The following is a 141,267-nucleotide window of genomic DNA, read 5'->3' on the forward strand; positions in this document are numbered from 1 at the left end:
ACAAGTAAAAACAACCGAACCAGCCAACACTCCCCTCAAGTCTCCCTCCTTCAAAACCTTGGTGAAAATATCAACCACTTGGTCTCCAGACCATACAAAAAGCATATAGGTCAGCCCTTGCTTCAGCTTTCCTTTGACAAAAAATCTGTTGATTTCAATGCGTTTCTAGTTCGATCATGTTGCATAGAATTATTGGTCATACTAATGGCAGCTTTGTTGTCACAATACAACATCATAGGGTCTGAAACTTCAACTCGAATGTCTTCTAGTAGACATTTCAGCCACAAAAGCTCACAAAATCCATGAACTATAGCTCTATAATCCGCTTCTGTGCTAGATAAAGCTACCAAATCTTGTTTCTTAGTCCTCTAAGTAACTAAGTTACATCCAATAAAAGTATAGAAACCTGAAATTGACTTCCTATCAGGAGACTCAGCCCAGTCTGTATCTTTATATGCTTCCACCTTTAAATTATTTGTCGAAAAACAATAGTATCCCTTTCCCAGGATTTCCCTCCAAATATTGTAGTATTCAAGTAGCAGCCTTTATATAAGCTGAATATGGATCATGCATGAATTGACTTAATAGGCCCACGATAAAAGCAATATCAAGCCTACTATGAGACAAGTAAATAAGCTTCCCTACTAGCTTAATATCATCCTTTGTCCACTAGTTCTCCCTCTTTTTCCTTGAGTTTAGCTTCAGCCTCAATAGGGGTGTGAACTGCCTTACACCTCAACATTCCCACTTCAGATGATAAATCTAGAACATACTTCCTATGGGATAGGTATGTACACTTCTTTGATTAGGCCACCTCAATCCCTAGGAAGTACTGTAGCTTCCCTACATCTTTAATGTCAAACTCTTTGCCAAGAAAGTCCTTTAGCCTCTATATTTCTTCACCATCATTCCCTGCGATAACAATATCTTCCAAATAAACAATGAGAAGAGTGATCTTGGTACCTTACTTCTTGATAAAGAATGTGATTAACATTACTTTGCTTCTCCCCAACAGAGATCATTGCCTTTTGGAGACACCCAAACCAACACTTAGGAGATTGTTTCAACCCATAAATTGACCTCTTTAATTTGACATACTTTCCTTGCAGTGCTGTCATCAAAGAAGCCACGTGAGATCTCCATATAGACTTCTTCCTCCAACTCCCCATGTAAGAAGGCATTCTTCACATTTAATTGGTGCAAGTTCTAGTCTTTGTTCACAGCTACAGGCAACAAAACTTTGACAGTGTTTAGTTTTGCAGTAGCGGCAAAAGTTTCCTAATAATCAATCCCATATGTCTGGGTAAACCCCTTTGCAACCAGTCTTGCCTTCAACCTATTGACCAATCCATCCATATTCTGTTTGACCACAAACACCCACTTACAACACACAATTTTTCTTTCCTGGAGGAAGTGTAACCAACTCCCAAGTATCACTCTTCTTTATTGGCTGTATTTCCTTTACCATAGTTGCCTTCCACTTTTTATTAGCATATGCTTCTTGCCAACTCTTAGGAATAGAAATAGATGATAAAGAGAATATAAAAACACGGTAGGAGTGAGACAAAGAATCATAAGAGACATACTTTGTTATGGGATGCTAACTACAAGATCCAAGCAATAGGAAGATTAAAAGAAGATACCTCAGGGAGAACAGTAGAATCTGATGCTGGAGTAGGAGATTGGAGTGGTAGCATGCAAACTTTCTCCAAATGTTTGGGTCGATTAGGATACTTCCTCAGATAAGTCTTCACCTTCTTATTTTGATCAATTTTGTTTTGAAAGACTTGAATAGTCTATATCACAGGAGTGGTCTCCCCTTAACCAAGATCCCCACAAGGTTCAAAGGACAAAGGATGAGAATTGGAGTCCTTGGGTATGCTGGCTGAATTCTCCCTCTGATCAAGAATTTCTTCCTGAAGTTCTAAGTTATGTGCATGTGAGCCTGTATGTGTGGTAGGAAAGTCTAGGTTGGAAAGAACACCACTCCTCTTGGACTCTTCCCTGGAGAGGTGTATAGTAAGGGCAAGACTCATTACAAATGACATCTATAGACACAACGGTTCTCCTGGAAAGAGGATGATAACATTTGTACCCCTTCCAAGTAGTAGAATACCTAAACAATATGCAGCGTAGGCTGCGGGGAGCCAACTTACTCTACTGGGCTGCAATTCTGGCATAACACACACATACAAATACCTTTGGGAAATAACAAATTTAGAGTTTCCTTGGAGATCATTAGAACACTAAACCTTAGTATCCTATTGGGCATCCTATTCATAAGGTAATATGCAGTGAATATAGCATCAATCCAATATTGGTCAAGGACATTCATAGCAATCATAATAGTATGACTTACATTTAATAGATGCCGGATTTTTCTTTCAAAAACCCCATTCTCGACTGCCATATTAACACAATTGGTCTGGTGCATTATGCCAAGAGTTAAGAGAGATATCTCTGAAATTCACCATCAATATACTCTGTGCCATCGTCATTGTGAAGGATCTTTATAGTGGCATTGATTGAGTTTTAATCATATTATGAAAATCTCAAAAACATAAAAAATTTTCATTTTTTTTTGTTTTAAAAGATAAATCCAAGTAGAACGAGAGTGATAATCAATGAAAGTAACAAAGTATATATGTCCAATAATAGACACACGTTGGCAAGGACCCCACACATCATTATGAATTAATACAAAAGGAATATATTTTCTATTATGATGAGAAGGTAAATAAGTAGAACGAGTCTGCTTCGCAAAAATGCAAACTTTATAAAAATAAAAAAAATCATCCTTACTATAAGAAGAAACTAAATTAGGAAATACTTTCTTCAAAGTTAGAGGAGGGTGACCTAGCCCACGATGTCACTGATGAAGGTCTGACATAACCGAATGAACCTGATGAGAATTTGCAACCAAAGCAAAAGTCGATCCCCCAATCAACTCCAACAGATAAAGTCCATTCTCCAGTTTACCATATTCAATCTCCTTCCCCCTTACCAGATCCCGAAAGACACAATAGGATGAAAAAAAGAGTCACTTTATAATTCAAGTTGTGTGTAAGACTACTGATAGACAAGAAGTTAGTAGAGAAGGAATGAACATACAAAACTTTAGATAAAGAAAGTGATGGGGAATTTTAAATGGTCCCTTTTCTAGCAATGGAAGAATAAGAGCCCTTAACAATTTGAACTTTATCTTTCCCTCAGGTTAGAAAATTATGTAAGAAAAAAGAAGATGACCTTGTTATATGATCTGTGACTCTTGTATTAATGATCCAAGCAGTAGAAATAGAAAAAACATTGAAGCTTGTAATGGTTTTACTTTACGTAGCAAGATAGGAGTTGGCATAGGTAGTGGAAAGAGTAGTGGCAGAGGCGGCACTAGTAGTAGAAGAATGTAGAATACGTCGCAAAACAGTTAATTCCTCTTGTAAAAAATCAATGTCTACAGAAGGTGCTGTGGGAACAGTCTAAAAAATATTACCCTTTGGTTTTCCCCTTCTTTGTGCCCTTTTCTGCTTAAAATCAGCAAGCTTCCCATGGAGCTTCCAACAAGTGGCCTCGGTATGCTATGGTTTATGACAATGCTCACACTTGACAATCTTTTTGGTTGAATCATATTTGGTGCTAACAAACTGTAAGGCTGACTTCTTTACAATAGGAGCATGAAGCATGGCCAAACGATAGCTTTCCTCACACTGAACAAAGGCATAAGACTGTTATAGTGTAGGAAAAGGAGAATAGCTCAACACTTGCACCCTAATATGATCATATTCCATTCAGACCAACCAAAAAATCATAGATCTGAATTTTGTCAACATGCTTCCTATAAGTAGTCACATCATCAGGATTCATGAGGGTGATAGTCCCCATAGTGATCTAACTCTTGCCAAAGAGAGCATAATTTAGCATAGTATTGAGCTATAGTCAGTTCCTTCTAGGTGGTTTCATGAAGTTCCTTCTAGGTGGTCAACATGACAACTTTTGATGATACTCCTGCTTCCACTGGCTCCCAACATTACCCCACTCTTCATTCTCTTTCCGTGAGATTTGATGGAACAAATTATTTGATCTGGTCTCGCTCTGCTTACCTGACTATTGCTGGAAGAGGACTAGTTGGATACATTACGGGCACCACTATCAAACCCACTACCGCAGGTGTTTTACAGGATAAATCGATATCAAATGACTCCCTTATTATGTCATTCCTTTTAAATTCCATACATCCAAATATTGCCCGGGGTTACTTATTACTTGATACTACAGCCCAAATCTGGAAGGCTACTACTGAAACCTATGGATAGACCTATGGATAGTTGGGGAATGATGCACAGGTTTATGAGTTACGAAAGAAGCTTCATGAGACTACCAAAAGGAACTGACTGTGGCCCACTATTATGCTGAGTTGCGCTCTCTTTGGCAGGAGTTGGATCATTATGGGGATTATCATCCCACTAACCCAGATGATGTGACTACTTATAAGAAGCACATTGATAAGATTCGGGTATATCACTTCTTAGCAGGTTTGAATGTGGAGTACGATTAGATCATAGTGCAAGTCTTAAGTCGTTCTCCCTTTCCTACACTAAAACAGTCTTATGCTCTTGTTCAATGTGAGGAAAGTCGTCGATTAGCCATGCTTCATACTCCTATTATGAAGAAATCAACCTTAAAGTCTGTTCACACTAAATTTGATCCGGTTAAAGAGATTGTCAAGTGTGAGCACTGTCACAAACCATATCATACCAAGGCAAATTGTTGGAAACTGCATGGGAAGCCTGCTGATTTTGAGCAAAAACGAGCACAAAGAAAGGGAAAACCAAAGGCTAATCTCTCTGAGACAGTTTCCACCACACTCTCTGCAGACGTTGGTTTTTCACAACAGGAGTTCACTACTCTGCGACGTATTATGCAGTCTTCTACCGCCGGTACAGCTTCGAACACTGCTTCCTCTACTACCCATACCAACTCCTACCTTGCTACTTCAGGTAAAACTTTTACAGGCTTTCAAGCTTCTTCGGTTTCTACTCCTTGGATCATTGATACAGGAGCCAAACATCATATGACCGGTTTATCCACCTCTTTCTTTCAATATTCTCCAACTTCTGGAAAGGATAAAGTTCGCATTGCTGATGGCTCCTATTCTTCCATTGTTGGAAAAGGGACCATTCAGCATTCTCCATCACTTTCTTTGTCTAAAGTTTTACATGTTCCCTCTTTCTCTACTAACTTGCTCTTTATTAGTAGTCTTACACATGACTTGAATTGTAAAGTGACCTTTTCCCATCTTATTGTGCCTTCCAAGATCTGGTCACCGGGAAGGAGATTGGACGTGGTAAACTAGACAATGGACTTTATTTGCTCGAGCCGATTGGAGGATCTACTTCTGCTTTGACTACATCTTCTAATCCGGTCCATTCGGTAATATCAGACCTTCATCAGTGGCACTGTAGGCTAGGTCATCCCCCTCTAGGAACTCTTAAGAAAATATTTCCTGATTTGGTTTCTTCTTGTAATGAGGATAATTTTTTTTGTGAAGCCTGCATTTTTGCGAAGCAGACTCGTTCTACCTATTTACCTTCTCTTCATAATAGAAAACATGTTCCTTTTATGCTAATTCATACTGATGTGTGGGGTCCCTGTCGACGTGTGCCTATTACTGGCCATAGATACTTTGTTACTTTTATTGATTGTCACTCTCGTTCTACATGGATTTATCTTTTAAAACAAAAAAAATGAGGTTTTCCGATGTTTTCATGATTTTCATAATATGATTAAAATTCAGTTCAATGCCATTGTGAAGATCCTTCGCAGTGACAATGGCACAAAGTATATTGATGGTAAATTTCAAAGATATTTCTCTGACTCTGGCATAATACATCAAACTAGTTGCGTTGATACGGCTGCCCAAAATGGGGTTGCCGAAAGGAAGAATCGGCATCTTTTAGAGATAGCCCGTTCCATTATGATTGCTATGAATGTACCTGACCAATACTGGAGTGATGCTATACTCACTGCTTCTTACCTTATGAATAGGATGCCCAGTAGGATACTTGGTTTTAAATGCCCTAATGAGATTCTTCAAGGAACCTCTTCTTTTGTTATTCCCTCAAAGGTTTTTGGATGTGTGTGTTATGCTAGAATCACAGCCCACCAGAGTAAGCTGGCTCCCCACGGCCTACGCTACATATTTTTGGGGTATTCTGCTACTCAAAAAGGGTACAAATGTTATCATCCTCCTTCCAGGAAAACCATTGTATCCATGGATGTAATTTTTCATGAGTTTTGCCCTTACTATACACCTCTCCAGGGGGAGAGTCCTAGAGGAGAGGTGTTCTTTCCGACTCTAGATCTTCCTATCACACACCAACACAACTTAAGAGTCTCAGAAGAGTTTCCTGACCAGGGGGAGACTTCGGCCAGTATACCTGAGGACTCTAATCTTCCCCCTTCGATTTCTGAACCATGTGAAGAACCTAGCCAGGGGGAGACCACTCCTGTGAGACACACTGTTGGGGTCTTTCAAAACCAAATTGACCAGAATAAGGAGGTACAGACTTATCAGAGGAAGAAATACAACCGGCTAAAGTAGGTGGAGAAAGGTGATACGTTACCACTTCAGTCTCCTGCTCCAGAATCAGATTCTACTGAGGTATCTTCTTCTGATCTTCCTATTGCTGTTAGAAAAGGGGTCAGATCTTGTACTCAACATCCCATAGCTAAATATGTTTCTTATAACTCTTTGTTTGACTCCTACCGTGCTTTTATATCCTCTCTGTCATCTGTATCTGTTCCTAAAAGTTGGCAGGAAGCCTATGCTGATAAAAGATGGAAGGCCTCTATGGTAGAGGAAATGCAGGCAATGAAGAAAAATGACACTTGGGAGCTGGTTACACTTCCTCCAGGAAAAAAACCAGTGGGCTGCAAATGGGTATTTGTGGTTAAACAAAATATGGATGGATCAGTCAACAAGTTGAAAGCTAGACTAGTTGCAAAGGGGTTTACCCAGACCTATGGGATTGATTATCAAGAGACCTTTGCCCCTATTGCGAAACTAAACACTGTCAGAGTTCTGTTGTCTGTAGCTGTGAACAAAGACTGGAACTTGCACCAACTAGACGTAAAGAATGCCTTCTTATATGGGGAGTTAGCAGAAGAGGTTTATATGGAAATCCCACATGGTTTCTCCGATGACAATACTGCAGGGAAAGTTTGTCGATTGAAGAGGTCACTCTATGGGTTAAAACAATCTCTTAGATGCTGGTTTGGACGCCTCCTGAAGGCAAAGCAATGCTGATCATACACTATTTGTCAAGAAGTCAAGTACTAACATCACACTTCTCATTGTCTATGTAGACGATATTGTCATCATAGGGAATGATGGTGAAGAAATTCAAAAGTTGAAGGACTTTCTTGGCAGAGAGTTTGAAATTAAAGATCTAGGGAAGTTACAGTATTTCTTAGGGATTGAGGTGGCTCGATCAAATAAAGGTATATTCCTATCCCAAAGAAAGTATGTCCTAGATCTATTATCAGAAGTGAGAATGTTGGGGTGTAAAGCAGTTGATACCCCTATTGAAGCTAGAGCTAAATTTATAGAAAAAGAGGGAGAACCAATGGACAAAGGAAGATACCAAAGGCTGGTAGGGAAGCTTATTCACTTGTCCCACATCAAGCCAGACATCGCTTATGCTGTAGGTATAGTGAGTCAATTCATGCATGATCCATATTTAGCTCATATGAAGGCCGTTATCAGAATACTACAATATTTGAAGGGAACTCCTGGAAAAGGAATACTTTTGTCACCCACTGATAATCTAAAAGTAGAAGCATACACTGATGCAGACTGGGCTGGATCTCCAGACAGGAAGTCAATTTCAGGTTACTGTACCTTTATTGGAGGTAATCTAGTTACTTGGAGAAGTAAGAAACATAATGTGGTAGCTTTATCTAGTACTGAAGCTGAATAGAGAGCTATGGTTCGTGGAGTTTGTGAGCTACTATGGTTGAAAGGCTTGCTGCAAGATATTGGAGTCCATTTTCCAAACCCTATGATGTTATATTGTGACAACAAGGCTGCTATTAGTATCGCTAATAATCCGGTGCAACATGATCGAACTAAGCACATTGAAATTGACAAGTTCTTTGTCAAAGGAAAGTTGGAACAAGGGCTTATCTGCATGCCTTTTGTAAGATCTCGAGACCAAGTAGCAGATGTTTTCACTAAGGGTTTGAAAGAAAGAGATTTCCTTCCTATTGTAGGCAAGTTGGGCATGAGTAATATCTATGCCTCAACTTGAGGGGGAGTGTTGGATTCTATTAGGAGTCTAATAAGAGTTTGTATAGGAGTTAAATTAGAGTTTGTATTCATGTAAAATTCTATTCCTTGTAATAGTCTACTTTCCACTTAATTATAAATAGAGGGCTTGAGATCATGGATCAATAAGCCATTCTACAATCGTTGTCTTTCACAACACTAACAAACCAACACATTCAAATCAGATGATCCGTTCACCTTGATGAAAGAACATAGTTAAAAAAATGATGGGTAAGGGTTAGCGACATGGACATGGTACATATTCATACTTTGAAGGAGCAGTGTATGGGGAAAAGCAAAAAAATGTGTTTAGACATTTAACAGGGGTGGAGCCACAATAATTTGAGTTTTATGATGGCCCCAACATACATATATGAAAAAAAGCTAGCAATATACAAAGCTTTTCCCCAAGAATGATATATACATTCATTTGGCTGTTGCTACATTCTTTATTTAAGAAAAAAAAAATAAAAAATTCATGGATGGAATGGCTGACAACTTTCGCTATTTTATTTGTGGGATGCTAATAAAATCATAACACCCCAACTTTAGCTATAACCTCCCACATGCATATACATGATTTTTTGTTCTCCATCTGTTACAAGTAGGAATATTTGTATGCTGCATTATTACCTCTATCTTGTTTCTCGCTGCAACTCCTAGTATGCTGTTCTCACAGGCTTCAACATTTGCATATCCCGATGGCACATTACATAGGAACTACCCGATTTCTTCACTTTAAGTTTTGATCAGTTAGTGCATAATGCAGAGCAGTATACTGCTTGGCTGTGGACAGTATTCCCTATCAGAAGGAGCTGTGTTTGCAAGCAGAAAAAGCAAGCTAATGTTTAATTGATCGTAGCTCCCATTTACCCTCACCATCAACCAACCGCAGTTCCATAGAGTGATACGATATCAGAGCTGGTCGCTGAAACAAAAATTCAGAGTGAGTAACATGAGAAAACTGCCAATGGACTTGGGAGAACTCACTTACTACAACATACCTGTGAGGTGGTAACAACGGTGATGCCCTTCTCCTGTGCCAGCTTATACAGTTGCTCTTCGACATCAACACTTGTAGCACTACCAGCATAGAAAAGATTGCAACAAACACATAGCAAATATTATGTCTCAAGTACCACATGGGGACAATTTGAACAGATACTAGGGTGTTTTTTTCTTCTTTTCTTTTCACTTACTTGGTGCATTCATCAAGAATACCAAATCTAGGTCTGTGAAAGAACAAGCGGGCCTGGTACAGATCATGTCATTCACCAGTTAGAAGAGACTAAAATCAGAATATGCAACATATATATTTTTATATTAAAATGTTCAAAGTCATGACATCAATTAAGCTAACCATGCCAAGTCTTTGCTGCTCTCCAAGAGAGAGAACATCTTCCCAGTTCACAGTAGCATCCCAACCTCCCTCCCTTTCCAGTAGATAGATCAATCGAACATTTTCAAGAATTGATCTCAAAAGTAGGTCTAGTAGGTATCCAGTATCCTCGGACATTTCACCTGAGAGGAATAGTGTTCCACAAAGTTACAAGAGCAAGCAAATAAATTAATATGGTTTTGCACAAAAACCATTAAAATCACATTGCATCATCATTGTTAGTGCAGTCAGTAAAGTGTTTCGTTGATGGCCACTCAATAGAAGCTAGTCTTGAATCTGTATGGCCAAAATATCTGCCACATGGAAAGTCCGTTGGCACACAAGAGATATGTTGTCCATAGTGACAATTTCAGTGAAAACATGAATAAATAAGAAGCTTTCATAAATTGCTTTAAAATTCAAATTAGGTCAAACATAAAAATCAAGGTAAAAGCTCAATACATGGTGAGTGATTGGTGCATCGAAAATATATGGGGAATACAACCCATTCAACAGTTGGGTTGCCAATGACAAACAGATATGTTGCTAAAAATGGTGGATCATCTTGACTAGACTGTGAAAATGAGATTTCCTTCATAATCTATTAATGATAAGCAGCAAGTAACATGTCTGTGTTTTGAGTGCTCACATATACCAAAGCAGGTTAAATTTTTTTTTAAAGTTAAAATAATAGTAGAGAGAAGCACAACACTGACACATTTTTTTCAAATGGTTCCCAATGAAACAAATGCTACTCCTAGGAGTCTCAGCAAACTCTAAGAACTCACAGTATATTATAGTATTATTTCATTGTGTCAAAGTTGTTCTTCTGCACAGCTGATTCCCAAGGATATACTTTCTTGATAGAAAGTTCAGGCAAAAATGTTCATTCAGCTTGATCTGGAAAGTTTTTATTGGAAGGTGGTGCAATTCCTCAATACACTGATGTCATTAAACATTATACAAAGTTGAAAGTTCTCAACCAACTTTACTCCCTGTTGCTAAAAAGAGAAACTTGTTATTAACAACAGGAATTTTGGAAATTGGGAACATCCAATTAGATAAGTGAGTATTTAACAATAGAAGTTAATGGTTTAAATATAAGAAATTAAGAACTTATAGTAACAACAAATTTTACCTTGTCCAAACTTGACCATGATGTCTTTTGCTTCTTCATGCGAGAGAGGGTAGATAATTTGATCCCTTAAGGATCCCAAACATGTATATGGTCGTTGAGGAATATAGAAGACACCACACCTTGAGCTTTCCTTTCCTTTGATGCTATTGAATGGTTTAGTCAGTCTACCGCTTGCAGTGGGCCATAAACCATGCAGAACTCTGAAAACAGAACTCTTCCCACTCCCATTTGGACCTAAAATTCAAAGCAGAATTCATAAATAATGCCTAAACAGCTGCCTAAACTGCATGAATGAAAGTATATTTCTTCACTAACCAGTAACAAGCATGCTTCTCCCTGGAACAATGTCACATGTTAACTTCCTTGCCAACAGCTTCTGTGTTGGGGTGATAATATCCACCTCTGAGAATGAGATAATATCTTTTGCTGCAACATCATTGTTCTCAAGTGAAATTGGAGTATCAGAAAACCAAACCTCTGCAACACCATGCAATGTGCACATCACTAGTGGATAATATGGAAAGGAAAAAAGTTGCAATATACACACTAAAAATAAAAAAGCCACCAATTAAGAAAAACTGGAAAATCAAACAAGGGCAGCAACAAGACCAAAATTATTATAGCAAAAAATTTACCCCACTCAACAATCAATTAAATAACTAGAATAATGGCAATGAATTCAAGTTACATCCATAATCATTGGGAATGGAATCAAAGCTGGATTACCCCCCTAAACCCAATTTTCCACCACATATTATTGATATTTTCTCAAGAGGTGGGCCTTGGCACAATAATTGATTCATTGTCAACTATGGCATAGGCTTGTTCCAGGGATGGAAAAGTTCCCGTGAGAGAATGTGAGCTCGTATCTGATGATACTCAATATTCAGTCTAGCCAAGAAATCATAGACATGGAGTTTATCTTCCCACTTACTGATAGGTAGCAACATCAGTAGCATAACTTGGAGTGAAGCATCCGTAGAAATCTAGAGAGGGAATCAAAGAAGGATAGGGCTGAAATGATGGAGGAGATAGAGCTATGGTATCATCAGCAAAGGCGAGATGGGTGAGATTGAGGGATTTGCATTTAGGAATGGGGAAAATCAGGAGCTGATCAGTTTTGGATTGGAGGAGACGGGAGAGAACCTCCAGAGCTAAGGAGAATAAGTAAGGGATAAGGGGGCAACCTTGACGGATGCCGACACGGAAGGGGAAGAATCCAATAGGGGAGCCATTGGTGATGATGGAGAAGTATGGGGTGGAGATACATGCTTCAATCCAATGAATAAAAGATGGAGGGAACCTCATGGCAGAAAGAACATCACTGATAAAATCCCAGCCGATGGAGTCAAAGGCTTTGTGGAGATCAACTTTGAGGAAAGTGGCAGGGAAGTGGGAAGACGAATCAAACCCCTGGACAATCTTCGCACAAAGAAGAATATTATCCACAATACTTCGACGGTTCGACCCGAGATGAAAGCAGTTTGATTAGCACTAACTAGATTGGGCATAACCTTCTTGAGATGGTTCGCTAGGATTTTGGAAATGAATTTGTAGAGGAGGTTGCAAAGGGAGATGGGACGGAAATCGGAGAGGGAGGAAGCACTGGCATTTTTAGGGATGAGATAGAGAAATGTTTGATTGATAGAATAGAGTTGGGAAGGATTGAGGAAGAAACTGCGAATAGCACGCACAAGGTCATCCTCAATACGATCCCAAGCACTATAGAAGGAACCCATACTAAACCCATTCGGGCCTGGAGCATGGTTGGATTTATGGGAATGAATCACCAAGAGGATCTTGTCAGGAGAAGGAGTGGAATGGAGAGGGGCTAGGGATTGCGGGTCAATGAATTTATTGAGGAGATCAGGAGGGAGAGGGAGGGGGAACCGTGAGAGAAGGAGGGGAGAGAATATTTGAGAAATAGGAGACAACTTCAACTTTAATTCCAGAGGGGTCAGAGATCTAAGAACCATTACTAGAGAGAAGATCACGAATGGAGTTGTGATTGTGGCGGGCTTTGAGCGGACGGTGAAAGAATACCAGAGAGGTTACAGGAAGGGGTTCAATGCTCAGGTGATCACCATTCGGGAAAGGTAATCACATATGGTCAATGGGGAGAGTACCAAATACTTGATGGACCGGTCGAAGCTCCAGATCCAGTAGCAATGAGAGCAAGAGTAGTAATCATAGTTTCTTCGACGGCTTCATCGGTAGAGTAGTAGACTGAATCCATTGGCTTCACCAAATTTGACATAGGTCATCTGACAAAATTTGAGATGGGAAGTAGAGAATCAAGTACGGACTTGAACTTGTTTCTTCTTCTTCTTCTTTGCCGGTAGGTATTGGCTACCAGAGTTGCAGTTCCGACAAAAGCTGATGGGAACAAGGTTGCGGGAGCTTCATCGATAGATGTAATTGAAATTGTAATTTGCTCTAAAACATCTATCATATTCAATTTAATGGGAGCACCAGCAGAAATTCTTTGATATTCATGGAGCAATAAGCTTGCAAAGACTGTGGAGCTTGTATGGTGGAGAGAGGGAAAGAACAACCCTTCGAATAGTGGCCGAAAGTGGAACAGAGATCACATCGAGATGGGATCCAGTCGTAAACGATTACTTGATTGTATTATAGACTGTTGTCATCGGCGATGGTGATGAACGAAGGGAGAGTCTTGGAGGTAGAAAAATCGACGCAAATTCTCGCATAGGAGAGGCAAGTCATATTGAGTGTTTTTGCATCAGTGCGGAGAGGTTTGCTAGACAATCAAAATTCCAAAACTTGAGCGAGAGACCTGGAAGATTTATCCACAGGGGAAGAGTACGGATGTCGACCCTACGGAAAGGCAGTGAAGGGGTCTAGGGTTTGAATAATGGGGATTTTCCCACAAACCAAGGGGAGCCCTCAAGAGCACGAGATTTGCAGTCAGGGGAGGCAAAATTGAACAAGAAAAATACCTGAATCAATGAGGTGAATATCCAGAATTCCTTGAGCTTTCCATTGCTTAGTGAGGGATGATTTAAGGATACCAAAGGGAGGAGTAGGGCCAAGGAATTGGCCAAGAATAGCTGAGTTCCATCGGCAAATCCCACAGGTAGTTGAGTCAGATGGGCAGTGAACAGATGGGTTGGGGCTACGGAGATGGAAGGTATGAAAGTTAGGTTTAGATATGAAATATTAAAATGTTGGGTGGTGAAGAGAGAGTTCTAAGGTTTTTCAAGGGAAGGGGAGGTAGAAGGGCCAGAGGAGGAAGTAGAGGGGGTTGGTGGGTGTGGGGGTGAGGAGAGTTGCCAGCAGAGTGGTTGCCAGAGGTAACAGGGGTAGCCATGGGAGTTTACCGGAGGTCAAATGAGTTCAGGTGAGCCGTTGAATGATGGTAATTTGATTGTTGTAGATGTGCTAAAGATGTTTGCAACTTGAAATCCATCTGAATCCCCCAAAAAATTCCAGCCAAAATGGTGTTTTTCGGCGATCTCGGTGAGATGCAACAAGAGAGAGGCAAGAGGAGCCCTCTCTCATACGAGATAAGGCCTTTTAAAGGCCCTGAATTGGCTGGTTGGACCAAAACAGACCATATCTTACCATCTCACTAGATACTGGGGTGACACCTCGCGAGATGGCAAGATGTGGGAACTCTCTCAACTCCACTCTCCTCTCGTCTCGCCTTTGCAATATAGTGAGATATCACGTGAGATCTTGTTGAGATCGCTCAAGATATCAAACCATGTTATTGAGAGCTAGACAGGCTGCAAGCTGCTGAAATCTCATCAATTTTCAATATTGGAACCAGCAAAGAAAGAAAGACATCTCTAGATATCCCATTTTGTTGAACAACTTTAGGAACATGCTTTTTAAAATGCTATCCTTCTCCAAAAGCAGAAGAAGAATTTGAGCATTGCAAGGATTCACGGGAAGAACATTGGGTTGGCAGCTGCTCCGGCTACTCATAGACTACTTCTTCACAAGCTCAACCCACCTTCAAAACCACAGAAATAGATTTGGGAAGTTTGACTGAACCCTTAATCTCAACACAAGTAGGATCAACCGAGAGGGGTACATTAGACTTTATTCAGCTGTCAGAGTAGAGGGGAATCCGAATGGCATTTGCCAATAGGACTAAGCACTGGAGGAGTCCAACAGCAACACAGGTAGTTTCATCAAATTGGAGCAGAATCTAATGCGAACTTCTTAATGGAAAGGCTAGGATCCCATGGTCAAACAATAAGAGGATGACCAAGAAGACTGCACAGGGCTTCCTCAACCTCATCACTGTTGAACTGAACAACCAAGAGACCGTATTCACAATGTTTAAATCCACTCGACCAGAAAGCCAACACAACTAGTGAGGCCTTAGGAAACATGAAATCTGGTTTACAAGCCACAGAATAGCCAATACAGGCTTTGCTCCAAAGTTGAACCCCCTTGCCAACCACATTAGAAGGACAAAGAAACAGACTGCTTACCTTCCACAAGAGTAGGCTGGGAGAAGTGAAGAACAAGACAACTTTGGAAGCGTGAAAAAATAAGACAATGATGGGTGCTGTCCCAAACGTGAAGGAGGAAAAAGAGGAACCACATTGACAAAACTCAAGCAGTGTGCTCTAACCACACCCTCTGCAGAGGTCAAAATAAGTTCTTCCTCACCAAGAGTGCCCACTGCTCAAAGATCACCCTGAAGCAGGCACGAACTGCCCCCGCCAATCTCAAATCAGGGACTCATCCTAGCTCTCCAGGAGGTTCAGGAGAATATCCATCATCCAATCTTAGACCAGCCCCAAAATGACTAAACTTTGGTAAACTAAAGATAAAAGAATAGAAGTGAGTAAGAATATCTTCATCTTCAAATCTTGACATCAGGTTCTATTTTGGAGGTGTGGTTTAAGCATACTGTATTGTATTGCAGATACGCATAGCAACAAGAAATACATGGATTTGCTTATAAGCATAACAAACCTTATTGCATTATATGCAAATGTATCATCTTGATGCCAGGATTGAGTAATTTTACCTAATCTAGTGATGCATAACCTGCATAATAAAAAAATAAAAAACAGGTTTGAGCGAAGAAGAAAGAGCTATGAAAATACAAATATTTTCGACAATTTTGTTTGATCCGTGATTTGAGCATGGTAAATCCCCATCAATTATTGAAATGGTGAAGATTAGGGTTGTTCTATCATGTTAGATGGTTTTCTTGAACACATAGCAAAGAGAAAGACAAGTTTCCAAGTCCTTTGGTAGCTTTCAGTTTTATATTTCATTTACAGTTTTTGTTTACAGGTTTAAAGGAGGCATATCAAGCATATTGAACCATGTTGGGCAGTGACACAATTTTCCTTTTTCAAATATAAAAGGAATTGTATTGATACCCACTAATACCAATACAATACTTAAAATAATCATAACTTTGGGGCAGTGTAGATAATGATTTTAAAATGATGTGGTAGATGTTTAAAGAATTAGAAATAGCATAATATCCATCAACCTTGTGTTTGTAAAAGAGGTCATCAACATAGTAAGTATGCATTGATTACAGTCTTCCCTGAGAACAACACTTTATAGTAGAATCTTTTCCAGTGTTTCCATTGGATGAATGGTTGTCTGAGTGCAGTTTTGACCATTTGGTAAAACCTGTACTCAGAGAACATCTGAGAATGACTATGGTACAAATTGGTGTTTGGTAACTTTGTTCCTAAGAGTGATTTTTATGATAAAAAAAATTCCATTTGATAACATGAAATAAATCCAAAACAAAAGCCTTTTGGCATCTAATACAATATAAAAAAGTACAAAGATCCAAAGATCCAAAGATCCAAAGATTGTTTTGTAATCTAAATACAGAAAATGATACATTTTCAAACAAGATTTTTTGTTGTTCTTTTTCTTCCTTAGTGAATGGTATGTGTTGGATTCTACTAGGAGTTCAATTAGAGTTTGTATAGGAGTTAAATTAGAGTTTGTATTCATGTAAAATTCTATTCCTTGTAATAGTGTACTTTCCACTTAATTATAAATAGAGGGCTTGAGATCATTGATCAATAAGCCATTCTACCCTAATCGTTTTTTCTCAACATGGTATCAGAGCCAAAAATCGATTAGAAAGGAATGATCGTCTCTCTCTCGCGATACTACGACTAGGCTTGCTACCGCTGTGACTACACCATCGCTGCTCTTCAACTCTTCAGCATCCATCGCTTCCAGCAGTTGGCTTTTTTTTTTCCATTCCATCGCCTTCCAAAAGCAGGGACCTGCTTGTGATTTCACATATCTTCAGGGGCCTGTTTGTGATTTTCCATAATTTCAGAATCAGAATCAGAATCAAAAGGAAAAAAGAAAGAAAGAGCAGAATTGGCACATATCATTACTCAAACTTGTTATTACTTAGACTTGTTTGGGTTGTTTGGCTATTGCATTCTGCAACGTTTCTGTCACTTCGAAAGGGTGAGGACTGAAAAACTGCAGACAATTTTGTCAACATAACTATTGATGGTACTCTGCTACCACTAGCTCCGACCATTACCCCACTCTTCATCCTCTTTCAGTGAGATTTGATGGAACAAATTATTTGATCTAGTCTCGATCTGCTTACCTCACTATTGCTGGAAAAGGACTTGTTGGACACATTACGAGCACCACTATCAAACCTACTCCCATAGGTGTTTTACAGGATAAATGGATCTCGAATGACTCTCTTATTATGTCATTTCTTTTGAATTCCATGATTCCAAATATTGTTTGTGGATATCTATCTGGAAGGCTACTATTGAAACATATGGACAGTTGGGGAATGATGCCCAGATTTATGAGCTCTGAAAAAAGCTTCATGAGACTACCCAAAAGGAACTGACTGTGTCCCATTATTATGCTGAGTTGCGATCTCTTTGGTAGGAGTTGGATCATTATGGGGATTATCATCCCATTAACCCAGATGATGTGAATATTTATAGGAAGCACATTGATAAGATTCGGATATATGACTTCTTGGCAGGTTTGAATGTAGAGTACGATCAGATCAGAGTGCAAGTCTTAAGTCGTTCTCCCTTTCCAACACTAGAACACCCTTATGCTCTTGTTCAGTATCGGAAAGTTGTCGATTAGCCATGCTTCATACTCCTATTATGGAGAAATCAGCCTTACAGTCTGTTCGCACTAAATCTGATCGGCTAAGGAGATTGTCAAGTGTGAGCATCGTCACAAACCATATCATACCAGCTGCAAATTGTTGGAAATTGTATGGGAAGCCAGCTGATTTTGAGCAAAAATGAGCGCAAAGAAAGGGAAAACCAAAGGCTAATCTTTCTGAGACAGTATCCACCACACCCTCTGCAGACATTACTCTACGACGTATTTTGCAGTCTTCTATTGCCGGTACAGCCTTGACCACTGCTTCCTCTACTACCCATACCAACTCCTACCTTGCTACTTCAGGTAAAACTTTTACAGGCTTTCAAGTTTCTTCAGTTTCTACTCCTTGGATCATTGATATAGGAGCCACAGATCATATGACATGTTTATCCTCCTCTTTCTTACAATATTCTCCAACTTCTGGAAAAGATAAAGTTTGAATTGCTGATGGCTCCTATTCTTCCATGTTGGAAAAGGGACCATTCAACATTCTCCATCACTTTCTTTGTCTAAAGTTTTACATATTCCCTCTTTCTCTACTAACTTGCTCTCTATCAGTAGTCTTACACGACTTGAATTGTACAGTGACATTTTTCCTATCTTATTGTGTCTTCCAAGATCTGGTCACGAGGAAGGAGAATGGACGTGGTAAACTAGACAATGGACTTTATTTGCTCGAGCCGATTGAAGGATCTACTTCTGCTCTGACTACATTTTCTAATAAGGTCCATTCGGTAATATTAGACCTTCATCAGTGGCACTGTAGGCTAGGTCACCCCTCCTCTAGGAACTCTTAAGAAAATATTTCCTGATTTAGTTTCTTCTTGTAATGAGGGTGATTTTTTTTGTGATGCTTGCATTTTTACGAAGCAGACCCGTTCTACTTATTTGCCTTTACTTCATAATAGAAAACCTGTTCCTTTTATGCTAATTCATACTGATGTGTGGGGTCCCTGCCGACGTGTCTATTACTGGCCATAGGTACTTTGTTACTTTTATTGATTGTCACTCTCGTTCTACATGGATTTATCTTTTAAAACAAAAAAAATGAGGTTTTCCGATGTTTTCGTGATTTTCATAATATGATTAAAACTCAATTCAATGCCACTGTGAAGATCCTTCACAGTGACCATGGCACAGAGTATATTGATGGTGAATTTTAGAGATATCTCTCTGACTCTGGCATAATACACCAAACCAGTTGCGTTGATACGGCTGCCCAAAATGAGGTTGCCGAAAGGAAGAATCGGCATCTCTTAAAGATAGCCCGTTCCATTATGATTATTATGAATGTACCTGACCAATATTGGAGTGATTCTATACTCACTACTTCTTACCTTATAAATAGGATGCCCAATAGGATACTTGGTTTTAAATGTCCTAATGAGATTCTTCAGGGAGCCTCTTCTTTTGTTATTCCCCCAAAGGTTTTTGGATGCGTGTGTTATGCCCAAATCATAGCCCACCAGAGTAAGCTGGCTCCCCGCGGCCTACGCTGCATATTTTTGGGTATTCTGCTACTCAGAAAGGGTACAAATGTTATCATCCTCCTTCCAAGAAAACCATTGTGTCCATGGATGTAATTTTTCATGAGTCTTGCCTTTACTATACACCTCTCAAGGGGGAGAGTCCTAGAGAAGAGGTGTTCTTTCCGACTCTAGATCTTCCTATCACACACCAACACAACTTAAAAGTTTAAGAAGAGTTTCCTGACCAGGACCAGTATACCTGAGGACTCAAATCCTCCCCTTCGTTTTCTAAACCATATGAAGAACCTAGCCAGGGGGAGACCATTCATGTGAGACACACTGTTGGGGTCTTTCAAAACCAGATTGACCAGAATAAGGAGGTGCAGACTTATCAGAGGAAGAATTACAACCGGCTAAAGCAGGTGGAGAAAGGTGATACGTTACCACTTCAGTCTCCTGCTTCAGAATCAGATTCTACTATTCCCCTTAAGGTATCTTCTTCTGATCTTCCTATTGCTGTTAGAAAAGGGGTCAGATCTTGTACTCAACATCCCATAACTAAATATGTTTCTTATAACTCTTTGTCTGACTCCTACCATTCTTTTATATCCTCTCTGTCATCTGTATCTGTTCCTAAAAGTTAGCAGGAAGCCTATGTTGATAATAGATGGAAGGCAGCTATGATAAAGGAAATGCAGGCAATGAAGAAAAATGACACTTGGTAGCTAGTTACACTTCCTCTAGGAAAAAAACCAATGGGTTGCAAATGGGTATTTGTGGTTAAACAAAATATGGATGGATCAGTCAACAAATTGATAGCTAGACTAGTTGCAAAGGGGTTTACCCAGACCTATGGGATTGATTATTAAGAGACTTTTGCCCCTGTTGCGAAACTAAACACTGTCAGAGTTTTGTTGTCTGTAGTTGTGAACAAAGACTGGAACTTACACCAACTAGACATAAAGAATGCTTTCTTACATGGGGAGTTAACAGAAGAAATCTTTATGGAAATCCCACATGGTTTCTCCGATGACAATATTGCAGGGAAAGTTTGTCGGTTGAAGAGGTCAATTTATGGGTTAAAACAGTATCCTAGATGCTGGTTTGGACGCCTCCTAAAGGTAATGACTTCTATTGGGTACAAGCAAGCAATGCTAATCATACACTATTTGTCAAGAAGTCAGGTACTAACATCACACTTCTCATTGTTTATGTATACGATATTGTCATCACAGGGAATGATGGTGAAGAAATTCAAAAGTTGAAGGACTTTCTTGGTAGAGAGTTTGAAATTAAAGATCTAGGGAAGTTACAATATTTCTTAGGGATTGAGGTGGCTCGATCAAAGAAAGGTATATTCCTATCCCAAAGAAAGTATGTCCTAGATCTATTATCAGAAATGGGAATGTTGGGGTGTAAAACAGTTGATATCCCTATTGAAGCTGGAGCTAAACTTAAAGAAAAAGAGGGAGAACCAGTGGAAAAAGTAAGATACCAAAGGCTGGTAGGGAAGCTTATTTACTTGTCCCAAACCAGGCCAGAAATTGCTTATGCTGTAGGGATAGTGAGTCAATTCATGCATGATCGATATTTAGCTCATATGAAGGCTGTTACTAGAATACTCCAGTATTTGAAGGGAACTCCTGGAAAAGGAATACTTTTATCATCTACTGATAATCTAAAAGTAGAAGCATACATTGATGCAGACTGGGCTGGATCTCCAGACAGGAAGTCAATTTCAGGTTACTGTACCTTTGTTGGAGGTAATTTAGTTACTTGGAGAAGTAAGAAACAGAATGTGGTAGCTTTATCTAGTATCGAAGCTGAATATAGAGCTATGGTTCATGGAGTTTATGAGCTACTATGGTTGAAAGGTTTGCTGCAAGATATTGGAGTCCAAGTTCCAAACCTTATGATGTTATATTGTGACAACAAGGCTGCTATTAATATTGCTAATAATCCGGTGCAACATGATCGAACTAAGCACATTGAAATTGATAGGTTTTTTGTCAAAGGAAAGTTGGAACAAGGGCTTATCTGCATGCCTTTTGTAAGATCTGGAGGCCAAGTAGCAGATGTTTTCACTGAGGGTTTGAAAGAAAGAGATTTCCTTCCTATTGTAGGCAAGTTGGGCATGACTAATATCTATGCCTCAACTTGAGGGGGAGTGTTGGATTATACTAGGAGTTCAATTAGAGTTTGTATTCATGTAAAATTCTATTCCTTATAATAGTCTACTTTCCACTTAATTATAAATAGAGGGCTTGAGATCATTGATCAATAAGCCATTCTACCCTAATCGTTTTTTCTCAACAGTATGCCAAGTATAGTTCAATATTTTAATATGTGAGATCGGTTTGCTAACTTGAAAGTTATACCAAAATTTTTCATGTATATAAATATAACATGCTGAAAACCCATTTATATTCATCAAATCTCGAAGGACTGTATCAACAATGCACCCAAAATAACAGTCTTTATAATCAGAAAGGAAAATTTTATGAAAGAATTCATAAAGGATAAGGTTTTGGAGATAGGAATGGGAAGGAGACTAAATTTTAAAATTTGTTATGGAACAGTCTTGCCACCCAATATGCCTCAGGTGCACATAAACATAGGAGAAACTTATATACCCGAGGATAATACGGTGGAGATTAAATGGGAAGTCCCCTAGGCACATGTACTAAAAATATGGTCAATCAAGGATTATGGGGCTTTCACGGGGACACCAATGTGAATCCGGTCCCCTTTGTCATAATTCCATCTGGGCACTCTTACCTCAGCGAACACATCTTGGGCCTGGTACAAGATCTTAGCTGTTTGTCCCCTGATTTGGGATCTATCTATTCTCATATTGGTGATGGTATCTCCAATCCCTATGCTTAGATCATGGCATCCCTTGGAAATCCTCTCGACTTGGTCAGACCTAGAATCATCGATAAGTTGGGCCTCCTTAAGAATATGGTGGTGGCTGACATACTAGATCCAATGGGTTGGACTCTTCAGCTCACCAAACATCCATTGCTTAACAAAGCCTGGGATTCACTGCCTTCTAGCCCTAGAAAACTCTCTAGGTTGGTGACTCTGCAGTGTGGACGTTAAATACTGTTAGTCCTTTAATTCTAAAGCTGTTAAGGATCTCATTCGCACTAAAGGCCCTTTAGGCTATCTTTGGGATAGTTTAAATTTATTATTATTTGGCCTATAAAAATAAATGGATGCATTTGGTATGATTTATGACTCCTGTTTCTCATTTAAATAAATTGATTTAAACAAAAATTCATAAATAGGTCAAGGGTTATTTATGATTTATCACCATTAACTGTTAATTTTTATTTATGCAGGTAACATTCATGAACATGTGCAGAATTACTATTTAACTAGGGGTAAAAGGGTAAAGTTACAAAAAATTAGAACAAAACGATGTTTTTCTTCATGTCCAACCTCCCCATTACTTCCATTTCCACTTTAACAATATTTTAAGGATATCAAAATAGCCAAAACTAATAAAAATGAGTTAAAACCGAGACTAAAAGCCAATATATATTTCACAAGGTTAACCAATACTAACCAAAAACCATATTGATGATACATAACTCTACATAATATATTTTTCATCCAATGGTGCCAAACCTATATCCTTTTTTTTTTTTTTGGATGAATAAATAATGATATTAAACAAACAATGAACTACAAGGACGAACCAAATGAGAAGAATTAGGGAGAAGGGATGATTTGGGAGTTGAGGCCCCAGGAGACAACAATAAACCTATTCCTTGGGGAATCAACAACCAGGGGATGGGGAATGCTAATGAGTCTAGCCGATACATCAAAATAAATCGCGTTCCAAATCGAATCAAGAGAGCGGGATTTAGAAGTCCAACGCCTTAGGTTCCGCTCCCACCAGAGATGATGGATCATAGCACCATAGACAAGCTTACCTACCCGATCACAAATAGAGGAGCCTGTGAAATTACTAAAAATCCAAAACCAATCACGATCAAACCCAAATGAGTGGCGGGAGCGGGGCCAAATGAAAGCAAGGGCTTTTCTCCAGAGAGAACTGGAGAAGGGGCAGGAGAAAAATATATACTCAATGTCCTCGGTACCGGTCCAGTAAAGGATACAGTTTGGGTTCGGAGGGATATGGCGGGAAATGAGGAAGGCCTGGGTTGGGAGGGCATGGTTTAGGGCTCTCCAAAGGGTGAGGGCGTGCCGGGGAATATGTCCAGGGAACCAGACAAAGGATGACCAAGGGGGGGGAGGGGAAGGGGAACGAACCAGGTTCCAAGCAGAAGCCGAGGTAAAGGATTTTAAGGTGGAGGGGAGCCAAACTAAAGTGTCATGAGCGGAGGGGATAATGGGCGGGAGGGAATTCCAGAGTTGTGTGAGACAAGGGTGGGGGGGAGAGGTCCAAGATCCATCGAAGATGAAGTCCGATAAAAGGGAAGACTTGGGGATGTGGGAGTCATAGACGGTGCATGCGGTTAAAATAGAGAGGAGAATACCCATCGGGTGCCACGGATCTAGCCAGACCTTAGTGGAGAGGCCTGAGGAAATTTGAGTGGTGATGGCAGGGAGAGCACGGGGTCCGAGGAGAAGAAGTTTCCTCGAAATCCAGGAAGGGTTGGAAGGGATAGGGATTGACCAGAAAGAATCAGATTTAAGGAGGTATGAGTAGACCCAATTGACCCAGATGGAATCTTGTTTGGAAACAATTTTCCAAATGAGACGAAGCAAAGCGGCGGAATTGACATCTTGGATCCTACGGATTCCTAGGCCCCCCTCAGATTTAGGCTGACAGATGTTGGACCAACTGATGGGGCGGAGGAATCTCGAGGATTCCTGGCCTTTCCAGAGAAAGGCACAGAAGATGGACTCCATCTCTGAAGAGATAGACTTAGGAAAGGGAAAAATGCCACACCAGTAGAGATAGGAGGATTGGAGTACAGACCGAATTAGCTCAACACGACCGGCAAAGGAGAGAAGCCGGCTTTTCTGAATATGATCTAGCATGGGAGCACAGTGGTGGCGAGAAAGCCTACCAGGGATAAGAGGAAGGCCGTGATAGACAACAGGGAAAGAGCCAGGCTTGAATCTAGAAAGATTCAGGAGATTGGAGCGGAGGGTGTCAAAGACTCCCGAGAGGAAAATGGTAGATTTGTTGAGATTGACTTTGAGACCCGAGATGGGCTCGAAGAAATTAAGGGCATATAGGATATGATAGAAGAGATGGAGCTGTGATCAGCTTTAGAGAAGATCATGAGATCATCGGCAAAGGCGAGATAAGTGAGATTGAGGGATTTTCATTTGGGAATTGGAGAGATCAAGAGTTGATCCGTCTTGGATTGGAGATGCAGGAAAGAACCTCCAGAGCAAGGGAAATGACGTAAGGGGAGAGAGGACAGCCTTGACGAATCCCAACTCGAGAGGAGAAAAAACCAGCCGGAGAGCCATTGGTGATAATGGAGAAGGTAGGAGTGGAAATGCATACCTTAATCCAATGGATAAAGGAAGGAGGAAAATTCATGGCAGAAAGAACATCACTGATAAAATCCCAGTGAATGGAGTCGAAAGCTTTATGGAGATCCACTTTGAGGAGAGCAGCAGGGGAATGAGATGATCTCTCAAAGCCCCTGACTATCTTTGCACAAAGAAGAATATTATCCGCAATGCTACGACTAGAAATGAACGCAGTTTGGTTGGCACTAACCAGGCTAGACATAACCTTCTTAACCCGATTCGCAAGGATCTTAGAGATAAATTTATAGAGGAGGTTACAAAGGGAGATAGGGCGAAAATTAGAGAGGGAGGAGGCACCTGCCTTTTTGGGAATAAGACAAAGAAAAGTTTGGTTAACGAAAGAGAGTTGTGAAGGGTTGAGAAAGAAGCTCCGAACAACATGAATCAGATCACCCTCGATAATATCCAGGCACTAGTGAAAAAACCCATACTAAACCCATCCGGGCCAGAAGCACGATTGGATTTGTGGGAATGGATGGCCTGCAGAATCTCATCATGGAGGTAATAGAGTAGAGGGAAGAGAGGGAGAGAGGGTCAATGAATTTATTGATGAGGTCGGGGGGGGAGATGGGGCCTACTCGGGAGGGAAGGAGGACAGAGAAGATTAGAAAAGAAAGAAACGACTTCCGCTTTGATTCCAGGAGGGTCGAAGATCAAAGAACCATTGTGGGAGAGGAGACCAGGAATGGAGTTATGATTGTGGCAAGCTTTTAGGGACCGATGGAAAAAAGCAGTATTGGAATCCCCAAGTTGGAGCCATTTGATTCTTGCTTTTGACGAAGGAAACTTTCTTCAAGGGAAATAAGAGAAGATAATTTAGAAGAAAGGTCCTTCTCAATTTCCGCCAACGAGGGGTTGAGAGGATCATCTTGGAGGAGAGATTGGGTTCAAAGGAGATTGCAGCGGCTAATGGAGACTCTAGAGGAGTTCCAGAGCTTGAGAGATTCCTTAGTGTTCCTAAGCCGGCGGGCGAAAGCAATGAGGGGAAGAGAATGGCAATGGACAAGCTTATCCCAAGCCCCTTTAATAGTGGAGAGGCAATCAGGGTTAGAAGACCACATATCAAAAAATTTAAAGGGCTTAGGACCAAAGGAGGAGGGAGGGGAAAGATGAACAAGGTAGGGGGAGTGGTCAGAAAGGCTAGGAGAAGAGAAGGAGGCATGGGAGACAGGGAAATTGGAGAGCCAAGAATGATTAACTAGGAAGTGGTCGAGCTTCGAAGCGATTCTATCCTCACCAATACGGCGATTGTGCCACGAAAGAGAGTGGCCCAACCAGCGGAGATCAGTGAGACTAGTCATCGATACAAGAGTTAAAGGCTTCAACAGTGACAGGATTGGGAGAATAGCCTCCAACTCTTTCGTGGGAAAATCGAACAATATTAAAGTCCCCTCCAACACCCCAGGGAAAGTTCTCACAAGAGGGAGAAAGAGAACGAATGGAATCCCACAAAGGAACACGTTCAGAGGCTCGATTGAAGCCATAGACAATGGTGAGAAAGAAGATCGAAGGAGCATTAGGCAAGGAGACCGAAAGATGAATGAATTGGGAGGAGGAATTAGAGAGGGAGAGAATGATCAGAGCCGGATCCCAAAGAATCCAGATACGACCATTTGGGGAATGGGAGTAATTGGAAAGAAAGGACCAATTGGGGGCTAAAAATTGGGCAATCCGATGGGAATTATCTTGATTAACATGGGTCTTAAGAAGGGCACAGAAGGGGGCTTTAGAATCCAAAAGGAATTTCTTAACCTCCCTTTGCTTGGTAATATAATTTAGGCCTCTAACATTCCAAACAATAAAACTAGACATAAACACAATGGGGGGGGGGGGGGAAGGAAACAAATTAGTAACTCATATCAAGATTATAAGGGGCAGTGCTATGGGAGGGATAGATGGGGATAGCCTCACACAAGGGGGAATCACAAAGGGAAGGTGTTTCAAATATGTTTGGGTCAATGGAAGAAGCTGAAAGGGGGGTTGAAAGTTCGGTTGAAGGAGATGAGGGATGGGATGAGGTTGATGGGTCAAAGGTTTGAAGGTTTAAAGGCATGGGCCCGGTAGGTTCACAGGGATCAAAGGGTTTGGGACAATGATATCATTGCATATAGGAGGAACCGAGGACATGGGCTGAGAGATATTCTTTGAGGAACTAGGCGGAAGTGTTGGGTTTTTGAAGCAAATGGGCCCAGCCGGATTAAGAGCCTGAGACCCATTAAGGGGAGGAGAAGGGGTTTTTTTGATGGGCTTGGGCCGAAAAGATGGATTAAATGGGTTTTTGGAGAAAGAAAGAGGAAGCGGATGCCGGTTTGGAAGGTGGGAAGTGGGGCCCAGCTGGAGGGGAGAGGGTGTCGGTAAAATAGGGGAGGAAATATTGTGAGAGGAGGGTAAAGGATTTTTCGAAGCAGAGGTTAGGGAAGTGCAAGGTACAGAGGATTGCAGGTTAACAGGGTTTCCAGTATTCGAGCTAACATCATTTGGGAAAGATAGAGAACTGGGTTCAAAGGAGCAAGAGCCAGTTACCTCAAATGGCCAGGCGGTAGCACTAGGGCCGACATCACTAGTCGTAGGAGCAGGAACCTCAGGGAAGGAGACTTCTTCATCGTCAGAGGAGCTAACAGGACGAACAAAGTTGTCGCCATCAAAGGTGAAGGGGATCGAATCAGTGCATAGAGGCGCATGAAGCATAGCAGCGGCTTTGTTCTTTCTTCTTCGGTGGTTATAGGTCTTTGACGGAGGAGCAGGTTCGGCAATCTTCACAGGGATCGAAGGCGAAACGGAAGTGGTAATTTTCTCTAGCACATCGATAGTATTTTCCTTCAAGGGGATAACAACAGAACTTTTGATATCATGAGGAGACATAGCTTCATTGTGGTTCAAGCATGATAAATCAGCCGCTGGGAGACTGATTTCAGTAGATCGAACAACAAAAGAGTCATCAGGAGTAGCTTGTTGGAGGGAAACAAACGAGCAGTCTTTCGAGTCGTGGCCGAACGAGGAGCAGAGTGCACAACGGGAAGGGATCCAGTCGTAGACTATGACCTGGTTATACTTGAGACCCAAGTCATCGGCAATGGTAATGAGCGACGGGAGGTCCTTGGACGTAGAGAAATGTATACAAATTCTTGCATATGAAAGACGAGACATACTAAGGGTTCTCACATCACTTCGGATAGGCTTTCCAAGAGCAGAGCCAATACGGCTCAGGCAATATGAATTCTAGAACTCAAGCAGGAGACCAGGCCAATTGATCCACAGGGGAAGAGAGCTGAAGTCAACCCTGCGGAGAGTAAGCGATGGAGTCCATGGTTTAAGGAACAAGGGAGATTTTCCCACAAACCAGGGAGTCCCTTCAAGAGCATGGGAACGACAGTCAGGAGAATCAAACTTGAAAAGAAAGATTCCGGCATCAATGAGGTGAATGTCCAGAATACCTTCAGCTTTCCATTGCTTAGTGAGAGATGATTTTATGATTCCAAAGGGGGGGGGAGGGCCAAGGAATTGGCCGATAACCGAGGAGTTCCAATGGCGTATTCCACAGGCAGTAGAGTCAGAGGGACAATGAGCAGAGGGATTGGGGCCATCGGAGATAGGATGGATGGAGGAGAAGTCAAGGTCAGAATTGGAAGAGGGCTGGTAATTGAAGTGGGAATTCCAAAGTTTGTCAGGGGAAATGGAGGAAGGGTTGCTCGAGAAGAGGGGGCAACCAGAAGAGGGGTTGAGGGGAGTCATGGAGACAGGCTCAAAGGGTTACCGAAGAGGATAGGGGTAGCCGGGGGAAGGGGGGACCGGAGGGGAGAGGGACATCGAGGGAGGAAAGCTTATGTCATTATTGAACTGGGCCGAAGTGTTGCCAAACCTATATCTTGTTATATAATATATTATGTTTAATAGTAACAAATTGAAAACTCTTTATTACTCATAACCTATTATCATAATTGATTATTCATAAAAAGATCATAAACATAAATACAAATTATGCCAAAGAGAGCCTTAGTTCCTTAACATAAGTTCATTTGGTTAAGGCATTGCCTTAGTGCGCCCCCCCAGGCGGTGATTACCAAAACATAAAAGCCGATAAAAACCCAAACTGTACCCATATCATTCCCCCAAACTAGTAACAGGTAAGGCTTGAGTATGGCTAGATAGAGATATGCAGAGTTGAGTTGTCAACTCAATGGTAGAAGAACTGAGCAAACCATTTCATGGAAGTAGAAGTTTTGGATATGGAAAGTCAATGGGTAGTTGGATAATGACATTCTTGCAATTGTAATTTCACTCTGCTACATTTCTATCTTCCTGACCAAGAAAAAATTACAAAAAGAAAGTTAAAAAATATATAGTGGCTTAAAAAAATTAAGATAAATTTGAAAAAAAAAAGGCAGAAGAAGAGATTGAATAAAAGGGCTAGACAAAAAAAATTATTGTTAGAAAACAAGCATTAAATAATCAAAACAGCATCTGAACTTGAACAAAGAAAAGAAAGAAGAAGAAGAAGAGAAGAGAGATGAAGAACCAGCAGAAGAGGCCTGTTATTATAGCTTCTAAAATAAAAAGTTTTGAAAATAGAAACTGGCACCAAAATAGAAACTATGTTTTTTAGAAACTCCCAAAACTTATGTAGCAAGAATTCTACATTAGAAATAGAAAGTAGAGTAGCATCACTAGCATTATATTGTTCACGTGAATAGTAACGTGAATAGTAACGTGAATAGTACAAACAGATTTTGCTGTTCTTGTGAACAATAAAAAACAGATTTTACTGTTCATGTGAACAGTAAAATAGCTCAAAGTGCATATACTTCAACACTCCCCCTCAAGTTGGAGTGTACACAAAGAAAATTTCTGCTTGCACAATACGAATAAACTTGAAAGGTAACACCAATCTTGAATCATGTAGCAATAGCAGACGTTGATAAACATTGAGAAAACTTCATCCAGGAGATAATCAACACCAACTTAAAAAAAACTTTAATTCTTCATGTCGAAAGAACCATCAAATAATGAGAACAATTGACGATGTTGAAGATGAACAAAGTCCATAAGTATAGCATGATCAAAGACACTATCCACATAATACCGGTAGTAGGGAAAGATATCCACACTAAATCTTCAAAATTGCAACTCCAAAGTCCATATAAATGCTTCATAAGAAGGCAAGTAGTAGGTAAAGTATGGGTAGGTAAAAGGCACTATCCACATAATGTTGGTAGTAGGGAGAAATATCCACACTAAATCTTCAAAATTGCAACTCCAATGTCCATATAAATGCTTCACAAGAAGGCAAGTAGTAGGTAAAGTATGGGTAGGTAAAAGGCAATATTGATTACTGTGGACCAAGTAGGTAGGTAAAATACAGTATAGGTTACTGTGGACCAAGTAGGTAAGGTAGTATGGGTTACTACGGATCAAATAGGTAGGTAAAAAACAGTATGGGTTATTGCGGACCAAGTAGGTAAGGTAAAAGACAGTATGGGTTACTGCAGTTCAAGTAGGTAAGGTAAAAGACAATATAAGTTACTGCAAACCAAGTAGGTAAGGTAGTATGGGTTATTACGGACCAAGTAGTTAGGTAAAGGTAGATAATTATATTGTTGTAGAATGTTATAAGTTGAGGACAAAGATCTTCACAAGTAATATCCATCAACACATCTTGAGTAGATAAGGTACCATTCTCCCCATCACGGGTAGCATTACACGTGGACAATTAATGACAACCAATAAAAAGAAAAATATGGACAAGGAGAGAGAGGCACAGGTTCAGCTATGGATAATAAAGAACAATAAAAACAAAATATGTGTAGACCAAAGGTGGGTAGAAAAAAAAAAAACTTTGAGAACAACACTATTTTGATTAAAAAAGCTTTGATATCATGTTAGAAAAGAAGCATTAAATAATCAAACAGCATTTGAACTTGGACAAAGAAAAGAAAGAAGAAGAAGAAGAAGAAGAAGAGAGATGAAGAACCAGTAGAAGAGGCCTGTTATTCTAGCTTCTAAAATAGTAAGTTCTGAAAATAGAAACTACCACCAAAATAGAAACTATGTTTTTTAGAAACTCCCAAAACTTATGTAGCAACACTCTTACATTAGAAATAGAAAGTAGAGTAGCATCACTAGCATTATATTGTTCACGTGAACGGTACAAACAGATTTTACTGTTCCCGTGACAGTAAAAAATAGATTTTACTGTTCACGTGAACACTACTGTGAACAGTAAATAGCCCAAAAGCATATACTTCAACAGTTCTTTAAAGGGCCAAAGTATAACCCAAAATTGTAGCCTCAAAAGAACATTTTCATAGAAGAATGAGTAATAAACTTACCACTTTCAGCAGCACCAAGAAGCTCATCCAGCTCAAAAATCCTAGTGATTCCACCAGAAAGTTCAAGAAATTTTCTATGCAATTCAAGAATGTCACCAAAAGCTAAGAAGCTTTGTGATACAACAGATGCAAGGAACCGCAATGAATGTGCAAGATCACCTGACAAGTTGGAATGGTAAAATTAAGACAATTATCAAATATCTAACCAATATTTCTTATCCATAAATTACCTTGAGTGGAAGTCAATTCTTGATCACCCTTGTGCTCCAGAGCATATAACAAGCTCAAACCCCAAGTCACATTGTGTGGGAGTTGCTGGGTGATAAAATCATCCACTATACCATAAAGCCATTTCTTCTTTAGAAGAATTTTAGAGTGATGAAGCAACATTCTGAATCTTGAATCAACAATCTGAGTAATAAGAGGGAGGATTAAAAGGCCATGTAAAAACTGAAAAGAAACGACAGAAATTACAACAATGGATGAGGCGTAAAACAAGATCATGATAAAGAAACCTGAAATAAAAGATGTGCCATGAATTGTGGTAAAATGTGCATGCTTTTTGATATACTTGAAGACCTTAATTATATTACATTCCACATACACTTAAAATAAGGTTTGAAGTAACTTTTTGATGTAAAACAATGCTCGGGTCTTGAAATTTTGAGATTAAACCCAAAAATTGGGCTGACTACAGGAACCTCTCTCTGAGAACCAGCAATCTTATGAGATTCTATTAGAGGAATTAGGGTCTTAACTAACCAAACAATACCCAAGATGGGATGGAGAGCGTTGAGAATAATGAAATAGGGAACTAGTAACTTTGCTATGGAGTCAGATTCAGTGCTGCGAAGGGTTTTGTGTATAGGTAAAGTAGGTTTTAGGGCTTACGGTTAAGGGAGATTAGGTTTAAGGTCTTGCGGAAAAGGAAGGGATGGGTTTGGGCTTGCGTTTGGGTCTAGGTAGGTTTAGGGATGAAGATCAGTTGCTGCCTAGGTTCTTGATAGGATCTTTGCTCTTTCTTTCTTTCTTTCTTTCTTTCTTTCTTGCAATCTTGATATTTCTTGAGATTCTTGCTTTCTTTGCTTTTCTCTTCTTTTCTTTCTTTCTTGCAATCTTGAGCTTTTCTTGGGTCGGGAAAATTCTGCAATCAGGATTTTCTACGTTTTCTAAGCTTGCTGCAGGTTAAAGAAGAAGAAAGAAGAAGGAAAGGGAAGGGGGAAGGGCTGTACTTGGGGTTTAGGGCTAGGGGAAGGTAGGGGATGAACTAGGGTTTGAAGAAGGATTTCTGATGTAAACCCAAATTCTAGGGTTTGAGATTTCAAAATTAAATCTAAAATTGGGTCACTCCAGGGTGTTCCAACTGTGAATCAGCACCCTTCTAGGGTAGTAGAAGCTTGTGATTGAAGGGCCCTTAGAGGAATTGAGGTTGGAAAAGGTTAGGGTTGGGTCTTGGAGGTTTTGGTCAGCTTGAGAGTTGAAGGAATATGGGTTTTAGGGGTTAACACTATGCTGTAATTGGGTTCAGAGTTCAGTCTTGGAAATTGAGTATAGGATTAGGTTTCAGGGCTTTAAGGCTGAACAAAACGATCTTAGGGTTTCGGTAGTTGCTGTAGTTTAATTTCAGATTTGAATTTCCAGGTTAGGGCTTTAAGAAATGCTGTTATAGGGTTCAGCTAGGCTTATGAGGGGGCTGTTGTTTAATGTTTTATAATTTCAGGTTAAGTCTAATAAGTTTAGGTTAGTCCTAGATGGTTGACAGGTTTGGGGTTACTAGAGTTTCAATGGAACTCGGGTTAGGGTTAGACCGCCCTATGAAAGGTTCTACTCTCCTGTACCTCAGCAGGATCCATTAAGGCTAAAAGTGACCACATATTCTAGCATATCTATAACATGATGGATATTATCAGACCAATATATGATGTCGTGAGTTCATGATAAATTGACAATCATGTTGGTCTAAAGAGGAGGCTAATCATGTAGAAAAAGGAATGAAGATCCAAATAGGATATGATCAAGCTTATATTGGTTCTTTACTGTGCCAAATCTGATCACGGGGTCTAGTCATATAATATGATTTCTGGAAATGCTTTGCCAAGTAGACATACGGGTGAAAATTGCAAGGTGTGAAATATGAACTGCAAGGTGTAATCTGATCATGGGCTTTAGTCACATAAAATGATGGGAAATGCTTCACCAAGTTGACGTATGGTGTAATTTGAGCTGCAAGGTGAAATAAATCTAGAAATAAATCTTTGGTGCTTATTTATTTTGATAGTGCCTAAACTTCTAAATTCTCTAAATGTAAAGCCGACAACTTCTACGTACAATTACACTGTTGTTTGGAAAATACAAGTCAATAATCTTGATAGATATTTATACACATTAATGATTACACATGGCTGCCTTGCTTACATGGGCATTCATGAAAATTAATTTAATAATTGAATCAGTTCCATGGTTAATGAAGTGCTATTTTCTTGTAAAGATTTTTCTGGACTTTTAATCCCCTATAAACTACTTTTGACATAGGATTCAGAAGGGAAGCTGCAAGCTTGCAATAGAGAATAAGGACCAAACAAGTATACGGATCATCATCACCTGAACACCATGCAATAAAGTAGTAGTATGGTAGCAGCATCTGAAACATGTTTTTTCTCCAACTGTCTCTCCTAGCCTTTAACTTCCAAACAAGCTTCCCTTGAGTCATGCAGACCTATCTGGGAAATGTCATATTACATTAAACTTCAAAACCCATCTGACTTCCTGATTTTCTATCATTGTCATCTGTTTACCTTTATTTCCCTATTTTCATTTTCAGTTAGAACATATTCACAAGTTGTGAATTATCCTGTGAAATCATTGTAGCTTCTATTGTTTTGAATTATTTACTTACTTGAACAAGATCACCATTTTAGGAATATATAAATATGGAGCTGTCACAACCATGGAGGTGAGGTTGTTCAAAGTTTATTGGATGAAGCTACATACAACATAGGCTTTTCCTTTGGCTTTTGGTTGCGTTTTGTCCAATAAACCTAAGGGTTTAAGAACCTTGATCAATTTATTTCTCTACTAAAAAATTAAACTAAATTTCCTAGCAACCGAAGCTTGAAAGAAAAGTTTAGAGCATCGGGCATAAAATCCCTCAGGAACCAAACTTCGGCCTCGTCACCTGATTCCACTTGATTAATTAATTCATCATGTAATCCAAAAGCATGCCTCAACCCAAAGCAGAAAAAGAATCCTTTAAGTATGTACAAAGTCAATGAGTATAAAACGGAACGGCAATCATCTTCTCATGTACGGGCTCAAACTTGTGGAGAATGAATCAGTGACATGACAAGTCTAATATCCTTGGAAATTGGAATCAACCTAGGGATGTGAACAAGGCTCACCCCTGACCAAAACTCTGGTGTGGGCCCGAAGACCCCACCCAGGTGGTGCACCTACGGCTGGTTGAACCCTAAAAGGGGGGTTTTGGTAGTTTTCTAGCCCTAATTTACTGCTGATTTTAATTTCAGAACTTTAAGGTCCAGTCATGTGTTGAAGTCCTAATTTGAGTTAGTAGTTGAGTTCTTGTGTCATAGGGAGTGTTTCTCTTAAGTAGGATTCTTTATGATAATTAGGTCTTTTATTTTAAAGTTCTTTTATTTTATGTGGTTGTTATTTATTGTAAAGGGTATCCTAACTTATAAAGGAAATTCTCGTAGAGTTAGTTTCTAATTCCTAGTTGAGCCAAGTTAGGTTTTCTTATTAAAGTCCATGTCTTTTCCTTGCACTTGTAAGGCTATAAATAAGCGACCCTACTTCATTGTTTGATAGGTTGAATTGATGAATAAAAATTTCTATTTGGAGGCAAACAAGGATATGGTACATCCAAGAAACCCTAATACTAAAATCGGGTTTACATCACCTAGGTTACATTGGTTGGGTCTTCCTTCCATGGCTTTACAATGTAATTGGCCAACTTGTCAGACCTAAAACATGGGTAAATGAGTTGAGTACAAAATTCCCCAGTCTTTATATAAACTCTCTTAGTCAAGTCAACTGAATAAATGGTTCAAATATGGTTCAATTTCACTTAAGTGGTTTTATGAATTAGAGGTCATGTGGTCACTTAAATCAAGGTACAAAAACTCAATCCAAATTGCAGAGATTTCAAAAGATGATGTACTTTTTTACTTTCTGGGTTTCGAATTGTTGCTATTTCGAGGGTCAAATTGGTATGGTTTGAGATGACACTTCAGATGGAAGCTTGTTCTACTATTAATAAACATATTTAAGCCTTCAAACTGGGAAAAAGAAAAAAATAACACTATTCATTTGTTGAATGCTCAGTTACATGTTTGAATCTAGGAAATGACCACTCTGGAAATAGGGTGTCTGCGTTCATCTAGCCCTCCCAGACCTTGCCAAGTCCAGGAGCCTTGTGCACTGGCTAAAACCTATTCAACCTAATTGTAAACATGCAATCTTGAATATTTTGCACATAGTTTGATATTCTTAATACTATGAGACATAATTCATCACAAGTAAAACAAAAATTAAAGACTTGGAAGTTTTTAATACAAGCCAAATATAAATTAACGTACGAAGTAGTCTCTAAGATTTGAATTATAAGACAATATTACATATTACTAAACTTTCAAGCTTCGACTTTCAACTATCAACTCAAGTACCCAAGAACCAAATACAGCGAACAATAATACATAAAAGCTCATGCCATAGAAAGTTAAGGAACCATGTTCCACAAGTTGAAGAAAGTTCCTGTTCTCTACAACAAAAGAGCAGCTTCTGGAGGTTCTATTGAAAATTTGAACTGCAAACTTAATTTATGGGCCTTTTATGTAAGGAGTGTGGTCATTTTCTCGATGCCTCGTCAAGTACTTTGAGATCTAAGACGAGATACTGCAGTTTAATTACTCACATTGTACCTCATCTCTTCCTCATCGAGATTCTCAAGTTTTTTGAGATCTTGAAGTATGCTTAAGGCCATCAATGACTGAATTAGCTTAGTTGGAATTGTTTTCCTTTTTTATATTTTTTATTTGGTCCCTTCCTAAGAGAAATAGGACTTACAGAAGCCCTTGGGAAGGAATAAAAATCAGATTAGAGAACTTGAAATTACTTAGGAGCTTTTTTTTTGGCTGCTGCCTTCTTCTCTAGGAGAGAGTGTTGTGTTTGGTTTTGGAATTCAAGTATAGTCTCCCTCTGGTTCAAAGTCCAGGAGGTTTTTTGGTAGTAGAGGTCAGAAACCCTAGTTCCTGTGTCAACTAGGGAACAGTCCTCTAAGAAGTTCTGCCATGCAAGTTGCTACTTGGGAAGTCTAAACTTGGTGTGCTGATCTAATCTCATCTCTTCTTTTCCCCTTTCTATCTTCTCTTTTGGAAATCCTCCTTCACAGGAATCCACCCCTGTGCCTATTTGACCATTGGGATACATCCAAATCTACCTAGAGCTTCCATAACTTCTATTAAAACCTACCATCCACATATCCAATTTTATTCAACTAAAAACAAGCTGGTGTTTTGAAATCTGCAATTACCTTCTAGGAGAACAAACACAAGGTGTTATAGCAAGAATTCAATGAAGTCAAATCTAACAGTTAAAACCTGCTGAAATTTTGAAAGAATCTTCCTCTAACCCAAAGAGTGACTTGATTCAAATTTCAGATCCATCTACCCAGCTGATTCCCTGAAACTGACCTTTTGTCCTTCAGTCTTATTTTACTGAATCTTACATAGCTTCAGATTAAAACACCCGATTTATTTATAACTTATACCTACAATGTATATTCTTTCCCACATCAACTTGACGTAACCCCACCATAAACCCTAACCCCTAACCATTGAGTGGCCCCCACACAGTTTTAGTCTACTTGAATTGGCTTGGTTCATTAAGTAATGGCTCCTAGTTGACTGCTTATCAATCTAAGACTACACCAGAGATGCTACCTGCATCTTAGAAGTTAGGAAGTGTTTTCCCTAAATTATGATGCTAATATTAAATTAGCATATTTTTTGATCCAACAACCAAAACACCTGCTTATAACTAAGCATTGGAATAGAGGAAGCCAAGCAGAGACAAATGCCAATTAAATGCAAGATACAATGCAGATCATCTAATATAATTTTGATTTGCATTCAGAAGCTAGAAATTGACAATATTAAAAAACATGACACACTCATGTAGGCCCTATGATCCAGTGACTAGGAGTCCCGAATATTTTTTTGAGAATCAATTCTGCAAGATGCTATAAGCCTATAACTACTCGATATGTATTTGACAGTTATTGATAACTACAATAACTTACAGCTTTTTCTCTGGCACCACCCCCAAAGAAGGCAATAGATTCAGCATGAGTACGGAGTCTTTCATGCATAAACCTAATGTAAGAACCACATTATCAAAGTTAGTAACCAATTTTATTAAGTAAGAGAAGATCAACCCCCTAAGAAGTAAGAGCACAATGATTTGAAACAGGATGACTGAATTTGCTAATTGACCTGAAGGTTCCCTCTAGTTGTTGCTCGTGGCCAGTTAGATCGCTGAAGTCAGGTGTAACACTCCTTAGAAAACCAAGACCCAGTAACATATATGCATATAGTATCAAAATTCCTCTTTGGCCAGTCAACAGCTTCATCCTCCAGGTGAACCTGCAATTATTCGGCAATACATGCAATGACTACTGGAAGAAGATAAGGGGGCAGAACAGAAACAAATGACAGATGTTAATGAGTAACATTGTTTACAATTAAAGTATCAAACCTGGGTTGACTTAATCAACTGGCATGTGCAAAACAACAAACACTCACCAAAGAATATCCACAGATGGCTTAACCATTCCAGTGACAAGTCCTGACAAGGCAGTAGTCAGGTTTTCCACGTCATGTGTTATTCTCTGATCTGCATCAATATTTTTAGCTGAATTGTGGAATACCTACAAAATAAAAAATGCATTGACGTGTACTTTTCATCATCACCAGTTGTTCAAGACCATTAAAAATAAAAAACAAAGCCAGTATAAATTGAATATGTTGATAGAATACCCCTTTATTTCGTGGTATATACTAATGTCCATAGCATACTATTTTATTTAATGCACAGTGCAAATGAGATGGAATTATTACATTCTCCATGAAGAACAACCCTACAAAACAAGGATATTAATGCAGCACAGCCTTGGACCAACTCAAATCCGTTCAGGGACTCAGATTGAGTACCGCGCCAAGGTTTTTAGATGATATTTGGCATAAATAAGGGTGAAGGCGTTCAATACCACTGAGGTGGCAACCAACTACAGGACCCAAAATACACTTGAACACCTAATCAATGCCCTGAAGACTATGTTCTCAATACCTGAAGCCTCATCGCCCGTAATACAATCTCACCCAAGGCAAGGTTGTCAAAGCGTCCGCCAAGCCTTTTTTTGGGTCAAGTTGACACCTTATCTCTTTGCTTCGTGTCGCCTTGGTTTTCATTTTCCTCTATTGCCTAGCCTCGCCTTGTCACCTTGACAACCATGACCCAAGGTATCAAAATATCGGCGAAAAATCGCTAAAACTAGGTGAAATTTCGGTGTGTTGCCAAGTGGCGACACAAAACTGCCCAACGAAATCAACATTCCCTAATGTCACCAAAATGTCTACCGACACGGGGGCGAAATATCACTGAATGGTCAAAATATCGACCGTTGGGTGATATATCGTCATTTTTCAATTTCTCGCCTATAAATTGGCAATATGTTGCCTATATAACCCATAATTGAGGCGAACTTTCGCCTCATTTCGGAGAGATTTTGGGCCTCTCTTCCATAGCTTCTCTCTTAGTTTTTGGAGATTCTTGTGATTTTTGCTTTGATCTTCAACATCTACCACTAGTTCTTGCTTGATTCCTGTTGGCAATTGTGTGTATCGTGTTGATCAAGATTGAGATGATGGAATGACTAATATGTACTTGCCTACCACTTGTACAACGTATACTTGTACCTGTTCACTTGACTAGTTGTATAATGAATTTTAGTAGTTCTCTTCTTTCCACAAATTTAATGAAGATATCTGTATTCTCTTGCATCATTTGCATATTTACATTTGTTTAAATTTAATGAAGATATCTGTGTTCTCTTGATCATCAGACATCTTCACTGTCTTACTGAGTTACCCTCAAGACTATTAGGATGACAAAAAAGCAAACTCAGTAATAAAAGAATTAGTATAACCATAGCTGAAATGGTTTCTCATGAAGATTCCAATAAAAAACGTTAGATATACCCAAGGAACTTATTTTTGCCGAAAATCGGGTAAATTTCGCCGATTTTCGGTAGTTTCGCTGACTAGTGAAATAAAAAACTGGTCGAAACGAAATGTTCAAATGTCGCCGGAATATCGGCCGGCAAGTCAGCGAAAATCGCTGGAAAACCTACGATTTTCCGGTGAATCAAATGAAAATGTTGAAGGAGAAGAAGAAGAAGAAGAAGAAGAAAAAGAAAGAGAAAGAAATAGAAGAAAAGAGAACATTGTTGGGTCAAGATGGCATGAAGAATCTCCATGGTTTTAGCTTCGTTTACCATTCCAGTTTCAACGATTAATTGAAGTCTTCCTAAAATCCCTGATTTTTGCAGACAAAACTGGAGAAGAGGAAACTGACTTTTCATTCCAGTTGAAAGAGAAAGAAACAGAAGATGGAAAGGGCAAAATTACTCTGCGTTACACCGGATGTTTGCAACTCCTTCGCGAGCATTTCCTCAAGGCGGCGTCATAAGAACAACATGAAGTTGGTCAGATTGCATGCTAGGCCGATAATCCACACTGATGGATATTCTGATCGATCGCTTGATTGCGGAGGGTTTCATGAAGACTTGGGCCTCTCAAGGGGATATCCGGATATGTGAACTCAAAAGCACTCTCTAAACTTCGAGATTTCAGGCTAACTTTGGTGAGATCGCCGGTTGACCGGGTTCGCCAGGTAGCGAACCGGCGATATCTCCCGAAATTTCGTTCCTTGGATATACCTATAGGGAACCGCAATGGTGACAAGTCTTCACCAATCTTAAAAAACATGAAGTGGCCCAAAGTACCAAAAATAGGAGTTTTACAAGAGTCAACTCCACCCAACCACCCCTACAATTATTACCCTGTCCCACTACTGGGTCCATGGTTTTGGTGGGAAAAAAAAAATTCAAAGCTATATTATCAAAATATCAGCTAGGTTGGATTCATGAGAATTCTCAGAGAAACTTGTACAATTTGGGGAAAAAATATCTAAGAGTTGATCTGGGAGATGCCAAAGCTAAATCATCAGCCAGGTTGGAATCACAACAACTTCAATTCCTTATTGCAACAAGATTGTCTGTTGGTTAAATTGGCAGATCTAGACAATTTTTTTCTTCTTTATTTCAAGGAAGGATAAAGAAACGAAGATGGAGGGTATAAAAATGTTGACCTGGAAATGACTAGGGATTGGGGAGAGATGCTATGCTCGAGTAACTGCATATGGTTGTTACTTGAGAAATGCCCTGAAAGACTTCACCAAAACAGAAGTTGAGGCTTGCAATATCAGGATAGCTAGAGGTGGTACAACACATCAAGACTAAGTGAGGCTCTTTTTCTTGCATCGAATTAACCACATGCTCCGTTGCTTCTATAAGGCCCCATCAAAGTCATGGGGGTTTCTCTTAGCAAGATAAGATGGTGGAATGATCATACATTGCGTTATAAATGCTAAGGGCCTTGAGAGTAGCACTTAGATGTAGAACATACATGCTAATGCTTAAAAGCATTTTCCAATGGTATCTAGTCCACCCTTTGCTTTTGGTGTTCTTAAATGTCTCCATGAAAGTAAATATAGCTTCTTTTATTAAGCAGAGCTCCTATAGGAATGATAGGCATAAAATTTCTATAGAATTCAAAATGCCCATGAGAATATCATGATTTTTATTCGGATGGACTGGCCACAAAAAGAGAGAGTTTATCATCGTGAGATAACCAGCCATGGAGCTAGCAGACAAAGACGATAGCTTGGCCAATGTCTTCCTGGGCCCTGGCAAAAGACTCTAAAGGTGTCGAAGAGGTTAAGTGTCTGGTTCAAGCTAAAATCACTAAATCATACACCACATCACTAGAGAATGTCCACGCAAATGATTGGCAACCACTTAAAGAAAACAAATTGTTCTCATTGTAGGCATGTAGTGTAGGAAATAAAGGATGTGGGTTCTCCTACAAACCTCAAAGTTTCACTATTCCCTAGGACTTGGAGGTCCACACAAAATGAGCACATATGGTACTAGAGTCAAGTGTAATCTCAAACAGATCAAACTATAGGTGCCATCTTCATAAGACCAGACCTAAGACAAAATCTCTCCTTCCTGGTTGGTATACAATTAGTTCAACCATTGAAAGAGAGTGGTCTATGATCAGTTCAGCCTTCACTAGGTTGCATGGAATCAAGCCACATTATGTTTGGTGCTTCATTAAGTAAGCTACTTGCTTTCATTGTCACTAAAAAAGAAATTGAAGTCGACCTACCCAATAGAGTGAATTTCATGTGGTCATTTTCTACAAAAATCACTGTCAATACCACCCATAGAACAAGGAAGCTTAGGAACTTGTGCGAAGGAGACTCCAAACAGGACTGTTCAGGAGCCTTTACTTTAGGATATAGGCATAGTAATTAAGGCCACATGATTCCTTAAATGTAAAATGGCAATTAGGAAATTAAAATCAATATGGACCCAGCTACTGGCTCTTGCTAAAATGTAAGCAAAACGATCATTTCCAGGTCCTAACAATAATAAGCCTAGACTACAATACAGCTGATTTGGGAGTTGCCCTAATACACAACAAGCTCCAAGAAATTTGTTTGAGAGCATAACCATATACAAAGGAGACCTTAAGATGTACCTGGTCAGAGGACCTAAAATGACCCCAGGTGCAGTGAGAAAATAGATGAATAATTTAGGCCTCATCTCATGTATGACCTCAAATAGAGTGGATTGGAGGGGAATGATCCATATAGTGGATCCCATTTAGGAGGGTATTGTTGAGTTGGTTGTTGAAGTCACTGAGTTCCTTTCTTTTCACTTTTATTATTTAGAGCAGACGACAGAGACACCTCAAAAGGACAAATTAAATCATGGACACGATAGTGTAAGTTTAAAAATGAGTGGACTCCCATGAAGTTCTCCACAAAATGACACCTTAGTACAATTTGTTCATATTTTGTTTTGAATTCACCATTTCTTAATTTGCAATTCCTAGAGTACCTTTAAACCACTATGAGAGTACCCTATAGCCCTTACAAAATATACCATTCTTCTTCATTTTGGTTCCTTTCTTTTATAGAAGATCAATCCCTAGCACTTAGCAGGCTTGATAAGCACTAGAAGAGATGGCTCCATTAGCTAATTGGGAAGTCAATGATGTTTCAGCAACATCTGCAGCTCTTGGAAGCCATGGTGGTGGTATGGCAAGATCACCGACCAAAGCAGCCGGCAGCAAGCATGGCTTCCATTAACCCTACTGTTGAGTCTTCATATTCTTGATTGCCTGCTGATTGATCTTGTGATAATAAATAAACAAAAAAAGGTGATACAGAGGATGGAGCATAGAAGTGCATCTTGGGTCTAATGTGATCAATGTATTCCTTTAAAGCTCAAAGGAAAATTCTATAAGATTGTTGTACAACCAGCTATGATGTACGATGTAGGGTGTTGGGCTGTTAAGAAGCATCATGTAGATAAACTCTGTTAAGACTTGCGCAGCGTTGGTGCACAAGCCTTGTGGCTGGTGCTTTGGTGCACAAGCCTTGTGGCTGGTGCTTTGGTGCACAAGCCTTAGAGAAGCAGTCTTGGTGCACAAGTTGCATAAGTTTATATTTTCAAAGAAGCAGTCTTGGTGCACAAGTTTTGAAGAATTAGAGTGTTTATTTCTAGTCAGTTTCTATTTTCAGTTTGTTACTAACTTACTCTGTTAAGACTTGCGCAGCCTTGGTGCACAAGCCTTGTGGCTGCTGCTTTGGTGCACAAGCCTTAGAGCAGCAGTCTTGGTAGTTGGTGCACAAGTTGCATAAGTTTATATTTTCAAAGAAACAGTCTTGGTGCACAAGTTTTGAAGAATTAGAGTTTTTATTTCTAGTCAGTTTCTATTTTCAGTTTGTTACTAACTTACTCTTTTCAAACTTTCTAATTTTTCCTCTTTTTACTTTGGGCAGAATCCTATGTCAGTATACCTGTAATTTTGTTTTCTTTTTTAAAGGACAACGTTACTTGTCTCTTAAGTTTTAATTGGAGTTGAAGGCTATAATAAACTAGCTTGCGATTCTAGAGAGTTAGTCTAGAATTGTAGGCTTCTGCTGGTTCTTCTTCTTCTTCTCCTCATTTCTCTTTTTCCTTGCTTTTGTCTTCAGTTTAGCCACTGATTTGATTCTTAGACCTTGACTAACATGGTATCAGAGCTCTTTTAATCAAATCAATATTCTTCCAATCGTGCTCTTCTAAAAGGCTTCTTTTTCTTATTTTTCCTTTCATGCGCAGCCACCTATTGCTGCAAAGAACATGTTTTTAGATTAGTCATTCATGTAAACTGATCTCCACTACCTACTACCTGTACTGAAACCCCCAGAGCTTGGATCGACTTAAGCGTTTTCTACCCAATCTACCACTTTATTTTTGCATTCTACAGATTACATTTTTTTAATCCAAGTTCTGGGTTGCGTCTGTCTTTGCATTTCGTGCACTGCTGATTTGTTTGTGCTTTCCATTACAATGGTGTTATATCTGGTAAGATCTACCTTAGTTTTCTATGTCAGCCATAACTGGTGATTCCACTATGAGTACTACTGACTCTAAGGGACCTTTAGGAGATAACATGAATGTTCAAATTACATCCATTAAATTAAAAGATAGTTCCAACAACCAATTTTGGTCCCACACTGTTCATGTTTATCTTCTTGCAAAGGGTAGCTGAAATTTATTGAGGCTGACCCCCCAGCCAAAACTAATAAGACCTATGCTAGTTGGGCCTAACTGCAAATATTATGTTCCACAAAACTACCAAGGGAATATGGAATGATTTGCAAGAAACATATTCCCAAGCCAAAAATATGACCGCATCTAAAATATTTACCAAAAATTATTCCAGTTTCAGCATGCTGATAAATCTCGGCATGATTACTATAATTCTTTTAAAGACATGATGGAGGAGTTGAATGTTTTCCAGCCACTACTACTAATATGAAAAACTTAAAGCTCAAAGGAATGAATTTTTTTAGTCTAAATTTCTTGCTAGTTTAAATTCTAAACTAAAGGCCGTCAAAGGACATCTCTTAGCAGGTGAACATATTCTTAATCTCAATGATGCATACTCCGGATCCAATGAATTGCATTGCCAGACATTTATTTCTCTGGGATTGGTTCCAAAGGAGAAAGTTCCGCTTTTACTTCTACTCACGGTAGGGGCTGTTGTCATGGTTTAGGGGGAGTTAGCTGATCAGCTGGTGGTTGTGGCATTCAGCAGTCAGATAAGTCATCTCGGTTATGTACTCATTGTGGCAAAATAGGACATTTGGTAAAGGCTTGTTGGGCCAAGCATGGGAATCCTGAATGGACCAAAAAATTGCCAAGCATTTGTATGATGGTGGTACAAAGATGGTAACATCTAATGGTAATGCTTCTAAACCTTCCTCTAGGGAACTATCTAAGACTCTACACAATGATGTGAGTCAAATCCTTCGTCGCTTACAAAGTATTGAACAGCTGCTTCCACATCCACAGGTACTTCTGCCTCAACTCTTTCTCATACAAGTAAGACAGCATTACTGCTTCTACACCCACCCCTGGGATCATCGATTTAGGGGCTTCTTCCCATATGACTGGTAAGTCATCCCTTTTTATTTATTCTTTAAATCCACAACTAGTTCTGTTGTTATAGCTAATGCGACTTCCACACCTATTTTAGGTTCTGGAAGTATCTCTTTGATGAAACCACGGACCTAGGGTTAGGGGTAAAACTGTAATTTTCTTAGAATGTGGCTGCCCACAGAATTCCAGCAAATATAGAAGGGCCTTCTAGGGTTTCTTCCACAACTCAAGCCTGTTGGAGATGAATTTCAGATCTGAAGTCATTGGAGAATGAAGCTCAGATCTGAATTTTGGTCTTAAACTCAGAATTAGGGGTTGCACTGACTCGGCCAGGGTTAGGGTTTGGGGAATGGGTTGCTGTCCTGCAGTTTAAAACTACTGATGTTACTATTCTGCAGTTTGGAAACCGCTTCAGAGAAAGAAGAGGCTGAGGTAAGAGTGTTAGGATTTTTCTGAAACTTATCAAAATTCTGCAAATTTCACTTAAAGAAGATGAAGTGCAGAAATTCTGTAAACCAGAAAACAGGGCTGCTTTGTGGAAACTAGTGTTAGGACTGATACCAGGGGTGTCTTCAAATCTAATGAGGGTGGAATGGGTTTAAAAGAGCAAGAGACGGGATTCCTAATGGGGTTGGGATTTGGAGGCTGTGGGGAAGGAGGAGGGGCAGGGGAGCTTGCAGGTGTAAGGAGGATCTTCAAGAGCAGCTGGGATAGTTGTTGGAGGTTGGTGAAGGCCCTAAGGAAGTCAAAAGACCTAGGGGAAAATTCTGCAAATTTCAATTAAAGAAGATGAAGTGCAGAAATTCTGTAAACCAGAAAACAGGGCTGCTTCGTGGAAACTAGTGTTAGGACTGATACCTAGAGGTGTCTTCAATTCTAATGAGGGCGGAATGGGTTTGAAAGAGCAAGGGACAGGGGATCCCTAATGGGGTTGGTATTTGGAGGCCATGGGGAAGGAGGGGGGAGGGAAGCTTGCGGGTGTAAGGGGGAGGTTCGAGAGGAACTGAGATAGTTGTTGGAGGTCGGCGAAGGCCCTTAGGAATTCAAAATACCTAGGGAAGCTGTTGGGGGCAGGAGTTAGGGGAAGGGTGTGCAAGGGGTGGGGGACTGCAGATAGAGGAAGGGGTTGGGAATGTGGTGGGCCTCTTGACTTGCTTCAATACTTGCTGGAGTTGTTGGTTGGACGCTTCTGAACTTGAAGAGGAACTGCTTGTCAAATCTATTTGAAAGCTTGAGTTGCTGGATTGAAGATGCTTGAAGAGACTTGAGTGAGAAAACTGAAAATTGAATAACTTTTTCTGACACCTGCCGAGGCCCCCTCAAATAGGAGCCTGGTCCTTACCCAAATTTCATTTAATAATCCAGACTGACAATTACAATGTAAAATGAGGCTATTTATAGCCTAAAATTAAAGACTTTGACTCAGAGTGAGATCTCCTAAACTAATGAGATCTAATTACATCTCAAACTGGACTCTAATCAACATTTAGCAAAGGATCAAATTACTACGAGATTTCAACCCTTAGATTGGAATCTCACTAACACATTTTAAGTGTTTTTTTTTAAGCACATGCTAATTAAATAACTTAAGTCTAAAGCAACCAACTTAAAACAACTCAACTCAAAATAGAATGCTCAAGCTGCCACTTATATTGCCAGTAACCTAGTTTTCCATGAGGGGACGAAGCATATAGAGGTGGATTGCCGTTTTGGTCATAATGTAGTCAAGAAGAACGAGACACCCTTCCTGGGTTCTGATGATCAACTAGTTGATGTGTTCACTAAGGCTTCGTTCGGACTGAGGTTTCGGTCTATCTATTCCAAGCTGGCATGGGAGATTTGTATGCTTCAGCTTGATGGGGAGTGTTGAGACTTGCGCAAACCTTGTGCCTACTGCATTGGGGCAGCAGTCTTGGTGCACAAGTAGCATAAGTTTCTATTTTTGGAGAAGAAGTCATGGTGCAAAGGTTTTGAAGAATTAGAGTTTTTATTTTTACTTAGTTTCTATTTTCAGTTTGTTACCATTTTCACACTTTCTATATTCTGTTTCTTTCTATTAAGGGCAGAATCCTATATCAGTTTACTGGTAATTTTGTTTCCTTTTTTTTGGAGGACAAGGTTACTTGTCTCCCAAGTTGTAAACTTGTAATCGGAGTTAAAGGCTATAAATAAACCATACTACGATTCTAGGAAGTTGAAGGGCGGGCCTGGCACAATGGTGGAGTCTCTCCATTGTGCGCTGGAGGTCGCGGGTTCGAATCAGCCTCTCTGCAAAAAGCAGGGGTAAGGCTGCCTAGAAAGTCCCTTCCCCAAACCGCACAGTGTGGGAGCTTCGGCACTGGGTACGCCCTTTACGATTCTAGGAAGTTAGTCTAGAATTTCAAGTTGCAGCTGCTGGTTCTTCTTCTCCTTTCTCTTCTTCCTTGCTTTCTTCTTTGGTTTAGCTACCGATTTGATTCTTAGAGCTTGATTTCTAACAAACTTAAGTGTAGCAAAAATGGGGCGTTGAGATGGATGAATGGCAAAACTAAGAAGGGTAAGATAATGAATGACCATACTAGAGCTGGTCCAGGAGTAGCTTAGATAAATGATAAGTTATAGGGAAGTCAACTGAGGCGGAACAACCACGTTCACTAGAGGCCTTTAAATACCATTGTATAAAGAAACGATTTAATCCATATTGAAGGAAGTAGAAGAACTAGGGGCAGACCTAAGATAACCTTAACAGAAGTGGTGAGAAAGGATATGCATAGCTTAGGCCTTGTATCTAGTACGGCCTCAAAAAAAGCTGATTGGAAGGCAAGAATCCTTGTATTCGACCCAATGACAGAAATTTCAACAACTTCAACAGGGGTGGTGATGGTTGAAAACACAGAGAGAAGGAGTTTCCACCATGTCAGTTAACAAGAGGAGAAAAAAATAAAAAATAAGAACTACATAAAAAGAAGAGCGTAAAAGAAAGGTATAGTGGTCTTTTCATCGCTAATACTAAGCACTCTAACAGAAAAGGGAAGTGCTTTTTAAAACATAATTGGCATCTCTGAGAATAAGTGTGCAGTTCTGGGGTGTCTGTCATTCACTCATTTGCTTTATTTTTTATGCATTTTCTTTTCACAGATCCACATAGCCAAACTCATTTAGTTGAGATAAGCCTTCATTATTCTTTTTGTTGTTTGCGGACCAGTTTTGACTAGTCTATCCATTGAATTTGCTTGAATATATCGAGTTATCTCTATTTGTGGTTCTCTTCCATATCTTCTGAGATCCTGATTGATTTTGTCCTTCGATTAGGACTCAGCTAGAGGTTTACAACACTATCACAATGGCTCCTTCAATGCCAGTACATCCTTTGGACTCTCAAAGATCATACTATCATGACAAAGGCATTTAACCCATTTTATTACCTTGTAAAATGTGTTCTTTCTCAAGTACTTTTGGAGCAAATGTTGAGTTAAAAGGATCCTCCATCCAAGGGCCAGTTTTGCTTTCAAGTATCTGCAGAAAAATGAAATAGGTGTAACTTGAATACTACTGCTAATTTGTATAACATGCAAGCCATGCAAACAGTAGACACAGGCAATTCTTGGAATTTCATATCATCATCTTGTCTCTTAAATCACCACAAATGGCAAAGCCCTCATTAAACTTCGAAAGTAGTTGAAATAAAATGACAAGCTAACAGGTTTACAAGAATTACCTCAAGGAAGGTGCTACAATTGAGGATGCAGCACTTTGAAGAATGCTAACACCAGTCAAGTGAAGAAATGCTGCTTTATCCTGCTCCAACACAAACTTGACACTATTCCCTGAAAAAGCAACGATAGTTACAAAACAGAGATTCCCCAGGTATTTTCTCTGTTAATTAGAAAACATAATTTAATTTACCATTCAAAGAACGAAAATGAAAACATAATCTAATTTACCATTCAAAGAAGCAATACGATCTGTTATCCATGTCCTCGACATGACAAGTAAAGCAACAGCAAAAAACTGTGCCCCCTGTTTATCAACCAGTGTGGGTACCTAAAAAGGACAAAAAAGAACTGAGGGTAATCATAGTCCACAGACATTACCTAGCAGTTGACATATGGCTTTATCACAGAAAATTCAGTCACCTTCTAGTTTCATCATAATAAATAGCATTTAAAATCTCCCACTTAATATCAACTTACCAATACTTTAAACATGACAGCTATCCTTAGTGGTAATGCTCTTGTAGTCGTTTGCAATTGCCGAACTACAGGCAATGACTCATAATCTGTGGGATGAGATGTAGCTACCACCTCCGCAACATATGATGGTACTTTTGAATTTGAAATTGAAGTGTCCTCACTGTCCTGGTAGAGAAGAGAATCCAAAAACATCTAACATGTTATCTAGGACTTCCAATAACAATAACAAGAAAAAGCTAGTATAGGAAACATGATGTGAGTTTTCAGACCTCCCTAGTGGTAGCAAAAGCATGCTGAACTGCCATTGCATCACTCTGACGGTCTGTTTCAAATGACTTAGTTTTCCCTAGCCCAGCTTCTATAGGCAATGGAGAACCCTCCCTGTAGTTTTCAGTGAAGGATGAAGTTCAGCTATTGAAAGATAATAGTGATGACAAACAAAACTAAGCACAAACGATTTGTAGACACCACCTCTTGTGACACACATTCCAGCCTCCTTCCCCATCTAAGGACAAAACCAAGTCATGAAATGTAACAAGGGCAGGGCGATGTGATATAGTAATACATGATGTTCCCATTGCTCGAACTTTCGCACAGAACCGTTCCTCCATGTCAGTGGTCACGGCACTGGTGCACTCATCGAGAATAGCAAACCTAGGTTTATGGTAGAAGAGTCTAGCCATCCCCAGCCTTTGTTGTTCTCCAAGAGAAAGTTCATCACCCCAGTTTACCTCCCTCTCTAGTGGATAACGATCCAATAGGTGCTCAAGATCCACCTGACAAGTTTAAAAGACATCATCAGCAAAACATTTGAAGCAGGTTTGAATACCATACACAATGAAAAGCTGAATTTACAGAGAGAAGATTATACATTTTTCAACAGCTCAATTATTCCACTATGTGTAAGTGGTATGATCTCTTCATCTGCAGTAAGAGGATATATCAACTGGTCCCGAAGTGTTCCTACAGATGTATAAGGTCTTTGTGGAACATAGAAGATCTCCTTATTAAGATCAGAACCAACCCCAGGTTTTGCAATGTAGCCAGATACCAGTGGCCAAAGACCGCCTAGAACACGGAAAAGAGAACTTTTTCCACTACCATTTGGACCTTCAGAAGAAAGTATAAGAATATAAGCAAGCATTGCAGTAACATATCCAAGACAAATGTGAACGGCAAAGCAAGTTCACAGAATTTGGAAAATTTAGAATTTTATTGTAACAATGGCAAAACCCCATCATGTTTCTAGCAGAAGTTTTATTGCTAAAGGTAAAACTTTGCCATGCCAAATGAATGTAAAAACAAATAACAGTAACTGTCATCTGACATTAGATGCACATTTGATTTCATTACTATAGAAGAAAAAAATCACAAGAAGCCAAAATCATGGAGGAAAAAATGGAAAATTGCAAAAAGGTGATGAATAAACCACAAAATAAGAACTTAAGAAAGGTGTTTGAGTCCACAAATAAGGAAACTACCTGTAATCAAAAGATTAGTTCCTGATTCAATTCTAAGGCTCAAATCCTCCACAAGGACATTATTTGTTGGTGTAACAACCTGGAAGAACCTGGTTTACCATCAGAACATGGGAGATCATCAAAAACCAAGAAAGAACCGTCCAGTTAATTTGAAATACCTTGACATTAGCAAACTCAATATAATTAGCTTCAGTAAAACAACTCCTTCCGTTTCTTTGAACAGAAAATTCATCATGAACAGTGCTCAGTTCTCTCGAAACAGCCATTAGTTCATGGATACGTTCTGCATAACCACTGCAAGCCGGAAGAAAAAAGTAAATATTATAAGTGAATCATATAGTGCTGGCTATGGCACAAATTTTGTCGATTAATGTATTATCACAAACTCATGGGATAAAGAAAACAGTAAAACTGAAAATTCCAACATCACAAAACACCATGAGAATCCTCCACAGTTCAGGTTTCGGTTAAAATTCATATGAAAAACCAAAATTTTGGTTGAAATGACCAAAATTTCGTGGAAACTTGGGACTTTTTCCTACAAGTTTCGATAGGTTTTAGGGCGCATTTTGGGGTGGGATTCTGCATACAAGTTAAAAGCCATGCATTTTGCGATAAAAATCAATCTAGATATGTAATTCAAAGTCATAGTATACATAGAGAGGTTTTAGACAAATACACTATAAACATACCGTTCACTATATGACTTCTAAGTTCAAACTTCAAATACAAAGTAACTAATCTAAGGTATTCCCAAACATTGGGAATTTTTGCTAATTAAAAATAATTTTTAATAATTAAAATATTAATTATTAGTAATTATTACATACATGAAATCAAAATTAAACAACCTAAAATTTATTTGGACACCATCAGAATGTAGATTGAGTAATGGTGTCTCACATACATCAAAACAAAGAGAATACATCATGTATTTCAGTATAAGTAGGTTATTTTTTGAAAAATATAATTTGTAGGTAATTTTTAAAATCAGAAAAATATAAAGATACCAGTACACTTCAAAAATTAAATCTAAGAACACATATTTCTAGATTTAGCTACTAGAGACAACATATATTAAATTAAAAAGAATCCAACATCATTTGAGCATGGAACAAAGAAAAAATAAAAAATTTGGGAAATTTTGGGTTAGCTTGCAAAAAACCTAGAAATGGCCACCTAGAACTATCGAAATCACCAAAGGTGGAAAGGAAATGGCATAAAAACACATGAATGGGCTCACAAAGGTCAAAATCAGAGGGGATATGCTTGGTCGAAAAATGAAGTTCCGTTTGGCTTCCTTCAAAACTATGTGAAATGCATAGTTTTGTTCAAAACCCCTGACTTTAAGTGAAAAAAACCACCTGGGCCAAACCGCTTGACCTAGGTTTCAACATGTTTCGGAAATTTCGTGGGTTTCGAGCTGTTTCGACCGAAATTTCGCTTCGTTTCAATACCCTTTAGTTTCATTCAGCATTCTAAAAAATCCGAAATTTCGCACGTTTCGATTGAATTTTGTAGTATGGAATCCTCCCATAATTTCCCCATCCCACACTTTTACTCCCCCAAGCAACTCATTCAATTTTATGGAAAGCATAGAAAAAAATTCAAGGGAAACTCAAGTTTCGACCAGGTGAAAATGGGAACCTAGGTGGGAAACTGGGAAATTTTGAGGAAACTCAGGACTTTTTCGTGCAAGTTTCAACAGGTTTTCGGGAGTATTTTAGGGTGGGACTTGGCATTTAAGCTAATTACGGTAATAAGAGCACATTGGTGGTATTTTGCTAAAAAAGTCAATGTAAATATGTCATTCGATGTACATAACATCAATGTAAAGTTGTCCGAGAAGTACACTATAAACTTAACTACTTAAGTACATAACATTCAATATATAATTTCTAACTTCAAAACATCAAATACAAAGTAACTGACAATTAAAGGAAAGTACAACTTAGTGCCAAGAGGAGTGCCAAGAGTGGATCCATCCTGTGAGGTGAATAGTACTATGCTTGTAACATGCTCTCCTCCAACCAACGAACATAGACATCCCATGATATTTTATGCCTATGGTTGTCAAGGTAATCGACAACTGTAACTTTATAAGTCTGGTCATCAACATGCCTAAGATAACCAATTTGAGGGAATATGCAATTTGGATAGGGAAGTCCTGATGGAGGGGGTATTTGGGGAAACATGAAAAAAACAAAAAAATTGAAAATTTTGGAAAGCTACAAAACTTGTAGGAAAAAGTCCTAGGTTTCCACGAAATTCCCAAGTTTCCACAAAATTTTCTAGGTTTCCACGAAATTTTCTAGGTTTCCACAAAATTTCCCAAGTTTTCACGAAATTTCCCACGTTCCCCATGAAATTTGGGAATTTTTTTTCTCATGAACCAGGTTTCAATAGGTTTTGAGGCTTTGACAAGTTTTGACAAAATCGACTGTTTTGATCGAAACTTGGGATTCTTTTTGGTCCCCTAGTTTTTCGTTTCAAGGTTCCCAAAATGGAAAATTTCGGTCAAAATTTCGCAAGTTTTGACGGAATTTTGTTCTATAATGGAGAGGTACATAGAACAAGAAGGAATCCCTTCTCTAGAGCATGGATAAAGAAGTCGGTGGAGTATCAAAATTTACCAAAACATTTCAATGTCAACCTACGTTCAAGATGAAACCCCGGTTGATGGTAGAAGTGCATAACTTCAACCGAGATTTTTTCTGTAAATGGGCTACTGTCTCAATGGTTTTGACCAAGGTTCAAAATCTCAGTTTTGAGGCCAATTAGGACACTAGCTAGAACCAAGATTTCCCAAGTTTAAACCAAAACCTGTTCAAAACCTAATATTTTCTAGACTACATTTTTTGTGATCTTAAAACTGGTAAAAGTTGGTTGAAATTAGTCAAAACTTGTTGAAGCCATGGAACAAAATTCAAGGGAAACTTAGGTTTCAACAGTATGAAAATGGGAATTCTGGGCTGAAACTTGGAAAATTTCGTGGAAACATAGGACTTCTTCCAACACGTTTCGATAGCTTTTAGGGAGTATTTTTGGGTGGGACTCTGTATATAAGTTAATTGGGGCATAAAGAACATATTGACACATGCATTTTTCTTAAAAAAAATAAAAATCAACATAGACATGTCATTCAAAGTCATAGTATATACAAAGAGGTTTATGATAAACACACTATAAACGTAACAATCAATATATAACTTCTAAGTTCAAAACTTCAAATACAAAGTAACTAATTCCAGCCTAAACACACATTACTTATAACCTAAGATATTCTCAAACTTTGGAAATTTTTTGTTAATTAAAAAATATTTTTATAATTAAAATATTAATTATTAGCAATTATTAAATACATGAAATCAAAATTTAAAAACCTAAAATTAATTTGGACACTGTCATAACGTAAATTGAGTGATGGTGTTCACAAGTATCAAAGCAAAGGCAATATATCATGTACATGTAAGTTATTTTTCGAAAATTCAAATTTGTAAGTAATTTTAAAAGTTAGAAAAATAAAGAAATATTAGCACACTTCAAAAGTTAAGTCTAACAGCATACATTACTAGATTTAGCTACTAGAGACAAAATATACTAAATTAAAAAGAATCTAACATCATTTGAGCATGAAACAAAGAAAAAATAAAAAATTTGGAAAAATTAGATTATGTTGCAAAAACCTTGAAATGACCACCAAGAATTGTCAAAATCACCAAAGGAGGGAAGGAAATGGATCAAAATCACCTAGAATAGGCTCACAAAGGTTGAAATTAGAGGGGAAACAAAGTGTCGAAACTTGAGGTTTTGCCTGGGTTTTGTTCGAGTTTTGATCGAAAATCATGACTTCAAGTAAAAAAAACTATCTGGTCGAAGCAATTGACCCAGATTTCAACAAGGTTCTGCATGTTTCATAAGTTTCAATTAGTTTTGATGAAATTTTGTAGGTTTTGATGGAGACCTATGATTTCATTCAGTATCCACAGGTTTCATTTCGATCTTTTCAAAACGGGAAATTTCAAGCAAAATTTCGCATGTTTCAACTTGAATATGCTGGTAAAACTTGGTATCTTCTATCAAAATGGTCAAAACTACCAAGATGTGCAAAACAAGGTTTAAAATTGGTACCAGTGTCGACTCAAGTGTTTGCTTCTCTTTTTTGCAATACTGAGATTTAGAACAACCGCATCACAAGTTGTTTGATAAGATCCTCAATTAGCACAGATAAACTCGAATGGATCATTAGCCTTCAAAATCTGAAACCATTAACCGTAGCTTCTTGCAAATAGGTCAGAACTCTCAATTTTCACCCCATTTTTTGCGGATTTCAGCTGGATTTTCACTTGCAAGTTGCAACTACTCTTAACATATCTACAACATCAAAGGAAGATCAATCATTCTGTGCTTGTCTTATGAACTTATATTTTAATGACTTATATAGAATTTCTAATGGCTATATAATTTTATCATTCTATCCTCGAAAGTCGAGATTGTGATACTAATTTGGATGGAATTTTGATGGCATTTAAGTTATGTTATGGATTTGATAACTTTTTCTTTTCATTTATATGCGTTAAAGGTCATATTACATGTTATATAACCTTGCATTCCCTAATCCTACAACATTTTGGTTTCACACTATGGCTAGACTTAGAAATCATACTTAGGGTTATTTTCTCACAAATCAAAGTCCACCAGTGTGTTCAAAAGGCCTTAAATAGGTGAAATACCAAGTTTCAACCCAACCGGAACACTAAAACCCACCACTGAGTTAACGGGAAAAAAATGGCATATCTTGACCGAGATCTCGGTATTTCAGGGTGGTGAGATCTCGCTTGAGAGTGAGATCTTCTACCATGCTTAGTTTATCGTACGCTTGGAGTTTGCACCAATTCAATTATGGTTCCAATCAAGTTAAATTTAATATAGCTTAACTTATATTACAAGAATTAGTAACTTTAGTTTTTATCAACCAAAAAAAAAAAAAAAAAAAAAAAAAAAAAGGAATTGAGTATGTAATTAGGATTCTACCACACGTCCATGGTTGTCAAAGCATCCGCCTGGCGCTCCTTGGTGGCCGCCGTTGCGCCTACTCCCATTTTTGGGTCAAGGCGACTAGGTGTCACCTTGTTGCTTAACCAATGCCTTGTGCGTTGCTTGGTAATGTCTTGGTTTTCGTTGCCCTCTATCGCCTTGCCATGCCTTGTCGCTTGGACAACAATGCAAACATCCACACATAATGCTGAAGGCAGTGTTATGTTTTAATTAGACTTAGCTTTCCTTCCAAAACCAGGACATATGCAATTTTCTCTTAAGCCCTAATTATAACCCACACTTCGTCATGGGAAATAAAACCATAATGGTTCAGTTGAATTTTGTTTTGCAAATGGTTGGTGCTTCCTTCTTCTCCAGTATAGGACTGATCATTTGCTTATGGCTTCAAGTCTAGACTGATAGTTCCTTGGTGTTTGTAGTCCAAGCTGCTGTTGGCACTGGATGGACCAGTTGACCCCTTATTGGACTGACAAGCTCTGGAGGTTTGCTTAAAGCTCTCCTGTAACACACTTGAATATCATTCTCTCAACAAGGATTGTAATACCTGTGCTCTAGAGGTTCAAGTGTTTAATTTATTAAATTTTATTCATAAGATAGTGTTAGCTCAATGGTTGGGTTTAAGTCTAGTTAGGGATAGTCAAGGGTTTGAAACCCTTAGTGTGCAATGAAGGATTTTTACTTTAAAAATACTTTTTATGGAAGAGAAACTAGCCCAACCCCATCTAGGCATGAAACAAATTTCGACTGAAACTGTTGGAATTTTGCCTAAAATATCTGCATTTTCCAAAATTGAAACGAAACTCGCAAGATTCCGTTTCTTTACAGTGTTTCGCACAAAACGGTCAGAAATTTCGACCAAATTTGGTCAATTATTCCGGTCGAAACCTATGAAATATCGCAGGTTTCAACCTTTCTGCCTTGGTTTGGTAACTTAGGTATCGACCTATATTTGTTGATTTCTCTTGTATTTGGTGATTTCAATCCCATTTTCACCCTACTTACATAAATCCCCTTCAAACAACTCTTTTTCTCCTCCTTTGCATTCAAACACCTTTTAACCAAGTTATTCATGTGAAGCATAAGCCATACCCAACAGTTCCAAACTTCCCACTTTTTTATTTTTGTTTAGTTCATGCCTTAAATGAGCCATCACATGATCTAGTTGATCATTGTATTTTTCTAACTTGTTACATATGTAATAATTCTATCAAACAATTCATTTGTATTGATGATTCTATGCCTGTATGCAATACAGTTTTTACTTATTGAAACTTGTCATTTATTAGTATACTTGAATGATAACTTTTCAGTGGCTTTTTTGGCAAACTACCAATTCCATTGTGTTTATTGTGCTTTAAATAGGTAAAAGGCTAGAAATCATATGAAATGGATGTCATATAAGCCCCAAAACCTAGGGTTGAAACCTTCCTTGAAAAGTATCAGGTTTCAACTGAAATTTTGGTCAAAACCTCAAGATTTCGGTTTTTGGCTAGGTCATGACCGGCCTCACAACCAAAACCTCAATCCTTGCGGGTTACAACCTTGTATTTAAAGAGGGAAATGAAGACTCCTAGCTAGACTCAAAAACAAAAATAAACTCCTAATAAAACTGTAAAACTGAAAAACAGGACGGACTGTAGCTTAACTAAATGAATAGTAGATAAAGATGTACCCAATTACTAAATCCAAATCTAAATGAATCAATAAACTATAGCATCCTACAGACCAAAACTAAATAGGGGCCTGGTCCATCTCCTTTTGGGCTCCCAAAGGGTTTGGGCTGGTCCACAAAGTACTCCTACATTTGTTGTCCGCATCAACATACTTAAGTACTCTTCAAGAAATATAATTTTCTGCTAACAAATCACTGGCTCCTCAAATTATTTTAATCCGAAAACAACTTTTTTCCAAATATTCTGGTCCTCTTATTTTGCATATCAGTAGACTGGTGACTAACAGCATTCTAATCATATGTGCCCTCAAGACTAAAACTTGGACACTCAATAATCAATCACAGCAAAATAAAAGATACTACAGTTTTTAAAGTAAGTGTTACTTGATGGCCATTAGATCTTGTTAGAAAACAAGCTTTAAACAATCAAAATAGCAGTTGAACTTGAATAGAGAAAAGAGAGAGAAGAAGAAGAGAAGAGAGATGAAGAACCAGTAGAAAAGACCTATGATTCTTAGCTAAAGAGTCTAGAATCACAGAGCACTTTTATTTATAGCTTCTAATGAATCTAATATAACTTGAGAGACAAGTAATTGTCCTCTAGAAGAAGGAAACAAAATATTACAGCTTTAGTAAATTCCTAACTCCTAAAATAGAAAGTTTTGAAAATAAAAACTATTACCAAAATAAAAACTATGCTTTCTAAAAACTCCCAAAACTTATGTAGCAAGATTCCCACATTAGAAATAGAAAATATAATCAAAACAATAGCATAATACTGTTCACGTGAACAGTAAAAGCTGTTTTTACTGTTCACGTGAATAGTAACGTGAACAGTAAAACTCGTATACTTCAACACTCCCCCTCAAGCTGGAGCATACAAATCTCCCATGCCCAACTTGCAACAGATAGACTGAAAACTTGGTCTGAACAGAGCTTTGGTGAACAAATCAGCTAGTTGGTCAGTAGAGCTCACAAAAGGAGTTGCTATAAGCTTCTTCTTCACTGCATCACACACAAAGTGCCAATCTACCTCTATATGCTTCGTTCTCTCATGGAACATTGGATTACTAGCAATATAAGTGGCTGCCTGATTATCACAAAACATTTTCATAGGGGCAGAAACTGGAAATCCTATTTCCTCTAACAATGAATGAAGCCACATCAATTCAGCAACGGTGTGGGCCATAGCCCTATACTCAGCTTCAACACTAGATCGAGCAATGGTGGACTGTTTCTTACTCTTCCAAGTCACAAGATTTCCACCAAGAAAAGTACAATAACCTGTGGTTGACCGGTGATCAATGACGGATCCAGCCCAATCTGCATCAGAAAAGGCAACCAAGTCCACACTCCGATTTGGTCGATAGATGAGCCCTTTTCCGGGCTCACTCTTGAGGTACCGAAGCACTCTCATCGCTGCATCCCAATGAGCCTTCCTAGGAGACTGCATAAACTGACTCAACACACCAACAGAATAAGAAATATCAGGACGAGTAACAGTAAGATAAATAAGTTTCCTAATAAGACTCTTGTAACGACGGACATAATCTAACAAGTCACCATCATCACGTCCTAACTTCAACTGAGGATCCATGGGAATGTTGCTAGGTTTAGAAGCAAGCATGCCAGTCTCAGTCAAAAGATCCAACACATACTTTCTTTGTGACAAACTTACTCCTTTTTTACTGCGGATCACTTCAATCCCCAAGAAATATTGTAGATCACCTAAATCTTTGGTTTGGAAAGATTTTTGTAAGTGTGCCTTAATTGTATGGATTGCATCAACATCATTGCTTGAAAGGACAATATCATCAACATAAATTGCCATAATGACAACACAATCACCCTACCGTCTAACAAACATAGAGTGATCAGAATAACACTGTACAAAACCAAAAGACTCCACAGTCTTGCTAAATTTCTTAACCCAAGCCCGTGGAGATTGTTTGAGTCCATAAATCGCTTTATGAAGCCTGCAAACACGAACATTGTCCTCCCCCTGAGCAACATACCCTGGAGATTGCTCCATGTAAACTTCTTCATGAAGATCACCATATAAGAATGCATTTTTTATGTCAAGCTGAAAAAGAGTCCAATCATAATTCACAGTCAAAGATATCAAGACACGGACAGAATTAAGTCTTGCCACAGGAGAAAAAGTCTCAAAATAATCTACACCATATGTTTGTGTATAGCCCTTAGCCACCAAGCGGGCCTTAAGCCTTTCAACCGTACCATCAAAATGGTACTTAATAGTATACACCCACCGACAACGGACCACATCTTTCCCAGGAGGTAAGTTGACTAAAGACCATGTATGACGAGAATGTAAAGCATCCATTTCCACATCCATAGCGGCTTTCCAGCCAAGAATTTTAAGAGCTTCGGTACGATGGGTTGGAATATGAACGGCAGAAATAGACAAAGCAAGGCAACGAAAGCTAGGAGGGAGATGAGAGGTAGAAACAAAATTCGAAACAGGATAAACAATGTTAGAGTGTAAAGTGCAAGTACGAGTACCTTTCCTTAAAGCAATTGGTAAGTCATCTGAAGGCAGAGTGGGATCTCCACTAGAAGAATCCGCCAGTGGAGAGGATGAAGAAGGAACATCCGTAGGGCCAGCTTCAGGCTCCACTAAAGGAGAGCTGCTAATATTGTTAGGAGGAACTCTACTATCCACAATATGTTCTGGCAACTTATGTCTTCGCTGATAAACCAGTAGAGGAATATTGTTAGTGGAAGGAACTAAAGAGGGAATAGGAGGAGTATCATCCAAAACATAGTTTTCAATAGACACAGATTGACTAAGATAATAAGTAGTGTCTTCAAAAAAGGTCACATCCGCACTTGTAAATTGTTTGCGAAGAACCGGATCATAACAGCCAAAACCTTTTTGAGTTCGTGAGTACCCAAGAAAAATACACTTAATAGAACGGGGGGAAAGTTTATCCAAAGGATGTGGTATGTGAACAAAACACACACAACCAAAAAATTTGGGTGGAACTGAAAACGGTTCTCTATAGGGAAAAACAATTGAAAAAGGAGATTTTTCAGAAAGCAAAGGCATAGGCATGCGGTTAATTAAATGACCAGCAGTCAAAATTGCATCACACCAGTTACTCTTTGGAACATTCATCTGAATCAAAATAGAGCGTGCAACCTCCAAGAGGTGACGATTTTTGCGTTCAGCCACTCCATTTTGTTGGGGAGTGAATGAACAACTGGTTTGATGAATCATTCCAAGAGAATCACACAAGTTAGATATATCATGTTGCATATATTCTAAAGCATTATCAGACTGAAAAATTTTAATAGGAAGAGAAAATTGAGTCCGAATTTCATGAATAAAACTTTTAAATGTAGTTAAGAACTCTGTCCGATCCTTTAAAAGATACAACCATGTAAGAAGGGAGAAATCGTCCACAAAAGTAACAAAATAATCGAAAACCATGCCTATTACTAATTCTACAAGGGCCCCAAATATAGGAATGAACAAGAGAAAATAAGGACTCACTACGAGAGATGGAGTGTGGAGGATAGGTGGCACGATGATGCTTCCCTAACTCACACGCTTCACAATTTAATCTAGACACTGATTTAAAAGAAGGAAATAAAATTTTTAATCTAGGTAAAGATAGATGGCCTAAACGACAGTGCCATTGGAGACCATCTACACAATCATCAGAAAGAGCCGCAATAGGGGTAGCATAGTCCAGATAATAGAGTCCGTTCCTTTCACACCCTCCACCAATCGTCTTCCTCGTGTGAAGGTCCTGGAAAACACAATAAGTGGGAGTAAAAGTCACGGAAAGCGAGTTTAGTGCTTTAGTTAATTGACTAACAGATAATAAGTTAAAAGGAAAGTTACCAACATGAAGTACGGATGATAAAGTAAGAGAAGGTGTAGGAGAAACACTTCCAGAGCCTAGAATCGGTGTGGAAGTCCCATTAGCTTTGACAACAGAATTTTTAGTGGTAGATTTAGAAAAAGAGCTAAAAAGTGATGACTTACCAGTCATATGGGAAGAGGCCCCTGAATCGATGATCCAAGGGGTGGGAGTAGAAGTGAGAAGTGTTGTGTTACCTGCATGAGAAAGTGTGGCAGCAGAAGTACTAGTGGATGTGGAAGCGTCAGTTTCAATATTTTGCAATCGGCGAAGGATTTGGCTGACATCATCTCTTAGAGTCTTAGACAAGTCCCGTGAAGAAGATCCAGAACCACTATCGTTGTTTGCAACAATATCAGTACCACCATCAGAAATGGCATGATTGGCAAGGTGTTTGGCCCACTCTGGTTTTCCATGTTTGGCCCAACAAGCTTCCACTAAGTGCCTTGTTTTACCGCAATGAGTACAAAGTCGAGATGTCTTATCAGACAATTGAACACCACGACCTCCAGAAGACCTACTAACTCCCCCTGAACCACGACCACGTCCCCTTCCATAAGAGGTAGTGAAGGCTGAATTTTCTCCTTTAGAACTTTTTTTTGGAGAACTCCCTTCAGGCAAGGCAATACGTTGAAGTCTAGAATATGATTCACTAAGATTAGGGACATGTTCACCAGCAAGAAGATGTCCTTTGACAGATTTCAGTTTAGGGTTCAATCCTGCAAGAAACTTAGACACAAAAAATTCATTCCGTTGGGCCTTAAGCTTCTCTATATCAATGGTGAGAGGTTGAAAGACATTCAACTCCTCCATCATGCCTTTAAAGGAGTTGTAATAATCCTGCAGAGACTTGTCAGCTTGCTGAAATTGAAATAGCTTTTCATAAATACTAAAAATCCGAGTCATATTTTTAGCTTGGGAATAAGTCTCTTGCAAATCATCCCATATTCCCTTTGCAGCCTTATGGAACATAACATCCGCTGCAATATCAGGTTCCATACAATTCCACATCCAAATTTTGATGATTGCATCATCTTGGATCCAACTAAAATAAGATTTGTCAGTCTCAGCAGGAGGTTCATCCATAATGAACTTAAGCTTACCTTTTGCAAGTATGTACACCCGAACCGCTTGTGACCACAACAAGTAATTAAAACTACCTTTGAGCTTGATAGATGTAATTTGAACGTTTACATGATCTCCTTGAGATCCTTTTGATTCAGCCGTACTCATGATTGAGTCACGTGTAAGTGAAGACATTAAACTGAGGTAGATATCACTCAAATCAGTTTTCCAAAACTTGAAGTAGAAAGAGCACAAAAAAAAAATTCTGCAACCTTAGGACAGAATAGGAGAAAAAAAGAGAGGTAACAAAGGTATCCAAGTTCTGGAACGTGTAAGAGTAAGGTAATAGGTAGAGAAGATCAGTTCACATGAATATCTGATCTAACATTCCATAATATACAGCATTAGGTGGCTGCACACCAAGGAAACGGAAAAAAAAAAGAATTTCAGAAGAGAACATTGAGAACACTATTTTGATTCAAAAAAGCTCTGATGCCATGTTAAAAAACAAGCTTTAAACAATCAAAATAGCAGTTGAACTTGAACAGAGAAAAGAGAGAAGAAGAAGAAGAGAAGAGAGATGAAGAACCAGTAGAAAAGACCTGTGATTCTTAGCTAAAGAGTCTAGAATCACAGAGCACTTTTATTTATAGCTTCTAATGAATCTAATACAACTTGAGAGACAAGTAATTGTCCTCTAGAAGAAGGAAACAAAATATTACAGCTTTAGTAACTTCCTAACTCCTAAAATAGAAAGTTCTAAAAATAGAAACTACCACCAAAATAGAAACTATGCTTTCTAAAAACTCCCAAAACTTATGTAGCAAGACTCCCACATTAGAAATAGAAAATATAATCAAAACAATAGCATAATATTGTTCACGTGAACAGTAAAAGCTGTTTTTTACTTTTCACGTGAACAGTAAAAGCTGTTTTTACTGTTCACGTGAATAGTAACGTGAACAGTAAAACTCGTATACTTCAATAGATCTTTACTAGTAAGTACACATTGGTTATTTATTAAACACAGTGAGGAAATACAACACAAAATTGATTATGCTGTTCAAGTTTGCCTCCCCTGCTTGTCAATCGAAGGCCATCAATGGTTCTCCTTGGTATATTGGGCAATCCCCTATTTTCATCAAGCCTTGGGAACCCTCCATGCCGCTCCGCAGAGCCGACTTCAACTCCCTCCCCCTGTGGATCAATTTTCCGGGCCTCCCTCTGGAATTTTGGAACAAAGAATGTTTGAGTCGCATTGGTTCTGCCATGGGTCGCCCTCTTCGCTCAGACCTGAAGACTTCCAAACTCGAGCGGCTGTCCTATGCTCGAATTTGCGTTGAAGTGCCTGCATCCAAGCCCCTTCCTCCCTGCATATCCATTGCCAGTGACTCGGGTGTTCATTTCAATCAGGTTATCATCTACGATTGGGTCCCTGCTTGGTGCTCCGGCTGTTTGTCGTTCGGCCATGATGCTCACAAGTGCACTGCTGGTGTTGCTGCTCCCTCGCCTCACTCGATTGTGGTTACTAGCCCTAAGTCGACTCCTCCCTTGTCGATGCTTGAAAACCCTGAGCCATCTATCCAACCGGGTACATCTCTCGCTCGTATTTTACCATTGATCGATGTAATGTTACCTATTCCTGCTACTGCTTCTTTGTCTTCTCATCTTATCATTGATTCTTTGAAAAAATGTTCCATTGATGCTAATCTTGGAATTATTTCTGCTTTTGATAACTCGCCATCCCCATCCATCGCTTTGTCTGGTTCTACCAATTTGCCCCCTGCTTCTCTAACCCCTTCTCCCAAATCACTGGACCCCCAAACTATCGCCGGAACCTCTGCTTCAGCTCCCTCTTCCACAGCACCGATAACCTGCACTTACCGGAGGCGTCTCCCTAAACTCCTGTCCTCCCAGTCATCGAATCCCTGCCATCTCACGGCCATCAATGCCGCTGCCATCCCTGCTGCTTCTACAGATATCGATGCCGCTGCCATCCCTCCTCCCAACCTCCTCAAGCCATCGCTAGTCTCGCCTGAATCCCAACCTGCAGCTTTCCCTTTCCGTGTTTACTCAGATCGTGAGTCTTATGCAATCCCTCCCCCTTCTTTGCTCCTTACCAATTCCATCGCTGGCCTGGACGATGCTCCCAATATCATCCCTAATTCCCAAGATTCCAACTTATCCATTTTAACCCCCACTCAACCTTCGTTGTTGGGCCACATGCCCAATGGGCCCAGGCCTTCTTTTCCGAGTTCTCTCCTTAAGATGGTTTCACACCCCTCTCTGGACCCTTTGGCCCATGGGCCTAATCTGCCCATTTCAGACTTTGCTCTAATATCGCCCATCTCCCCTTCTCAGAATCTCCAAGCCCACTCCCCCAAATTTTCTTGTATCATTACTCCGGCCTGTAGCCCGACCACTACCGACATCGTTTCGGATCCTCAGCTCTCTCCCCAATCACCTGTCCTTGACCGTGCTGAGTGTCGTAGGAGCAATCGTCCCACTAAAGAGCACAACCCGTTTGGAGACGATTTCTTGGTTGACCTCAAGTCTTCTAAGAAAAAGAAGAAAAAGAAGAAATCCGCAAAATAGTTGTTTGGCCCTGTTTGGCCTCTGTTGCTTCGGCCCTGTTTGGCCCTTTTTTCTTTCTTTCTATGTGGTTTGCTAGTGTTCTTTAGCTCTTTCTCTTTGTTTGCGATGTTGTACTTGCGTCTTTGTCTTTAATATACTTATTCATTCATCCAAAAAAAAAAATTGTGATACACTTTAGGCAAAGACCCAACCATGAATTTATACAGATATGCTTGATGAAAAATAACAAACCATATTATGTGGCAGCTGTTCGGTAATGGGGAGGTAGTATGGACCCAGGAGGATTTCCTTATGGAACCTAATGAGATGATTCAGAAGGATGCAGAAGCATATGTATTTTACAGGGAATAACTGGGTGCTTCTGCCTGTTTTGGACACTGATTAGGAGGCAATGCCTTATTTGCTTGCAGTCCTCTCCCCCTCTTTTGAGGAGTTCAAGGGTGCTACCTAATCTTTAGCTTTCCTCGCTCTAATACAATGCTTACTTATCAATAAATAAATAAACATGCTTTTATCATTCACCCCAAAAACAGCATTTTATAAGTCACAAAAAGAAACAGCAATCGATGAAGTAACAACCTGAGACGGTTTAGCTTCCTTGAACTTATAGAAAGATCTCCAAGGGCCTGAAACAAGGATGTTATCACACTTGTATGATATCTTAGATTGCTAAGCATCTCTGCCCGTCCTAAAGTTGAAGTATCCGACCTTAGATTGCCAGAGAAAAAGGGCTCAACAGTAAGAAAAACTGCTACAGTTTTATCAAGATACTTCAATAGGAAATCTTGAATCATGCCAAACCACCAATGGTCATGGTGAACAAGTTTCATGTGTCTAACAAGAGAATTGAATTTCTGTAGGATATGAGATTCTTCTCTCTTCTCTCCACCATAAAATGCTATGCTTTCTGCATGAGTCCTCAACCGCGAATGAAGCTGTCGATACTCACCTTCCAACTGCTGCTCTTTTGACATAAGATTTCCAAATGCAGGAGAGAAGTTTTCAATGAAAATCCCCGCACCAGTTACATACGCCTGGAGAAGGAAAATGAGGATGTCTTTTAACAAATCAATATCCCAAGAATGTAGCAACATATTTTGATTATAGCAAACAAAAAATTATAAAGTTAAACAATCTATCACAGTAAGCAAAATAACTGCATCAAAATTCAACAAATTCCACCAGACGAATAGACCAGCACACTCCAATGGGGAAATGTACCAGTATCCAAAAAAAATATTTTGGGCTTGTATATGAGCACAAACGCCATGTATAAAGAAAACCATCAATAACTGCTGCCAGGTCCTCCTTTACGAGATCACTCAACTCTGAACAGAACCTTGGTATATCACTAGCAATTCTTTGCTCAGGATTGGTTACTCGTGAATCAACATTTGACATTTTGTAGTATGCCATATTCTGAAACAAAAGAAAGACCATTTAGCAACACATCAAGCTTGAATACATGTGGGAGAAGAGCTAAGTATAGAAAGGTACAAGCAGATGATTGTTACTTTTTCCTACTTTCATACCCCAACACAAAAACTAGGTACATGTCTTGAAACGTATTATCATGAACTTTTGTATCCAATTGGTGGTGGCAGATCTTTTAAACATGATTCTAACAAATTGTAACTTTCACCTCTAAGAGGTACATTTGAAGCTCATTCTGGCTACGAAGATCAAATCCAGAGACAATAAATCAAATTCATTCCATAAGTCCTAGACCTGGAGGTACTCTTTTCCAATTCTTCAAAATTCCACTTAGCCTTAAAATAGTAAATGCATCATCGTGTTCAATCAAACCAAACAATAATAATAATAATAATAAGAGAACTATCTGAAGATCTTTCGCTGCTGAAAAATCACAGAACACTTATTTTAGTGAAAATAAGTCTTCGCCTTGGTCCAAGGGGTTGGTTCAATTTGACTATTATTCATATTTGAGTTCAATTTTGTGTTGTTTTGGGTCAGTTTACAGATTGAACTGGTTGTACGTGGTTCAACTTAATTTTCAAGTAATTGCTAGTAAGTGATTCACTGGGACCTGAATTACAGCTTTATAAATTCAGTCCTATTTTGAGCAAATTTTAGTTTCTACTAAATTAGGTTACCTAATAGGCTAAGGATTGGGTTGGGTTTTTCTTTTCCAGTATAGAAGTCTATTCTGAGTCCATATATAATGTTGTAATATTGTTGTACAAAAAATTGATTAATGAAATTGCTACTGCAGTCTGCAGGCTACTGTTCCCTTGTTCTCCATGGTGTGATGTTTAGTTTAGTGTGCCATTTAAACTCAGGGGTATTGGTTGAACCAGTCGACTCATTGATGATGTGAGGCCAGGAGGCTCTTATTAAAGCTTTCCCTTCAACTAAGTTCAAGAAATCAATCAATTCAAGGTTCTAGTTCAAATTCGAGAGTCAAGTAAGCTGCCACCAATGAAGGCTGCAACTATAGCGAGTACCATTTGATATTAGTACACTCTACAGCTCTTCTCTAGACCTTCAATCGACCTGTATGCCCCTTCGAATAATCATAAACCCGAGTTCTCTAATTCATCCTTTAAGTTTCTAATTCTGTAATTTCTCAATTATTTTATATCTAACCACCAAAGTGTTATCATATTATGATCAATTACTTCCCAGATCCCTCCAACAAGACCACTACGATTTGGTTACTACCTGACCAGACTAAACCCTGGAATTTCATCTTACCAATTTTTGACAGAACACAATTTCAGATCCCATAGTCCAGCAATCAGTTGCAGCCAATATTTGGGTTGAAAATCCTATCTCACGGTTAGAAACTCCAATGAAGCCCCTTTCCCAAATACGAATACCTTCTCAATTTTTCACTCTTTACAAAACCAAAAACAGAACCCTAATTTGGTTGAATTTCAAATTCAGCACCTGATTTTATACTAAGAGATCCATAACCTTCAGTTTGACTCCCTCATCACTAACTGATCACTACCATACTGATGTAAATCATTTCTAGGGGCAGCGTAGGGCCTAGGTTTGCTCCCTCAAACCCTAAGGATAAGGGTGCAAGTTAGGCCTTGGTGGCCCTGACCTGCCTTGAGCCCAAACAAGGTCTAGGCTCAAGATTTTGGCCTTGGGGGCGGGTGATTTAGGGCCAAGGGCGGGCCTAGGATTACTGTTTTTCCTGCCTAACCTATCCTATCCTATCCTTGATTTTTGGCTCTGACCCTCACCCTGATCCTAACTCTAATTTTGGCCTTAAACTTGACCCTGATTTTGTCCCTCATTTTGACCTTGATTTTGACCCTGATTTTAACAATGGAGTTGATCCTAATATTGACCAACATATTAACCTTGACTCGAGCCTTGATTTTAACCCTTAGTCATTCCGATCCTATAAGTCCCTTTCTTTTTATATCATTTTTTATTTATTTTTATAGTCATTTAATAAAAATATTATTGTTGTTTTATTTTTAGTATATTACCGTAAAAACAAACTAAATCGTTTGCAACATCCTATATTTTTATTAACAAAATTTATGTAAATAATTGTTGACTACATAGAATCAAATTTCTAATCCGATTAAAGTAGGGGTTTTAAAATCAAAATTCTAAATAAATCGGGGCACACTCTAAAGGCCATAAGTTTAAGGGCTAGGCCATTCTATGATTAAAATTTTAATTTAACTATTCTAACTATTTTTTAATGATGAAAGCATAAACCAAGTTCAACTCAAAACTTGTTGGGTGTGTGAATATTTGCACTAGCCTCATATTATAAACAATAATTGAAAACAATTTAAGTTTTTCTTGAGCCTAAGCGCAGTTGTTATAGAATGACAACCTTGTTTTGGAACATCAAATGAAAATTTCAAAATAGAAGGTTTATAAAAGAAATTTGAATGACATAATTTATAGAGTAAATTCCCTTTTATTACTAAAATGTATTAAAAATATTTTTAATCATATTTGTTGTTGATAAAAGATGATGCCTAGACCTTTAATTATGTTCAGTATCCAGCATCTATATATATGTAATTATCTTGAATATATCAACCATTTCTTTATTTTCCGATTGCTTGGAAGGGACAAAAGAAACATCTTGTTCTTTCTTAAACAATTTTTGATCTCTACTGGACCTCTCAGTAGGATTTGAACCCAGATGAAATTCTAACCATCAGTCAAAGAAAAAAGAACGAATTGATCGTGTAGGATTCCCAAGAAATTCTTCGATTAGTGAGCCTACCTTATGGGCTTGGGCCCACTTTGATTTCTTGCCTGAGGCCCACTCAGGGATCCAATTATTAATATCTCTGGGTTCGGAAAATTACGTTGATTCTTTCTTTGTCATTGATTGAATCTAATTCTGCCATACAAGAGACCAACAGACGGAAATGCATATTGACCAGGTTATGGATCAAGGGTTCAAACATTACTAATTATCTAATAGACTAGGGGATTGGGAGCATACCAATACAACATTAAAATAATAGATATAATGGAATATTCTTCTAATCTTATATATATATTGACAAATGAATTATTGGTATACTATATTTCATAGTTATTTTTTATAAGAATCTTATTTTTCAATTTGGATTCAGTTATAATTAATGGTATTATTTGAAAAAAATTGATTCCGAAGAATAAAATCATACTAAACCCTATTCTAGTGTTATTGCTAGTCATATCATTGGATAGGTTTTTTTACTTTTAAAAAATATTCTGCTAGTAGGGGCTACTTTTGATGCAATTGATATTTTGATTTGTTTTATAGTGACATTAATATTAAAAGGTAAATCATGAAGTGCCACTAATAATTTGTCTATATAGTATATATATTATATAGAAAACTCATTGTGCACCCCTTAAAAGAAATTTGTTTAAATAGTTTTATACATTGATTAGGCATACATTAAGATTGTAATGATGAAAAAATATAAAACTATAAACATTAAAATCAACTTTTGTTTGTTAGCCACTTAGTTATATAAGTATATAACACGGTTATATTAGACCAAAGAGTTAAATCCCGATATTGGTCATCATTGTCATGGTGGGATCTCGCCACTCCAAAATAGCGAGATCTAGACCGAGATGGCGAGATCTCGGTCGAGATCTACCAAAATTCTGGCGTAATCTCAGTGGCTCATCTCGGTGGGTTTTAGGGCCCCGGTTGGGCTGAAATTTGGTATTTAGCCTATTTAAGGCCTTTTAAACAATTGGTGGCCTTAGATTTGTGAGAAAATAACCCTAAGTATGTCTTCTAAGTCGACCCTATGTGTAAAATCAAAGTGTTGTGAAATGCAAAGTTAGACAACATGTAATGTAGAGATATCAAGTAATTCATGTTATCAACTATAAAGTATCAAATTCATTACACATCAAACTATCAAAGAACTTAAATGTCTTCAAAATCTTACAACCATAAGAAGTTTTAGACTTCTAGTAAGTCATAAATCATAATCCATAAGTTCACAATCATAAGAGTATGTGAGTAATAAGATTACAAGACTAAAAGACAGCAAGAGTATCACTCAGCATTCTGCATCAACTGATTCTGAACGGTGGCCACATATGACTCCCAAGTCAACTCATCACTGTAGTATGTCACATATCGGTTTAAATGTCACATTAAATTGGTTTCCATGAAAGTGTATATCAAAGCTTGTGGATCAACATATATTTACATTAGACTTACACACCCATTGTAGAACATTTTATTTGAAAAAAATTCAAATTTGGGGGAAAATCTTACCTTTGTTGAAAATCTAGTTGAAATAAGCTTGAATGATGATAATTTGATGTTGTAGATGTCTTAAAGATGTTTAGAAGTTGAATCCCCAACAAATTCCGGCCAAAAATCAAGTTGTCTAGCAAGTTTTTATGGTTGCAGTAAGAGAGAGGCGAGATCTCGGCGAGATGTGGCGAGATCTCCCATCTCGCAGATCTCGCCTGTCCTCTCGTCTCGCTATCTCAAAATAGCGAGATCTTCCACCATGATCATCGTCACTAAAACTATTTTGCATCGGATCTAAACTGAAAAAATCACTTTGGATTGGTAAAAAACATTTGAAAATTGGTTTTGCTAGATCAACGAATGGATTAGCCAAGATCTATAGATTTTATAATATTGGTTGAATTAGCTAGTTTCATCACATAAGATACTTTTGATTTGTCTTCTTACCGCATCATTCGCATCGCTAAGCTTGCCTCTCAGTCTCAAGTAGGGGCACACGAGTTGCTAAGCATTACATTCACTAGAGAACCTCCAAGAGAGTCCGTTTGGAAACAAAGCATACAATTTTCCCTCTTAGCACAAGCTACATTTTTTCTCCTAGATTTTTTTAGTGACATTTGTTTCTTCTAGATTTGAAGTTTGTAGATGAACCATCATTAGATTATTAGAAGATCTTTTAAAGAAAAAAATACATATTGACTTAGGAAAAAAGGAAAAAGATACTTATAACATACTGTCTATTAAGCATATTAATAAACTATCTTTTTTTCATTTTAAAAATCATAAACAATTTCATATTCCAGAAAGACCTGCTTAAAGACTCTCTCTCTCTCTCTCTCTCTCTCTCTCTCCGCTTCTACAGGAGAAAAAAAATCTCACCTATCAAGTTCTAATGACCATGTAGGAATGCAAGGGAAATAGGGAATAGGAAGAGTCTTTAACAAGTAAACTTATAAAAGAGAAGACAACACTCACCTGTACGTGTTCTCCTTTTCAACTCAAGGTCCCAAGTGTTTTCAGTTTCTTAACTCAAAGTCTCATGCCTTTACTGTGTTGTTTTCTCAAATCTCGACTCAGGATATCAAATCTAATTGTCTCCACTAGATAGACAGGTGCACGTTCAGAAAATCTAGGGGTTTTGATCTTCTTTCTCTCGAAAAATGATCATTTTGGTAATTTTTAAGATAAATAAACTCAAGGCGTGTATCCCTTCCTTGATCAATAATTTTTTTTTGTATATTGCATTTTTCTTTTTTTTTTTGAGTTTTTACTTTTGTTTTGTTTCTAATCTTCATTATTGGGAAATCTTCTCTAAGCTGAATATAGCATCTAGCTTCTTTTTTTCATGTTATACTTCTTTGGCCTTTAAATGGTCTTGAGGTTTCTATTAATGAATGTCTAAGAATCATTGGAACTGAGTGATTATTTTATGCCCTTGAGTATTTGATTTCACCATTATGCAATTTCCATTTTGGCTATAAAACATTGTTTTGAATGTTGTTAGGATACTCAACCCCAAAGATTAAGGTTTCTATTTAATCAATAAAACAACCATTCTTTTCAGCTCCTTTGAGTTCTCCATGGTCCATTTAGTTTGAATTGTATACTCCTAATCCAATAAAATTGATAGCATTCGGTAATATTGTTGAAATGGCTACCTAGATAGTAAACACCTCTATGGAGTGCTTGACTTGTTTCCTGCATTTAATGGACCCACCATCCTCAGTTCCATCAGACCTTTGTGCTCGTTTTAATTTGGAAACTTGTTGTAATATAGTAAAATATTAAGACGGGAAGAATTGTCTATCTCTAGGTGTTGTAACGCAGTAATAAGGATAGAATTGTCTGCATGATGTTTCACTATAATAGTCCCACATTGGGAATATTTGTTTTTCACTTTCCATATTACAAATATAAATAAAGGGTTGTTATGTTACTCAGACCTAAGTCAGGATTTATTAAATCATTCAACATGGTGTCAGAGCCACAGATCTAACCCTCAGATCTGAGAATTCCTAAAATTAAAAACCCTAAGCACCACCTCTCTCTCTCTCTCTCTCTCTCTCTCTCTCTCTCTCTCTCCCCCCCCCCCCCCTTCTTCTTCCCAACACAGAACCACTGCTGGCCTCCCATCCTCCCTATGATCACTCCTAGGGGTATCTCCTCCCCTCTGTAAGGCCTCTAAGGGTGTTGTCACTTCTCACCAACCTTCCTTTCACCCAGCAACAGCCCTAGAACCATCGCCTCCCTATTGCAAGGTCTCTAGGGGTGTCACCTCCTCCCGCTGGCCTATTCTTCACCCGAAGACAGCCCTAGCCATCACCTCCCATTTCGAGGCCAATATGTTGTTGACTAGCCATTCCAGGCCTCACGCCAGCCAACGATAGCCTCTAAGGCCATTGCCTCCTCTTACAAGGGTCCCTAGAGCTATCGCAGCCCTGCCGTAAGCCGTCTAGACCTGTCGATCCTCTTCCTCTTATCTCTTTCACCTTTTAAAAACTTTTTTTTTATTATTTTATCCCATGGCCCTTCTCCCTTGGCGGTAAGCATTTTTTCCTCCTACCAAGCATTCCTTTTTTACCTATTGATACTGTGATCTATTGTTTGGATAAGTTTTTGTGCGATTCCTCTAATGGCCCCCAATTTAGAAACCTCCACCTCTTCTAGTACATCTGGAATGGAGGAAACTTCAGTTTCAATAGGAACGGGATTTCTCAATATTCCAGATGAACATCGTCAAACTTAATGAGACAAATTATCTATGATAGTCTCAATCTATTTCTTTTGTGGTTGGTGGTTGTGGCCTTATGGGCCATCTTCACGGTACTTTTGTCAAGCCATCCTCTCCTCGTACAATATAAGATAAATGGGAGATTAACGAATGATTGGTTGGTTCCTTATTAATTCCATCGACCCAAGTATCGTTGAGAGCTATCTTCTTCTTCTTGATGCTGCCACAATTTCAAACGTTGTAAAAGAAACATATTCTAGGGTGGGAAACGATGCACTGTGTTTTGAGATTCAATGAAAAATCCTTCATTTGCAACAAAAGGAACTTACTTGATTTCTATGGGCATTTTACTCCAACCAACGCCACTGATGTTGCTTCCTATCAAAAGTGGAAGATAAACTTTGGGTGTATGATTTCTTAGCCGGATTAAACATTGAGTATGATTAGATAAGGGCTTAGATCCTTTTAGAAGGTGGGAAACAATGCACAGTATTTTGAGATTTAGAGAAAAATCCATCAGTTGCAACAAAATGAACTTACTTGATTTCTATGGGCATTTTACTCCAACCTACGCCACTGATGTTGCTTCCTAAAAGTGGAAGAAAAACTTTGGGTGTATGATTTCTTAGCCAGATTAAACATTGAGTATGATCAGATAAGGGCTTAGATCCTTTCACAAGAACCTTTTCCATCCCTAGAGCAAGCTTATGGTATGGTTGACACTTGACACTGAAGATAGCCATGTGGCAGCAATGGTGCACACTTAGATGCCAAGGAGATCTGTGTTAGTGGCTGGAATAGGAGGCAACTATACCAGTACAGGTGATTCTTCTCACCAACCAGTTAAATGTGATTATCGTGGTCAGAACATCACACAAGGACAAGTGCTGGAAGTTGGATGGTAGCCTTGCAAATTCTCGTGGAGGAGGAAGGAATGCCAATCGGGGAGAAAATCAAGCATCTGCCCATTAAGTCAATTCCAAAGTACCACGCACTCCAACACCTCTTTCCTTTGACGAGCTTTAGCACCTTTGTCAGTTGATGACCATGCTTGACATATCTTCTTCTGCATCAACTTCTAGTGCAAGTATTGCCTCTGCCATAGTTCCCCCTTTAGATACACCTTGTACCATAGTTAACTTCGATTGTCACAGTGTCACCTCCAGTTATCCCTCTTGGATACTTGACTCTTGGGCAACCGACCATATGATTAGCTCTTCTTTATTCCATACATATTCCTCTATTATGTTAAACCATAATGTTCAGATTACAAATAAGTCTCTTTCTCGTATCTCCGGAAAGGTTTCCATCCTTTGTTATCCTTCTCTAAAGTTATCTTCCATTTTATACGTTCCTAAATTTGTTGGTAATCATTTGTCCATTAGTAGTCTTACTGGTGATATGAACTGCAAAGTAACCTTCTCCCCTTCTTAGTGGGTCTTTCAGGACATGGGAACTAGGCATACGGTTGGCAATGGTAAAAAGAAAGGGAGACTTTACCTTATGGACGGGTCTTCGCCAACTTTTTTTAAGGCCTCTGGTTATGCCTCTCTTGCTATTTTCACTTTGTTACAGTGCATTGTCTTTTGGGTCACAGTCCTGTACCCACATTATCTAAGTTCTTTCCTAAGTTAGTTAAGCGTTGTAACTTGTAACTTAAACAATTTTCATTGTGATGCTTGCAATTTAGCCAAGCAAACTAAGCATGTTTACCCAATTTTAGATAACCACAGTAATATCCATTTATTATTATTCATCTGATGTGTAGGGTCCATTTTATGCCATTTCCATTTCTAGTTATTGGTGGTTTGTTACCTTTATTGATTGTTACATTAGAACAACATGGGTTTACTTACTCAGTTTCTCCACCAAAAAAGTGATGTTTTTTCGTGTTTCAATTTTTTTTGCAAAATAGTTATTACACAGTTTGGGGCTATAACAAGGAAAAATTTTGATCGATTTGAAATTTCGACCAAAACTGGATACTTTTTATCCGAATCTTAAAAAGTCAATTTCGAGCCTCAAATGCACTCAAATTGATTTGGATTTTTGCATACTACTGATTTCAAGCATAATAAACACTATAGAACTACTAGTTTACTAAAAAACTACTGAAAATGTAACATTCAAGTATCCAACATTCCAAGTATATAGTACATGAATCAGAGAAGAAGCGGGAATGTTATTACTTACAAGTTAGTGAGTTACAAGTCTATTCTATTCAAGCCTCAAGGTCTCCCTCTTCCGTCTGCACCCCTTACAAATGACAATACAACTCCCATGATGTTTGCCCCATATAGATTTGGAGATAAACAACTGCATCTCTGTAGGTGGCCTCATCCACATGCATAAGATTTCCTGAGGGTGGGAAGTTGTGAATCTCCAAAGGAACTGGTGGTGGTGGGCCTTTTGGTTATGGAATAGTGTGGAAGATTTGCTCAACAAATGAAAGAGCACCCTGACTCTCAGGACTAGGAGAAGGATAAGGATACTGATAAGGTCCTAGTGGCTGACTCCGATAATCGACAGTGGGAGGGACACCATAAATAGTAGGAAGAATCAAAAAATAATTTTTACGACAAATTCATAGATCAACACTCTAAAGTAAACATACATAAATTTGGAAGCAATCTAACATGATTTAAGGCAAAAATGAAACCAAAATAAAAATATGAGGAAGTTGGTTACTCACCTTGCAAGATTTGAGAAAATGCACAATGGAGGAGCAAATCAAGTGTTTGAAGGAAATGGAATACTAGAAATTAGGTGTAGAAGGGGATGAAAGCAAGAGAAATCAGCAAAAATTTCCAAAGGAGGTCGAAATGCAGAGGGTGATATCGCTCGATAGGTCGAAAAGTGGCTCGGTTTGGACACTTTATAAGCTGCGCACGTAACATTTTGGCCCGATATGGTATCAGGCCGATATTTCGACTCGTATCGACCGATATTACGAAACGATATGGATACTTTCTGTTCCTACTACTACATTTCGTTTCGAATTCAAAAAATGCAGACATATCGATCGATATTTCGACCATATCGATCGATTTTTGTTCCATGGGCTATAATGAAGATCTTATGCACTAATAATGGGACTGAGTATTCGGATGGAAAATTTCCCTCTTACTTAGCTGACCATGCAATTATCCATTAGATTAGCTGCGTCGACATTCCACCTCAAAATGGGTTGATGAACGCAAAAATAAACACATTCTTGAGGTTGCATGTTTCCTTATGTTTACTTGAATGTGCCTCCTTAGTTTTGGAGGATGCTATCTATACTGTAGCCTATCTCATCAACTGAATGCCATCCTAAGTGTTGCAATACCACTATCCCCTAGAGGTTCTTTTAGGGACAGCAGTATTTACTGTACCCCCTAAGGTATTTGGTTGTGTGACCTTTGCCCAAAACCATCACCTCCATGGTAAGTTGGATCCTCGTGGTTGTAGTGTATTTTCCCTGGTTATTTTGCAACCTAAAAAGGCTATAAGTGTTATCATCCTGCCTCTCGTTGCATGCTTGTATAGTTGTATCTATGGATGTTGTGTTTGGGGTTCCGGTACTTGTTCCCTTCTTTAAATATTCCACTCAAACCACCTAAAATTGATGTTGACGATCCTCCCTAAGAAGATGGAGTGACCGCACAGGGACAGCTGATGGATCAGGATGGTGATATGCAGGGGGAGCAACGACCTCTAAAGACATATCAACGATGGCCAGTAAGAGAAAATCCCCTTACTGTACGAAACCAATTGGAGACTCCTACTCCTAGTCCTGCAGCAACAACTCCTGGTAAGTTTATTTCTAAACCATCTTTTTTATCCATCTTTAGACTTCCCGATTGCATTAAGAAAGCGGCCACGTACATACATGCATCCAACATCCAATCTCTAACTTTGTTTCATAGTCCCAATCTTGTTTTATAGTCCCTATCCCTAGAATTTCAAAATTTAGTTTCCTCTTTGTCCTCTACTTTTGTTCCTAATACATGGCAAGAAGCATTATCTCACCAAACTGGAAGAAGCAATGGATGAGGAAATAAAAGCTCTCAAAAAAACAAGATGTTGGTTCTCATGAGTCATGACTTTGCCAACAAGGAAGCGGATTGTTGGGTGCAAGTGGGTATTCGTCATCAAACACAAGGCAGATGGAACTGTGGAAAGATATAAAGCAAGATTGGTAGCCTAAGGTTTTACTTAAACCTACGAGATAGAATATCAAGAGACATTTGCCCCAATCGCCAAAATGAATATAGTTCGGGCAATTCTTTCGTGTGGTAAATCAAGGATGGAGCTTGCAACAACTTGATGTGAAGAATGTTTTCCTCTATGAAGAAATTCAAAAAGAGGTATATATGGATGTGTCACTTGGATATGCTACAAATAAGACTCGTGGAAAAGTGAGCAGGTTAAAAAGAGCCTTGAATGGTCTAAAGTAGTCTCCAAGGGCTTGGTTTAGAAGATCTAATAAAGCCAAGGTGTCCATTGGCTATAAATAGAGCAACGCAGATCACACCTTATTCATCAAAAGGGAGAGCTCCTATACGACTGTACTACTAGTGTATGTGGATGACATTGTTATCATAGGAAGCAATAATGAGGAGATTTCAGCATTGAAGGCCTTTCTGGAAATCGAATTTGAGATCAAGGACATGGAGAAACTAAGATATTTCCTACAGCTGGAATTGGCATATTCGGCCAATGGTATTTTTCTCTCTAAAAAAATATACTCTTGACTTGCCAATAGAAACTGGAATGTTGGGGTGCAAGCCAACTGAGAATCCCATCGAGCCTAATCTACACTTAAAAAAGCAAATGAAGGAGAATTGGTTGATAAGCTACCATAAGTTGGCATAGAAATTAATTTACCTATCTCATACTAGATTGGATATTACATTTTTTGTCAGTCTTCTCAGCCAGTATATGTATGACCCTACTCTTCACACATGGATGCAGTTTACTGAATCTTAAGGTACTTGAAGGCTGCTCCAAGAAAAGGAATTATGATTTCTGCTCATAGACAATTAGACACTTAAACATGAGGCATACGTAGATGCAGATTGGGCAGGGTGTCCTAATGATAGAAGGTTTACCTTTGGTTACTATACTTATAAGGGAGGCAACTTGGTAACTTGGAGGAGCAAAAACAGGCATTGGTTGTGAGGTCGATGCTGAAGCCGAATTAAGAGCAATAATGCAAGGTATTTGAAAATTGATATGGTTGAAGTGACTACTACTTCAAGAGCATGGACCAAATTCAGAGACACCTATACAGTTGTATTCGGATAGTAAGTCAGCAATCAACATAGCTCATAATCTAGTACACCATGACAGGACCAAACATGTGGAGATTGACAATCACTTTATGAAGGATAAGACTGAGTCTAGATCAATCCGTATCTCCTTTGTTTCTTGTGACAATCAAAGGGCCGATGTTCTTACAAAAAGCTTGAGTACCAAAGTCTTCAGTAGTATCATTGGCAAGTGGTGCATTATAAATATCTATGCTCCTAACTTGAGGGGGAGTGTTTGAAATGCATTAATATTAGCAGTATTATTTATAAGGGTAGAACTGTCTGTCAGAATGTCTTATTTTAATAGTCCCACATCAGGAATATGTGTTTTCTCCTTTGCATATTACTAATATAAATAAAAGCCCACAATGTCACTCAAACATAAGTCAGGGTTCTCAAATCATTCAATAGTGTCGGACCTGCATCACTTTTATACTAAAATTATTTAAAAACAAAAAAGAGGGCAACAAACCAATATATCCAAAATCCATAAATGGAGGCATGAAAGGAAAGGAAACATGACCTATTCAATTGAAACCTGGTTGTAAATTGCCATTCAAGGTAAAAGTGGAAAAAATATAAGAAAACATCCCTGACCTCTAACCAATAGCAACAGAAGAGAATTTTTTTTCTAGAAAAATAATAGAATAGTGAGCTCTATCGAAAATGATCGCTAAAACATGGTAATATAAAAGATGCACAAGACTACATCAAATGTCGTGGGCAATTACCTCAAAGTAATCAGCATGAATTAGATCAGTAAGTATTTTTCTGAAGTGTAAACTAAGTGTTCCTGTTATGTACTTTGAGGTGGAAGACAACGTTGATCGAAGGAAACATAAGATAATGTTTTCAAGGATCAAACGTAGAAAGGATGGTATTTGTCGAAGAAAAGCAGCACGAAATAGGAATCCTTGTACTTTTGCCAATCTAATATTTAAAGCAGTCCGCAATACCTGAAAAAGGAAGAAAAGAAAGGCATTATTCATGCATACAAATCATTGACTACTCAAGACAAAGAAAAAAAATTCAAAATTCACTTGAGCTCTAAAAAGTCATAATAATCAATTGCATATGATAGGATAAGCATAATCAGCAATCATCATATGAAAATTGTCTTCCAACTGATCAAATAATAAAATGTGATGACTATGAAAAAGTTGTCCTAATGAATGACTATGCCAATTTCCTAACTAAAACCAATATTTCTTAGATTTTGACCGAAATCCGTTTGAAACATCATATTTCTTTTTTAGAAAAATCAAAACTGAGGCTTCCAAGTCGAGAACTTCTTCCAACCCCCCCCCCCCCCCCAAAAAAAAAAAAAAACTCCCTCCCCTTTTTATATGTTGCATGCTTTCAGTGGCTACACCAATTTCATGGGTCAATAAAAAAAACCACCCAAATGGTACTTACATAGAACAAAATTCAGTCAAAACTTGCGAAATTTCGCATTTTGGGAACCTTAAAACGAAAAACTAGGGAACCGAAAAAAATCCTAGGTTTCGATCGAAACTATTGAAATTTCATCGAAACTTGTTGAAACCTCAAAACCTAGTTCAACCCAGCTAGACTAGCTGGTTCATGGGAAGAAAAAAATTCCCAAATTTCGTGGGAAACATGGGAAATTTCGTGGAAACTTGGGAGTTTTTCTTTCCAGTTTCTTAGCTTTCCCAATTTTTTTTTAATTTTTTTTTTTTTTTTTTTTTCTTTCATGTTTCCCCAAATACCACGAAAAATACCCCCTCCATCAGGACTTCCCTATCCAAATTGCAAATTTCCTCAGACTGATTATCTTAGGCATGTTGATGACCAAACTTACAAAGTTGCAGTTGTCAATTACCTTGACAACCATAGGCATAAAATGTCAGGGGATGTCTATGTTCGTTGGTTGGAGGAGAGGATGTTACATGCATAGTACTACTCAGCTCACAGGATGGATCCACCGAGGCACTCCTCTTGGCATTGAGTTGTACTTTCCTTTTATTGTCAGTTACTTTGTATTTGATGTTTTGTAGTTAGAAATTATATATTGAATGTTATGGACTCAAGTAGTTAAGTTCATAGTGTACTTCTCGGACAACTCTACGTTGATGTTATGTACATTGAATGACATATCTACATTGATTTTTTAGCAAAATGCATGAACCAATGTGTTCTCTATACTCTAATTAGGTTAAATGCAGAGTCCCACCCTAAAATACTCCCTAAAACCTGTCGAAACTTGCACAAAAATTTCCTAATTTTCCTCGAAATTTCCCAGTTTCCCACCTAGGTTTCCCATTTACACCTACTTGAAACTTGAGTTTCCCTCGAATTTTTTATATGGGTACTCGTGGTTTCAACCCAAGTTAGGTGGTAAACATAAAATTCTGCTGTACAGTAGCCCCATTAAAAGCATGGAAAGAGTATTCAAACTTAGCAACTGGAGATCTACATAAATGATCCAAATGCCACATCAGTTTCAAGAACAAAAAGCCTATACTCAAGATCCTATTTCTAATGTTGTTAAATATGATTCGTCATAACCTACTTTTCCGATCTTTTGTTTTTTCCTTGGCCTCTATTTGTATTCCAAACACCTAACAGGAAGCACTAGCTCAATCTCACTGGAAAGAAGAGATGGATGAAGAACTGAAGGCTTTGGAAAGAAAAAAGAACGTGGGATCTGGTTGCTTGACCTATAGGAAAGAGCATTGTTAGTTGCAAGCGGGAGTTTGTGGTCAAGCACAAGAATAATGGTACCGTGGACAGATATAAGACTACTATCAAAACTCATGCGAAGGTATGCAACTATGCAAGCTCAATCATGCTCTATACAGCTTAAACCAGTGCCTAAGATCATAGTTTGGGAGATCCCATAAAGTCACAGGTCCATTAGTTACAAGCAGAGCAATTCAGATTTCACTCTATACATCAAGAGAACTAATACCCCATCCCTTTAGCCCATTTCCTGAAATTCCACCCTACCATGGTCCCTCTTGCTCTTCTTGGCCCATGGATCCTTTGTTGGGCCCTGTGGCCCATGTTCCTGGTCCTTGGTCCCTCTCCCTCCCCTGGGCAGGCCATCTCCTTATTTCCCTTCCTCTCAGCTCTCACACCCATGCTCCTCCTCCTCCCTCCCTAGGCCCTTCTGATCCATCTCCCCAATCCCATCTCTTACTCTCTGAGCCTGTGGACTTTTCCTCTTCTAAAACTCCCTCTTCCCCGCTTCAGGATCGTAGGAGAAGCAACCGGTCTACCAGAGACTGTCACCAACTTGGCAAGGACTTCATTGTTGAGCTCCATTCCTCAAGTTTAATAAGAAGAAAAATAGGAAACATTAGTTTTCGCTTTTTGTGATAGACTGGGCTCTTCAGTTTGGGCCCTCTAGCTTCCTCTTTTAATGTACTTGTGATGTTCTGCTTTGGGCCAGCTGGCTTTGTTAGGCTTTGCTTTATCTGTTTGCCCTCCTCCCCCTTTCTTTTCTCCTTTCATCCCAGAAAAATAAATAAATAAATACTTCAGATCACTGTACTTATAGTTTACATAGATGCTATTGTTATTACTGAAAGTAACTCAGCTGAAATTTCATTTCTAAAGGCCCTCCTAGGAGTAGAGTTTGAAATCAAAGAAATGGGAAATTAAAATATTCTTTTGGTATTGAGTTGGCTTACTCACTCGCTCCCTCCCTCTGAGGAAATAAACCTTGAACATATTAACAGATACAGGTATGTTAGAATGCAAGCCAGCCGATACACCTGTTGAACCCAACTCACATTTGAAAGCCCAAGATGGTGAACCCGTGGATAAGACCAGCTACCAAAGGCCAGTGGGAGACTCATTTACTTGTCACACTAGACTGAATATAGCCTTTTATGTACCCTGGACTACAGGGCCAGTAAGTTGATCTTTTCTAAGAAAGTAGACGTTAATCTAGGGTTCAATTCCTTGTTGTTTGGGTCAAAATCTTAAAAGGACAGCAACAGTTTTGGGCTTGTAACCCTGCTGTTCCAGTCTGGACTTCAAGGACAGCAGCTGTGTTGTACTTAAAACACTCAAGGATCCCTGCGGCTAAACCTGATTTGGTTCCCAACTCTTAGATTTAGGTATAGGATAGGACCAGGGTTAATCGGGGGAGGGGCTTCGGGTTTGGTCAGACTAGAACTAGGTGTGAGAATGAGAGAAAATATTCTGTTTCTAATAGGAATGTAAATGCAGAATTTTCACAAGTTATGTTTTGTAAATTTTAGGGTTTTTGAGATCCTCACGTTTCTAGGGTTAGGGTTGCAGTTGAAGGTAAGGTAGGGGATGGGGATGCTAACCCTAAGGCTGCATGTGAAGGTTAATGGATGGATTTATCTTCTAGGGTTTAGGGTTTTAACAGAATTCTGGAAATTTAAAATTCTGCCACAAGGAGAAAGAAGAAAAAGAAGAAGAGGAAGAGAGAAAGGGGGCAGGGGAGTCGGTGGGAATGAGAGGGAGGTCTGCGATTGCGATTGGGGTAGGGGATTATACTCACTTATAGAAGAGTGGACTGGTTCACTCTAAGTTGCTGAAGACGCAGTTACAAGGCTGCCGCAGGCTTTAGAAGATGAAGAAAAATCAGAGAATTGCAGAAAACTTCAAGCACAAAATCATGGAGTTCCTTATCAAATCACTGTGCAAGTTTTATTAATCCATTCTAAGGTGTTTGCAATGTGTGAGGGGATTTTTATAACCTTATTACATCAAAGGAATATAACTACGATTCTATATAAGACCAATTTTACTCAACTTAGGAAACCTACTTGGACTCAACTAAGGAAATCAAATTACAACTCAACAACCTAAAAGGACTCTCAAAAGTCAAAACAACTAAGAAAGGAGTCTTCTAAAGAACTGCAAAACAAAGACAACTTGCAAAATAAAAAACCAACTTCCATAAGGGATCCTACTTGCATATTGGACTCCAACTAGGTTCTAGACACGGACTCTTTAATAACTTTATCAAAACAAAACCAAATCTCTAAATAAAAATATATGTAGACTCCCAACAGCATTTTTGCACCTAAATTGCCCTACTGGGGCTCCAAAGAGGGGCTAAAATGACCAAAATACCCCTGGTCAGATTTGGCCAACCCTAGATGCTGCGTGGTCTGGGGGCTGTTCTGGGTTCAAAATTTGAAGTGTCGTATGCTTGCTGACCCCAGTTACATCAGTTTTGCAGTCAGCCTTGTAAGCTAGTATATGCATGATCCATTTTCCTCTCATCAAGATGTTTTTTGTAGAATTTTGAGATAAAGGCAATTCCTAGAAAGGGAAATTTAATTTCTTCACATGGACATCTCAATACTGAAGCCTACAGATATGCAGATTCGGTTGGGTGCCCAGATGATAGGAGATCTATTTTTGGCTACTATATTTATGTGGGAGAAAACTTGGTTACTTGGAGAAGCAAAAAGTAGGGCGTTGTAGTCGGTCTAGTGCTGAAGCTAAATTCAAAGCAATGGCCGAGGGTATACGTGAGTACTATGCTTGAAGGAATTCCTTCAGGATCTATATGCAGATGTGAAGGTTCCAATGCAGCTATGTTCAGAAAGTAAGTCATCAATCAGCATAGCTGACAGCCCTATTCATCATGACAGAACAAAGCAAGTGGAAACCGACCGACACTTCATCAAAGAGAAAATTGAGTTAGGTCTCATTAGCATTCTTTTGTTTCTGCAGAAGATCAAATGGCTTATATGTTTACTAAGAGTCTAATTCCTAGAGCTTTTGGTCCTACTATTAAGAAGTTGGACATGATAGATATTTATGCACCAACTTGAGGGGGATCGTTGTATTTGTGAGTATAAGGTGTAGAACTGTCTCCAGAATATTATGTGTAATCCCACATCAGGAATTTCCATTCTTCTTGTATTCATCTACTAATATAAATAAAGTCTGACTGTTGTAGCAAGAAGCAGGTCATCTCTCTTTTCCCTTTGTTGATGGCTTTTCTGAGAATCAATTCACAAGCAATACTATGATTGCAGGCAGAATCATGGTCATGGCTTCCATCTGCTGCCCATGCCCACCCCAAAAGGAAGGAAGCCATCACCCTGATTCTATTTGTAATCATAATAATGCTTCTGAATTGATTCTTAAAAAACCAAAAACATACCAAGCTTCTCCATCTTGCAAAACCTCCATCTGGCAAATATTATAATATACTTCCTTTATTAGAACTGGTGTCAATTTGAGGCATTTGCTTTGTTAGTGGCCATTGCCTGTAGACAAATTTATGCAATTTGATAAAAATAAAAGACTTCTTCTGCCATTATGATAGTCCATACATGCCAGCTTTTGCAACAGAAAGATCCATACATACCATTAATGTCCATTCACCAGAATTTACAGTTGCATTGCATCCATCATGAGCACAAAATGCCAAGTGAGACGGAATAATAAAAACAAAACATATATATATGCTAGAAGCTTACCACTATGGTAGCTAGAGTTAGAAAATCACTTGCACCACTTTTGCCCATTCGAGAAAGTAGGATCGCCGTTAGAACTTTAAGAGAGCTCAGATCTCTTTTCTTTGCCCTAGTTTTCCTAACAACAGTATTATTTACATTGACCCGACAGTCCTGACTTGATTTTTCTTCATCAACAGCAGGTTCAGAATAATGATCAGAAGAGCCAGGATTTTCAATTCTACATCGCAATCGTGACCGCATGTATGCTGCTGTTCCACCGGCAACTAAGATACTACTGGCTAATGCCAGGGCTCTCCTGGAGGAGATCAAGAAAATGTGATGCAATTTTTGAAAGGCTAAGAAGTTCATATGACAAATTGCCAAAATCATTAGCTTGTTGATAAATAAAATTTTAGGGCAGAAAAAGCATATACATGTAAGCACCACAAAGACAGACAAATGACATGAAATTATAAGCAGACAACTGATGTAACATATTGTTAGGGTATTAGCTATAGGAGGGCAAAATAGGCATCATAAGGGCCTCAAAATTGATGCAGCCACTAGTTTCAATAGTCCCTCGGTTCCTCGAGTACATTTTGTTTCCTTAATTCTTTCTAGTTGCTGTATTATTTTTGTCTATAAATAAGAGACTGAATTTTGAGGTCCTAACAAGCTAACATGAGACCTCCTTGGCTGTTAGTAAATCCCTTTCTCTTCTTTCGTCCTTGCTCTGTTTTTCTCTGTCTACACATATCATGTACATGCCATTTCTTTGAAAATGGATTCTGCACTCCATTTCCAATATATAGTTTTCAAAGCAGTCGATAAAAAAGATATTTATAGTTTCACAGAAGGAGCCTGCCAGTCTCGTCTTCTTCATCAACTTGTTTTCCTTTTCTGGAGGTGAAAAAGAAACCTGCAAGTCACCATCTCCCACATGTGCCTATGTCTTTGTCACTAAGGTTCAAGGTTAGGTTCAGGCCTGAAACATTTCAGCCAAAAGAAAATTTTCAGCCAAAAAAAGTTTTATTTTTTTATTTCAACTTGGATTAAGGGTCCATACAATCCAAATATAAAACAATACGCCATCTAAACATTATGGAAACCATAGATTTTTAAGGATCATGCCCAAAATGGTAGTCTGACTTTGGACTCTAGATTGGTAGTCTCTGCCAACGATATACTGATATGGCATATTCAACCAGTCTCTAGTAATTTTTTCTTCTAAGTACAGTTTTTAGTAATTAGAAGTTTAGGACACACACAATTTGATGTAAAACAACTTTTTTTCTGTTGGTCTTAATATGTAATAGAAATGTATGAATTGCAAACCATATCACATGTCACATCTGATCCTTTGGGGTAACAGCCAAATATTTTAGAATCAACAATCAACATGGCAACCAACAAGTGACTCCTAGTGTAAGAAAATCGTTGTATTTGCATACGTCACAACCATATTATGTAACCTAGGGTTTGGGTTAACTATACCAAGATCTTCTAAATAGGGACCAGCACTAATTGGGTCTGACAAACTAACAGAAATTAGGGTTTGTTGAAGTTTGGGTTGTTACTATTCACGTGAACAGTGTTATGCCATTATTCCTTGTTTCTTTTTTAAATATGCTACTCTTTCTAATGTAGGAATTTTGCTACACAAGTTTTGGTAGTTTCTAAACCGGCATAACATTGTTCATGATTAAAATACAGTTCCTTCCATTTGTAAATTGATCTTCCCCACCTATTACCCCTTTGGAAGATCCCAAAACTTGGATTATATTCTGATAGTTTTTTATCCCCTTCGTTTTCTCCGTGTTTATCGACGTCTGTGATTGCTATACGATTCAAGATTGGTACCTTTCAAGTTTATTCTTATTGTGCAAGCTGGAGTTTTAGCTGAAGTTTTCTTTGTGTATACTCCAGCTTGAGGGGGAGTGTTGAAGTTTGGGTTGTTACTGTTCACGTGAACAATTATGCCATTATTCCTTGTTTCCTTTTCAGATATGATACTCTTTCTAATGTAGGAATCTTGCTACACAAGTTTTGGTAGTTTCTAGAAAGCATAGTTTCTATTTTCTATTAGTTACTAATTTCAGAACTTTCCTTTTTCAGTACTTTCTATTTTGGACAGGTTTTAGGAGTAAGAAGACTAGAAAATTCTGTTCATAAGTTGTATTCTTTATTTCCTTTTTTAGAGGGCCAAATGGCTTGCTTCTCAAGTTGTAATCTAGACTATTGATATCTATAAATAAGAGGCTGCAATTCTAAGAGTGCTAAGCTAGAACCGCAGGCTTATGTGATTCCTATCAATTCTTCTTCTTTCTCTCTTCTCTTCTCTTCTTCTTTTTTCTTCTTCTTAGTTTTTCTTGTTGTTGCATTGTTTTGGTTGATTAAAGTTTATTTTTCTAACAGGATTTTCAGGACCTAGAAGTCTTCTACTAAGTGCAGGAACGTCTGAAATTTTTTCTGGTTTCTTGTTTTCTATCAAAACAAAGAACCGAATGGGAGTGGGGAGGCTCCTAAGGGTCTGAAATAGCAAAGGAGAGAGTTACTAGGGTTTCCGGGGTGTGGGGATGCTGCTGGAATGATGCGGCAGCAGCCCAGCAGGAACATAGGGTTGGGGAAGGTTGCACAGGAAAGGGAAGCAGTGGGGAAGGGTCTGTACCTACTTGGGGCTGCTGAGAAGGAGTGAAGGCAGCTGGTCAAAAGCTTGAAGACTGCTGTAGACTTGATTGCTGAAATTGGATGCTTGAATACTTGAAGTTGAAGAACTAGAGATACAGAAATAATAGAAAATACCCAGCCACAGACCACCCCAAGGGATCCCACGACTTTCTCTCAAAGCCAATTCTCAAATCATAATTTTATTCATCAACTCAAGTGAAAAACATTTATAGCCAAAAAATAAAAGACTCTGACTAGGGTTGGGAATCCCAAATAGATAATGTTCCCAACTCTTGACCAAAACACTCAAATCAAATTACCAAGAGCTCTACCCTTAAATTGGAATCTTGTTAGGACACTTAAAAACTTCCAAATAAAAACAAACTCTAAAAGATAAAATCCCTTTGGATAAGGAACCCTATCACAACCAATCAGCAAACCTTATAACAGCCAACAAACTACAACTTAAACTGAAATTCTTAAACAACTCAAATTAACTAACAAAAGTCACAATATAAAATTAGATCCCTGACCTTGAGATCGAGGGGAGTAAAACTAGACCCATATTCAGCCCTAAAAGGGCAGGGGGAAATGACCAAAATACCCCTGGGCTATTCGGCCAGCATTAGGTGATTTTTTTTTTTGGGTCTAGTTTTTGGGCCCAATTTTAGGGGTTCCAACCCTGGTTACATCACCATATGCTTCCTGCATTTAGGATTCTAAATATTCTTTGGATATTCTTAAGCTGCACTTCTACCTTTATCATTCCATCAAAGGTATTTAGGTATGCGTAGTTTGCACGTAATCATCATCTTCCTGGTAAGCTTGACCATCATCCACTGCATTTCCAATTGTTATTCAGCCTATTTGAAGGGCTATAAATGCTATCTTGGTCTTCTCGTTGTACTTTTCTCACTATCAAAGTTGCGTTCCATGAGTCCACTCCATGCTTTTCTCCAATGGTACATCTTCTAGGGAATTCTTCTAGTGATGATGAGCTGAAGGTTGTCCCTCTCAAAAGTCCTTTATTTTGTCTCTTTTGCTTCTTGATGCCTATCATTTTGTACCTTATATGCATCCTCCTATACATGGGGAACAACTGAGCACTGACAAAGGCAGTAAGGAAGACATGGAAGGTGTATGCTTATCCCTTCACACCCTCACATGAGGCCAGTAGCTGTTACCACATGCCAGTTGGTTACCTTAGATTAAGTAAGCAAACCATTTCCTCCTCGAAACAATATGTGTCATCATGGTATATAGAGTCGTTGACGATACAGTCCCTACAAGAAGTGACATAGCTAAGATAGCCAAACTGCAATGCAACTCAGCCTAGAAACTTGAGACTTCAGGGGCAGTTGTGGTACTGGGAAACAATGCTACTCGATCTACCAAAGGGATCATCCTTTTCTCACATGAAGTATATGTAAGTCTTCAATCAGAAACTAGGATGCTTGGATGTTTCGCCCCACTTATACTCCACTTGGGGCATCAACACATTTGAAGAGATAAGCTGGGAGACCAGTGGATAAAGAAGTCTATCAAAGTAATACCCATGCTCCAAATAGTTTGACTTGATTTCATTAGATTTTGAATATAAGATAAAGATGCATGATTTCATTTAAGTTTATATAATGGGAGGTAAGGTGTTCAAAATTGCTTGTGTGTACAAATCAAATGTTTTATTCAAACTTTTAGTTCAAAATTTTGAATCAATTTAATGAGTTGTGAAAACAAGGAACTAAGTATAAGTAAAATATAAGTTGCTGTAAGCTGAGATAATATACAAGACAAAGATAAAACAAACAGGAGTGCAAATAGGAATACAGAAATTACAGACAAGATAGGAATAAAATAAAATAACACAAGTAATGAGAATGGAAACAGGAAGGGAGAAGAGGGAAGCCAAGAGGAGAGAGAGAAAGAGATCACTTGAGTTCTGTAAGGTTTCGGGACAAAATATTACAAAAGGGAAGGGAAGCAGCTCCACAACGAAAAAGAAGAAAAGGGTTGGCGGAGCATAAGAGAGAAGAGAGAGGAAAAAGAGGGGGGGGGGGAAGAAAATAGAAGAAACCTTTTGGATACAAAGAAGAAAAATAGGAGGACAATTGAAAAGGAGAAGGAGAGCAATTGAGGTATGTATTTTCTTCCTTTGCCTAAGATCTATTATGATACCAATTGACCAAACAAGGTGGTGATTTTAGGTTTTGACCTTTTGTCAGGTGAGGACCGATTGTATTGCATCATAGGTGAATGTGTGAATCTCCAAATCAACATGAAATTTAGATGTGGAACTTTATGGGATTGCGGGTGACTTATAAGACGAAGGTCACCACCAATCGACCAAACAAGGAGGTGGTTTTAGGGTTTAACCTTTTGTCAGGTGAGGACTGATTCTATTGAATCATAGCCTCATAGATGAATGTGTGCATCTCCAAATCAACATGAAATTTAGATGTGGAACTTTATGGGGTTGCAGGTGACTTATAAGACAAAGGTCACCACCAATTTTGAGATCATTATGATTGCTTTGGCAGGGTAATAAAATACCACATGTTAGACTAATGGATTAGAAATAAAACCTGAACCCGGTTGCTGTAAAAGTCTTAACTGGAGTTATATAAACTATTTTAACTGAAACTTTTAGGATATGTTCGATAGTAAACCCTATGTCAAATCATAAATCTTTCAAAAATATTAAAAATTAAGAAGTATGGGTTCTAGGATCATTCCACTATGTACAGAAGTAGGACAAACGAGTGTATCTCCAAACCCACATGAAATTTAGATGTGAAAAAACTTTATGGGGTCATGGGTGACTTATAAGACAAAGGTCACCACCAAATTTGAGTTCATTATGATTGTGTTTGGCAGGGTAATAAAATACCACACATTAGACTAACGGATAAGGCAATAAAATACCACACATTAGACTAACGGATAAGGCAATAAAATACCACACATTAGACTATGTGGACGAACGAGTGTATCTCCAAATCCACATAGTTGTCACGGCGACGAGGCGATGCGGATTTAGCTAGTTGGGGAGATGAGTCGACGACGCGCCCTCCGAGGCACTTTTGAGGCGGTCGAGGCGTTTTAGTGTACATCTCATACACTAATTCATTATAAACATATTGTAAATATAATAAAAAAAACTAATATTAGCCATTTAGCCTACCTCAAGTCATCCAACATACTACAAACCACACATAGTAGGTCCTAAATAAACTCAATCTCAACTGTTTGATGTTGAAAACAAATGGTTTGCACATGGTGCATCAACCAAGCTTCTGAAAAATTCATGCTTGGGAGCAAATCGCAGGAAAAAAAAGAAGAAGAAGCAACATACAGTGATAATACAGTCATACACCAAGCAGTATGCAACAACCAAACCAGAAAAAAAAATATAAAAAAAAAGCAAGTTGTAACAATCGCAAGAAGAAAAAAAAATCCGGCGACATACCGTCGCCTAAGATGGTGACCGACGCCGCTGCAACTACGGTGGCCTTCGTATGAGCCTATGAGGGGGGGGGGAAGAAGAAGCAGAAGAGAGTAGAGTGACCAGAAGCATGGTGGGAGATCTCGCTCTCGAGCGAGATCTTGCTACCATGAAAAACCGAGATCTCGACCATCTCGGCGAGATCTCGGTCGAGATATGCCATTTTTTGGGCGTCAACTCGGTAGCCCATCTCGGTGGGTTTTAGGGTCCCAGTTAGGCTAAAACTTGGTATTTAGCCTATTTGATGCCTTTTGAACACACTAGTGGCCTTGGATTTGTGAGAAAACAGCCCTAAGTATGATTTCTAAGTCTACCCATATTGTGAAACCGAAATGCTGTAGAATTAGAGAATGCAAGGTTATATAACATATAATATAAAACCATTAATGCTGTAGGATTAGAGAATGCAAGGTTATATAACTTGTAATATAAAACCTTAAGGCATATAAATGAAAATCATGTGTATCAAATACATCAAATAACTTAAATGTCATCAAGATAACATTCATATGAGTATTACAATCTTAATTTTCGAGAATAGAATGATAAAAGTATACAACCATTAGAAGTTTTATATAAGTCATTAACGCATAAGTTCATAAGACAAGTAGAGGATGATTGAGCTTTCTTTGATGTTGTAGATGTGCTAAGAGTAGTTGCAAGTGAAACTTTGGCTGAAATCTACAAAAAATTTGGTAAAAATTGAGAGTTCCAGCGAGATATGGCGAGATTTGGGGCGAGATATGGCGAGATATAGCGAGATATGGCGAGATATGGAGAGATCTCGAGCGAGATATCCCATCTCGCAGATCTCGCCCCTGATCTCGTCTCGGTTTATGAAAAAACCGAGATATCTCGCGAGATCTCGGCGAGATCTCCCACCATGACCAGAAGTAAGAAAGGAAAAAAACGACTATTCTGGCGACTTACCGTCGCCTGAGATGGAGACCAGAGTGACCGGAAGTGACTCGCTGCAAGCCTGCAACCGCCGGAGGAGTTGCAGAAGAAAGAAGAAGGCTGAGATATGATGGAGTTGCAGCAGAAAGAAGAAGAAAGAGAGTCGCACGAGTCCAAATCCTCCAAAGGTCGTGCTCGCCGCTGACGTCGTACCGTCGCTGGCTGATCACACGAGTGAAGACGCTAGGCCGGTTGCCGGTGTCACCGGAGGCGCCGGGTCGCTGCGATGAGTCGGAGACGAAGAGAGTTGCAGAGGGAGAGTAGCAGAGAGCAAGAGAGAGACTGAGAGAGAGAGCAAGAGGTTAGGGCTGAGTTTCGATTGATTTCAATAATTCAATCTCATTTTTCCTTCTTTTTTTTTTTTTAATTAATTTAATGTTAGAAATGATAATATGTAATAATATGTAACACCTATATAACAACTCACCCATTAGATTATTTCCGATTGGAATCTACGTTTCAAATTAATTTTTACCTTTGATTTGGAATCAAATAATTTACAATTTCTAAACCCCCAATAAGACGACTCGGACACGCCTCATCTCTAAGGCGACCGCCCCGCCTTATTCACTTTGCCTGAGGCGATGGTCGCCACAGGCCCTAAATACCCACCAGGACGCCAAGGCAACGCCTTGACAACTATGGTTGTGGGTGTGGAACTTTATGGGGTTGTGGGTGACTTATAAGACAAAGGTCACACCAAATGTGAGATCATTATTTTTTTTTTGGGTGAATAAATAATATATTAAAGACAACAAGAAGATACGAAAAGAGGGGAGAGAGGGGGGGGAGACCAATCAAGAAGAAGATCGGAAGGTAGTGGAGAATCCCCAGGGTCTAACAATAAGCCTAGTCCTTGGGGTATTTGTCACTAGGGGGTGGGGGAGAGACAGAAGCCTCGAAGAAACATCGAAACAAATGGCCTTCAAAATCAAGTCTAAGGGGCAAGATTTGGATGTCCATCTCCTGAGGTTGTGCTCCCACCATAAGTGGTGGATGGTATGCTCCAAAGACTAGCTCACCTACTTGGTCGCAAATAGAGGAGCTTGAAAAGATTCTCAAGATCCAATTCCAATCACTAGCAAAACCACGAGGTCGCCTCGACTAAGGCCAAATAGAGGAGATGGCTAAAGACCAAAGCGAGCAGGGGAAAGGGCAAGAGAAGAAAAAAAAAGATGATCTAAGTTCTCTGAATCTGTCCCACAAGAAGATGCGGTAGGGTCAACCAAAATGTGGCGGCTAATGAGGAAGGTCTAGGTGGGGAGGGCTAAGTTGAGGGCTCTCCAAAGGGAGAGGGAATGGCGGGGAATGTGGCCTTTGAACCGGACTAAAGGTGCCCAGGGGACACGAGGGGATGTGAAACGAATGAGGTTCCAAGCTGAAGAGGTAGTGAAGGATTTAGAGGGGGAGGGAAGCCATATGGTGAGGTCAGAAGAAGAGGAGGGATAGAGGGGGCGGGGGGAAGGGAATCCTAGACATGCATGAGGTTAGGGTGGGGGGAGGGGGACCAAAAGCCATAGAGATGAAGGGAGATAGGGTGGCGTCGCGAGGGATGCGGGTATCATAGACCGAGCAGGGACCGAGAAGAGAGTATAAAATGCCCATCGGATGCCACAGATCAAGCCAGAAAGAGGTGGAGGACCCAGAAGAATCTAGGATAGGGATAGCTAGCAAGGCCCTAGGACGGAGAAGGAGATTTTTCTGCAGATCCAGGAAGGGTTAGAGGGGATAAAGGTGGTCCAAATGGAGTCCGATTTAAGAAGATAGGAGTAGACCCTAGAAACCTAGATGGATTCTTGTTTTGAGGCAATTTTTCAAATGAGTTTCAGAAGGCAGGCTACGTTGACATCCATTATGCAGCGGATGCCAAGGCCTCCTTCATAGGTTGGGCGACAGGTATTGGACCAACTAATAGGGTGGAGGAAGCGGGAGGACTCTTGGTCTTTCCAGAGGAAGGCGCAAAAGAGGGATTCCATGGTGTGGATAGAGGATTTAGGAAGGGAGAAAATTTCACACTAGTAGAGGTAGGAGGATTGAAGAACCGATCGAATAAGCACCACCGTGCCTGCAAAGGAGAGAAGCTTTCCTTTCCAAAGTTGGAGCTTTATCCGACGTGGTCCAACATCGGGGAGCAGTGGTGGCGAGTGAGCCTACCAGGGATGAGAGGGAGACAAAGATAGGTAACTAGGTTCTAGTCATCATTGGTTTGTGTCTTTTATTGACTGTTGCACTAGGACTACTTGGGTGTAACTTCTTCATCAGAAAAGTGATATGTTTTTTTGTGTTTTCAAAATTTTCATAATATGATTAGGACCTAGTTGGTGCTATTGTTAAAATTCCTAGGACTGATAGTGGGACCGAATACTCGGATGGGCCTTTTCCCCCCTTATTTTGTTTGTTCATAGGATTATCCATTAAACTAGTTATGTAGATACTCCTCCCCAAAATGGGGTGGCTGAGCGCAAAAATAAACATCTCCTAGAGATAACAAGATCCCTTATGTTTATGATGAATGTGCCTCCTCGTTTTTTAGGTGATGCCATTCAAACTACGACCTATTTGATTAACAGAATGCCCTCTCGTGTCCTAGACCAGCACTGCCCTTTTGAGGTTCTTTTAGGCACTACCAACTTTGTAGTCCCACCTAAGGTCTTTCGATGCGTTGCTTTTTGTTCATAACCATCATAAACATAGTAAGCTTGATCCCTGTGGGTTACGGTTTATCTTCTTAGGTTATCCACCTACACAGAAGGGCTATAAATGTTATCACCTTGAATCTCATTAGTTTTTTGTCTCTATGGATGTGGTTTTCAGGAGAAGGGTCCCTTTCTATTCCCCTCTTCTTCTTCTTCAAGGGGAGAGTGTTAGTAAAGAAGCTCTGCTATTTCTTGAGATTCCTCTTGAAGTTCCTACTGTTGAGTTCCCTTTAACAGATTCTCCTTTGGAAGATGGACTGACCAAGCAAGAGTAGCTGGTGGATGATGTGCAGGGGGAGTATAAGCCTCTGAAGACCTAAATGAAGCCAGCTGAAAGCACCAACTCCTAGTCCTAAGGAAGCAGTTCCAGCTGGTGAGTTTGTCTTTAACCTAGATCTACCTATTGCTTTGAGAAAACAGCCACGCACATGCACTAAACATCCAATCTCTAATCATGTTTCATATCAGTCCCTATCCTTAGAATTTCAAAGCTTTATTTTCTCTTTGTCCTCCACCTCTATTCCCAACTCCTGGCAAGAGGTAGTGTCTCACTCAAATTGGAAGAAGGCTATGGATAAGGAAATGTAAGCACTAGAAAAAGAAGAAAAAAAAAACAAAACATGGGAGTTAATGTCTTTGTCTGTTGGGAAGAAGACTGTTGGGTGCAAGCGGGTGTTTGTAATAAAGCATATGGAAGCATTGAGAGGTATTAAGTGAGACTAGTAACCAAAAGCTTCACTCAAACTTATTGCCTTCACTACCAAGAAACATTTGCTCAAATTGCAAGATGACTAGTGTTTGGACCATCCTCTCATATGTTGTGAACAAGTGGAATCTTCAACAGTTGGACGTCAAGAATGCTTTCTAACATGGAGAGCTTTTAGAAGAAGTATATATGATCATGGATGTGCCACTTGGATATTTTGGTCCTGAAACACATGGAAAAGTGTGCAAATTGAAGAGAGCATTGTATGGACTAAAGCAGTCCCCTAGGGCTTGGTTTGGGAGGTTTGATAAGGCTATGGTCTCCTATGGCTACAAGCAAAGCAATGCAGACCATACCTTATTTGTTAAACAGGATGGTTCTTATATTATAGTTCTTCTATATATGTGGATGACATAGTCATCACAGGAAGTAGTGAGGAAGAAATCTTAGCCTTGAAGACCTTCTTGGAGACAGAGTTGAGATAAAAGTCATGGGCAAGCTTAGGTATTTTGTTGGACTGGAACTCGCATATTCATCTAATGGTGTTTCTCTATCTCAAAGAAAGTACACATTGGACCAACTAGAAGAGACTGGGATGCCAAGGTGTAGAATTGCTGAGACCCTAATAAAACCAAATCAACATTTGGAGTCAAAGGAAGGAGAACCTGCTGATAAGACCAGCTATAAAAAACTGGTTGGGAAGCTAATTTATCTATCACATACCAAACTCGATACATGAATGACCCTTACTCTTCACATCTTCATGTAGTGTACGGTATCTTGAGGTACTTAAGGCCTCTCCTGGTAAGGGCATCTTCATTTCTTCTCTTAGACATCTTAGAGTGGAAGCATATGTAGATGCAGATTGGGCGGGATGTCATAATGATAGAAGATCTACGTCTGGTTTTTGCGCTTTAGGGGGTAACCTTGTGTTATGGAGGAGCAAGAAACAAGTAGTAGTTGCTCGATCCTCCAGTGTTGAAGCCTAGTTTAGATCTCTAGCTCAAGGCATTTGTGAAGCATTATGGTTGAAGGGCCTTCTCCAGGAACTTGGGGCAGATTTAGAAAGACCTATGAGGCTTTTTTTGACAGTAAATCAGCTATTAGTATAGCACATAACCCAGTTCAGCATGACAGGACCAACATTTAGAGATTGAGAGGCATTTTAATCAAGGAGAAGGTCAAGTCTGGGCTGATTCAGATTTCATTTGTCACGCCTGAATCAATGAGCTGACATCTTCACCAAAAGCTCGAATGTCAAGTTATTCAGTAGCATTCTTAGCAAGTTGGGCATGATAGACATCTATGCACCAACTTAAGGGGGAGTGTTGTAAGTCAAAGAATGGTAGTTTCTCTTGTTAGGAATTCTATTATTTTTAGTCCCACATAGGGTATTCTTGTATTCTTCACTTCATTCAATTATTATAAATAAAGGCCTCTTATCACAATGTGACTAGCAAGGATTCATTCTATATTTCAACAATAACACTCTAATAGATAGTCGTTGAGGATGTTTAATCACTAAGAAAATTGCATATGCACCCCCCAAGTTTGCAAACCATTACCTTTACACCCCTGAAATTTATTCTATTACGTCTACACCTCCTATGTTTCAAATTATATATCAACTACCATCAGAATAATGGGGTGAAGTGATGACTCGACATCTATATTATTTTCAACATTCCCACACTTCCCTCTTTTACCTTTAAAGCCATTTCAATTTTTAACAGAAAAAAAGGGAGGGTCAAGAGCAATAACAACTGCTTTTGAAGTACTTTTCAGTTTTTTTCACTTATAAGAAGATTCAGCAAGGATAAACACGTATTGTTCAATTTAAAATTAATGGTGTTAGGCACAAAGGGACATTTGTAATAGAATAATGTCCAAGTGGTGTATACATAATAGTTTGCAAACCCAAGGGTAATATATAAAATTGTTCTTAATCATTTTAAATCAATCATTTTTTCTTCTACTGCTATGAATATTAGATTCTCTTTATGCCATTGATATCAAGATCTATGATGGGGACGTGAGAGATCTGCCCTTGCACCATGCGATCCTGGATAGTCTGGTGTGCCTGTGTAGCACACCAATCATGCCCTAAATATAGTAGTTTAGGTGGGTGTGACAATCAATGCCTTGTAGGGAGAGTGTTATTCTTGTAAAAGATCAGTATAAGCATGTCCCTTCATTTATATGTTGTGTAACAGCATTTTAAGATTTAAGTCAGTCAATCCTATGCATAGTTATCAAAGTGTTGCCTATGCACGCAAGCCCCTTGGGCACCTTGCTGCCTTACAGATATAGACTTCCATATTGAAGCATCTGTGAAGACTTCAACAAGATTTTCATAGCTTCAGTTTTCCCATGATGCTGTACACCAATGGCAAATCTGCTATTAGCATTCCAACAACTTGGTCTGGCAAGACATGACAAAGCATCTAGCATGTCTCATAAAGGAAAAGCTTGGTCAGGAACTGGTCTGTGTTCCTTTTGTTCAGTCTGGTGTCAGTTTGCTGATATCTTCACCAAAGGGCTTAGTAGTAATGTTTGTGTTGTTAGAATGGGGTGTTTTGGGAAGAAAATTTTCCTCTCAGGATTAGCACTAGCTAGTGGTAGCACCAGATATCGAGAGGGAGCTTCCCTCTCCTATTTACTCTAGAATTTCCTGGTTTAGTTGGTTTTTGAGTTGTTACGTTATCACTTGAAGTCCAATTCTGGTTTTTCCTTTTCATTCTCAAACTTGTTTTCGCTTTTTCTTCTCGGAGTTCTTTACCCACTGACTCTGAAGTATAAATACCCCATTGGGAGCTGTGAATAAAGCACAATTCTCTGAGAAACAATTCCTCAGCTTACAACAGTCTGTTATTATATTTTGGGCAAGTTGGACATTTGTGACATTCATGCATCAACTTGAGGGTAGTGTTCAGTATAGTCATACGGATCTACTTGCAACTTCCTTATTTCTCTTATTATAAATAGAACATGGCTGTGCTCTCAAAAGACAAGTTAATATTTCCCAACTCTCTCTTTCTAAGTCTCTCCCTTTCTTCCAGTTCCTAGTGTGATTGTGAATAAGATTATGCTAGTTAAAGACTCAAAGAGATTATTCTTGTTATGCAATTGCCTAAAAATATCATAAATAAATCGCTTATACAGTACATCATTCTATTCTATAGAACAGCCTATTTCTCCCATCTCATAACTTCTCCATCATCTTCTCCTTTCTCCTTCTCTGATCTCTGCTTCTTAAGATCTGGAACTATTGCACTTGAGTCCAAGTTGCTTCAAGAAAATTTTAAATAAGCAAATTTAATTCCAGAAATATAAGCTGAGAACAACTAAAATCTCAAAGAAACAAAAAGGGTTATAAATATAATTCAAAATTTTCCTTAATTTGAGATATTTATAGATGTTTTTATGTTTCCTCAGTTAGCTTTCAACCTGCAACTGGTACTCTTTTCAAACCTTCCTTTTATTCCTGGTTTAGTTCCATTTAATTTGACATACATGTCTCGAAGTAAAAATTAAGTTTACTGGAAATTTTGCTTCAATTTTATATTACAATCCAAGGTTGTCGATTACAGGCCTAACCATATGCAGCAACTCAAATTTGAAAAATGTATGTCTCTATTTAAACATCTTCCATTTTACATCAACATAAAGAAAGGTTTGTCCTCGATAATTATTAAATTTCCTTATAGACAAGCTCGGTTGGAATAAGTATTTTGGTTCATTCTTTACACCATTGAATATCAAAAACACAACTGGCTTTCCCTCCTTTTTTATGAAATTTTGTTTGTTACTTGACAATAAGGAGATTCATCAAAGTGATAGTTTTAGGTACTAAGTTCAATCATAAATAAAAGAAGTGATATAGAGAATGGTAATTCCCGAAGAATTAAAATAGGGTAGATGAAGTGAAGAGGTGTGTTCAGGGTCTTGTGTGATCGGTGTATTCTATTAAAGCGTAAAAAAAATTATAAAACCGTTGTTCGACTAGCTATGATATATGGTGCAAAGTGTTGGTCTATTAAAAAGAATCATATAAATAAACTTAGTGTAGCAGAAATGAGGATGCTAAGACGGATGAGTGGCAAAACTAGGAATCATATTATAGTTGGTTTGGGAGCTGTTCCCATAACCATAAGTGATAAGCTTCGAGAAAGTCGTTTGAGGTGGCACGGCCAAGTTCAACGGAGACCTATAAATGCCCCTATACAGAGAAGTGATATAATCCATATTGAAGGGACTATAAGAGCTAGGCGTACCTAAGATAACCTTAAGAGAAGTGGTGAAAAAAGATATGCATAGCTTAGGCCTTGTATCTAGCATGGCCTGAATCAGAATTGATTGAAAGGCAAGAATCCATGTAGCTGACCCCATTTAGTTGGGACAAGGCTTATTGTTGTTGTGGTTGTTGTTTGTTACTCCCCATCCCCAATCTTTCAATCCTAATTATACGAGTATTGGAAGAAAAGAGCGAGACAAAAATAATTACATAGTTCAATAAGCAACATTAGATATTTAGATTCATCCTCATCAAGGCAGAGAAAAGGCTAAAACCGTCAAATTGACACACAAATGGCACAAAATTTGTTGAATTCTATTAGAAGTCTAATAAGAGTTTGTATAGGAGTTAAATTAGAGTTTGTATTCATATAAAATTCTATTCCTTGTAGTAGTATACTTTCCACTTAATTATAAATAGAGGGCTTCAGATCATTGATCAATAACCCATTCTACCATCATTGTCTTTCACAACATGGCATCAGAGCTTAAGATCAATTAGGGAAGAAAAGAAAAAAAAAAAAAGAGAGAGAGAGAGAGAAGAAAAGCAAAAATCTATCGCTCGCTGTTGAAAACCTACCTCCCCATCACTGTCCTTCAAACCCATCGTTTTTTTTTTTGGCAGTCTTCAAACCTATCGCAAACCCATTGCTGCTCTTCAAACCCATCGCTGGCAGTTCCAACTTTTTACTGCCAGTTCTTCAATTCCGCTGCACTACTGTGAGTTCGATTAGAAAAGAAGAAGAGCAAACATGGTTTCAATCAATCTCTGCACCATCGAACCATCAAGGAAAGAAGAAGAGCAGAAGAACACCACCATCTCCATCGCAGTCCTGGATTCGATCGATTTCTACACAGTCGAATCATCGCTCGCAGATGGTGACATCATAACGGAAGAGCCCTCAACTCATGCGTTCCTCCCACTGTCCCAATAGCAGAGTATCAAGGAACGATATCTCAGACTTCTGTTCTTCCTCCTCAGAGGAGCACACCGCCACAGCTTTGCCTCTCGTCGAATCCACAGCATCTCTATTGAAAGAATAAAGAGGAATCTTTGATCCAGGTACGCAACACTTGCCGAGGCAATTCCGGCCGCAACTAGAAGATCGGAGGGCTTCGTCCTGGAAGTTGGATACGACAGTTGGAACCCTTTTTATTTGACAACATCTCAACAAAATTGAAAGCAAACGCAGAATTTGGAAAGGTTAGCCAAGAACCAGGTAACCCCCTTCTAAATCCCGTCTCCCTTATTAAGCTGGCCCTTCTAAAACCCATTAAGCCTGGACCAAACCAAACCATATTTCTGAACCATAATTAAGCCCACCTGAACCAATCCTATTTTATGATGTTTCAAGAGTTCATATTTTTCAGAGTTTATTTGTTTTAGAAAAAAGAAAGAAAAAAAAAAAGAAGAAGAAGAAGAAGAGAGTAGATCTGTTGAGTTATTTGGCTATTGCATTCTGCGACATTTCAGTTACTTCGAAAGGGTGAAGACTGAAGAACTGCAGATAATTTTGTCAACATGACACCTATTGATGATACTCCTGCTCCCATTAGCTCTGAACATTACCACACTCTTCATCCTCTTTCGGTAAGATTTGATGGGACAAATTATTTAATTTGGTCCCGATCTGCTTACATTGACTATTGCTGGAAGAGGACTTGTTGGACACATTACGGACACCACTATCAAACCTACTACCACAGGCGTTTCACAGGATAAATGGATCTCGAATGACTCTCTTATTATGTCATTTCTCTTGATTTGTCCACAGTCACTCTCGTTCTATATGGATTTATCTTTTAAAACAAAAACAAATGAGGTTTTCCGATGTTTTCGTGATTTTCATAATATGATTAAAACTCTGTTCAATGCCACTGTGAAGATCCTTCGCAGTGACAATGCCACAGAGTATATTGATGGTGAATTTTAAAGATATCTCTCTGACTCTGGCATAATACATCAAACCAGTTGCGTTGATACGGCTGCCCAAAATGGGGTTGCCGAAAGGAAGAATCGGCATCTCTTAGAGATAGCCCGTTCCATTATGATTGCTGTGAATGTACCTGACCAATACTGGAGTGATGCTATACTTACTGCTTCTTACCTTATGAATAGGATGCCCAGTAGGATACTTGGTTTTAAATGTACTAATGAGATTCTTCAGGGAGCCTCTTCTTTTGTTATTCACCCAAAGGTTTTTGGATGTGTGTGTTATGCCAGAATCACAGCCCACCAGAGTAAGCTGGCTCCCCGCGGCCTATGCTGCATATTTTTTGGGTATTCTGCTACTAAAAAAGGGTACAAATGTTATCATCCTCCTTCTAGGAAAACCATTGTATTCATGGATGTAATTTTTCATGAGGTGCCCTTACTATACACCTCTCCAGGGGGAGAGTCCTAAAGGAGAGGTGTTCTTTCCGACTTTAGATCTTCCTATCACACACCAACACAACTTAAGAGTCTCAGAAGAGTTTCCTGACCAGGGGGAGACTTCAGCCAGTATACCTGAGGACTTTAATCCTCCCCCTTTGATTTCTGAACCACGTGAAGAACCTAGTCAGGGGGAGACCACTCCTGTGAGACACACTGTTGGGGTCTTTCAAAACCAAATTGACCAGAATAAGGAGGTACAAACTTATCAGAGGAAGAAATACAACCGGCTAAAGCAGGTGGAGAAAGGTGATACGTTACCACTTTAGTCTCCTGCTCCAGAATCAGATTCTACTGAGGTATCTTCTTCTTATCTTCCTAATGCTGTTAGAAAAGGGGTCAGATCTTGTACTCAACATCCCATAGCTAAATATGTTTCTTATAACTCTTTGTCTGACTCCTACCGTGCTTTTATATCCTCTCTGTCATATGTATCTGTTCCTAAAAGTTGGCAGGAAGCCTATGCTAATAAGAGATGGAAGGCCTCTATGGTAGAGGAAATGCAAGCAATGAAGAAAAATGGCACTTAGGAGCTGGTTACACTTCATCCAGGAAAAAAACCAGTGGGCTGCAAATGGGTATTTGTGGTTAACAAAATATGGATGGATCAGTCAACAAGTTGAAAGCTAGACTAGTTGCAAAGGGGTTTACCCAGACCTATGGGATTGATTATCAGGAGACCTTTGCCCCTGTTGCGAAACTAAACACTGTCAGAGTTCTGTTGTCTGTAGCTGTGAACAAAGACTGGAACTTGCATCAACTAGACGTAAAGAATGCCTTCTTACATGGGGAGTTAGCAGAAGAGGTCTATATGGAAATCCACATGGTTTCTCCGATGACAATACTGCAGGGAAAGTTTGTCGATTGAAGAGGTCACTTTATGGGTTAAAACAGTCTCCTAGATGCCGGTTTGGACGCCTCCTGAAGGCAATGACTTCTATTGGGTACAAGCAAAGCAATGTTGATCATACACTATTTGTCAAGAAGTCAAGTACTAACATCACACTTCTCATTGTCTATGTAGACGATATTGTCATCACAGGGAATGATGGTGAAGAAATTCAAAAGTTGAAGGACTTTCTTGGCAGAGAGTTTGAAATTAAAGATCTAGGGAAGTTACAGTATTTCTTAGGGATTGAGGTGGCTCGATCAAATAAAGGTATATTCCTATCCCAAAGAAAGTATGTCCTAGATCTATTATCAGAAGTGGGAATGTTGGGGTGTAAAGCAGTTGATACCCCTATTGAAGCTAGAGCTAAACTTAAAGAAAAAGAGGGAGAACCAGTGGACAAAGGAAGATACCAAAGGCTGGTAGGGAAGCTTATTTACTTGTCCCACACCAGGCCAGACATCGCTTATGCTGTAGGTATAGTGAGTCAATTCATGCATGATCCATATTTAGCTCATATGAAGGTTGTTATCAGAATACTACAGTATTTGAAGGGAACTCCTGGAAAAGGAATACTTTTGTCACCCACTGATAATCTAAAAGTAGAAGATGTTTTCACTAAGGGTTTGAAAGAAAGAGATTTCCTTCCTATTGTAGGCAAGTTGGGCATGACTAATATCTATGCCTCAACTTGAGGGGGAGTGTTGGATTCTATTAGGAGTCTAATAAGAGTTTGTATAGGAGTTAAATTAGAGTTTGTATTCATGTAAAATTCTATTCCTTGTAATAGTATACTTTCCACTTAATTATAAATAGAGGGCTTGAGATCATTCATCAATAAGCCATTCTACCATCATTGTCTTTCACAACAAAATTTATGGCATTGATCATTTTAGTTGATAACAATTCCATCACTCATAGGTTCTCATGTTTGAAGTTTTTCGCCATCCAAAATCTTTGAACATCTTAGATACCAAGATATATAGTTTTGTTGGTTTTCCTATAATACCCTACTAAATCATCACACCTTTATTGTCAAGACACCTGCCATAATTATTTTAATCTATTAGCAAAGCCAAAGTAATAGGGTTATTGCTGGTATCAGAGTTTGAATTATATATAAAAAAAAGGGTAATTAATGGACTAACAACAACCTCCTTGAACTGTGGCTTTTTGCAAACAAGAAAAAGAAAAACCTTTAAAACAGTAATACAGTAACTAAAAAACATCATTAAAAAGAAAACAGGCACAGATGACAGAAAGGTAGTACCTCCTCGACGACAAAAGGTTTCGACCATTCTGAGTTAGCTGAAACAGTTGAAGAGAAGGCATGGTTTCAAGGCTAATCTTCCCAGCAAAAATATAAATGAATGAAGAAACGCCTCCTTGCCAAATATATAATAAACATCGTTAACAAGCTGAAATGTAGAACCGCAACATGTCTACTAGCATTTTACAGGAACAAAATGAAAAACTAACAACAAAGATGATTCCATAGATAATGAGGCAAATTTCCCAGAACTTGCTTAGTGTTAGGGTATAGAGATGAAAGAACCCAAATTGTTTTATTACATGTACTTAACATATCTGGAAAATAACAATTTGGAGTATATAATGATTTCTAAGAAACAAAGATCCATTTAAAACCCTAATAAGGAAATAGAAATGGCTACTGGACACTTCAGCTATTCTAAAATATATTCGTTTGAAACTCAAAACGAAACTGGCTGCCACATCATGGCCCCCAACCAACATTATAATGGTGGATCATGGATAAGTGTCTCAAACAGTATTAGTAAGGAGGATGAGTACCTTGAAAGGGGAGTAATAATGTTAACCAAGTTCTGTAATGTGTAGAAAATGGTAAAATGACATCCTGTTGTACAGCTGCAGCTTTAGTCTTTAAGCTTTAAATAATGATTATTGCTTTTCTTCTAAAACATTACACAGAGAAAAGGTCATTGTCTTAACACAAACACCAAGGATAACATATCTACAAGTTGAACCCTGATAATTGAGACAATGTGAATTATCAAAAAATTAAGCAAGCATACCATCAAAGAATACTACGAAGAATTCGGTGGGAGATGCTTTATGAGAGTGAAATGAGCTGTGAGCAAGGTATAAGAATATAAATGCAAAATAAGAATGAAGACTATATATACCCCCCTTACCTTTTCTTTCTCTCTTATTCTTACTGGAGTGGGTGGGGATGGAGGAGGGGAAGAGGAAGAAGAGGTTGTTATAGCATACAGTAGGTGGAATTTCATTCTCCCAAATCTCTTCAATGATAGAAATGAATGAGGATACATTCAAATCTTAAACTTTCAAGAGCAGTTTCACGCATACAAATAAGATTGTATTTTCTATGAATAGTATGAACAAATTTGAGATCAGGTATACCAAGACAATGACCAATTGCAAGAAAATATAAACTCAAATGTGAGACCAGGTATACCAAGACAATGACCAATTGCAAGAAAATATAAACTCAAATGTGAGACCACTTATACCAAGACAATGACCAATTGCAAGAAAAGTATAAACTAGATGCATGTTTTGTCTGTTTTAACTTCCAATAGCTTGCTTCTTCAGTTCTCCCCAAGAGACAACAATGAATCTGTTCCTTGGGGTATCATTGACAAGGGGTGGGGGTAAGCTAACAATCTAAAAGAGACATCAAAATAGATGGTTTTCCAAATCATGTCCATAGAGCGAGATTTGGAAGTCCATCTCCAAAGATTGCGCTCCCACCAACGATGATGAATGGAGGCACAAAAAACTAGCTTACCAATCTGGTCACAAATGGAAGAGCCTGAAAAATTTTGCACAATCCAAAACCAATCACAAGCAAAACCAAAAGACCATCTCTGGAGAAAAGCCCTAGCTTCCATATGGCCCCGTCCGAGGCGTTCTTTTGGATTTTTTGTGACTTGATGTGCCATAATATTGATTTTTGATGACTTGATGTTGCTTAATATTGATATTTGATAACTTGTTGTGGCATGATATTGTCTTTTCATAATGTAAGTTATACATTATAGTTTATATCATACTAAACAATTTTAGAGGAAATGGGGAAACAAAAAGTAACATTAAGGTACTTTGTCGCCTACGTGCCTACGCCCACATTGGCCGCCTTGAGTGGCCTTGCCACCACAATTATGCTATGTGTTCGCTCTCGTAATATTGGCTCAGCGTGGTTCAACTTGCCTTGCTCTCAAGTAGGCAACTCTACTTGACTAAGTAGTATATAACTTGAGCAGCAGATGAATAGGCTAGCCCAAGGTGCAGTCAGATAGAGTATAGTCCATCTCTTCTTCAGTAGGTTCATCTACAACATCTGGTGGTGCACTAGTGAGCACATTCCTCTATGTCAGTCCAGTTGCAGTAAATCTAGAGGACCATCCTCGTGAAGGAGGTGAGGGACAGTATGTACTAGGTTACCTTTGGTGTCACCTTGAGGGGTGGCCCACCAAAACTGGATTTGAGGCAGGGATGGGGAACACAGAAATTGGTTCTTGCCAAGACAATCTATATGGGAGGTTTGTCTTGTTGAAGCATTCTTGTTGGAAAAAAGAAAAAAAAAAACAAAACAAAAGGAGCTCTTTTGAATAAGAAAATAGAAATCCAAAGTGCTTAAATCTGATTGAATTTGAGGGAATTATGTTCTGGTCAAACTTTAGTTTTTATCCTAAATTATAAGAAAAGAAAAGAAAAAAAGAAGGTTTAGATATCATACAAAAGACTTCGTTTTTATCCTAAATTAGAAAAGAAAAAAAAAAAGTTTTAGATATCATACAAAAGATATTTTTGCCTCTATTAATTTTTAGTGATGGTGCAATAACAAGTGTAAGAACCATGAGGAGCTACGGTAGTGAATTCACCTTATAACAACTAAATGGGGTTGGCTACATCTATCCTTGCCCTCAATCAGCTCTATCAAGGTCACACTTGATATGAGGCTTAAGCAATGAACATCTTTCCCACCACTTTTCCTATAGGCAATTTTAGGTCTACCATGGCTTTTTAGTTCCCTCAGTCGCCATCAAATCATAACTTTCCTGCAGCTTATCATGTATCAATGCCACTCCTATATCAGTTATAATATGATCACCCTTACTTTACTTCCTAGTTTCACCACTTTCTCATTTAACATCCTCATCTCCAAAACTTTGGATTTATGTGTGTGATATTATTGACTGACAACATTCCACACTATACATAATAACTAATCATATAATCATCCTTAAATTTCCTTTAAGTTTTAGAAAACATCAGTCACACAACACTCTAGATGCACCTATTTACTTCATCCATCCTATTTTAATTCTCAGTGAAACTTCAACCTCTATATCACCTTCTGTTAGGAACCTCCTATCCAGACTTGTTTATAATCTGGAAGAATCTAAGACGAAGACAGTAACAATTACAAAGCAAGGAAATTGATGAAATAAACCTGGATTCAATAGTGCCAGTCACCCCTCACAGCAACACGTTACCCCTCAGCAAAAAGACTGCCCAAAACTCCCACAAAATAACCGATACCCACTCCTCAAGACTTCCCCCTTTTTATTCCCCACCAACAGCAGTTGGCTTCTGGTACCCCCCTCTCTTTCCTCCGCATGTCCTCTTCCCAAGGGCCTACCATTACCGCATGTCCTCTTCCCAAGGGCCTACCATTACCGCATGTCCTCTTCCCAAGGGCCTACCATTACATGTTATCAAGGTGAGGTAAGGTCAGAAGCTCGACAAGCTGCCCCTCAGCAGAAAGCTGCCCAAAACTCTCACCAAATAACCGATACCCAGTCCTTAAGACTTTCCCCTTTTTACCTCCACCAACAGCAGTTGGCTAAGGTACCCCCTTTTCTTTCCTCCACGTGTCCTGCTCCCAGGGGCCTATCATTGTCAACCCCTTTGAAATCCAACTTGTCCTCAAGGTGAGGCAAGGTCAGAAGCTTGATCTTCACATCCTTGGCAGACAACCATGCCAGTTTGGCAACCAATTTGCACGTAACTGTCTGGAGAAAATTTGTCCATAGCAGAGACCAATTTGTGACTCGAACCAGAAATGGCTGAGAATCAGTGGGGAATGTCCCTTGCATAAGGACATAACCATCACCTTCATCACTCCCTTCATTCTCCATTTTCAGCAGGGTTTCTCGCAAGTTGTCACCATAGATGTTGTTACTTGTGCCTTCTTGTTGAGGTTTGTTCAGAATTCAATTGCACTTTTTTATAACATCAGAATTATTCAACTCCGTAATGCTGCAAAGCATTTGCATAATTTCATAATATCATCATTGTTCTTGGTATATTGGGTTTTGCCAATTCTTGCTGAATTTTCTTGGTTCCTGCTAAATGGTAGGAAATAGATGAGCATTTGATTGCAGAGAACTGCTCCATTAACAACCTGGCCCTCCATTCCATTTCTAAAGGACAATCGCTAGGTACATACCCCGCTCTGAAATTGATGACTGCAACTGGTTGGCACCAACAAGAAGTGTTCCATTGGGTTGAAGCTCCCCTCTGAATCCATTTCTGCCATAGTTTGCAATTGGAAATTAGGAAATGACTCTCCTTCAAAATGGTAGAAAGCCAGTGTTGGATACATGTTGTTTTCTTCAGTTCAAACCACAAACCCCACCATAGACTCAAAAGATTCCGCCTGAACCCCGCCAGATTTCCGTAGAAGAAACAAGGCGCCTTCCACCAGCGTCAAGCGACTGATCTCCACCCCCAGTGACTGTGCTCTCTGCTGTGCAGATTTGGTCAAAACAATGGAGGAAAAGGTTGATGAACAGTGGGTTTCTGAAAATACCCCTGTTCATAATTCCTTGTAAATAGGCCATATGTTTTCTGCTCTGGCTGCATGTTTCCTAGCCCACCTGCTGGGCTGGGCCTGAAATTATAACCCTGAATGAGCCATTGACTTGAGTTTTGATTCTTCAGCTCATAACCCAGGTAACTAGGCTGTTGGTTCTTCAAGTTGATTGGGTTTCTTAAGGCCCAGTCTATAGATTCAAGTCCATGGGCCAGTTGCATCATTTGGTCCAAGTCCAGGGGTGTAAACAACCTAGTTTCAATTTAAATTCCAGCAGCAAGCCAGCGGTGAACTTTCCCGGTATCTACTGTATCATCTCTTCCAAAACCCCAAATTCCTCCCCAACTCTTGCTGTGGATCCTGATATAACCAACTCTTCTTGATCGTGGGCAAAATGACGCCAGAAGTCATGCCGTAACTGCCCCCAAAATGCAAAAGAATCCCTCCAATGTCAGTGTTGCAACCAGACAAGTTCTCCTTCCATCGATGATGTTTCTCCAACTTTCCATTCCCATAGATCTCTATAAGCTTCATCCCACACCCCAAGACTAGGTTGCTAAGAAAGTTGAGGATATTCCTCCCCATTTCGATTTTAACCCTAATGGTTTCAAAGGGCACTTGGATCCATTTCACATCTTGGTCTTCAGACTCATCAGCCCCAACCTTTCTTTCTTCTGTGCCACGAAGCCCTCTCTAAACAAAACCAAACTCACTGTCAGTTCCAGTGTGTTCACTAAAAGGTGTGACCTTGTCATTGTTCTCTATAACAACAGCTTTTCTAGGCTCAGCTTCTTCACCGAAATCAAGTTTCAGAGCTTCCTTGAAGCTCATCCAGTCAAACTCCGGCCAGCTCTTCCAATAGACATAATCCAGGGCTTCCCCTTCCAAGTGTTGGAGAGCCAATGCCAACCAATTATCATATTCGACCTGATGTTCCCGATAGAAAAGTATGACCTTTGTGAGCCATCCATGCACCCTCCTTTTACCGGAAAACATAGACAATTCAAAAGCCATGTCACTTCCCTTGAATCGAAGATGCTTTGATACCAAAATATTAGGAACCTCCTTACTGGAGTACTGGACTCAGTTTATAATCTGGAATAATCTAACATGACACAATAAAAATTACAGAGCAAGGAAAATGATGAAATAAATCTGGTTTCATTGATGCTAGTCACCCCCTACAACAACACATGCCCCTTAGCCAACATGATGTAACCCAATTCTAGGGTTATGGATTCTTTGAAATAATCCCCTAGAATTCAGGGTTAGCCCATAGAAAAACCGCTTAGAATAGAGAAAGAGATTATATTTGTCGAGAAGTGCAAAATAGTATGGATATGGCCTTCATTGTGCATCTTGACCAATTGTATCGTTTCTTTGTGAATTCCTATACGAAGCTTTTTTATATGTGGCTCTGGGTATTCCTTTATCATTTCGTCCAAGAGGAATAGTTCTTCTAATTCTACAAATTTTTCTAGAACGTTCTTTTCTTGACTATCATTTAAAAAAGCTCAGTATTTAATGGTTGATCTAAGGCAACAAGGAATCCTACGGGAAGAGCTATGGAAAGGTTTGTGAGACATTAGGGTCTTAACACTATCACATGGGAAAGAAGAATGAAATAATTTGGATCAATATGGGTAGGATTCGAGATACCTAAAATTAATATGGGAAGGAAATGGTCTATCAAAAGTAGCTTGGGATGGTTAGGGGAGTTGTAGGGATGATCAAAGGGATAAACAAGAGATGGAGGTTTCTAGGAAACCTGCAGTTGGGAATGGGAGGGTTTTAGGGACGATCTTGGGTAGGTTCTTGGAGATCTTGGAGGAGGATTCTTGGATCTTGGGCAATCTTTCTCAAATCTTTCTTTCTTCTCTTCTCTTCTTTCTTTTCTTTCTTCTACTTCTTTCTTTTCTTTTTTTTTTTTCTCTTTTCTTTCTTTTTTTCTTTCTTTTTTCTGTTTCAGACTTGCTACAAACCAGAAAGAGGGAGAGAGAGGGAGCCAAGAGAGAAAGAAGGGGAAGAGGGGGTGCTGCTGCAGGGTTTTCTGGAGTGGGGGAGAGATCTAGTGGTGTTGTAGGGTTTTAGGGGAGGGGCCTAGGAAGGATCGCAGGGGTGGGAGGGGTTTCTTGGCTGCAGTAGGTGGGCTTCTTGGGGCTGCGATGGGAGGGGAGGGTGTTTCCTAAGGCTGCGATGGAGGGGGAGTGAAGGGGGAGGGCTGCAATTGGGATGGGAAGTTGGGGAAGCTGGGGGTGTGTGCTTACTTGGGCTGCTGTAGATGGAAGTGGACTGCTGGATCTTGAAGAAGGTTGCTGCAAGCCTGCAACTGAAGGCAAGAAGCTTAGAATCCCACCATGGCCCTCCCAAGAAAGCCACGACTTGTTTCACACAGGAGTCCTCAATCTTTCAATGCAGTCTACTTTTAAATGAAAGAAATGGCATATTTATGGCCTTACATAATGAAAGAAAGACTACGCCTCTAACTCGGAATTAGAAACTGACTCAACTAGGGTGTTTTTTTTTATGTTAGGATACCCCTTACACTTAATTTAAGTAACAGCCACAGAAATAAAAGAACCAAACTTGAAATAAAAGGACCTAATTATCCATAAGGAATCCTACATCAAAATAGATTCTCTGTGACCCTAGAACTCACACAACTAACTGAAACAGTGAAATAAACATAGACTTGGACTCTAAAATTAAAAAAATAATAATAAAAAAATTATGGAAATAAAATAATCAACTAATGAAAAAGGAAAAATGACCAAACCAGCCAGACCTAGTTGTGCCATCTTGGCTGGGCCATGGGGACCAAACAAGGGTTTCGGCCAAGGGGAGGGAGGGTTTGTTCTTACATCCCAATAGCTGTCCAAAACTCTCACCAAATAACTCCTCACTACTTCCCCCTTTTTATACCCCCACCAACAGCAGCTATGGCACCCCCCCCTTCTTTCCTCCATGTGTCCTACTCCCAAGGGCCCATCACATTCTTTAATATTTTATTAAACCAATATACCTAGAATAACTCATTTGGCATAATCAGAATCTCCGTCTAATCAATTTTCACTACTTAAATACGTCCTGGTGAAACCAAAGTTACACACAATATACTTCTTCCTTGTTCTACTTATCTTAAAACATTGTGCTTATCAATCTCTATAACACAACTTGACATTAATTCCTTCTTTTGCTAAATCCTTCAAAAAAATATCATCAGCCAAAAAGAAAAACATTGAGAAACCTAATTTTAAATGTCTCCACTAAATCATCCATGATAAGAGCAAACAAAATAAGGGCTTAAAGATCCATAATATAGCTCAATTGTAACTGAAAAATCACTATATTGGCCCCAACAGTTTTTAGTTTTTACACTTGTCACTAAACCACATACATATATTTGATTGTGTACATATCTTTACTTGAAACACTTCTCTTCTCTAGTACTTATCAGATTAACACGCTAAGGGACTCTGTCATAAGCTTTTCCCAAGCCAATAAAGACAATGTGGAAGTCCTTCATGAAATCTTTAAATCTTATGTGAACCTAATTTGAGGGTTAGGGTTTCTAAGAGGATCTCCCTAAAATTTAGGCTACGTTTGTTTGCTGGAATAAAGGTGGGGTGGGAAAATTCTTGAAAAAAACAAACTTTTTTTATTTATCCTACTTTTCCTAAAAGTGTATATTGTTTGGTTGCTTGGGGTGGGAAAGTGAGAGACAAGTTTCCTTGAATCAAGGAAACTTGTCTGGTGACGTGGCAACCCAACTTCCCCACCCCAAGGCTTTTCAAAACCCCACAAATTTGGTGGGATTTTGTGGAAAAGTTTGGAAAAGTAAAAAATGGGACCCACCACTATCACTTTTCCACAAAACCCTTGCCTTTCCTTTCCTTCTCCCTCACCCCACTACACATGGGGTCCACATGGTTTTTTTTCCCCACCCCACCTTTGCAAACAAATGCAGCCTTAGTGTTTGCCCAGAATCTTCCAACAAATAATTGTCAAATCTAGGTGGGAAGGATAATACTGCAAAATAGAGATGGGAATCTAAATAGGATGGGATAATTTGGAAAAGGGAAAAATTAGGGATTGGTCGCTCATCACTCTGGGTTGGATCTTCAGAAATCTTCCTTGGATCTTTTCATTCTTTTCTCTTTCTTTTCTTTCTTTCCTTGCCTTTCCCTTTCGTTTCTTTTCTTTTCATTTCTTTTTGTTTCTTTTTGTTTCTTTTCTTTTCTTTTCTTTTCTTTTCTTTCTCTTTTCTTCTTTCTGCTGTTCTTTTCTCTGATTTTCTGGTTCTGCCGCAAGGAAGAAGAGGCAGTGAGAGAGGGCCGAGAGGTGTAAGGAGGAAGGGGAGGGGTACCGTAGGGTTGGGAGGGATAGGGGAATGGACTAGAGAGGTCGCCGGGGGGGGGGGGGGGGGGGAACTATCATGGGGGCCTGGGATAGCAGCTGCCAAGCTGTGGCAGCTAGGGAATGGGGTGGGGACACTTGCACAGAACAGGGGAGGGAAAGGGAAGGGTGGCAGGGGCCTTGGGGGAGGGGTAGGGAGCTCCTGTAATTGCAGAGGAATGGGAGAGGAGGGGTTTCCTAGGTCTTGCAATGGGAGGAAAGTAAGGGGGAGGAGCTGCATTTGGGAACCTTGAAAGCTCGCTAAAATTTCTGAATAATGGTGCTAGAATGAGGAGGTTGCTCATCTTAAAGAACTTTGCTGGAAATCTGCAGTGGCCCCCTCAAACAGGAACCAGTCCTCAAACTCAATATAGTTATTCATATAATTAGACTTAACTTACAAAGAAAGAGTATGCTCTTATGTATATCCTGCTAAAAGACCTTTAACCCTAAGTGGGATTCCTTTACAGATTAGGATCTCACCATATTAATTACAACCATTGAAATAAAAATGAAAAGATCTATTAGACCCTAATTGACACATGCTGAACTAAAACTCTAAGTAACTTAAACTCCATTTAGCACATGCTAAATATTATTTAATTAAAACTCTAATTGACATGTGCTGGTTACGCCCTAGCCAGCCCCATTTAGGGCCCAAGCCCACCCGTGAGCCAGGGCCCAACTAAGAGGAGCCGAATCCATCCAAGGGGTATATTGGTCATTTTCTACCCCTAGATCGAGTATTAATGGTGACCAAGTCCAGTCTAATTAGTTAAGTCAGTTTTATTACCTAATTTAGAGTCCTAGATGTTGAGTTATTGTTGGTCATTGATTATTAATTGGAGTTGTTAGTCAATTAGGATAAGATTCCTAATTTCAAGGAAACCTTATCTTAACGAGCTTGAGTTGATTTAGAGTCCAAATATGGTAAGTGTCAGTTTGCTTAAGAGTCAAGTTATTTCCTTTAAAAGAGTCCTATTTTGAGTTCTTTCAAATTAGGAAATAGTTTGAATCTATTTAGAGTTGGGTGGCTATAAAGAGCCTGAGTCTTTCTCATAATTAGCAGTCTTCATTAGTAAATAAAATTTGAGTTTGAGAAATTGACTTGAGAAGTCGTGGGATCCTGACTTCCTGAGGGACACCCGGTGGCTGAGTTTGTGTGAGCTATTCTTCAACCTTCAAAGCTTCATTCACTGGTTCAAGTATTCAACACAGAATTTCTGCAAGTCTTCAATCACAAGCAAGTAAGAAACCCCATCCCCAAACCCTTATCCTCTCTCTCTCTCTGTCTGCAGCCTTCACAGACCTGTCCCCTCAATCCTAGACCTCAAAGACAGCCCTAAACCCATAGCAAATCACCCCTTTCCCTTCTCCTACTGGCCTGGCAACTTCTACCCCCTTCCCTAGCATCTGCAAACCCTCCCCCTTCCCTCCCTGTTTCTGCAATAGCAGCAGCCATCCATCTTCATAAACCCTACCTCCTCAGCCCGTTTAGACCCCAAAACACCTCTCCTAGAGTTGCACCTAACCCTAGAGCAGAAACCCCAAGTCAATTGTCTCCTTCAAACTATTTTACCTTAACCTGGAATTTTCTGCACTTAATTTTCTTCAAGAGAAGTTGCAGAATTTTCTAGACTTTCAAAAAACCCTAAAACCTTCAAACCCCAACCCCCTCTCTCTTCTAAACAGCTTCTAAACTACTAATTAGCAGCAACAGTAGTTCAGATCTGCAGAACCAGCAGCCCTACAACCATCCTAAACTCTAGCTGAAACCCTAGTTTACCCCCAAAAGCCCTAATTTGGCGCAGGACCTATTTCAGAAGATCCGGGAAACCTAACTCTAAATTTCAGGGTTACATTAGCTGGACTAAGGACTTTTACTCAACTACTAACTCAAATTAAGACTTCTTAATGAAATTGGGATCTCAAATTAAAAATATGAATTTCTGGAATTAATTCCAGCAACTAAATAGGGCCAAAAATACCCAAAATACCCTCCATAAGGATTCAACGAGCTAGTTTGGAGGAACCTTGGAGCCCATTCTAGGATTCGGCCAGGGGTTCAAGCTGTGTTCGCATCAATCTTCCCATTAGAATCATATGTAAAAAGCTTATGCGATGGATCTTCCAAGAACAAAACTAAAATCAATTATTGTAATTTGTAATACTAGTTTTTTGTCTTAGGTGTGTTTCAATAATCCTCTCTCATAAATTTATAGTATGAGTCATTAGTTTTATGCTTCTACAGTTATTGTAGCTCTGAGTATCACCTTCATTTTGTAAACTTGAACCCTAATACTTCTCTACTCATATGGCATTCTGCTTCTACGTGTAATCTTATTAAAAAGCTGGGCTAGTCAAGAAAAAAGACAGATTCCAAAGTACTTCCGTACTTCTTGGGCCTTGTGTGTTACACTTACCTACTTGGATCCTCCTTAGAGCATATCATGTGGGGTCTTGATGTGTCCCTTAGTCTTCTGGAACACTTATATCCGCCTCAACTGTTTGATACTGCACTTCCATATATATTTTTAATTTTTAATAGCAAACTATACCTTATTACCTGTCTTCCTGGGATGAGCTTAAGTTGTCATTGTTGTTGATATGATATCTTGGAGTGCAGATTGGGGGTTTACTGCATGTTTTGTTCATTGTTGGTAGTTCTGTTAGGTTTATTCGACACAATGGTTTTTTAATACTTTCATAACGTTGATGATCAATGTTCTTGAATCAATATTTCTACCTAAATGAAGTTTTAACCATGCTTATTGCATATACAACTGCTATTGCACTGCCTGAGTTGTTATTACTGCCTGAATGAAGTTATCTCCATGCGAATTGGTATCAACAACTGCTAAAAATAATGTTGGTCTTAATGTCTATACTTCTGAGCCTTAGGCTGTGCAAGATGTGATGTGAGTGTTTTGCTATTGTATTTCGTATTATTTCTGGTATTCGAATTACAACTACGGTTGGGATTAAATAACAAATAGCTAGCTACAAAGTCTTAGTAGTATTCCTACATTATGACCCTCCCCAAACCCTGTAGTACCAGGAGCCTCATGCACTGGGAACAACATTTTTAACCTCGGTTAATATAAATAAAGTGCTGCCTAGCGGTGGATAATGTTCTGATCTATTGCATTAATATTTCCACTCAATCTCTTTCTTTTTCCCTCTCGAATATATATTTTGCTAACAAAAATTAAAAGGCATAGTACTCCAAGTTGAAAGCTCATTTAAGGAAAAAATCCAATAAAACATTAAAAGAGGAAAAATAAATTAGAAAAAAAATACTTCTAGAACAACAGTGACGAAGTTTGATGAGGACACGAATTGACCCTTTGGCCGAATCCAAGGGGTTAAAGAGTCCATTTTGGTTAAAGAATCTTGTTTTGAGTTAGTAGTTGAGTTAATTATTGAGTGGAGGTTTCTCATATGCCCGGATTTGTGTGGAGGTTTCTGCTGATAAACCCCTCCCCCCTTGTATCTCCATTGAAGATGATTTCGGTCTCCACTACGACCAAATCATCGTCTATGACTGGATCCCCAACAGATGCTCCATCTGTGCTACTTTTGGTCACGATGATATGCTCTGCCCTGATGTATCGAATTTTCCGGCAATCTCTGGCCCGATGACGCCTCCTCCCTTCTCGATGCCTGAAGAGCTTGTGCCCTCCATCCAACTGGGCTCTTCTCTTGCTCGTGTGCCACCAACAAACGATGAAAGGATGCCAGCTCCTACAATTGCTTCTGATTCCTCTCACCTTATCATCAATTCACTGAAGAAATGTTCTATTAATGTTGCTGCTGGGGCTACCGCCTCTGTTGGGGCTCAAGTTCTTGCTCGCTCTGCTGCTGCCCACGCTTCTGAAGTTATTTCCACTGCGGCAAACCCACCTTTCCCAATCACAGGCTTTCCTATTTCTACCCATACTTCGACCGACATGTCCTCTAATCCTCTAATCCCTTCTCCCAAATCGATGGCTCCCCAAAGCATCGCCGGAATCTCACTTTAAGCATCCTCTTCCACGGTGCCGGTAGCTTGCACTTACTGGAGGCTTCGATCCAGACTTCAGCTTTCCCAGTAAACGAACCCCTGCCATCTCACGACCATCGATGCCGCTGCCATCTCTGCTTCTTCCACAGAAATCGAGAGCCCTTCTCCCAACCTCCTCGGGTCATTGTTGCCCTCGCCTAATCCTCAATCTACAATTTTCCCCTTCCATGAAAGCTTTGCATCTAAAATACCTGTCTACCCTTCTCCGCCTTTATTTCTTACCAATTCAGTATCTAGACTTCTGGACGATGCTCCCCTCAACAATCCTATTTCCCCTCTCTTATCCCACAATTGCAATTTGACCACTTTAACCCCCCCTAAACCTTCATTGTTGGGCCCCTTACCCCATGGGCCCTAGCCCTTCTTTCCTGAATCTTTTCAAAAGTTGCCTCCTCTCTCCTCTCTGTACCCCTTGACCCACAGGCCTAACCAGCCCATTTCTAGCTACACTCAGATCTCGTCCATCTCCCCTTCTCGGAATTTCCAAGCCCACTCCCCGAAATTTGCTTGCACTATCATCTCTCTTCTTTTAAACCGGTTGGCAGTTCCGATTGTGTATCTTTCCTATGCATACCGTCTAGAGTTCGGATCCTCCCCTCTCCCCTCTCTTCGCATCCCGCAGCGACCTCGCGGCGTGGCAGTGACAAGCAACTTCTTCTCCCCCGCGACTTTTATTAGGACCGTGTCGTTGTAGTATGGGATGACAGAGGGCGAATTGTTTTATCGAAAGAAAGAAATTGGTGTGAGATGTCACAAAAATCACTAAACGCCAACCGCCTCAAAAAAGCGGGGGGGGGCCCCCCCCCCCCCCCCCCCCCCCCCCCCCCCCCCCCCCCCCCCCCCCCCCCCGCCGGATAACCCTGGTTTGGAGACGACTTCTTGGTGGACCTCAAGTCCTCTAAGAAAAAGAACAAAAAGAACAAATCCGCTAAATAGTTGTTTCGGCCCTCTTTCTATTGGCCCTTCTTTGTTGTTTGCTAGTGTTTTTAGCTTTTTCTCTTTGTCTGCAATGTTGTAAGTGTGTTGTTGTCTTTAATATATTTATTTATTTATTCACCCAAAAAAAAATTTTATTGAGTCCTTTATTCTTTCAAACTCTAGCACATGTGGTAATTAATGTTTTAATTAAAAATTTAAAACAAAATTCAAGCATGTTCTTATTAGAGGTTAAGTTAACTAACACTTTTATTTCAGCATGTGTCCAATAGGGACCTTTGGATGTTTAGATTTTATTTCAATGGTCAAGATTATGTGGTGGGATCCTAATCTACAAATGAATCCCACTTAGTGTCTAGTTCTTTTTGGTGGACTATAAATTAAAGCCTATTCTTATTTTTGTAAGCTTTAGTCTAATTGAATAAAATTAAAGTGTTAGTGAGAAACTGGGTCCTGGTTTTCTTTGGGAGGGCCCTACAGATTTTGAAGCGTTCTTCCTCAACAATCAGCAACCATTCTCAAATTCCAGCAGCCACTACAATCATAGCCTCCACCAAGTAAGTAAAAACCCACATTCCCCTTTACCTCAATCTTGGCCAAACCCCTTTGGGCTTTGACCTAACTCTTGTGAGCCCTAAAACCAGTCCAAAACACTTCATTAAATCAGTCTTATTTGCTGGGAAATTCCAGGCAGCCCTTAGTTTTAGGGAAAATCCACAAAAACCCTAACTCTAAACTGGGTTCATGTCAAATTACCCTAACTAAAACAAAGCAAAAAGAAGGTGCAACCAATGACCTAGCAACAGTTAAGTAGATGAAACGTGGGAGTAATTGATGCCTCTACAACATTAAATAAGCTACCTTTAGTTGATTCTCCAACCAAAAGCAACTCATAAATACAATACTAAATGGAATAAGAAAGTGACAAAGCAAAACAATAAAGTTAGTCAACAGACAAACAGCGACTAAAAATCATTTCAGCTTCAACATTGATTGCTTATGACAAAAATAACTTTGGATGACCTGAGCACCAACAGGCCACCCCACAATCTTAAATAAATTGAATATAGAAAAGTAGATTTAAGGAACATGAAGCTAATCTACATGTAGATTATATCCTCAGCTAGCCTAGTCCCATTTGAGAGCCAATTTAGTAGTTATTCGAAGCTTAGGCTAAATCCTATCAAAATGCCCATAAACCAGCAAATGACTCTTCTTCTTTTTTGGGCCCAATTGTTGTTAATTTAGAACATCCAAGGATTATATTCGTTTTAAACACAGCCTTCACTGCTTAGCTGAGACTCAATAGAATTCAAACGGAAACAAGCAATGACAACTCAAAACATATCATGCAATAGCCTCCGCGTAAAAAACCGACAAACATTTTTCGACAAACAGTACGAGTCCTCCCTAGAAAGAAATATATTGCTCGATCATCACTTAGCCAAAGAAAATAGATTAACAGTGTTCATTCCAAATTAAAAGAAAAAAAAGAAAGAAGGGAGTACAAAACAAGAGACGTGCAGAGTAATTGCTTTCTAACCTGAGGAGAAATTGAAAGGGAAAACAACAGGCAACGAAATAGTAAAAGGTCCCTTCTATTCTTTCTCTCTATTAATTTCCAGATGTATATCTCTGTTGTCTTCCCCTGAAAGACCAAGAATCCAGAAAATATCAGGAAAGTGGCTAGTCAAGTAAGAACCAATAACCAAGTGCAGAACAAATCAATCAAATTCAAATTAAACCTGAATTGCAAAGCTTCTGCAACGGATTGATTACTCTTATTGTTTACGCTTGACAACCAACCAAACCAAAATTGGAAAACCCTATGTTCAACGTGAACCAAATTTAATGGAGAAAAAATGACAACCAAGTGTTAACGTGGACCAAAGCAGGAAATCCGTTTTAGAGGTAGGACAATACTTAGAAACGACGAGAAAGTGAGATACAGTATTTTATTCATCTTTCCTATTGGTTTTCTCTTCAAATTCTGTTTTTTTTTTTTTTTTTTTTTTTCAGGCTCAAATTTTAAACACTAACGGCTTGCAATAATTTATAAAGATATATTTTTTTCATCCAAAAAGGTCGAATATTTTTCAAAGATAAAATAGGGGTAGGGAACTTCCAATTTAGCTCAACCATCACTCTACCATTTTCATTTTCTTAAATATCTTTTTTCCTTTGAATCAACAGGCTCTGAAGTTTTACCAAAAAAAAAAAAAAAAACAGGCTCTGAAGTAAATTAGTCCTTAAAGGTGCCTCATTTGATAGAAAATCAATACATACCTCCTGGTACAAGGTCAAAGTTTGAATTTCTTGAAGGTCCAGGAGTAAAAATTCACTTTATATTATGTAATACTTCCATCCCTAATATATAAAATCGCTTGTTATAAAAAATGATATCTAAAATTATAGCTTTTCATTCATAACTATAATAATTATTATTAATAGATAACATCCATTGAAATTTAAGGAATGCTATTAATTGACTAGTATAAATGAACCTTTAGGATCTTGTTCTCCGTCTCCGGAAAAGAATTCTAGATATTTGGTGTTTGTTCAATCTACCTCAATGGGGAGAGAGGATAACTCCACGCCTTTGATACGATGAAGTTCCACCTCTAAAACTATAGGTTCCAAGGCTCAGATGTAGGATCTTCACATACCTTACCCATGGTGTGGAGTTGTTCCATTTTCCCCCTGAGGTAGGTAGATTCCAACTTATGTTTTCAAAAAGTAAGTCAATTTCTCATTTATAAATAGGAATTATTTTGTCCAACACTTTGTCCCACTCAACTTCCTTGCAACCACACTCAACGAAAGGTTCCTACTTAGGTTGGAATCTGCAATCACCCCTCTCCCCTTCTCCCCTTCGTGTATGGTTTGAACTTAGAAGAGAGAATTGGTGAAGGAGGGAGTCGGAGAGCAGCCAAATAGAAGAACTTCTACTTTTCACTCCGACCCTTGTTAGTATATTGGCTATTTTACTAAGAAAAAATTATATGCGTGAAACACCACTAAACAAGATTCATATTGTGTACCATTTATTAAAATCAATTTTATTTGTACATTGTGTCCTCTAAATTACCAATTAAATAAATATGGTACAATATTGCTATGACAAGCCTTTTATCATTTGGTAATATGATACGATATTGCTATGGAATACCTTATCGTTTGGTATATGATACGATATCAATATAGATAAAATGATACAAATGAACCATACCACACTAGTATTTACTTGATATCCATATTATCCAACACTGAAGACCATTGATTCTAGATAAGAAAGAGTGACTAATGACCACAGATCAATACTTGGTTTTTTTTTTAAGGAGGAAGAAGAATCAATACTGGGTTTCATTTCATTGTTCAAAGGACTTGACCATTTGGTCAGTACACATTTGTCTTCCCTCATTAATAAATTTTGGGAAAAAGAAAATGTTTATTGCGACCATGAGTAGAAGACATTAATAGCCATTATGGCTTGGGGAATCTGTTTCAGAAACCATAAAAACCATCTGAGAAATTGCAACGGAAACCACTTAGCAGTTTCTTCCCTTTATAAGTCTGTTGGGAGTTTCTCAGTAGGAGTCATGAAAGACACTACTTGACCAACCATGCTTATATGAAGCGTGTTTTGCACCATAAAGAAAAAGGACAAAAGAAATGACCTTACTTTGAAGTCTGTGTTGAACCCTGAAGAAACCAGAAACCACTGTGCAACTTCAGAGCAATTTCACATTTTCACTTTTACTAACTACTGTTTAAGTTCGTGCATGAAAACCTTCTCATGTCATGCCCTTCAGGCATTTAGAAGGTTCACCTGTGTGTGTTTGTTTTTTTTTTCATTTGCTCATTGTGTAATTCTGAATCAGGCATTTTTTTTTCCAGATAGAACAATAAAAAAGATCTCAGAAATAAATTAAAAGATAGTTTATCATGATGTCATTGTCTGACTGTATCATTGTTATGCATGCATTTTTGAGAAGATCCAACAATGGGGTTGTAGGGTGAGAGACAGAAACATTAGGTAGGAGAAGGAATAGTTGTTGGCTGCTCTTAAAAAAATTAGGAACCCTTGCTGTCATCTTTTTCCCCATTTTGTTTATCAAGTTTATCATTGTTGAGAAATAAGCATAAAACATATCCTCTCCCTTAAAAAAGTCATAAAACATAAATTAAAGCTAATTTATCATAATGTCTAATAGGATGATAGCTTCTCAGTGTCCTTGATCTTCTGGCAAACCAAGATTTATTTTGTAATCTTTTCAGATTTATTTAACACCAAGACCTGGAACTCCACTCACATTCAAAAGTAGAATGGGAGCTTCAAGCAAACATCCCTGATAAAAATCAATTCCTTGCAGCAGAATTTTAGTGGAGCATAAGAAGCTAGGGAAACAGAAACATGTGCAACCATGACTGTGAGTTAAGAGAACCAAGCAAGAAGCAACTGAAGTCATTGAAGATCATCAGTAAATCTTATTGAAGGAAGTTTCTGCAGTGGTTGCAGTAGAGAGAATCTGATGGTGGCCTTCAATACTTGTTGCATTATTAGTACATGATTCAGCACCATCCAATGAAACAGACAACCACCACAGGAAGCCGCTTAAGGGCAAAGATTACTGCATATTATCATATAATCTTGCTTCTCCTTAAGCATTCAATGTTTAGTATTTAAAAGAGAATAAATTTTGATGTTTAAGGGAAAGATTACACTACCTGGGTGCATGTGAGTTGTGACCTCATTTCATGCACCAGTAGTATCTGCATGCAGAGGCAGGGCAATACATCATAACCAAGGCATCCAGACAATACAAACTTAGACAACCCACAAAAGACAACTAAGCCACCAAATAGCTTTCCTCCCCCACTCGGAGTAGCCATTAGGTGTCTCTAATATATTGTTGCTCTCCATATTTATCTTGCCATCACCTGTTTTCCATATTGACCTTGCCTTTCTCTGCTATTTTACATAGGTAAATCTATAACATTTTCTCATTGTTTCTTCTCTATTGATTAGCTTTATCAATGAGAAATTCACAATGGAAAAAAGTATTGAGCAACAACCTCCTATAACAGGAGGAAGGAAAAAAAGATAACTGATTAATACAAAGAATTGCAAAGGAATGCACCAACAAAAGAGGCTCCATGCTTAATTCTATGGTATCCACGCAGGAGCTGGAAGATTTAATTTTCACTAGAAATAGATTTTAATGAGCTAGAGAGCACAATGGATAGATTACAATTTCCTCCATTAAACTGGACTTGATAGCATGATAAAACAAGTAAAATGTGCTTAAGTCCATCCTACAAGCAATGCATCGTACAAAACAGTTGTTGCTTTTAGTCCAAACTCCAAAGAATAAATATCTCAATACTGAATATATGAAAACATGTTTCTAAGAATTGAGCTAGATTGAGTAATGCAACCTATATGTTCCCTACATGATCATTAAATTCATCACCAACAACTGCTACACCTGGGTTATCCATTGATATTTCACCAGCATAACAGCATGAAAATGGAGCAAAGCTGTTGTCCTAAAATATTCCATCAGAGTTGATGGAGGTACCTCTATAGACAAACAAATTGAGATATCTTTAAAGATGGCAAGTCGGATCCCAATTTTCCACTCTCTTCGTGATTAAAACAACTACAGATGGAAATCTCTTCCTAAGCTTAATAAGAAAAAGAAAGAAAGAAACTCAGTTTAAACCTAAACATGGTCAGCTACTTTCATGCTTGCAGATCCTTGCCATCCAATCAGCTCTAATCAAGATCATACTTGATTGTCCAGTGCTTTGCATGCCTTTTTTTTCTTCTTTTTCCACCAGTTCTATAAAGGTCATTTTAGGTCTGCCCCTGGCTCTTTTAGTACCTTAATGCAAACCAAATCACTCTCCACAATGGAACACCCAAAGGCTTCAATTGTAGATGGCCATGCCAACTCAAAGAACTAAATTGTAGTTATTATATATCAAAGTTACTTCTAGGCCAACTATAATATGCTCATTCCTCACTTTAACCTCCCTAGTTTTGGCAATCATCAAATTGAACATCCTCATCTCCGCTATAGTGAGCTTATTTATATGTTGCTTCTTGACTACCAAATGTCTTTCATGATACATCTGTCATAGCCAGTTGTATGACCATCCCATAAGATACCTTAAACTTTCAAAGGAATGTGCAATCAGAACATTCTTGACACCTCTCCTCTTCATCCATCTTATTTTAGTTCTCTTTGAAACACCATCTGCTACAGCACGGTTATCACCTTTCTATTTACAATGGAGTTATACCTAAAATAATAATAATTTCCCTCTCATTAATTTTACCACATTACTATCCGTCCTAGTGCAATCGAAGTTACACATCATATGATCCGGCTTCACTAACCTATTTTAACAACTTTTGATTCCAAGCTCGATCTCCATAACTCAAATTTGGCATTAATCCTATTTTGTCTCATCCACCATAATAATACTGTCAGCAAAAAAAATACACCAAGGAACCACATCTTGAATGTCTTTACTTAAATCAACTGAATACAGATTAAAGCTAAACCTTTTCCTAAATCTACAAAATCAAAGCCACAAGTGATGGACGCAGAAAGAGGCACAACAAAATGAAAGAAAAGAGGGAACTAAAACAGTAAGAAAGGCTCTATAACCAGCAGGTCGAAGCTATTCTAATCCTCGCAGATTTTTTGATATTATTACACTAATGAATCTTTCATTGACATCCGTTGCCATGGATGAGGCCATAGCTTTGGCCTCATATCATCACAAGGGGAAGAAGAAAAAGTATAATAACAGGAGTCATGTATCTCAGAGAAAACCTGCTATCTACTTGGGCAAGGGAATTAGTGACATGTTACAGCTTTAGAGAAGAGGTAGAGTCAAAGATGCCTACAGCAGCAACATACAGATTGAAACTGGCAATCACACCTCTGTTTGCAGATACTAGGAAATGGCAAACTAATTTGTTAATCTGCAGTTTAGACAGATATATAATAACTTGGAAAAGGTTGTGCATGTTTTGGCCATTGCTACAGTCCTCATTGTTCTATAAAGCTACTGGGGTTGAAAATGCCCTCTTCAGTTACAGTACTATGGTGAAAACAGACCTGCAGAAATATGACTCAATGATTTGGAAACATGATGCCAGACCCTGCAGTGGCAGGAGCCTCATGTACTGGGCATGCACTTTTTATAATTTCACTGCTAAAAAAAAGAAGGGGGAACAGGAAAGCTCATGGCAAAAGTCCCAACCATTGTCCAGCCAGCCTCAATCATGTTGGACAGATAACCCTGCATGGGAGAAAGATGCTTTGTTCTAGTAGAATCCTCAGGATCCCAACACTAATTAGGTCAAATAAGATTACAACAAGAACCTGTTTAGTCTCTAAATACTCCACATACTCTTGAAAGGCCGATTCACTATTAACACCCACGGAACTCAGTTCCATGACACTGTAATGAAGTAAAAACTAGGCATGAACTGATGCTGGAGCAGAATGCCCAAACATGTGATGCTATACCTCCTGTTAAGGTATTAATACAAATGCAAAAAATCAATAATAAGATACTGGGATGGTGGCCTAGTACAAGAGATCATGTAGAGAATAAAAGGTGTCCCAGAAAATCATACCAACTGTTTACCCTCACTCTTAAGACAAATTCCCAAGCCAGTATTTACACATGATCTTAGACCTTCAAAAGAAATGTCACTTCCAGAGAATCTGAATCAAACCTCTATATCCTTTTAATGGGACGATGCCCTTCCATTGCCATCCTAACTTGTTTAATGAAGCTCTAAATATAGTCACAAGAAGATATTGAACCTGTAAGAAACTGCATAATCATTACAAACCAGTTAATTTCCCTTATACTTAATCTTCCTCCAGCAATTCACCCCCCCCCCCCACCCCCAAAAAAAAAAATCCCTCCAGCACAGGCAGAATCTTTTAGCACCATCTTCTTTCTATCTTATTTGTGTTCTCACATAAGAGTCTCCCCTGCCACCACTCAGAGCCATGTATGATAAAGCAAAAATCAAAAAGGAATATGGGAAACTGAAATTTCCTCATAAATGACAAATATCACGTCAATAGTAGTTCACAACGAGGAGGCCTACTGAAAACTGTAATTTGGATCAGCAGAAGGATGGTTACACTGTTGCTCCATATATTTAAATATGGCTGAAAGCAAAACAAACATTACATAGCATACTACTCCAGTAAATAGACTAAAGAAGGAATAGTTGATAAAGGGCCACCTCAACAAAATTAAATTGAGCTCAAACATCTGGGTTGCACCTCCTCAATCTCCACAGTAATTTGACCACAATTTTCTAGAAACGATAGCTCATACTCATTTGTATGTGGAATCACGACACTGACACGGTAGCCTACATTCTAGACTGCTTTTTGAGGAAGAAAACAACAGGATATTTGAGGGCTTGTTAACTTGGAGCAGGTCTACCAAGTTATAACGATATGTGCTAATGTACTGCTTGATCATGAAGGACCTACTCCCAGGCAGAATTTTCTTCAACAAAGGGTAAGACTGGTTTGGTCTTCAAAAACTAGGCAACAATTGATGAACGTAGTAGATATTCCTTAATCAGTTGCAGAACTTGAAGCAAATTGCGCAACAAATTTGTTTGGAATAGAAGCAAGGAAGAGAATAGAAAATAGAGAAGAATGATAAGATTGGATCATGTATCCCAGTCTCCCATAGGTCTCTCACCCATGGCCTCTCAAGGATGACATCTCACCATACTCACTCACAGAGCAGGCATAAAGTTATGCCCCCCCCCCCCCTTTTTCCCTCTCAAACTCATAAATTAAATACGTGGGCAGTGCTGGTCATCCTTAAGAACTCACAAAGAAGACTAGGGCGACAAAAAATTTAGAAAAAGGCCTAAACCCAATCCTGTGCTGTCAAGCGCCATGGTGCAGTGGCCTGTTTCCTCACCTCTGATCTTATCCTCTCTTCAATCTCATGATTAGATCTCGTTTGCTTCCCTTCTCTATTTTTATTCTTCATCTCATTCTTTTCAGCCATTCCAAGTGATTATCTTTTTCCCTTCCTGGTTACCTGGTACCACCATAATCAGTAGGCTGAAGGAAAACCAAACAGAACCCAGTAGAAAACAGAAATGTCACAGATTCATCCCAAGTTGACACCATGAGAATGATGAATCGAGGTCACAAAAACCCCCTCCCCGAATGAGTCAGGCTTAGCTACCCACGTGCGCATGGATAGGGACAGATCTCCACTTTTCATGGGGGTACAAGACCCAACTCTGAGGTGTAAGACCCATGCCGTATGCAGGATTCAGATGTACCCCACCCACACAGGCCATACCCATGTGAATAGGAAATCTTAATTCTGCGCCAACACTGTTCTGGAAAATCATAGTTATCTTAAGTTGACTAGGAAAGTGAAATAATCATAAAACATACTGAAATAGACTCTTAATAATTAATGAAGTAAATCCCATTTTACTATTTTCTCCCAATATTTTAGGTGCATTAAACAAACCAACTAGAAAATAAACACATAGAATCAAAGGCCCGGTACACATATAACCCAACCCAAGCCTGAGGCTTATTTCAACTAAAATAAGCTGTCTAGATGAATTATCAGCATCATGTGCTGCAAGGTAGGCTGGCTTTCTAGACATATTTATAATTTTCTATCTCGAGCCATTATGATAATTATTCTTGTTATGTAATTGGAGGTTGAAGAGACCCTAATGGGAAGCAAAGTCTCCAACATTGAAGGCTTCGCTCGCTTGCCCTCCCTATTAATGACTCGGCCGAGATTGTCATCCAAGCAACTAGACTAAATACATGGATTGGCGAATCAACCCAGCATAGAGAAGCCCTAACAAGTAACTCCCTTAAACAATAAATAGGCCTCTAGAGAACCAAAAGGAAGCTGCCACAGTAAGCTAATACAACTGTTAATTTGAGAAAGAATAGGGTGAGGAATGAGAGAGAGGAGAGGATGGAAGCCATGACTTAGTTGTGGAGGCTCTGATATTTCTTCTGAGCACTCCTCAAAGTAACTTTACTATTTATAGGTTAATTTACAAGTCTATTCTATATTGGAAAGCATAAACCAATTTCAATTGGTATAAAACTCTTCATTCCTACAACTATTTCCTATCGAGAGTTAGCGCAAAGCACTAACTCTCAATGGATCAATCCTTTCCTAAATTGCCCTTTTCTAACACTCCCCCTCAAGCTGGAGCATATATATTACTCATGCCCAGCTTGTTACAAATATAGGTAACCCTTGTATTCCCTAGAGCTTTGGTGAACAAATCTACGAGTTGTTCTCCAGTCCTCACATGCTTGGGGGATATTATGCCTTGTAGTAACTTCTCACGAACAAAGTGGCAATCTACTTCAATATGCTTGGTACGTTCATGAAAGATTGGATTTGATGCTATATGAACTGCAGCTTGATTATCACACCATAACTTCATTGGTGTGTCATCAATAATTCCTAATTCCTGGAGTAATTGTTTTATCCATACCATCTCGCATGTTACCTGTGCCATAGCACAATACTCAAATTCTAAGGTTGATCTTGCTACCACAGTTTGTTTCTTACTCTTCCATGATACAAGATTTCCTCCAATGGATGTGCAGTAGCCTGTAGTTGATCTTCTATCAATAGGTGATCCAGCCCAATCCGCATCAGAGAATCCTTCTACATTTCTATGTCCATGATTAGTGTAAAGAAGCCCTTGTCCTGGTGCTTTCTTAAGATACCTCAGAATTCGTATAACTGCATCCCAGTGTGATGTTCGTGGGGCAGACAAAAATTGACTCACAACACTAACAGGAAAGGCAACGTCAGGTCTAGTCACAGTCAGATAATTCAGCTTCCCAACAAGCCTTCTGTACTTCTTTGGATCATCAAGAATGGTTCCATCTTCTGTCATTAACTTTAAGTTACATTCCATGGGAGTGTCTATGGGTTTTGATCCCAACATTCCTGTTTCAGAAAGCAAATCCAGTACATACTTCCGTTGAGATAAGAAGATGCCCTTTGTTGATTGGGCAACTTCAACTCCTAGAAAATACTTTAACTTGCCCAAGTCTTTGGTTTGAAATTTCTCTTGTAAATAGGTCTTTAACCTATCAATTCCTGAATTGTCATCTCCTGTAATCACAATATCATCAACATAAACTACAAGAAAGATCTTGCCTGCATCAGAGTTTTTAAAGAATACAGAGTGATCACTTTCACAACGAGTCATCCCAAATTCTATTACAACAATAGTGAATCGTCCAAACCATGCTCGAGGTGACTACTTGAGACCATATAATGATTTGCGGAGGCGACAAACCTTATTCTTCTCCCCCTGAGCAACAAACCCAGGTGGTTGCTCCATATACACTTCCTCATGTAAATCTCCATGAAGGAAGGCATTCTTCACATCCAACTGAAACAAAGGCCACTTGTATGTGGCGGCAAGAGAGATTAAAATACGGATGGAAGTAAGCTTGGCAACAAGCGAAAAAGTATCAACATAATCTATGCCATAAACTTGAGCATAGCCCTTGGCAACGAGACGAGCTTTCAAGGGAGCTAAAGAACCATCATGATTAACTTTCACAGTGAATATCCACCTACAACCAATAGCTGTCTTTCCTAAGGGTAAAGGCACAAGATCCCAAGTCTGATTGTCTTCTAAGGCTTGTAATTCTTCGTTCATTGCACTGACCCACCCAGGATTAGACAAGGCTTCAAGAACATTCTTAGGAATAGGATAAGTCTCAATAGTAGATAGAGCAGTAGAGAACCCAGGTGATAAAGTAGAATATGAAATAAAGTTAGAGATGGGATACTGAACACAAGAACGAGTACCCTTCTGAAGAGCAATGGGAATATCAAGGTCAGATTTGGCAGGAACGTCCACAGGATCAACAGACGAAGTCATCACAGAAGTAGAGACCGTAGGTGCAGAGGGGGGAGCCGGAGGTTTTGGCCGGCGCATGTACACTTTGGTGATGTCTGGCATAGGTGGAGGGGAAGGAACTGTACCTTGTGGAGACACTTTGAAAAATACATATATCATCATTTAGGTCAGTTAAACTATGAGATTCAGTGGAAAAAGGAGTTGACTCAAAAAATGACACATCTGCAGTAACAAAATATCTTCGTAAGTCAGAAGAATAACAACGATATCCCTTTTGAGTGCGAGAGTACCCCACAAAAATACACTTAAGTGCACGAGGATCAAGTTTAGAGATCCATGGGCGATGATTACAAATGTAACACACACAACCAAATACGCGAGGAGGCAAAGTAAATAAGGGAGATGAAGGAAATAAGAGAGAATGAGGAATGCCACCTTTTAAGACAGATGAAGGCATCCTGTTAATAAGATAACAAGCAGTCGAAACTGCATCAGCCCAAAAGGATTTAGGAACCTTTATCTCAAATAAAAGAGAACGGGTGACCTCCAATAAGTGTCTATTTTTTCTTTTTGCAACCCCATTTTGTTGAGGAGTGTCGACACATGAGGATTGGTGAAGAATCCCATTAGAAGTCATATTACAAAAAGGATCAGAGAAATATTCTTTGGCATTATCACTACGAAAAGTACGAATAGGAACACCAAATTGAGTACGAATTTCAATAACAAAATTGCAAAATATGTCAAATAATTCCGAGCGATTTTTCATTAAGTAAAGCCAAGTGACTCTTGAAAAATCACCCACAAATGTAACAAAGTATCTGAACCCTGAAGTAGAACTAACAAGACAGGGTCCCCACACATCATAATGAACTAGAGAGAAAGGGTGGTCTGATCTAGTATTTATACGAAGAGGAAAACTCACACGATGAAGTTTTCCAAATTGACAAGACTAATAATCCAACTTTGACAAAGAATGAAAACTTTTATCTACCAATTTTAGGGTTTCCAGAGAGGGATGCCCCAACCAACAATGTATTTGATGGGGGATGGAAATACTAGAACAAGCAGTAGAGGATATCTCCTCGAATAGATACAACCACCCCGGACATACGGCCTCTACCAAGCATCTTCTTCATCATAAGATCCTGAAATAAACAATATCCAGGAAAGAATTTCACCAAACAATTATTAGTGGAGGTAAATTTATGAACGGATAATAGGTTAAATGGCAAATTAGGTACGTAAAGAACTGAGGGTAGAGTAATGGATGGAGTGAGTTGAATTGTACCCACTCCTTTAACATTGATATGAGAGCCATCAGCAAGTGTAACCAAAGAGGATGATGGAACAAAAGATGAATATATACCTGTAGCTCCGGTTATATGATCAGAAGCTCCTTAATCAATGATCCATGGGTGAGATGTGGTTGAAAGGCAAGCAGTAGCATTACCTATTTGAACAAGGGTGGCAGTGGCTGATTTTGGTTGAGTGGCCTGAAACTGAGTGAAACAAATATAATCTTCCTCAGTCATCTTTACAGTCTTACCCTCAGGATGAACTTTAGTAGTTGTAGACGCTGATTCAGAAGTGATAATTGCATTTGCCATGTGTGGGGGCTTCCCATGAAGCTTCCAACAATATCGTTGAATATGTCATGGACGACCACAATGATGACAAGTCTTAACTTGTCCTGGGCTGTCAGTAGAGTTGTGTGAACTTGGATATTTTCCAGTATTATTTCCTCGAGTTCGTCCTATATTCTGTCCACCATAAGTGCCTCGAGAAACTGTTGCCAAAGCTGAATTTTCTGTAGAGTTATTGGTACTCTCCCTTGCAACACGAAGAACTCTTGAAAATGTGTCAGCTAACGTGGGTACATAATCACTACCAAGAATCTGTGCTCTAACTACCTCAAACTCTTTTCCAAGACCTCCCAAAAAACCCATAACAGCTAATTGTTCTCTTTGATTTTGCATAGTTTTGACATTAGAGGAGATAGGTAGAATATAGTTTAGTTCTTCATACATTCTTTTAAAATCTGCAAAATATTGGGTAATATCTCTGCCTTTTCTATCTACTCAATAAAATTGGGACAATTCGTAGATTCTAGCCAGATTATTCTGACCAGAATACAACACATTCAAATACTCCCATAATTCCTTCACAGTTTGTAAGTGAGTGACCAAATCTATAATATTATCGGCCAATGAATTAAACATCTGCCCAAGTATTCGTGCATCAACAATTGCCCAAGTATCATCATCTATGGGTACAGTCTTAGTCAAATGATTTATCTGTCCCCGTCCAGTAAGAACAATTTTAACTATAGCCCTCCATTGGTGGAAATTTGATCCACCCTCCAATTTCTTCTCAGTTAACCGGTGAGAGGATGAAGAAATAATTTCAGTCATAGTATTTTTACTTGAAGTTTCTCCCATATTCAAACAATTTTAAAATCAAATCCCAAAAATCATAATCAGAAATCAGAAACCATAATCAAAGAACCAGAAACCAGAATCAAAATATTCTCATAAACATAAATAAACCAGTTGGACCACTTTGAACCAACTTAAAGTCAAACCAAACCAGTAAACCGAGTCATAAAAAAAATCGATCCCTGCTCTTCTATCGATCGCTGCTCTCAGACGCTGAGAGAAGTCGTTGTTCTCTCTCGATCGATCTCTCTCACTCTCTCTTTCTGAACTTCAACCCACAACAAGAACCCGAGTCATAAAAGATCGATCGCTGCTCTTTTGATCGATCTCTCTCACTCTCTCTTTCTCTCTTTCTGAACTTCAACCAGCAGCAAGACTGCGATTGATTTCTCTCACTCGATCGATCTCTCTCACTTTCTCTTTCTAAGACAATCGATCGCAGGTAGGATCGATTTCTCTTACTCGATCGATCTCTCTCTCTCTCTCTTTCTGAACTTCAACTTGTTTCCCACCCACAACAAGAACAAGTAGATCCGACAAACATTCTCAACCTCAAATCATAAAACTAAAAGATCTCAGTAAATCAAAGTTTATTCGTACCTGAAAAATGCAGATTCGACATCAATTGTGGACAAGATCTTCAACGAAGACAAGCTGCAAGTGGAGCGTAAGGTGCTGCATCCCTTTAATTGTTGGAAACGATCCTCACACCAGTACGAGTTTCTTTCCTTTCTATAGAATCAACTGTTAGCTCTGATACCATGTTAATTTGAGAAAGAATAGGGTGAGGAATGAGAGAGAGGAGAGGATGGAAGCCACGACTTAGTTGTGGAGGCTCTGATATTTCTTCTGAGCACTCCTCAAAGTAACTTTACTATTTATAGGTTAATTTACAAGTCTATTCTATATAGGAAAGCATAAACCAATTTCAATTGGTATAAAACTCTTCATTCCTACCACTATTTCCTATCGAGAGTTAGCGCAAAGCACTAACTCTCGATGGATCAATCCTTTCCTAAATTGCCCTTTTCTAACAACGTTCCCAGGATTGACGGTTGCTTTTGATTTTTAGTTTAACACTATTAAGCAGTTAAGGGTGTCCAATACACCTAACCATTAGGCCTTTGAAGAAAATTTTCAGCCCATGGTTGGGACTATGGGCCTTGGGGTTTTTGGTTTATTTGAGATACTAGCCTAATTTATAGGCCAATAATGCAGGAAAGGTTAGTGCAGGAATGCCTCCTAAATTAATTGCTTGAGTTAGATTGGGATATTAAGTAGCTTTAGGAGCACTGTATTGATTTTTACTTCAAAGTCAGTCAGTTTAAAAGAGTGATTAGGAGTCTTTTTACAAGTCAGTTTAGAAACGTTCAGCTTGGAATAGGGGATTGGTATCCCATACCTGATTATTCTCTTCTCTTCTCTTCTTAATTTCCGCAAACAAGGTTACCTCTAATTCTGTTCTTAGCATAAAACCCTTCCCCCCCCCCCCCTTCTTTCTGGTTTCTTGAATTCTTACTCCAACTAAAAATTTCTGAATATTCAAACCTACAATTGGGATTAAGTTTTGCTTCCAAACGTGGCAATCAATACCTGTTCCGAAGTACAATTCAAAATTGACACTCAAAATTCAAACACCATTTTTGCCCCTACTATACTCTTCAATTTGTTCAAGATATTTTAGTGAACTGAGCCATACAAATGAAAAATAAGCTCACATTTTCACATACCTATATGGTGTATTATTCAGCTTGTCGATACTTGATCCAGGAATCTCCAATTTTTACCTGATATGGGGGAAACCCTAGAGCTAGGGGTCCTACAAAGACTGGTTACATATGTTCTGGTAGGGATAGTGGCAAAGGGAAGGTAACGAAACCAAGATTGTTAAAGGCATATAAATTCAAAAATACAAAAGAGAGCAGTAATTGAAACCATATATGTTTATTTCATCAACACTTAGAGATTAAGCAGGCTGCAATCAAGGATTGAAACCAGATTTGCACAAGAACAGTTATTTATCAAAACTTAAGTTGAAGGTGATATGTTGTTTTTCATGTTGTTTTTGGGCAATAGATCTTTATTAGCAAAAAACAACCAAAATGGTTGCATCAACCTAAGATTTTTAACAGGATGTAGGCATATAAATCATAGATCTTCTCAAACTGAAAATGACATCTCTTTGACATTGGTACATGTATGAAATCCTATCAATTTACAATAGGAATTGAAAGCACTCGTATTTTTGTACTTTGTTCTGCTTTATATACATGATATATTTTACACATTATTTACTTAGTGTTATCTCTAGTAAGTACGTTAATGTCTTATGCTTCAGAACAATATTTTGTGTGAATCTTAAGCATTTCCTTATATTTCTTGAACATTTCCATGTATTTTTAGTGTATATTGACTCATTTTGGTACAATATGTTGAATAATGGCTGTCTAAGTTGTGAAGGTGAATCACCGACCCTTAGAACCTTGGCCCCACTTGTTCACTTCTGAACTCCCTTTTCAATATCTCAACCTCTAGACCACATTGGCACTTACAATCATGTGGCACACCTTACCTACCAACCACAGGCACACACAACCACGTGGAATTGTCTGTTCAGCATGCACATCCATCACAAAGACAGCCAAAAATATATCCACATGCCCACCTACACAATAGACACTTAGCGGTTCAGAAAACGTCTACATCCAGAGAGTAATGCCTTCAATAGGCTCCATATATGCTCAAACTCTACTCTTTTGGTTGCTACAATTAACTAAGAGCTACAACCCTTGCTTTAGATAACTACAGCTAGGAAGGTGCTACAACACCCAGTTTACTCAGGATACAACTACAAGAGCACTACAACACCAAAGATTTCATAGCTACTACTATTAAAAAGCTGTAACCCCAGCATCCAATGCCCATTGAACCGCCAGTATAACAATACGTAAAATAGGTGTATAAATAATGCTCCAAATATAAGCTCAAACTGGTCTAGGTATTTTGTCGAACACCACGTATATACTAGTGTATTGATAGATGTTATTCCCAACTAACATTATATCCCTCTTGGGCCACTCACTCCTTTTGAAGTGACTCTTAGTCCCACCATAGCATTGTCATAAAGTAATTTATAAATAAGAACAACCACCACTGAAATAGTTGAGTTTTATGGTCCTTAATCTATTCAGAAAAAATACCGCAAAAATGAAAATTTGGCATAAATAACAATCCTCTCGAGTGCCAAACTCTGCAGTTTATTCGGACACCAGATGATGAAACACATTATTCAAGTTCAATAGCAGCCATCAGGTTCAACACCAGCCATCATACGGCCAAAGTGTGCAGATCACTAGCCCATTTTCAATTATCATTGCAGCAGAGAACTTAAATTATCTAGTGATAACAGAACCATGAAATCAAGTTTTAAGTATACACTCCACAAAAAAATTGATTATAATTGTAACAATTCACGTTTACATATGAATATAGGACCAAAATTGTCATGTTTATTCCCCAAGAAGAACAAAATGAGCATAACTCAACAAATAAAAGGCTCGGGATCCTCCCAATTACCTTCAAGGATCCGGACGATCTCCAGAAATTCCCTCACAACTTCTGCTTGAAATCACTCCTGAAACCATCACCAAAACCAAAACTAATACAAAAGGGGAAATTCTAGAAAAGACTCCGCTTTTCTTCTTATTGTTTGGCAGAGGATTCTTGCTCCAATGTCTCAGACGCCTCTTTCTCAACTGCCTTCTCTGCCTTGAGTATAGGATCGTAGTAATCAGAGTGGACTTCCATACACTTTTTCAGCAAATTCGTTACCTCGAAACACTTGTCCACAATATCTTCCTTGCTGTTTTCTGCTTCTTCTATGCAATTCTCCCAAGCGATGAACTCATCCTTACATCCACCACCCTTCATGAACAAGCAAAAAGCACACTCTCCCTCCTCTTCATCCTCATCATTTTGTTCATCAGTGGAGATATTGGGATGATCAGAAACTTGTGGGTTTGGGTCATCGGCTACCTCATCATCTGGAGTTGAAGGTTTTGGGCTCGAAGGAGGTCCGGGTTCTAAGGAACTTGACGCTGACGACGACATTTTTAGTTTTTCAGCTAATTTTGCGTAGAGTTTCTAGGGCCTGTTTTGTTCGTAAAAGGTCTGCCATGGGTCATGGGTCATGGGTCCTGGGTCCTGAGCAGCGGGGCAGTGGGCACGAAATCTTCGATTCTGGATCCCCTTCCGGTCCACACAATAATGATGGGCTCACCTATAAGTATTAATAAAATTAAATAAATTATAGATATGACTTTTAATAAGATACACCACTATTGTATGGTAAAGAAGCATTAGAAGAACACATTATTCTTCTTTTGATAGGAAGGTGGTAACTGGAGTTATATCGTTCAAAGATTCGGTTGGATTGAATGCCCAGACATTTGATCTATTATGCTTATAATCCTTATGTTTAAATTATATATCAACTCTATCATTGTTGTCATCATAATCTCATTATTTATTGTAATCGAATTCACTTGTTATCCTCCTTTAAACTCAAACACGTCTAAGAAAAATAAAAAGAAAATTTTCAGCGCCATAGAGTGAGTTATCATATAATATTATCCCATAATATTAATGTCACCCCCGGAGTTATCTAATTTATCAATTAAACCTCTGATTATTAATTTTATTAGTCTCAATTAATTTTTATCTATCCATTTTTAATATTACCTTTATATTCCAAAGAAAGAATATCACCCCCTTGAGTTGGTTTTTTTTTTTCTTCTTTTTCTTTGAGAACAGAAACTACGAAATGCATGTCTACGTAATCCATTTGATTCTTGGGTTTTTTCATTTAAAAAAACAAAAGAAAGAAAAAAAATTCTTCACTTGAAAATGTAGAGGGGGATTCTTGTCTTTTTAACATCAAAACATAATTTTCTAATTTTTTTTTGGTAATCACATAACCTTCTATTTTGACACACTAAAATCTCAAAGTTTCTTTCATGTTTCGTTCGCTTTTTGTCATTGAAATGTTTTTCTCCCTATATAATGGTATATAATTTCAGCATCTAAAACTACGGTACCCTGTGTCGACGATATATCATCGTGTTGCTGGAGGGCGACACGACTTTCCCCAGCGATACGACATATGCACTACGTTGGCAATATGTCGCAAAATTCGTCATATATAATAGAATTTAATTCAATTTTTCACCGATTTTTCGTTCAATTTTTGCCAAAGTGACATAGGACCTTTACAGGCTCCAGGGGTACTGCCCCCACATCCCCACCGTGGCGGCCTCCCCAGACCCCTGCCCGCTCACCGGGGAGCGGGACCCATGTGTGTCGACAACAAAATGTGAAGAAAGAGTCATACTCAACATAATTGTATAATGAATTGTAGAGTTTAAAGTAGAGTTTAAAACTTCCAGTTTTGGAAGCATATAGCCTAGCATGTGCGAATCAAAAACTTGTTACTATGAGGTGGGAACTAAATTACTAATATACTCCGCCGGGTGCGAACCCAGGACCTCCCCGTGGGAGGACGGGTCTTTAACCGCTTGACTAACCCATCATAGGCATGGAAATCAAAAACTTTAGATTAAGTGAATTTTTAGGCCAAAATAATGCTCCCACTATGTTTATTGGCCTCAAATTAGAAAACACAACAAAATTCAAGTCAAAACAACCTTTAATATTCCCGAATTCGCGGGGGGGGGGGCATATTTTTGTCGAAACCCCTACCAAAAGTCGTCGACATATCGGCGAAATGTCGCCATGTCGGTGGTGTCGCTAGCTACCGATAAGGCGACACGGTCTAATATGTCGGACCATGTCTAAAACCGTTAGGAAAAGGTAAAAACGCATAAAAACAAGAAGAACTGTTTCTTATCTAAAACAAGTAATGACACAAAAACCTTACCATACAACCCTTAAACAACTAATCACACTATTATTTATTTTCCAAATTTAATCATTCATCAAGGTTTGTTTATTTTAGGAATTGAAAAAGTTAGAATATTCATGAACCATTTTCTGAATTCATATGCTATTTCAAGGAAATATCAAGGTAAGGAAAAGTAAAAGGATAAACAAGATTTACTGATGCATGTAGGGGAGGGATTTTAGGAGATAATACAGTGTGTTAAATCTGGATTTCAATAATGATTATTAAATACTGTATAATTATGTGTCAAAATCCGGTGTGTAACCATGTAGCACAATCCTTTAGGGCCTGTTTGGTTACATGAATCCAGAGATTTGAAATCTCTAAATTTATGAATGGGAGATTTATACCCATTTGGTTGTGAAAATCTTTAGATTCATGAAATCTAGATATTCATCTTTTTACACTAAAAACGTGAATCTGTAGACTTTTGGGTATGAGGCGAAATCCAGAGATTTTATCCCAACTATAAAAACGCTAAACATTTGCACATTCACAAAAAATTACAGATGAATCCACAGATTTCATTCCACATATTCGGTTAACCAAACAATTAATTTTATGAATTATGATTCCATAGTTTGAAATCTATAGAATTGAAATCTCTAGATATATGAAATCTCTAAACTCATGTAACCAAACATGCCCTAAGTGCTGTATAAATTCCAATTAGATTCATTCATTTTTAGGTTCACCTTTAGTTTAGCTAAAATTCTAAACGACAGAATGGCGAAGCACCATGTGACCTTCTGCATTCTTGCCTTGCTCATTTTCTTCTCAGGTTTGTTTCTTATTCCTTTCTTCAATGGGTATCTTTTCAAGCTCTAAGTTTTGTGGCTTTTATTACAAAATATTTTAGTGATTGAATCCAATATGTGATATGATCCAGACCTTGTTTGCCATTTCAATGCAAGAATGAATGATAATATACCTAAAGAAAAAGAAAAATAAGATTAGGAAATCAAAAGATTAATTGGGTGATTTTTTACTTAATTGAATTTCACATACAAGATCCCTTCATTTTCTTCCTTTCCTATAATTTACCTCATAGGAGAAGAAATTCAAATGCGACTCTAAATCTTCCACTCATGAATTGTGTTCCCTACATATTTTTCCATTACATATTTAAAAGGAAGGTCTACTTCTTAGTACTGACAAGGTGGAGCACAAATAACATCCCATCCTAAATATGTGGCGAAAGGGATATGACAAGAACACAATCTTTTACCCCTTGTACATGTGTAGAGAATCCCAACGCTTCAAATGCCAATGAAGTTGATACATTAGTGGAAGGAAGCCCTTGCCCATCACTCAGACCTTCATGGGTCCTATTTTTTCAGGGCTAACATCTTCTTGGGTAAGATAAAAGAGCTGTTATGTTAACTCGAATCCAATTAACCTACCCCAGCTCCTCTACCACCATTTATTCAAAAGAGTCCCATCTAATTCTACTATATTTTGACGGATTTGGATATTATCCCTATAGGTTTTGGATGGATTCAGTTAGATTGGATCATAGTCAAATAGTTATTTTCTCAAGTAGATTCTTCTAAATAGGTATAAATATAGATCAAATACAATTTTTTTAACTACATGTTGATATATTTACCATTTTATTTGTCAGGGTTAGGTTTGAAATTTAATAATTTAACAATTTTGGTGTTTATTTTAGTAGAAAATCTAAGAAAATTCACATATCTCTAGTAAAAAATTTATAAAAATAAATAAATAATTCAAATAAGTAACTTAATCGGATAATTTTATTGGATGGATAATAATCGATCAAAAATGATGTTATCATATCCACATCCTATTAGTAATCGAACGGATTTGGATGTTTCTAAATAGATACACACTTGAATTTAGGAGTGGATGTCAATTATCCATTTACACCCATAGATAGAGTGTCAAGTTATGGTTATCCTCTACCCAAGAGAGCAAAGGATTCCAATTCTGTTAATTCATGTAATTATAGGGCACAATCCTTGGAAGCAAATTGAAACTAATAACCTTTCCCTTTTTTGGTTTCAATTGTGATGATTAATGCTGAATTAGATACAATTGCAACGATCAATTTATGGCTGAGATTTGAGGAACAATGGTGGTGTGAACAGAAGTGTTTTCAACAAAAGAAACACTACACATTTAGGACTACACATTTAGGAAAAAGGTTTACTTATGGTAGTTACCTTATCAGTGCTTAAAAAGAGGATCTCTTGAATGTGTGGTGAAAGGATAGAATGAAGAAGGGGGTAGAAAATCCGGACTCCAAAAAAAATGTGGGTAAAAGATCCAGTCTCCAAAACAATG

The 141,267-nt window shown here is 38.8% G+C and overlaps 1 protein-coding gene across 6 annotated transcripts; it reads right to left on the reverse strand.

Moving 5' to 3' along the window:
• Positions 1–8,716: 8,716 nt before the first annotated feature.
• Positions 8,717–120,561, reverse strand: LOC149018262 (ABC transporter D family member 1-like). 6 transcript variants are annotated; one of them, XM_089152571.1, is made up of 28 exons: positions 120,353–120,561; positions 120,151–120,255; positions 105,202–105,265; positions 104,660–104,771; positions 85,267–85,561; positions 79,555–79,779; positions 66,298–66,495; positions 65,656–66,110; positions 50,955–51,090; positions 50,797–50,875; positions 50,187–50,425; positions 49,787–50,091; positions 49,585–49,696; positions 49,316–49,480; positions 49,067–49,166; positions 48,841–48,949; positions 48,548–48,638; positions 38,104–38,228; positions 37,795–37,944; positions 37,602–37,674; positions 31,516–31,696; positions 31,286–31,444; positions 11,155–11,316; positions 10,840–11,073; positions 9,684–9,844; positions 9,523–9,575; positions 9,328–9,406; positions 8,717–9,251 (listed from the first exon to the last, which is right to left on the reverse strand). In XM_089152571.1, exons 4-28 carry the CDS (start codon positions 104,719–104,721, stop codon positions 9,165–9,167), a joined length of 4,035 nt encoding a protein of 1,344 aa, XP_089008697.1. In that variant the 5' UTR covers positions 104,722–104,771; positions 105,202–105,265; positions 120,151–120,255; positions 120,353–120,561; the 3' UTR covers positions 8,717–9,164. The 6 variants fall into 6 exon arrangements, with proteins under 6 accessions (XP_089008697.1, XP_089008696.1, XP_089008699.1 ...); XM_089152570.1 differs by having other exon boundaries at positions 104,660–104,774; XM_089152573.1 differs by having other exon boundaries at positions 104,660–104,697; positions 105,202–105,323.
• Between the last annotated feature and the right edge of the window lie 20,706 nt (positions 120,562–141,267).

Source organism: Hakea prostrata, chromosome 4 (assembly GCF_041222555.1).
Source record: "Hakea prostrata isolate BN-2017 chromosome 4, UWA_Hpros_2, whole genome shotgun sequence".
Taxonomy (NCBI): Eukaryota; Viridiplantae; Streptophyta; class Magnoliopsida; order Proteales; family Proteaceae; genus Hakea; species Hakea prostrata.

Coding starts and splice junctions, on each gene's coding strand:
- LOC149018262 (XM_089152572.1), bottom strand. CDS start 104,721: ATGCCTTCTCTTCAACTGTTTCAGCTAACTCAGAATGGTCGAAACCTT. Junction 49,697..49,786: donor TGGAATGTGTGTCACAAGAG/GTGGTGTCTACA, acceptor TGAAAACTACAG/GGAGGGTTCTCCATTGCCTA. Junction 37,945..38,103: donor CCATCTGTGGATATTCTTTG/GTGAGTGTTTGT, acceptor GAATAATTGCAG/GTTCACCTGGAGGATGAAGC.